At 40.6% G+C, this 144,179-nt stretch overlaps 9 protein-coding genes across 14 annotated transcripts in view; 3 read left to right on the top strand and 6 right to left on the bottom strand.

Moving 5' to 3' along the window:
- cUnh22orf23 (chromosome Un C22orf23 homolog) overlaps nt 1-18,945 on the bottom strand; it is a 44,792-nt gene extending 25,847 nt beyond the window's left edge. Inside the window, exon 1 of the mRNA XM_084074223.1 lies at nt 18,858-18,945. The gene's annotated coding sequence lies outside the window, so the exon portion shown is untranslated. The remainder of the gene's footprint in view (nt 1-18,857) is intronic.
- Nucleotides 18,946-19,446: 501 nt separating this feature from the next.
- On the top strand, nt 19,447-23,817 carry LOC311038120 (uncharacterized protein). Its single transcript, XM_084047469.1, has 3 exons — nt 19,447-19,680; nt 20,730-23,032; nt 23,712-23,817. Exon 2 carries the CDS (start codon nt 20,805-20,807, stop codon nt 22,098-22,100), a length of 1,296 nt encoding a protein of 431 aa, XP_083903595.1. The 5' UTR covers nt 19,447-19,680; nt 20,730-20,804; the 3' UTR covers nt 22,101-23,032; nt 23,712-23,817.
- Nucleotides 23,818-33,723: 9,906 nt separating this feature from the next.
- nfil3-5 (nuclear factor, interleukin 3 regulated, member 5) lies at nt 33,724-44,699 on the top strand. 2 transcript variants are annotated; one of them, XM_084079498.1, is made up of 3 exons: nt 33,724-33,993; nt 40,739-40,818; nt 41,030-44,699. In XM_084079498.1, the coding sequence occupies exon 3, from the start codon at nt 41,132-41,134 to the stop codon at nt 42,863-42,865; it is 1,734 nt and encodes a 577-aa protein (XP_083935624.1). In that variant the 5' UTR covers nt 33,724-33,993; nt 40,739-40,818; nt 41,030-41,131; the 3' UTR covers nt 42,866-44,699. The 2 variants fall into 2 exon arrangements, with proteins under 2 accessions (XP_083935624.1, XP_083935623.1); XM_084079497.1 differs by having other exon boundaries at nt 40,739-44,699.
- A 12,309-nt stretch (nt 44,700-57,008) lies between these two features.
- On the bottom strand, nt 57,009-84,795 carry rgl3a (ral guanine nucleotide dissociation stimulator-like 3a). 4 transcript variants are annotated; one of them, XM_084080772.1, is made up of 18 exons: nt 84,683-84,795; nt 83,595-83,852; nt 74,961-75,241; nt 70,697-70,741; nt 70,346-70,515; nt 70,071-70,243; nt 69,617-69,922; nt 67,122-67,225; nt 66,745-66,829; nt 65,167-65,241; nt 64,588-64,674; nt 64,460-64,492; nt 64,224-64,345; nt 63,897-63,992; nt 63,111-63,246; nt 62,612-62,869; nt 60,739-60,853; nt 57,009-59,351 (listed from the first exon to the last, which is right to left on the bottom strand). In XM_084080772.1, exons 2-18 carry the CDS (start codon nt 83,766-83,768, stop codon nt 59,197-59,199), a joined length of 2,415 nt encoding a protein of 804 aa, XP_083936898.1. In that variant the 5' UTR covers nt 83,769-83,852; nt 84,683-84,795; the 3' UTR covers nt 57,009-59,196. The 4 variants fall into 4 exon arrangements, 3 of the variants coding, with proteins under 3 accessions (XP_083936898.1, XP_083936899.1, XP_083936900.1); XM_084080773.1 differs by having other exon boundaries at nt 84,678-84,780; XR_014602447.1 differs by having other exon boundaries at nt 59,317-59,351; nt 60,739-61,387; nt 61,430-62,869.
- A 6,322-nt stretch (nt 84,796-91,117) lies between these two features.
- Nucleotides 91,118-112,158, bottom strand: slc44a2 (solute carrier family 44 member 2 (CTL2 blood group)). 2 transcript variants are annotated; one of them, XM_084084812.1, is made up of 22 exons: nt 112,003-112,158; nt 105,686-105,734; nt 104,992-105,065; nt 104,566-104,650; nt 104,311-104,395; nt 103,358-103,480; nt 103,134-103,194; nt 102,545-102,671; nt 102,192-102,275; nt 101,440-101,552; nt 101,049-101,180; nt 100,366-100,465; nt 99,864-99,956; nt 98,558-98,642; nt 98,029-98,291; nt 97,241-97,335; nt 96,431-96,534; nt 96,271-96,344; nt 96,019-96,089; nt 94,860-94,948; nt 94,616-94,700; nt 91,118-92,392 (listed from the first exon to the last, which is right to left on the bottom strand). In XM_084084812.1, exons 1-22 carry the CDS (start codon nt 112,043-112,045, stop codon nt 92,283-92,285), a joined length of 2,145 nt encoding a protein of 714 aa, XP_083940938.1. In that variant the 5' UTR covers nt 112,046-112,158; the 3' UTR covers nt 91,118-92,282. The 2 variants fall into 2 exon arrangements, with proteins under 2 accessions (XP_083940938.1, XP_083940939.1); XM_084084813.1 differs by lacking the exon at nt 112,003-112,158 and adding an exon at nt 107,986-108,113.
- Nucleotides 92,399-94,609, bottom strand: LOC311064847 (uncharacterized protein). Its single transcript, XM_084084832.1, has one exon. The coding sequence runs from the start codon at nt 94,158-94,160 to the stop codon at nt 93,624-93,626; it is 537 nt and encodes a 178-aa protein (XP_083940958.1). The 5' UTR covers nt 94,161-94,609; the 3' UTR covers nt 92,399-93,623.
- Nucleotides 112,159-118,270: 6,112 nt separating the features above from the next.
- gcdha (glutaryl-CoA dehydrogenase a) lies at nt 118,271-124,615 on the top strand (the record flags this gene model as incomplete). The annotated part of the gene is made up of 11 exons (XM_084079446.1): nt 118,271-118,373; nt 118,868-118,900; nt 119,013-119,153; nt 119,851-119,913; nt 120,609-120,779; nt 121,261-121,390; nt 122,072-122,288; nt 122,820-122,923; nt 123,036-123,161; nt 123,853-124,013; nt 124,496-124,615. 11 exons carry the CDS (start codon nt 118,271-118,273, stop codon nt 124,567-124,569), a joined length of 1,323 nt encoding a protein of 440 aa, XP_083935572.1. The 3' UTR covers nt 124,570-124,615.
- A 9,805-nt stretch (nt 124,616-134,420) lies between these two features.
- On the bottom strand, nt 134,421-136,756 carry acp5a (acid phosphatase 5a, tartrate resistant). Its single transcript, XM_084076618.1, has 6 exons — nt 136,690-136,756; nt 136,117-136,207; nt 135,823-136,022; nt 135,605-135,729; nt 135,016-135,361; nt 134,421-134,834 (listed from the first exon to the last, which is right to left on the bottom strand). Exons 2-6 carry the CDS (start codon nt 136,205-136,207, stop codon nt 134,580-134,582), a joined length of 1,017 nt encoding a protein of 338 aa, XP_083932744.1. The 5' UTR covers nt 136,690-136,756; the 3' UTR covers nt 134,421-134,579.
- Nucleotides 136,757-138,101: 1,345 nt separating this feature from the next.
- LOC311037796 (interleukin enhancer-binding factor 3-like) overlaps nt 138,102-144,179 on the bottom strand; it is a 15,650-nt gene continuing 9,572 nt past the window's right edge. The window contains exons 14-20 of the mRNA XM_084047086.1: nt 142,255-142,371; nt 141,838-141,969; nt 141,437-141,598; nt 141,132-141,258; nt 140,834-140,872; nt 139,727-140,125; nt 138,102-139,479 (exon numbers count right to left, since the gene is read on the bottom strand). Of these exons, the coding sequence (XP_083903212.1) occupies nt 139,295-139,479; nt 139,727-140,125; nt 140,834-140,872; nt 141,132-141,258; nt 141,437-141,598; nt 141,838-141,969; nt 142,255-142,371 (1,161 nt within the window). The 3' untranslated portion in view covers nt 138,102-139,294. The remainder of the gene's footprint in view (nt 139,480-139,726; nt 140,126-140,833; nt 140,873-141,131; nt 141,259-141,436; nt 141,599-141,837; nt 141,970-142,254; nt 142,372-144,179) is intronic.

Below are 144,179 nucleotides of genomic sequence, written 5' to 3'. Positions count from 1 at the left end.
TTTCAAAACCGTGTAATTCTATCAACGTAAACACCTCACATGGCAATAACACCATCAACTGATAATATATTCTCAATTACAGTGACAGTTGAGATGACAGAGGAAACATGCACGTATTTCCTGTTTGTTTTAAACTATTACTGTGTGTATGTTGTTTAATCAGCTTGTCTGCCACTGTGCCACAACAGTCGGGATTAAATAAGATAACAGGCTAATGAGCAGCTCCCAGATCATTTTGTCATGTATTATCTGTTTAAAGGAGCAGATGCAGCCTATACCCTTCCTTATCCAAAGTCCACTGACTAGAGAGACAATTCCGCCATAGAATCAGCCACGTAGAAGTCCATACAGTCCCATCATATAATAAATGTTAACTATAACGCACTTTATATTTGACACAAATCTCAAAGTGCTACATAAAAGTCAAGAAAATAATCATTTAAAAGATTTAAAATATTAAGAAGAAGAAGAAGAAGAAGAAGAAAAACAATGAAATAAATATAGCTGCAAGCAGCGATAATACGGGGCCAGTGAATAGAGAGAGAGAGAGACATGGAAACGGAATAGATTGAAGAGAGAGAGAGAGTGACATGGAAACAATAGATTGATGAGAGAGAGAGATGGAAACATAATGGTTTGATTGGACATCTCAACCTACTGCCATTAACAGGATTCGAACTCTCAACCTTCAGACTAATAGGCTGCAACACTACCTATAGTGCTATAGCTTTGTCCAGGCTGATATTGTCTGTTGAAGATCATAAACTCTTGCCTTCTTTCATGAACCAAGCCCCTGTTTCACTAACACTAAGATCACTCGTTCACAAACCATTTACCAATGAAGAAATTGTACATCTCCTCAGAACCAAAACTAGTGAAAGTAGCCGATCTACAAGCTCACAAACCATGAAAAGTTGTGAGATTGTAGATCAGCTATTTTCAGAATGAAGTATGTCATACGTTGAAAAAACGTACTCTCAAATAAGCATTTCAGGTTATCTTTACCATTTGCACATGTATTCATTGATACAGTCATGTTGTTTGCAATTCAACTTAAATTAAGTCTGCATCAAGTGAGGCTTGAACTGGCGACCTTGAGATTGTGAGGCATTCATTTAAGGGAGACGCCATTGGCCCAACAGACAAGTAACTGTGAAAAAGGAGATCACACAGATGATACAGTTTCACGCAAATAGCTGAAAAATCCTGGGTTTAAGTGTTTTTCAAACTGCTCAAAATTGCGGACAATCTAAGGGCGGAGTTTACTGGTCAAAGCGATAGATGTGTTCCTCATGAGTCAAGGCACAAGTGTAAGCAAGTTTCACGACTTTCGGCCAAACGAGGCATGACTTTTGCCTGTTTAAAATTTGCATTTTCAAAAAATTGCTATAGCGCCCCCCTTTGGCCAATTGGAGTGAGATTGGTTTCAGTGATATTTGGAATGACTCTCTACATTACTGCAACGTTTCAAAGAAATGTGAGTCTTGCATGTATGTGTTAGGGGCAGATGAATAATTTTCATAAAACTGCAATAGTTAAAATCTATCTCCTCCTGGGATTTTTGAGCAATCTGCACGAAACGTTTAACACTTGAACTTTGGACCACTGCCTACAAAAATTTCCAACGGATTTTCCATAAGTGAAAAAATGCAGAAGTTAGGAGCCAATGACTGTTTTTCATATAATTCAAAATGGTGGGCGATCTAAAGGTCAGAGGTCAAAAGTCAGACCACGAAAGTTGTCGGGCATGAAGAGACGCATGTGTGTATCGAAGTTTCATGGTTGTAGGTCAAACAGGGCATGAGTTGTACCTGTTCAAAGTTGGCACTTTCAATTGAGTGCTATAGCGCCACCCTTTGACGAATGAGTGTGAGAATTATTTTTTGGTAGTTTTTCATGAGCATCTACCATATGGCCGAGTTTCGTAAAAAGCGTATGCACGGTTAAGCCAGAACTGGCAAAAACAAGTCTTTTTCAAACTGCTCAAAATTGCGGAAAATCTAAGGGCGGAGCTTAATGGTCAAATCGATACGTGTGTTCCTCATGAGTCAAGGCACATGTGTAAGCAAGTTTCACGACTTTCGGCCAAACGAGGCATGACTTATGCCTGTTTAAAGTCTGCCTTTTCAAAAAAATTGCTATAGCGCCCCCTTTTGGCCAATTGGAGTAAGATTGGTTTCAGTGATATTTGGAATGACCCTGTACATTTCTGCAAAGTTTCAAAGAAATGTGAGTCTGCATGTATGTTTTAGGCACAGATGAATACTTTTCATAAAACTGTAATAGTTAACATTTTTGAGCAATCTGCACGAAACGTTTAACACTTGAACTTTGGACCACTGCCTACAAAAATTTCCAACGGATTTTCCATAAGTGAAAAAATGCAGAAGTTAGGAGCCAATGACTGTTTTTCATATAATTCAAAATGGTGGGAGATCTAAAGGTCAGAGGTCAAAAGTCAGAGTGTGAAAGTTGTTCAGCATGAGGAGACGCATATGTGTATCCAAGTTTCATGGCTGTAGGTCAAACAGGGCATGAGTTGTACCTGTTCAAAGTTGCCATTTTCAATTGAGTGCTATAGCGCCACCTTTGGACGAAAGATTGTGAGAATTATTTCTTGATTGTTTTTCATGACCATCTACCATATGGCCGAGTTTCGTAAAAAGCGACTGCACGGTTCAGCCAGAACTGCGAAAAGTGGCAGAAGAAGAAGAAGAAGTGACAGAATACTGCCAATAACAATACGGTTCCAGAGCTGAGCTCTGGCCCCGTAAATACAATTCAGATCAATATATATGAACAGGACATGTTGCATATCGCATTTCTGTCATATTTTCCCCATCCAAATGATTAGCTTAATTTTAACGAGTGACTAGCAATACGTTTCAATATCTCCACTATGAATCTATTTCTCATGTACAATTATGAAATGTTTGAATGTTTCATTTAAACCAAAACATCTTTTCATACCATCGTCCCTAGAACAGAATGATGCAATTTGAATGGGGTCAAGTAGTCAATTTTGGGGTCTGTGACATGAAAAAAGTAAAACATAAAAATAAAATGCACAAATCTGTGCACACTTTTACCATTTAACATTGCCAAATAGTTCCATGCTTGATCATTGTTTTGCTTATTTTGTGCTACTTAATATGACTTTGTCATAGAATACTCAACATGGTTGGACTCTCAGCATCCCACTTTACAGGTGAAGTGATACCCTATGCAAATAGATTTTTTCTGGTAACATGTTTTGTAATATAATTCAGCATATAGAGTTGTTGCATTGACAGCAACTGTAGACATTACTGTAGCTATAACGTGCCTTTACAGCATTAAACCTTGGGACAACAAGTGGGATTATGATTCAAGTCAGCAAGCGGTCAGGTTAGGGTTTGGTGTAGGTCAAAGGTAAGTAATTTCAATGCTTGTGAAGGCACACATGTACCGTATTCTGTCCCAGTTATGGAAAAAATGATAATCTTGTTGATGGTAGGCTATATATACCTCCATTTTCTCTGTTTTGTAGTAAAGAGAAGATATAGTAGAATTTTTACAATAAATCTCAATAAGAGAATACCAGCACTCACGGAACAGTCCTTTTAAGGCACTTTTACAGATTTATTGTAAAAGTTACTTTTCCCGACCGTGCACCCGGCAAGAAAGTTGAGTATTGTTGAAAAGAGTTGGGGGGGGGGCAGGGGGTACGGTGGCGTCGTCGGTAGCGCTGTCCCCTCACAGCTAGAAGGTCCTGGGTTCGATTCCCGCAGGGGACGCTGTGGGCGCTGGGGGCGTGTTCTCTCCTCTGCGTCATCAGTGCCCATACCCTAGGTGGGGTTGGCGAAAGGGCCTCTCTGTGTGGAGTTTGCATGTTCTCCCCGTGTTCCCTTAGTGGGAGAGCTTAACAAGATAATCGAAACGAAGCGGATAAAAGCGCCACATTTTTTATGAGGCTTCTTTAGGACCTACTGATGGATTCTAGCCTTGGGTACCAAACTTTATTTTGAAAAGTATCCATACAATTAACCATATCAATATTCATAAAAAAAAACAGGCCGATTCACTTTTTGGCCTATAACTCTTGAACCGTAGGTCATAGGATAAAAAGTATTTTTCCCTGAACTCCTTGGATCATGACGCAACTTCCCATAACTTCCCGCCCCTTTTCCGATTTCAAAATTTTACGCCATTTTGCGTTATTTTCAAAACACACATTTTGCTATTACTCCTACAAATGTTGTCCAACTCATACAAATCAGCACACACTGTGTCTTTGGTCATGTGGAGAAGGAGAAGTGACGAGCTAATTGATTGCAGGGGAGTTGGCTGCCAAGCGCATTTAAATGCAGGTGTACAAATTTTAGAAGCCAATCGTAGCCAATCTGAGGGGAATATGAGAAATCGGACTGATACATCTACATCACATGACCAAAGACAGTGTGTGCCGATTTGTGTGAATTTTGGATTTAATAAAATTAAATTGGATTTAATTTAATTGAAATCGGAAAAGGGGCAGGACCTATAAGAGAAGTTGTGTCGTGATCCAAGGAGTCCAGGAACCCAGCTGACACGCGACGTCAGTACAACGTTGTCCCAACGTTGTACTCCAACGTTGGATGACCGTTGGATTTTGGTTGTAAATGAAAGTTTGTCTGACGTCATAACCCAACGTTGGTTAGACGTCATAACCCAACGTTGTTTAGACGTCATAACCTGACGTTGGTTTGACATCCTAAACTAACATTGATGTAACGTCAATCTCTGATGTTATGTAGACGTTGATTAAAGGTTGGACTCCCAACGTTGGATACCAGTTGTATTTTTGTTGTAAATGAAAGTTTGTCTGACGTCATAACCTGACGTTGGTTTAACGTCAATCTCTGATGTTATGTAGACGTTGATTAAAGGTTAGACTCCCAACGTTGGATACAAGTTGTATTTTAGTTGTAAATGAAAGTTTGTCTGACGTCATAACCTAACGTTTGTCTGACGTCATAAACTGACGTTGGTTTGACATCTTAAACTAACGTTGATTTAACGTCAATCTCTGATGTTATGTAGACGTTGATTAAAGGTTAGACTCCCAACGTTGGATACAAGTTGTATTTTAGTTGCAAATGAAAGTTTGTCTGACGTCATAACCTAACGTTTGTCTGACGTCATAAACTGACGTTGGTTTGACATCTTAAACTAACGTTGATTTAACGTCAATCTCTGATGTTATGTAGACGTTGATTAAAGGTTAGACTCCCAACGTTGGATACAAGTTGTATTTTAGTTGTAAATGAAAGTTTGTCTGACGTCATAACCTAACGTTTGTCTGACGTCATAAACTGACAAGTTGTATTTTAGCTGAAAATTTATATCGGGTTGACGTCATAGTACAACATTGGCTCAACGTTAGAGTACAATCAAAATATGACATATTTCTAACGTTGTAATCACGTTGTATTTTAGTTGAGAATAAAATGTCAATCCAACATTAGCAGGACGTCAACCTCCAGAGTTACCTTGTCACGTAGATATCTTGTCACAACAAGATATCAACGTTAAAATAACGTCTCCTGTGCCCACTGAGTGGGCGGTGGGAACAGGACATCTTCCAGACGTCATTTTGACGTCGATATCTCATCATCACGACGTCAGACAAACAACAACAAATTACATCTTGTTTCAGTGTCAAGTTTTACCAAGGTGAAAATACAATATCAGACAATATTATTTGACAAAGTTTAATAAAACAACATTATTATATATTTTTTAAACTTGTAATTGGCACATTTGAATAGGTAGTATAAACAAACAGAAATTACAAGTCATATTGTTGTCCAAACAGTTACAGGTTTGGTGAATAGGTTCAGAGCCCAAAGTGCCTTTGTAGGAAAATGATTCCATTTGTGAAACTTTAAAATAACTAAACAGTACAAATCAATAAAAACAATGAAGTGCATTCTTTGAGGCATGTCTATAACATATGCACCAAGGGCAAAAACGTTAAAAAGAGAGAGAAATAACACTGAGCTCCCGTAAATCACTTGGAGAGTCTTCTCTGCATCATTCTGTTTAATTTGTTGAGGGTTGCATTGTTCTTTAGTTCCCCTAAAGATAAATGACAGGAATAAGCTATTTTAATAACTCTAACTTGATTTTTACATTATGAAACATCTTTATTGACTGACAGATATCTGTTCAAAAGTTTGGAATCAGTGAGAAATTATGATTTTGAAATTAACTGAGTTTGCAGATATGAGTACTGTCTCTGATGGAAGGGCCATCACAATTGCTTGATCTAAATCCTATGTTGGGAACAGCTATACCGTAAGGTTCATGAGAAGTTTTATACAAACCAGTCTCAAAGTACTGCAAATTCTACTGAAAATATGGGGTGAAATTTGACCTGGATATCTAGAGAATATGACATCTAGAATGCCTAAGGTCTTTAAAGATATTGCTGCACTTGGTGGATTATTTAATGAACAGAAATGTTGAAGAATATAAGTTATTATTATTATTATTATTATTATTACCCTTATTATTATTACTATTACCATTATTATTATTATTATTATTATTATTATTATTATTATTATTATTATTATTATTATTATTATTACATTTATCATTATCATCAGTGTCTTGGCTGTACTTACTTAATTTTCACAGTGATTCCAAACTCTTGAACTTAGGCATAACTGCCAACGTATATAAAAATAATCAACATTTTGTAGCACTCCTTTTTGAATTTGAAAGATAACGGAAAGGTCAAGTTACATCGGGCAATTAAAATGTTTAACTTACCATATGCAACGTCAAAAAGACACAGGCCCCGGGGACTTATTCTTGCCATGATGTCAACAAAGGTTGTACTGGAGTGTCAATTCATGTGACATGAGGAACGGCATCATTCTTCTGGGTGCATCATCCAATGAATTACCTCCTGTGTCTCCAACCATGACAACCTGAGAGTATGGTAAAAGTCACAGGAAGGAAAATGCCATATTAAGTGGACAGCTAAGATATTATTCTATCGTTACACCTCTTAAGGTCTTTAAACACCAGGGACATGACGAATAAATTATACAAATACTTCTTTAGAATATATTGATGCTATCGCATCAAAACTATTCATATACTGTATATGATGCCTTTAATAGCGGTGAAAAATCAAACTTGTTTTAAATCAAAATTATGTTGCTTTATTGTCAAATAATAGTGAAGTTCAGTGTGGAGGTACTTACCCGATGTATTCTACTTGAGAGGACCTTCCACCTCTTGATGTACCACATCTAGCATGAAAATAAGAAATACACAACACATTATGAATGAAAAATATACTTGACGCAAGATAGAGACTTCTCACAATGGCCTCATGCCGTGGCACAACTACTTCAGAGAAAACCCAAGAAGAAATTGTATTGTGAACCCAGTATGGTGAATTATATCGAATCGTTGGTTGAGTGAAACTTCACATCCCTACCCTTTCAATATTAACGCTATAAGACTGCTTTTACATTACACTGCTGACTGTAGACTAATGTTTACTAGTTTATCTGTGCCTGTTATGTTTAACTGTGTCAAAAAACTATCATCAGGGTGCCCAAAGCCCTGTGGGAATTTATAACTCAATTCAAAATGTTCCAGGAAAGTCACTACCGTGGGAAACCTGAATCATCTAATTCAATATATATTTTTAAATTACAACCAATTTAAAGCATATTACCCCTCAAATTAACGCCCTGATATTATACTTACTTCGGACTTGGTGGAGGCTCACCAAGTCTTGATCATAGGTGTTTGGAAGCTGAAGTAGCACACGCACACGCACACGCACACGCACACACACACACACACACACACACACACAAAAAAATAGATTAGATAGGCTACCTCTGCCTTCCGAAACATCTGTGGACATTTAAATTCAATATGGGCTGGAACAGCGTCGAAAACGACAGCTATCAAACCTACAGTACACCTACTTCATTATCAGCTACTGTATATCAAGTATCGGTTATGGCAAAATACTAACTGTTCTTCACTCTGTTTGGGCCATTCAACTGTACAGGACTTACTTCAATATTTCAACTTAAGATGGCTTACCAATAGATCTTCAATATAGTGTTTACATTCCTCAGAAATGAAAAAAACGTTGAGAAAACGTTGTATTATAGTTGCTTAACAGCACAAATTAAAACCAACAAAATATCAACGTCTAATGGCGTTAGAATTTAACGTTGTGTAGACGTTAACGTCATAACGTTAAGAAGACATTGGGCTTTGGTCTCAATACCCGACAACAGAATGTCGGTATTCTTTGTCAATTTGACGTTAGCATGATACGTTGAACAGATGTTGGGCATTGGTTACTTACCAACACAACTTAAAACCAACAAAAATCAACATTTAATGATGTTAGAACTTAACATTGTGTGGACGTTAGCATAACGACGTTAAGCAGATGTTGGGTTTTGGTTACAATACCCGACAACAGCATGTCAGTATTCTATGTTAATATGACGTTAGCATGATATGTTGAACAGACGTTGGGTATTGGTTACTTACCAACACAACTTAAATCCAACAAAAAAACAACGCTTAATGATGTTAGAATTTGACATTGTGTGAACGTCAGCATAATGACGTTAAGCAGACGTTGGTTTTTGGTTACAATACCTGACAACAGCATGTCAGTATTCTATGTCAATATGACGTCAGCATGATATATTGAACAGACGTTGGGGATTGGTTACTTACCAATCAATCTTCAACATAGTGTTTACATTCCTCTATTATGTTTATTTTTTTTAGGTGGGCTTTACTGTTAGGCTTGGCCAATATTAGACTGAAAATAATGTCTTACAAGCTAATATAATCAAAACTATGATAAAGGCTACACAAGGCTATTCAAATGCAACCAACCCTTATGCCTGATTTTTAGTTACACAGCACTGTCTCACACAAAAATCAGGCTGTGAGGCATGTGAGCTTTTACCCTTCAATAACACACATTCCCAACTGAAAACATGAATCATGCATGAACAACAGAACTTCACCTAAAATAAGACATTAGCTTTAAAAGCTGCAATTCAAATGTTTAACTCAGCAGCACCAAGCCACCAACACAAAGCAATGGGCATCAGTCCATCTAGTTAATGCAGTATAGCCTCTTTCTAGTTCCCACTGTTTTGCCACAAAAGGCAGGTACTGTAACCATTTTGGGCAAAGGATTTACTCAAACAATGCTGCCAGTTTCAAAAACATGCAAAGAAAAGGAAAAGAAAAAGAAAACAACAAAGCATGACTGATTTGCAATATGAAGAAATCACCTCACTCGGTCATAAACAGAATGTAGAACTTTATTTTAAAAACAAACAGTCAAATATTTCATTTCAAGTTAGAAGGAAATTAATTATGAACTCACCTGTGCAAAAGATTGTGATTCTAGAAGTCCTGGGATGGTCAAAAAAACATCTCCATGCACAAACAAGTATCTCTTCCTGTCTTCTCTCCCTCCAAATTCAAACTGCAGGCTCCTGCAGCAGTTACTGTTGCCCCGCCCAGTCTGGTGTTATACAACTGTGGTCCCACCCACAAGTCCAATGATTCGTCCAATGAAAGAGCAGAACGTTGCTATACTGCTCAGTGATTTGAGGAGACATTTGACAATCCAGTTTGAAATGTATTATTATGACAACATCCATACAACGTTGCAGTCTAACATCATTAGACGTAGATATTTGGTTGGTTTTAGGTTGTGTTGGTAACTAATCAATAACCAACGTCTGTTCAACGTATTATCCCAACGTCAGGTTGACGTCAAATACTGACATGCTGTTGTCGGATATTTGACCAAACCTCAATGTCTGCCCAATGTTATTATGTTAAATGTCAGTTTACATTGTATGTGTCATATGGCATTATGCTGTAGGCCTAATGCAAAAAGTGAAATATTTCCCTCAATCATTTATTTGATTAGCAATTAATATAATGCAAAAATAAAGAACTGCAACAGCTATGAAACATGAACAATGGTGAAAATCAGTACATTTACTCAAGTACTGTACTTAGCATTGTATTTTTTAAATTCACTTGTGTGTTTCTATCTTTTGATACTTTATTATTTTACTCCACTACATATCAGGGCAAACAATTATTTTACTTTTTGTGATTGATTGATTACTGTATTAGTCAGAAATGTAAACAGCATGAGGTACAGTCATGCATTTAGGCTGAAAGGGTAACAAAAAAGTGTCTGTCTGTCTGTCTGTCTGTCTGTCTGTCTGTCTGTCTGTCTGTCTGTCTGTCTGTCTGTCTGTCTGTCTGTCCATCTGTCCGCCCTTCCGTCCACCCAGTAGTACATACATAGTGGTGTGGATGATAAACGGTGTCACAGTCACACACTCTTGCTCCATATGTCACAACTAAGGAAGACCCTGGTTTTGAGGTAGGCCGGTGTCTATGCATTGTAATGTATTGATGCATTTCTTTTCATATGGGTTTATTATTTAGGGCAGCATAGGTTACTGGTTAGATAATCAGAAGGTCCCCGGTTTGCCTCAAAGGCCCTGGACGGGGCGAAGTGTCCTGAGCAAGACACTGTAGGGGTGGACCCTACAGTCCACCCACCCCAAGCGCTCAACATAAAACATTTGAGCAGCCATAAGCTGAAACTGAATTTGCCCTCTGGAACTAAGGAAGGTCTCCTGAAGCAAACTAAGGGCAAATTATTGACGATAAAGAGTTGACATGGCTGTCTATCTACCTCACTGTCGGTCGCATTCCTTTAAGATGCAGCTGGCTGATCACCGACAACTAACATCTGCTAAAGCGGAAGGGAAAAGGTATAACTGGCCTTAACCATGTTGCCTTGGCTCTAAATCCACACTGGCAAAGAAACCTGTAGCTAATCAGTCTCATATACAGCCACAGGTTCACTATAGGTGGGATGCTGGCATGTGCCCCAGGAGCAACTTGATGGTATTTGTCTGAAAGTCAAATTCAGTTATCTGGAAAAGGCTGAGGGTTATAGAACTGCACAAACACCTTTCTGGGCCATGGGGTGGCCCTGTAGCTCATCTGGAAGAATATAGTTGAACCACAGATGAAACAGCTACCAATTGCTCTGGTTGGACTATTGCAGGTTAAACAGATGCTAGATCATTACTCTATGTCAGAACCTTCAGTACTTATTGTCCATATTCTACAGCCAGACTATGTTGGATTTTGTTTAAGTAACAGCCACATTAACCCAGCAAAATATCTACATCTAATGAGGTTTGAATGTTGAGGAGATCTTTTCATTATGAAGTTTAGCAGACATTGGGTTTTGGTCACAATACCCGACAATAGCATGTCAGTATTCTACATCAACACGACGTTGGCATAATACGTTGAATAGACGTTGATTATTGGTCAGTTACCAACACAACCTAAAACCAACCAAATATCAACGTCTAATGATGTTAGACTGCAACGTTGTGTGGACGTTGTCATAATAACGTTGGGCAGACACTGAGGTTTGGTCAAAAATCTGACAAAAGCATGTCAGTATTCGACGTCAACCTTACGTTGGGATAATACGTTGAACAAACGTTAGTTAATGGTTAGTTACCAACACAACCTAAAACCAACCAAATATCTACGTCTGATGATGTTAGACTGCAACGTTGTGTGGATGTTATCATAATAACATTGGGCAGACATTGAGGTTTGGTCAAATATCCGACAACAGCATGTCAGTATTCAACGTCAAACTGACGTTGAGATAATACGTTGGACAGACGTTGGTTATTGGTTAGTTACCAACACAACCTAAAACCAACCAAATATCAACGTCTGATGATGTTAGACTGCAACGTTGTGTGGACGTTCTCATAATAACGTTGGGCAGACATTTAGGTTTGGTCAAGAATCCGACAACAGCATGTCAGTATTCGACGTCAACATGACGTTGGGATAATACGTTGAACAGACGTTGGTTATTGGTTAGTTACCAACACAACCTAAAAGCAACCAAATATCAACGTCTGATGATGTTAGACTGCAACATTGTGTGGACGTTGTCATAATAACGTTGGGCAGACATTGAGGTTTGGTCAAGAATCCGACAACAGCATGTCAGTATTCGACGTCAACATGACGTTGGGATATTACGTTGAATAGACGTTGGTTATTGGTCAGTTACCAACACAACCTAAAACCAACCAAATATCAACGTCTGATGATGTTAGACTGCAACGTTGTGTGGAAGTTTGTCATAATAACGTTGGGCAGACATTGAGGTTTGGTCAAGAATCCGACAACAGCATGTCAGTATTCGACGTCAACATGACGTTGTGATATTACGTTGAAAAGACGTTGGTTATTGGTCAGTTACCAACACAACCTAAAACCAACCAAATATCAACGTCTAATGATGTTAGACTGCAACGTTGTGTGGACGTTGTCATAAAAACGTTGGGCAGACATTGAGGTTTGGTCAAGAATCCGACAACAGCATGTCAGTATTCGACGTCAACATGACGTTGGGATATTACGTTGAATAGACGTTGGTTATTGGTCAGTTACCAACACAACCTAAAACCAACCAAATATCAACGTCTGATGATGTTAGACTGCAACGTTGTGTGGACGTTGTAATAATAACGTTGGGCAGACATTGAGGTTTGGTCAAGAATCCGACAACAGCATGTCAGTATTCGACGTCAACATGACGTTGGGATATTACGTTGAATAGACGTTGGTTATTGGTCAGTTACCAACACAACCTAAAACCAACCAAATATCAACGTCTGATGATGTTAGACTGCAACGTTGTGTGGACGTTTGTCATAATAACGTTGGGCAGACATTGAGGTTTGGTCAAGAATCCGACAACAGCATGTCAGTATTCGACGTCAACATGACGTTGTGATATTACGTTGAAAAGACGTTGGTTATTGGTCAGTTACCAACACAACCTAAAACCAACCAAATATCAACGTCTAATGATGTTAGACTGCAACGTTGTGTGGACGTTGTCATAAAAACGTTGGGCAGACATTGAGGTTTGGTCAAGAATCCGACAACAGCATGTCAGTATTCGACGTCAACATGACGTTGGGATATTACGTTGAATAGACGTTGGTTATTGGTCAGTTACCAACACAACCTAAAACCAACCAAATATCAACGTCTAATGATGTTAGACTGCAACGTTGTGTGGACGTTGTCATAATAACGTTGGGCAGACACTGAGGTTTGGTCAAGAATCCGACAACAGCATGTCAGTATTCGACGTCAACATGACGTTGGGATATTACGTTGAATAGACGTTGGTTATTGGTCAGTTACCAACACAACCTAAAACCAACCAAATATCAACGTCTGATGATGTTAGACTGCAACGTTGTGTGGACGTTGTCATAATAACGTTGGGCAGACATTGAGGTTTGGTCAAGAATCCGACAACAGCATGTCAGTATTCGACGTCAACATGACGTTGGGATATTACGTTGAATAGACGTTGGTTATTGGTCAGTTACCAACACAACCTAAAACCAACCAAATATCAACGTCAATTGACGTCAAATTAATACGTTGATACAACGTTGGAAGTTGACGTTGGTCCAACGTTGGATTTTGGTTAGCTGACGTCACAACCTAAATCCAACCAAAAATCAACGTCAACGGACGTCGCGTGCCAGCTGGGAAAATATATTTTTGATTCTATGACCTACGGTTCAAGAGTTATAGGCCAAAAAGTGAATCGGCCTGTTTTTTTTAATGGATATTGATATGGATAATTGTATGGATACTTTTCAAAATAAAGTTTGGTACCCAAGGCTAGAATCCATCAGTAGGTCCTAAAGAAGCCTCATAAAAAAATTGGCGCTTTTATCCGCTTCGTTTCAATAATGTAAAAAAATGGGGTTAAGCTTCTCCACTACCTAGGGTAGGTACCCTCACAAAAAACATGCAGTAATCCTGGTCACTTTACTGCCTCCCCCTGGCCAGCCGGGTCACCTGATGGAGGGGAAAGGAACTGGTTGGAATAACGTGTTCCTTCCACGCGCTACGTCCAACCAGGGAAACTCTCCCTTGTCAGGTGACAAAAAGGTCAGTTTGCTCTCATGCATTGAAGGGGGCATGAGCTCGGCCCTGGCCTCCCTAGGTTGGCAGAGGGAAGGTAGTGCCCAGGATTACATAGACAATTGGCACTGGGTGTAAAAAATAGGGTTACAAAATCGTGGGATACAAATTTTAGAAAAAAGAAAAGAGTTGGAGTCGTGCTCGCACCCTCTATTTTGAAGATATAGTAGGCAGGAAAAGATTACAGGAAAGATTACATGACTAGAGAACTGGACTGAACACCAGTAGGGAATGTAACTTTTGTTGTATGCTGAAGTGATGTTTTCTGTTTTTATTTTGTGTTTGTTGTGGTGGTAATAGGGTTGTTGCTTGCAGATAAAAAACAAAACAATCAACTTACCATGCTTCTAAGTTTAAAAACGCACAATATACTGCTGTTTATTTAGTATACTAAATTGCCAATTCGCAAGAAAATGTTGGTACAGGGCTGTAATGCGCTTTCAATAAAAGCATCATGCACATGGCATATGTTTGTGTGACAGAATGTGTCAGTGTCTAGTGAAACAATGTTCTTTATTCTGTGTAACCTTATCCGACCTGAACCTCTAGCACAGCACAGTTCTCACGTGGGCAGTGGCATCCGGAGAAAGGGTGGGGGGTTATTATGTAACAACTCCCATTTCCATGCACCCTGCTGAACAAAATGCAAGAGACTATCTCTCCCTCTCTCTCTCTGGACTTATATGTTTATATAACTGCACAAGGCTTGTCCATTGCTAAAAATGTGTCTTGATTCAAAGAGCTCACCCAACTGTAAACAACTAAAACCAACCTTGAAAAAGAAAGGTACACTAAAGCCTGAGTGTATGTTGGTGCAAAGAATGCAGCAGAACTGCTTTATAATCAAACATGGCTTGGGGATGTGTGTGTGTGTGTGTGTGTGTGTGTGTGTGTGTGTGTGTGTGTGTGTGTGTGTGTGTGTGTGCGTGTGCGTGTGCGCGTGCGCGTGCGCGCGCGCGTACGATCGCGAGCACGCACAGTAAAACCTGGAGTGTTAATGTAATGTAGCATTAAAATGGATTTCACTGAGTGCTACTTTTCCTTATTCGAAGTGACTGCCTTCATAAACGCTAGATTAGTACCACCAAGTATGGTGGAATTATTTTGTAATTAAGGGCGGACTAAATATAGGGTATAATAATGTCATTACAGGGGGAAATAGAACAACATGAAGTGTAAGAATAAAGGGGTTGTACATAACAGGGTATTTAAGGGGTACAGTAATGTTGACAGATTTAGTAGCCTATACCACTTCACCACAATTTCCTTTTTTAATTGGATACAGTATATTAATAGTAATAATGCATGCTTATGCCTTTTGTTCCCCAAATGAAGACAGTGAAATATTATAATGTAAAATCCTGAGTGTTCATTTAGCCTAACTCAGAGAGTGTACAAATGGATCCAAATGAACCCAACCAACTAGACTTTGGTTACATTTGTTCACTCTCCAGTTCTTGTTCTGATAGGGAATTTTCCATTAACCTTTTATATAAGTAATTCTTAACAGAGATCTCGGTCTGAACTTTTCATGAACTAAAGTTTGATTTATGTATGTGAAGTATGAACATCTATTCGCGATACAGTCTGCCATTGTTCATGTGTTCTGCGTGACTTAGTAACGATGTACTCTGACCACATGATACGACATCTTGCTACTGTTTCAGATTTAAGGCCAGAAGCAAGTCCATCTCTCTGTTCTTGTGCACGTTCATGGGATATCATTGTTATTACCCCAAGATTCCTTGGGCCATGACGCAACTCCCCATATAGGCCACGCCCATTTCTGTCTGGATAGATTTTCCGCCATTTTGAATTTTCTTTTTGCGAAGAACATATCTCTGCTGTCCAGCCAGAAACTGCTAACTCCAAAACGCTCATTGTTCAGGAAACGCAAAAACAAAATATACGTTTTTCAGGAAATGAAGAAAACCTTATATTTTTAAAACAAAGCAATACTGCCTCATCAAAGTTGGTATAGTGACTTTATATATTGTCAGATACTTGCATGTGTCATTATATTATCAACACTTTAACCAAATCGCGGGTAAATCAACACTTTACCCAGCGCAAGTGGAGTTAGCAGTTTCAGACGAGCAGAAATCAAGCTGAAGTGGAGTTAGGTGTCCAAACAACAATAGCTCCACTCGCTGCTGAGGGAGAGGTTTCAAAAGGGTACAAATTCTCAGAAGCTAACAATGGATCTCCAAGCTCACAATGCATCACAACAACGTGTGAATTAATGCCCTGATGCTTCATGCCACTTATTATATAGGCCCACAATAATAAACAGGACTTTAAATATTACAATAACTTCTGCAAAGAGGTAGTAGAATAGCGCGACAGAAATGCTATGAACGCCTTTCTTCTTGTCACATTGCTCTCCTCATTAAACACTTAATAGATTTTAGAAATATAATTACTTGTTTTCATAACATTAGCGTCAGTGCTAAGTTTGATAAACAGGTACACTGCATAGTTTTAACAGACTACGGGGAGCTTGTTTACGTGGTCCTCCTCCTCGTTCACTGCGCACCGCGCTCTACTCATGCTGTTGAAAAGCAGCGCTGTAGAGGAGAGGGGGGAGTTGTTTGTTTTTGACGGACAGTTTGAGGATCCAATGGAGTTGGGAGTTTTCGTCAGAGGCGCTTTTTAATACTTTTCATTGGTTCAAATGTTTTGATATTTTACACAGACCTAAAGGGTGTTCAATAGCCTTGATTTATGAAAAAAAAAAAAAAAACTGAAAATGGAGTTAGCTGGTCCTGGCTGGACACCGACGATATCCAAACGGCATTTTGATAGTCCTCACGGTTCGTCCGTAATTGGCTTCCAAAGTTAGTGGGAGGGGCCCGTTTTACCAAAAATGCCAAAAATCACGAACGAAACGTCCGGTCAATCCCAAATTTAAATCACATGTCGAGGGTGGTTTACTCAACAAATACCCAAAAGCATTTCCACTTTGATCCATAGGGGGCGCCACAAATGCGCAAAATGTAACCGTTTGATGCAAAAACATGATTTTTGGGGGGATCAGTTCTCTCAAAAAGAAACGCAAGTGATCTCAGGAGTGAGGTGACAATACGATTGCCATGTTACATTTATGGGAGGGGCCTATTTCTTTAGTGGGAGGGGCCTATTTCCTAAAATCAAAACGGCACGTATCACAAACGCGGGATTCGATCGGCACCGAATTCGAATAGCACGTCGCACGGCCTCCGAGAGTATTCCTCCAGGCGTATTCCTCGAGTCCCGGCAGCCGCGACCAGCGTCGGCGCAACCACACTTTGCAATTTCCCAGAATTGCGACGCGTCTAGTTTACACTCATTACCGGTGGACAGTAGCAACATTTTAAACCAGAGAACCTATAAACAATCTAAACAGACATGTGCTCAGTTATAAATCTGAATGATAATAAAAGATGATTGATGAATGATAGATTAATTGATAAGCCCTGAGCATTTTGACCAATGAACCCATTCCAAAGCCTATCAATAGAATCTGTAGCTTTAGTTCACACTTTGGGGCATACTGTGCATGAGATGATGAACGCAAGTGAAATGGGCCTTTTGTGAAGTGGACCTGACCTGGCATAGAACACACGAGATGCACGCACGCACACACACACACGCACACAAGTACACACGCACGCACACACGCACACACACACACACACACACGCACGCGCACGCACGCGCACGCGCACGCGCACGCGCACGCGCGCGCACGCACACACACACACACACACACACACACACACACACACACACACACACACACACACACACACACACACACACACACACACACAGAATGAAAACATTTACATGCATGACTTATGGGTGGTGTCCAGACTTCACAGTGGTTTACACCTGACTAGCTGTAACTACAGAAAGGCTTATAGGGTCAGCATAGCTTTGTTTGTCTAAGACTATATTGGCAGAACACAGAGGAATCCTGGCCAACAGGGTAATCCTTTTGGCCACAAACTGGATGGGCTTATATATATTTTTCTTCCTCAAGGCAAATAGAAGGGACATGGAGAGAGAGAGAGAGAGAGAGAGAGAGAGAGAGAGAGAGAGAGAGAGAGCGAGAGAGAGAGAGAGAGAGAGAGAGAGAGAGAGAGAGAGAGAGAGCGAGAGAGAGGGGAGGGGGGGGGGGGAGAGAGAGAGAGAGAGAGAGAGAGAGAGAGAGAGAGAGGTGTTGCAGTTAAGTGCAACACATTTGTGATGATGTGTCTCCTGCTACTTCTGAACATTCACCTGAAATTATTTATATGGTGTTGTATGATTGTATTGTATTGTGAGAATTCCTGAGTGTTAGTTAAATTAACAGCGCACACTGATGTCCTTGAGGGTCTGGGTCTACTCTACTGTATCATTGAAGTTATGTACCTCTTTCAAAATTCTTTACAACTACAAAAACATGCAGATCAGGATGCGGAAGAGTATAGGCCTAAAAACACATACAGTGTTTCAACAACATTAAATAAATATAGGATTTCTATTTATTTATCATTATCAATTTTACATGGCCGGTTGAGTTCTCTGCAATTTTAAGGAAGCAGTTAATGTTTACCACAAATAGGCCTACATGTGAGCTAGATGTATTTATCGATTTTGACATGTTTAGTCATGGCTAGCACCCACCAGTGCGTCCTGTTCTTTCACCAGTAAAGCTCGTACTTCTCTGTACATGTACAAAAAAATATACATAAGGTGCTTACCCGGTTTCTCCAAATGTTAACTCACGCTTCGGAGTCTTTGTGCACTGTATTAGTCCAAATGTTTCAATAAAGAAGTGTTTTAATCCCGTCTGTGGCCAAACACCATCCCCCCCCCCTCGTTTACTTCTTGTTTACATTGAGTGTAATACCGGCTTTCACCGGATGTGTCCCGTCATCACCGCCCATTGAGGAATACAGGGAACTTCCGACAGAATCCAACACAGACGGGATTAAAACACTTCTTTATTGAAAAATACGGACTAATACAGTGCACAAAGACTCCGAAGCGTGAGCTAACATTTGGGGCAACCGGGTAAGCACATTATATATATTTTTTGTACGTAGAAGTATGGGCTTTTTTACTGGTGAAAGTGCAGGGCGCACTGGGGGATGCTAGCCAAGACTATCGTAGATACGGAAGTAAAAGCCAGACTCGATAAAACACATCTATGATAGTTGATCCAAGGCTAGAGAAAGAAGATACAATGAGGTGAAAAAGAATCATCGTCACCCTCCCACCAGCTCAAAGCGGATAGGCTTCCTGTTAACAGGATGGCGCATTAAATCGCGGGGGTGGAGGAGGTTTTCTGCCACCTCCAGCCTCCAGGGCCGCGCCGGGTTCAAACGGGGTGATGATCCGACCCCAGCTGAACCGATGTGAAGAAACTAATAAGTTGCGGCGGGAGTCGTTTATAGCAGCAGAGACGAGGTGAAGTACAGACACGCTGCAGCACTACTTACTGCCTCGCTGGCTGCGACTCTCATTATTGATTTTTTTGAGCAGAACGAGGGCTAAAGGAACGAGTCCATTTTGCATCTCCGGGTAAGAACTGTAGCCTACATACTGTATTGTAGGCAGTTTGTCAATGGCAATGATTTATTGCCACCTGTCACTTACAGTGTGGATTCAGTGCAATTTCTGTTATTTTATTATTGTTATTATTATTATTATTATTATTATTATTATTATTATTGTTATTATTATTATTATTATTATTATTATTATTATTATTAAATAATAATTTCGATGTTGAATGGCAGTGGCTTAAGTGTGAATGTTTTATAATTGAGAAATGCAAAAGTATTGCCTTTATTGCTCAATGCTTACAGTGGGCGTTTTGGCAATAAAAGCAAGAAGAAGTGTGATTATAGACTAGGATAGCTTGTTAATAAACAGTTGTGACAGTGTGTGTGTGTGTGTGTGTGTGGGGGGGGGGGGGGGGGGGGGGGGGGTATTACTACTACAAAACATGATTGATAAGTGTTGTTGAAATAATTTCAAATATAAGATATAATTAAATAATTAAATAATTTGACAAAAAAGTTAGAAAGAAAGTTGGTCAGAATGCTTTCTAAATAGCCTATCAAAATAGCCTAATAAAGACATGTAAGCTGTATTGATTGATTGATTGATTGATTGATTGATTGATTGATTGATTGATTGATTGATTGATTGAATACTTTATTAACAGTTTGCTAAAAAAGCACAGGAAGTACAGTTCTATACAAGGTCTGGATTAAAACCCAAGAAAGCACTATGGCTTGTTTCCATTGGGGTCCTGTGTATTCAATTAATCAAAACACAAGGCATACAAATATACATGCAAAAACATATAAACGTGTAGTAATCAAAAAGAAAAATGTACAGAAAGAAAATAAAGAGTAGCTGTAGCTAGTAGCCTACCCTATTGAAAGCCATGCCATTTAAATCAAACCGCTGTAGTGTTGTTGTGCTCGCACTTACTCTTTTGAGTCTTTTCCCCCCCAGCAGTATTGACAGTCTCTTTCCCCATATTAAATTGGTAAATTATCTCTTTCCCACAGCTAAGAACTTATAACAAACCTCTCGTTTTTATTTCCTGTGACCACTAGGAGGTGCCACTTCGATACAGATCATCTATAGCTCCAGTCCTCCTGTGACCCCCTCACACACCAGAAACTCTTTGCATGAGTTTGGCAGTGGCAGTGCCCAGTCTGGGGTGTTTGAACGTGAAAGAGCACACCATGGGTACTGTCCTGCAGGATCTCTCCATGCCCCCACAGTTAGATGTGGAGGGATCAGAGGCCAGGCCTAGAGGCAGGTCCATGTCCTTCACCGATGAGGCTGTTTCCATGGCCCGAACCCTACTGGGCCGCGCCTCCACATTCAAACGTAGCAACAGCCTGGTTAGCAACACAGGCGGTAACAGCAGCAATAGTGATGACGACAATGGCAACATTGCACGCCGCAAACGCGAGTTCATCCCTAATGAGAAGAAAGACGATGGGTACTGGGACAAGCGGCGCAAGAACAATGAGGCAGCCAAGCGGTCGCGGGAGAAGCGGCGGGCCAATGACGTGGTGCTGGAGACGCGTGTCCTGGGCCTACTAGAAGAGAATGCCCAACTGAGGGCCGAACTGTTGGCCCTCAAGTTCCGCTTTGGCCTGGTCAAGGATACCTCTGACATCAGCATTCTACCGCTCTCTTTGCCTCCCTGCACCCAACCAGCAACCACTGCCACCCGCTACTGCCAGCTTCACAGTGATGTCTCTTCATTCACCAACACTCCTTCCTGCTCCAGCACGCACCACATTCAGCCCTACCCTCCACAGCAGGGTGCCATGTACGGGCCGAGGGGAGCTGGGGTGCCATCAGGTCGTAGTGCAGGGAGCACATCGGAAGACACTACTGGCTTATCCACCTCAGGGAGCTCAAATGTAGACAGCCCTGTGTTTTTCAATGACGGACCAAGTGATCACAACCGTCCATCCCCACGAGCGGTGGTGGTGGAAGAACAACAACAACAAGGGTATGACTCTCAGCCCTGCGCCCCGGAGGCTAATGAGGGACATTGCATCAGAAGGCAAGATTCAGCAGAGGGCTTGAAGAGCCTCCCACATAAGCTGCGCTTTAAAGGCATTGATGGAGGGGAGGGATCCCTCTTCTCTGACAACAGACATACTTGTTTACCTGTAGCCACAGTAGGACCCCACATCCAACAGAGGAACCACCAGCAGGCTGTATGGGAGGGTAAGGTCGATAGTCAGGCTCCTTGGCCTAGGGAGGAGGCCCGTGGTGGGACTGAGCAGCAGTACCGGTGTCCTTCCTCTGGATCTCACGGCTCCTCGCCTGCTCAGATCTCTGCAGAGTCCAAGTACACAATGGAGAATGACAGCCTCAAATCCCAGCTCAGTTCTCTGTCTCAGGAGGTGGCTCAGCTCAAGAAACTCTTCTCTCAGCAGCTGCACACTAAGCTCACCTAAGATCAGTCTTAAGCCTAATTCAAACTTTGTTGTACAACGGTATGGCTTGCCAAAAATAATACAAATAAAAATATATATTTTCGGCAGGCGACACAATCGCTAGATAGTCGTATGATTAAATTAGGCATTAGCATGCTATGTCGGCCAACAGTAGAGGTTGGAAAGAGGACCGACTTCTGGCTCGAACTCAGAGACAGATCGACATTCGAAGTGATGTATTCCCTCCTGTGTCTTTATTACCATAATGACTGTAGTTACTTGTTTAGACATGTTTCCTCACTGTGGACTCACATAGAATTTAACTGTGCTAATTGATTTGTCATACAATCTGTGATCAATACATTTTACATGTGTGTCAGTTTAAAGGACATTGTATATTATTTTATTAGAGTCCTTGAATGAACAGGTCAGTTTGAAACACTGGAAAACATGGTAGATAGGCTACTTTTAGCAAATGGTAACTTGGTTCAAATGTACTACTCACTGGTCATTGAAGTATCACTTATGTCTGATTTATCCATGGTTGCATGACATTTGCGTGCAACTAAGTATAGATCAGGCATTACTGTACCTATGTTAGACTATCTTGTGACACAATGTTGTGACCATGGCACTGTAGATTTTCTATTTTCAGATGCTGTCATCATTGTGAACTGTACTTTTAAAATAATAAAGAAATATATTTTTTTATATAGAATAGCTTTGCATCTTTTATGGAAAATAATAATGAAATTGAGGTCTTTCTTACATAAATATTATAGTAATAATAGGACATTTAGGCTAAAAGGATAACACAAAAAAGTCACAGGGACTTGTTTCCATTGGTCCTATGTATTCAATTCATCAACAGAGCATCAAATATTACACATTAATACATGTCATCAACAAAATTAACAGGTATATACAAAGGAGAAAAGGAAAAATCACACCCTGTGTGAAGGTAGCGGCGCCTTTGATACATTTTGTCATCGATATGTGTTTATAATGTGTTTATAGCCACGTGTCATGTGAAGCTTGACCAATCACTTTGTTGACGGGTCTGACCAATCTGAACGTTGACGGGTCTGACCAATCAGAACGTTGACGGTGAACACGGACAAAGTCAGGTATAGAGCAGGATCCGCTCTAGGTATAGAGCGGCTAGCGCCGCTAAAAATGACGGGTCTGACCAATCAGAACGTTGACGGGTCTGACCAATCAGAACGTTGACGGTGAACACGGACAAAGTCAGGTATAGAGCAGGATCTCTATACCTAAAGGTATAGAGCGGCTAGCGCCGCTAAAAATGACGGGTCTGACCAATCAGAACGTTGACGGGTCTGACCAATCAGAACGTTGACGGTGAACACGGACAAAGTCAGGTATAGAGCAGGATCTCTATACCTAAAGGTATAGAGCGGCTAGCGCCGCTAAAAATGACGGGTCTGACCAATCAGAACGTTGACGGGTCTGACCAATCAGAACGTTGACGGGTCTGACCAATCAGAGCGTTGACGGTGAACACGGACAAAGTCAGGTATAGAGCAGGATCCGCTCTATACCTAAAGGTATAGCGGCTAGCGCCGCTAAAAATGGCGGTAGTGTCAGACTAGACTGGTGACGCGAGGTTAGTGTCAGACACCTCCTTTAGAAGGGAAATAAAACTAGCTCCCCTTGTGACCTTCTGATAGATGTTTTTTCAGGCAGAGTAGTAGAATGAGAATTTTCCCATGCTCCCTCTGGTGTTGTGGCTGTGGGTGTCACTCACTCATGTAACATAAAATAACATATAAACCCTCAACATTGTATGCTATCTTATTGCATAAATCATAGTGATATAGTATTATATGTACTGTAGCTACTATAACACCAAATTACAATACTGGGGAGGTGAATCTTATAATGCACTAAATAAGCATTAGCAATTTGCTTAACGTAACATGCAGGTAGATTTAAATCTAATGTAAATCTAAGAGGAAGGGGCGTCTGAGCATGTATGGCAAGCCTCACTGCAAGTGGAATTGGGTAAATACAGCAAAAATACAAGACTAATTAAATACATAAAGACATTATTGTCTCCACTCCAGTGATTACTTTAAACAACTGTTCTACGTGGTTTGGTATCACATTTTACCAAAGGGAGCTCAATGCTAGAAAGTACACAAATATGTTGCACTCAACGGTTTTGTTATGCTTCTGTGATAAGAACAGCGATTGGACTTTCTGCATAGAAAGTGAATTACATGTTTTGTGTCATGAGACACATTCCCTATACTATAGTATAGAGGCTGTAGCAGCGACAATTCATATTCAGGTTGGAGAGACAGGAGACAAGAAGATAAATCTTTGCTCTTTGCAAGCAAATACAGTACCATTATTATGTGGGAAAAGGGTCTATGGTACAATACATCTTGAGTTGAAATGTCCACAAACTGTAAAATGTTCTATTCTGTAACACTCTCAGAATTTCTGTTTGTTTCCTTCTTTCTTTTCAATAAATACTTGAAAATTCCGGTTGCAAATACTACTACAATGCATCTTCTATAGTTACTGGAGCTGTAATGGTAGACTACAGTGACTTAGTGATAGGGCGGGGTGATGATGAGAGAGGAGACTGGCTGTGAATGAGTCATCTCTCAACATCAGAAATAGAAAAGCTATTTTTGGTAACAGAAAGACAGAGATGGATATTGATTGGCCCACATGGGTGAACTGCTAAGAATGAAGGGCAGTACATTAACTCTAGGAAAGAGTGCAATGGAGTAAATGTCTTTAATCTCTGGTGAGAGAAGCCACAAATTCTGCTGAAAATGCCCTCATGAAGTGCATGAAGCACTACTGTTACCCATTTGAAAGGGGAATAACAACTTACAATTTACAATGTAGGCATTTAGCAGATACTCTTATCCAGAGCAATTTACAGTACAAGTGCAAGATCAGAGTAAATAACATTAACCTTATTCTACAAATGACAGGGTGAAATGGTCACATAAGCCAAGTGCAAATAAAAACTATTTAGTGCTTAAAAAAAACTAGGATTCTGGGTAAGAATCAAACCTAGCATTTGTGTAAACAACATGCTTATCTAAATACATTTCTTAGAATTTGTGGTCAAGCCAAACAAATCCAAGTAGCAAGTACACATAACAATAAGATGGAGTAATATCAGGCAACTCAACTATGCCTTTAATGAATGTCAATGATCATGTGCCTCTTTTATTGTGAGTATTTTTTACTTGGGTATTGTTGTGTTAGAACAGTCTTTGCGGAACATGTTCCACCAACATTTCGCTGCTTGTATGAGTCACCCTCTTGATTCTTGCTGTCGTGACTTCTTACATACACCAGGTGGTGCCAAGTATCTATTAAGCCTGGTTGTTGAAGCACTATTCATTCATAACAGGTACATCAATGAGATCTGCATTCAGACATCCTTGTGTCTGAATGACATAGTACCACAGGCTCCTAGTGATGTGTCAAATATAAAATATTTTACAATCCATTTCAAACGGTATTTCATAGACTACATTTCCATTGGAAATGTACACTGTTATGTTTGAAGAAGCACCTTTAAATACAAATAATTCCTTTAAAAGAAAATTGAGGAAAAAATAAAGGGACCATATAGTATGCTGTATATTACAATATGACTACTGTATTGTAATACTACTATACCATTAACACTGCTAACAACATCACTCTCAAAGCATTTTTCAATGCAACTGTGTGTGAAATGAGAACAACCATTAAGACACTGGGGCTGAGGACAGGTGGACACTCCTGTTCTATTGATGTTGCTGGTAACCTCTAGCTTACTGGCAATAACAACAACATCAGATAAACACATCACATCTTTTGTCTCCAGTAGATCATTACCCGCCCCAGTCTGCAACCCCCATCCCATAATCCTTAGGAGGGAGAGAGAGCCTGTCGGTTGCTAGGCAGGCACGGCCACAGTTTCCAAGGGAATACTTGCATGAAGATGCAGCCGGCGTGTGTGTGTGTGTGTGTGTGTGTGTGTGTGTGTGTGTGTGTGTGTGTGTGTGTGTGTGTGTCTGCGTGCGTGCGTGCGTGCGTGCGTGCGTGCGTGCGTGCGTGCGTGCGTGCGTGCGTGCGTGCGTGTGTCTGTGTGTCTGTGTGTTGAGGGTTGGGGGTTGGTTAACAGAGGACAGCGGGGTGGAGTCAAACAAGTTCAAGGCCAGCATTTCCCAATTGTCAATTCAATTGTCAAATGATTGTGCGTGTGTGCGCGTGTGTGTGCGTGCATGTGTGTGTGTGTGTGTGTGTGTGTGTGTGTGTGTGTGTGTGTGTGTGTGTGTGTGTGTGTGTGTGTGTGTGTGTGTGTGTGTGTGTGTGTGTGTGTGTGTGTGTGTGGTGGACGTGGATGTCTCAAGACAAAGCAGGGGGAAGGGATACGAATGGGAAAGTGGGCTGGAAATAGATAAATGGTCTCTTACATATAGCCTCATTGGACATGATCACATCCATAGCATACAGTATGTAACCCTGAGGTATATGTAGCTGTACACTGCATGTACTGTAGAGGATAACATTCCAAGCAGATACACTGTTCACCTAAAAGAGGAAAAATTAAAATGAAAAAGAAGTATTTTTTTTAAACCACTTTCAACTTGGCATACCTATTTGGGACATGTCATGAGGAGACATTTTCTAAATTCTACAATTTTCAAAAACACAAGGGTCAAGTGGTTAATATATCTTTCCCAGTGTTACTCCTACTTCTACATACTACTTTACCAATCATCGCAATGATTAATAAAATAGATTGAGAGTCAGCCGAGGAGGAGCATGTGAATTAATGAATGAATGCATTTTATTTGCAGTGTGATTATTCATGACAAAGAAGAAATGTTAACAGCAGCTTATGAAAAATATGTTGCTGAATGTGCGGTAAAAGCAATGAAAATATAGATAGAATTAACAAATATTTCTCACAGGTTTCTTCAACAACATACAATTTTTGCACTCCATTCTGAGAGCAGAAGTTGTAGTACACAATAAATCCTCAGAGTACACTCAGTTACAATAACTGAGGATTTTACTGTGTAAACAACCAGGGGTCTACACTTGGTTACCTCCTTTTTCCCTCTTCACCGAAAATAGCTGATATACGAGCAATTTTCTAAAATGTTTGCCCCAGAATAGGGTCACTAGGGTTCTTGTGGTTAAAGGACGACTTCACCCATTTGCAAGCTATCTTCATATAATTGGACCTCACTAATACTCATTATAATATGGTACCATTTTTGTCTACTCCATCTGTTTCTCAGAGGAGGGCTGTGGACAGTTCAGAAACCCGCCTACCAGTGACATCATCGATGGGGAATCCAAGCTAAGTTAGCGTGCTATAAATAATGGAAGCCATTGTTCTCGTGTTGATAAAAAAAAAGTAGTTTGAAAAAGATTACCTGCCCTTACCTGGTTTCTGAAGTGTCCACAGCTCTATTCTGAGACACAGACCAAGTAGAAGAAAATAGTACCATTTTATCATGAGCATTAGTGAGGTCCAATTATATGAAGATAGGTTGAAAATGGGTGAAGTCGTCCTTTCAGTAAAGTTCTACAGTACTTCAGTGAGCCCAGGAACCCAGCAAGTATTTTGTAGATTGCAGAGTCTACAGATTTGTAGACTTTATTAATCCCACAGGGAAATTCAAGAAATTCATGGGGAGCAGTTAGGCGTCAAGTCAGCTTGCTACTTCGATACATATTACTGGGCGGGCCGGGAGGCAAATAGGTGACCTTCTGATTAACAGACAGCCTCTCTACCAACTAAGCTACGGCCACTCCTAAACATAGGGCTAACATTTGGTCTCACCTGGTGTCACTGACATTTCAGTGGAGCAAACACAACCTACACTGGTCTATGAAATCAAAAACTCTTTCTGAAATTACACAGTACAATCTTCAGTGTTAATTTAACTCAAATGGATACATTAACAGTGAGAGGATTTTACTGTGTAGGGGCCTCAAATATATAAAGACACTTTTACAGTTTGTCTGAAACTAGGAAAATGATACCAAGGAACTTCAACTCTTGTCTGTCTCATTGTCTATCCATCAGCTGTACACTTAAAAGCACTTTATTGTTACATTTACCATAGATTACGCAGGAGGGTTAAACATCCTAATTTCAGACTGTATAATTTGGATTTTTGGCTCATCTCTTTGTTGGGGACCCCAATTTAATGGTTGAATACTGAGAGACAAAATTAACTAGATCATTCAATTTGATATACAAATGGAATGGAATGGAAAGTTAATCAGAGCTATTACCCATAATCCATTCAAGGATCACTGTCAAAATTTTACTCAAAGTGCACAAGATGTTTGGGCAAGATGTCTTTCTGTCCCCCAAGGCTAATTCCTACTGTACCTTGCACCAAAATAGAAACTTAAGCCATGGCCTAAAAAGGTTATCACTTGCTTGGAGCATTATGATGTGAATGGAATGTTTGTGTCCTTGCAGCAATTAAAGCAGAAATGATCAGCAACTGTATCTAACAAAGATTTATTTTTAATACCTACAATTAAGAAATGTTGGGCTTCTCTTCAAGGCCAGTGAATCCTATCTGAGATGTCACCCACTGAAGTTCTTTATCAGAACAGTCAATCAATGGTTGGAACTACGTACGGTTTAGATGAGATTGCTCCAGACCCTATGTGTTTACATTCACTAAATTCAAGATATAGATTGATTCAGTTAAGTTTTCTACATCAGATTTATCTCACCCTTAGATAGCCCTGGAAGTAGGTCTGGGCAATAGGGACAAAATCAAATACCACACTATATTTGACCAAATACCTTGATATTGATATTGTGAAGATAATATCATATTGTGACTACAGCATAATACGTTTTCTATGTATAGCAAATTAAATAGCAAGCTCACTGAGCTTGTAGATCTACGATTTTATAGATGGGTTATTTTTGATATTTTTGAAAATCTTTGAATGTATAAAATAGGACTTAAGTGATTAAAATGATGCAGGAAAAGACAACAGAGCCATATCATGATATTACGATATCCAAAATACGAGACGATAGCATATCACAATATCATGTGATATGTATATCACATGATATACACATCAAGAATATAAGAATATAATTAGTGTGGTTGCCCAACAGGGCAACCAGACTATAGTACTCTATACTCTTTATATCTTTATAGATAAACTTTTTTTCAGACGCATCTCCTCCCACAGTTTTTATCCCCCAATGTTGTGCCATATATCAAAATGACCGTCTTGAACGGGAATCGTGCGCTTGTATAGGGCTAAGAGATTGGTTGAATAGTTTAATTGATATTAATTTATTAGTGCCATTAAATGTCCCCATCCGCTTTAATGGAAAAGTGAAAAAACTCAAATTCAAGTATTTTTTTCTCAGAAACCGTAAGAGCTAGAGTTATCAGATTTGGAGGGATAATTCATAATATTGTCCGAAATTATTGAAAAAAATATCACACCATTCGGCCTCATGGTGGCGCTATAACAGCCCCCTTTACGTTTTGGCCTGTAACTCTTGAACCGTAGGTCCGAAAATCAAAATTTCTTTTCACCTGGATTCCTTGGGTCACTACGCATCTCCCCATATAGGCCACGCCCATTTGCGTCAGGATAGATTTTTTGATATTGATTTATTTCTGCATTAAATTTCCCCATCCACTTTAATGGGAATTGCAAAAACTCCCATTCAAGTATTTTTTTCTCGGAAACCGTAAGGGCTACAGTTACAAGATTTGGAGGGGAGGTTAATAGTTTTTTGAAAAATTATTAAGAAAATAATCACACCAGTCGGCCACATGGTGGCGCTATAACAGCCCCCTTTACCTTTTGGCCTATAACTCTTGAACCGTAGGTCGTAAAATCAAAATTTCTTTTTCCCTGGATTCCTTGGGTCACGACGCATCTTCCCATATAGGCCACGCCCATTTGCGTCAGGATAGATTTTCCGCCATTTTGAATTTTCTTCAAAACACACTTTTTGCTCCTTTTCCTTCAATTTTTTTCCAAATCTCACACAAATCGGTACACGTGATCTATGGACCCATGCGATAAACCTATCCAAGCGGAATTTTGATAGTCCGTACCGTCCGTCCGTAAATGGCTTCCAAAGTTAGCGGGAGGGGCCCGTTTGACCAAAAATGCCATAAATCACGAACGAAACGTCCGGTCAATCCCAAATTTGAATCACATGTCGAGGGTGGTATACTAAACCAATCCCCAAAAGCATTTCTACTTTGATCCATAGGGGGCGCCACGAATGCGCGAAATGTAACCGTTTGATGCAAAAACCTTATTTTGGGGGGATCGATCCTCTCAAAATGAAACGCAAGCCATCTCAGGAGTGACGACACAATGTAATTGGCGCAGCCTCCGACGTTATTCCTCCCAGCGTATTCCTCGAGTCCCGGCGGCCGCGACCCGCGACCGGCGTCGGCGCAACCACACTCTGCAATTTCCCCGGAATTGCGACGCGTCTAGTTGTTTTATGCTTTTGCTTTTCCTTTCTTGCTTTATTGTTAAATTATTTGTACTTTTTCTGTAATTGTTTTCTTGCTCTGTATAAGGCACTTTGAGCTGCATTTCATGTCATGAAAGGTGCTATACAAACAAAGTTTATTATAATTATTATTATTATTATGAATATCAAAATCATATTGATATGCTGTATTGCACAGCCCTACTTCCAGGCTATAATAACCCAAATGGCTGATCCCTTTACTTTAGATGTGGTCAGAGGGCACTTTCCTTTATTCCATTTGGCAGTGTAATAAACTATAAGGCTTTTGGCAGGGAATGTGATGTTTTATCCACATGGAGTATACTTTTCCAATGGATCCTGAGATGCCTTTTGGGCAACTTCTCAAACTCTAATCTTACACATAGTTATTCCATCAAGCTTACAGAGATCCTGCTGGTCACTGCCAAAGAATGTACATTATAGCAATGAAATGAAAAATCACATCTCCCATTGCCAGATGGATTGTGGCTCTCTCAGAAGTGAACAGCTGCATACCTCTAGGAAAGACAACCACTTTAACCACTTAAACCCTATAGGCCTATACTACGTTGACCAGGGTCCCCCAGAGGTCTGTACTTGGAACCCTTGTTCTTTCCATCTACACTAAATCTCTTTGCTGAAACTAGCCAATCTAGTACAAGCTCACAATAGTTGTGAGCTTGTAGATTAGCTATTTTTGGCCCAACGTTCGGCTATTATAAAACATGCCCAGAATAGGGTCGCTAGGGTTAAGTGGTTAATAAGATAAATCTTTTCTATAATATATGGCAACCTTGAAGTGGACACCAGACTAGCATACTCTTTTACCAGGTGTATGGAAGGATGGAAGGACACGAGTCGAGTTGGATCTTCAATCATCATCTCAGTTATTTGCGTGCAGTCAGGTTACAATAGCATAGCATAAGCAAGCAGTGCTCACTAGCTCATCTCTGTTCGAAAATGTCTACTTATATCTTTACTCATACACTTTTTATCTGACTCAGTCCCTTTGGTCGGGCCCCCTCCTTCCTCATCCATGTCTGGTCATTTCTCAGTCTCATCAGGCGCATAACAACATCTTCCATGTAAATTACCTCTTCTCCAAGAATTTAAGAGTTCGCTCTGAGATGATAATAATTCCGTGAAATAAGAGTTCATTGGTCTGCTATTATTCTTGATCATGACAACATTTGATTTGTATACTTGCTATCCCCCTCTTATGGGACCTTCTATGGCTCCCTTCCCAGAAATGGACTTCAGACCCTTGCCCTAGTAGCACTTTACTCAGTAGCTGCTTCCCCAACTACTCTTTGTGCATGAGTACTTTTGCTCTAGAGAAGGCCTCTAGTTTTACATAGGATCTCACCCCTGCATAGGTTTCTCTTCTACCTAGGATCTTGCCAATAGGTTTTCTGCCACTACAACCTTTCATCAATTACATGGCTCCTATTTCACATGATGGTCATGGTCTCTACTCTCACCAGTACCACCACTTACAACTTACAAGCACTGTAACATTCTAATGTTGAAACCAACCTTTTCTCAACCTGTTTGTATTTACTATTTATATCCTTTCTCTCTTCATTCATTTGCTTACTTTTAGTAGTGTAGTGGATTCTTCCAATGATGCAATGATGACAGACAAGTCTGCATGTTAACTATTTATTTACACGAAGTACAGCATGTTACAACATTTTAGATTAAATATAGCACACACACAAGCAGGCAGGAATGACACCCATCATATAGTAGTTTCTGGGTGCTCATATAACATCCCCATCAAGCTGACAGACTCAAAGCTATTCTTACCTACCCCTCACAAGGTGTTTCAATATTGCATCCTGCCTCCATCATCATCAGAATTAATGTTGCTGTCGTAATATGTTCATATGTCTGTTCTTTCATCATCTCTATTTGAATCACAGACCTTTAGACACAAGGGTCATTGTGACATGTCCAGATATCATATGTTGGGGTGTCCAGGTGTCATGTTTCAGAGCTCTTCATAGAACATTTCAAGCAGACAGTGATGACGCAATCTACTAGTCTGTGTTCATCTAATCTAATAACCATATGACTCAAATACATACACAGTGTATGTAAGTTATTGACGAATTGAATACATAGGACCACGATGGAAACAAGCCCTTAGGGCTTTTTGTGTTATCCTTTTTGCATCATTGGATAATCGTACCACTGTACTATTTGCAAACTGTTAATAAAGTATTCAATCAATCAAAAAAGTGATAATTTCTGGTTATTTCTGGTCATTTCTTAAAGCTCTGTATTCTGATAGTAGCCTAGTAATCATTGTTATATAGTGTTCAGTAACAGGGGTCTCCCCATCTCTCCATCTATCTTTAGTAAACAGAAAATACATTTTCAAGTGGGACACCGATTTCATCCAATCAGCTTAAAATTCATTGTGTTCCAGTTCCAATAGTGTCTGCTCATTCTCTTATATATGTGTTTCGTTTCATCAATTGTTTATTCTATCTAGTGTATCCTGTATCTTGACCTGAAAATGTATTTTCTGTAGATGTGGAGTCCAGCTGTTACCGAACAAACTCTATTCAACATGGGGTCCGGGGGCCCTCAGAGTTATTACAGGGAGGTCGCCACTGGTGCATGTTACCTAATACCTACCATGTGGACGGATGACAAGACATTTACTTGTAACAGAGTATTCCTATATTGCAGTATTGATACTTTTACTTAAAGCAGGGGTCTTCAACAGGGGGTCCGGCTATTTTGGCAAAGAGGCTATAGGTGTAGTGGGAAAAAATAGCAGACTTTTAAGTTAAAAAAAAACTTTAATCCTAAACACAATTTTATACAATATAGAGGGGTCCCTGCTTCATCTCTCTCTCAGCTAGGGGGTCCTTGGCCTGAAAACGTTGAAGACCCCTGACTTAAAGTAAAAAATGTGAATACTTTTTCAACTGCATGTTACCTAATCCATACCCCGTGGACGTAATGGATGGATACTAGTGTGGTGGATGGATACGGAGCGAGATAGAGGACAAAAATGTGACTAGGCAGGCAGCCTCTAAGAGCTGTTATGCAACCGCTGACCTACTAACACATATTCTGGAGGGGAGAGGGAGAGAGAAACTGGAGCAATAAGTCCCCAGCATAACACAAGCACTCAGAGCCAAGCAACCGAGGAACACGGGCTGAACTAACAGTGTGAGAGATCAGAGGGAAAAAAACAATCCGAGGCACTTTTTCAACGGGAACTTTCAACGTTTTTTCTTTGGAAAAAGAGAAGGAAAAGACAAAAGAGGGATCAGAGTCATCAGACACAGAGGGATCAAGGACTTCAACTGCGGAACAGACAGCTTTTGTGTCGGGCATTTTTTTGGAGACACGTCACTTTTGAAGGTACGTTTATATGGAGACCCTCGGTGTTGTAGTCAAAACGTGGGGGGTAAATGTACCCTTTATTTATGTCACATCACATGTAATAATGCCGTTATTACAAACGGATTACGGATCGGATGGTTTATGGTGGTTTGGCTGTATGTGTGTGTATATGAAGTGGACATGATGCTGGGGCATTGTTCACATGGCGACTCACCCGTGTTGCCATGTCCGCCTATTATAAGCGACTTTGGGCTTATATTTGCTTGTAAATATTGGTAGTTTTGCGGGTTTTGGGTTTTTTGGGTCTCGTTTCTAAAGTGTACTTCCTTATTTTTTGACTTGTTTCTTAATGTTTTGTTTTTTAATTATGGTTGAAGCCAGTGGTTCTCAAAGATTTTCATGTCAGGGAGGGACCCCCAAATTACAATATGTATTTGTCTGCGGACCCCCCCCCACCTGAAAATATTTTGTTCCAGATTTGTGTATAGTGTTGTTAGAATCATGTTTAAAAAATATTCCACATTTTGCAAATTTTCTTTTTTTTTTTAAATAGGCGATCTACAAGTTCACAACGCGTTGCATCGCGACGCGTTTTGAGCTTGTAGATCGGCTATTTTCAAATCATGTGGTCGCTTCTTTTGGGCTTGTTTTCATAGACCTTGTTGCTTATTTCTCTCACACAATCTGGCAACACTGCGACTCACCCTGCCGGTAACCGTGACTTTGAGACATTAACGTCCTATTATCGTCAATATACCAGGCATCCTTTTTATGATTTAAGAATGTCCGTTCAATATACACGCCCGATTTGGCGTGTGATTTATGTTAGACTTATTTGAAATGTGCGGATAATAGCTTTGTTCCTGTGGGACAGTAGGAATAATGGTGAAACGTGGTCGCATCTCTCAATGTGCTCAATGTCAAGGCGAGGCGAGGCAGTTCCCCCCTCATGGTGTTTTCCAGGGAATGAGCTGTAGTGTAACTGTAGATCATTGGTTCTCAACCTGGGGGTCAGTACCCCCAGAGGGGTCCCCACATGATTTTGGGGGAGTCCCCAGATGATAGTGAGTGACAATTTAAGGTAATACGTAAAATAAAATAAAAAATGAGACCAAAAACTGGTCAGACATTGGCCAAATTGTCAAATAATATAAGAAAGAGGCAAAAAATGCTTTGTGCTTGTCAGTGTGGGGGCTCCCCAGTTCAAATATGATCATTTTGGAGGGTCACAGCTTGAAAAGGTTGAGAACCGCTGGTGTAGATAGTTTACATGCTGTTACATTGTTACCTTTTACACGCACGCATTTTTTTTTTTAAATACTTTAGTTGTTTCATTAGGTCACCTTTCTTACAATTCCCCCCAAAATGTTTGTTTGTGTTAAAATTAACCACCCATCAATATATAGGCAAGGGTTACAATTTGGTTCCTGTATATATTTTGTTTCTCCTTCTTTTTTTCCAAAACAGATTTTTGGTAATTCATGTTCTATCCGTCTTTCAAAATATCAGTGATAAAATGTGATCAAATACATGTAGACAGAGTGGTTATGTGTTCTAAACCATGTATCTGACTATCACATACAGCCCTGCGGCTTTGATAACCTTGAAGTGAATCTTCACACATGTTCAGATGTAGACCTGTCATGTAGAAACTCCATAACTGACTTAACCTAACCTAACCAGGTGTTTTAGTGACTGAAAAAAAAACCTGTTTAAAAATAGGGTTGCAACTATTAACCACCTTTTTTAATTAATACAAAAACTACAAGTGCAACGAATAGATTCAAAGAAATTGTAAACGTTTTTTTTCTAATTGACTAAATCGATAAATCAGATTAACGACTTAAGCCCTATTTTAACTTTGTCGTAGGGTGTTGCGCTAGTTGTGAGCTTGTAGATCTACTATTTTCACAACTTTCTTCATTGATTATGTTATTAAAATCTATACATTTTATATCATCAATTAAATCAATTACGTCGATTAACTGTTGCACCCCTACTTTAAAATGTAATGACAATAAGTAAAACGGAGAGCTTATAGCATTGAGGGACTTGGAGGCTATGACATAACCAGCTGAGAGAAGCAATGAACAGTGATTCTCCCATGGGAACATAATCCTGTAATTGAATCATGTTTTCACACTTATTTTCCATGTCATTCATAATAGATTCACAACAACCCGGCCGAGGTTATTAAGTATTCAGTAAGTTGGTATGAAGTCCTAACACAAATATGTGTTTTATTAGAAATGAACAGTGATGTTGTAACACATCCACACTGACCTCACAGGAACAGACTTCTGATAAAATATCAGACACAGAAAATGGAGGCTAAACCAGATAATGATCCCCTCTAGTTTACGCAAAGCCGTCCCAAAGTCCCTGTGAGATGATATCTTTGTGTGGCTTTGTTGTGTAATAATTAGAATTAGTGAGCATCCAGGATGTGATGTGATGCAATGGACAGAAACCCCTCTCTGGCTTTGCCTGCCTGGCCAGACAGTCATAGAGCTCTGCTGAGCTCTTTAGACTGCCAGACTGTTGGTCTGGTTTCAGAGCCGTCTACATCACTACCTCCCAGCCAGCTCTGTGAATATAGGTCAGACATGAGGTATGGGGGCAAGAAGAGCCAACAGCACCGGGACTACTTTGTCACTTTATCTAGTGGAACATGTGTACACACAGGGGAGAGGATTTGCACATATTTCATTTGCTTTACTGACTGCCCCCACTTGTGCTGCTTGGCAGCCAAGTTTTCTTTTATAGACTTGTGATGTTCCTTAGTCTAGCATTTTATTATGATATAGATTTGACCTAACCATTGTCTACTTAAGTAGTGGCCATCTAGTATGTTAGCAGTCACACTGGAGATATCCTACAAGTGCAGATCTAATCCATACTGTATGGACGGGGATCTCAGGGTAGTTCGGGCAGAAACATTGAGAAGTTTAATTAGGGGTGATGAAACCTTAATTAGGATATTTCTAAATTAGCATTACGATGCTGACTACATGTGAGATTTGAAAATCTTGGTCAAATTTTATTTAATTTTCATCAAAGACTAGGGGTTAGTCAATAATATAGTGCCACTAGAAGTGCTTGTTTCCAGTATAGGATCCTTTGTAAACAGGCAGTGGAAACAGGCAGCCATAGGACATGGCAGTAGTTGACCTGGAATGTTTGGATTCCGGGTTCCAAGTTCCGCGGGCTTCTTAACACAAAGCCAGGGGACAAAATGGAGATGCCTGTGCTGGGGCCCCTCCACATGTGTGGGGGTGGTGGAGGATCACTGCGGAGGTGGAGGAGGGGAAAGGGATGCCATACATTACCCAGGCCAGACTTGCCTCAGAGGGGGGTCAAAGGTGCAGCAAGTGTCTGAGAACTATGTAGTCAGTGCTGAACATTTTTCTCCACTTCCCCACAGCCCCAAAACCCACATAGACTCACAGCCTCAGGGAGTTAATTCTTTGTTATTCAAGCGGAAAAACCTATTCTTTTCAAAGCCCTCTAACGGTGCGTGTATGCATCTCTACCTCTCTTCTTAGATCCATCTTAACCGGTATTAATATACCCTGATATTACCGTTTAAACTCTTAGCTGTTGTTTAGACTGCAGCAGCATGCCAGGCTTTGTTCAGACTATAGGCCAATCCGGGTTGTTTCTCAAATACGATCTTTAGGATTGACTGTCCACACTGTTATTTTCCAGTGGTCAGATCGGATTTGATTTCAGACATCTTTTGCCACGATTATGATTAATGAACGTGAAAAAATGTATATGTAGTGAAAATAGCAGATACATGCTCACAACGCGTTGTGAAAAAAAACATAGTTTGTTTTTGCTGTTCAGACCGAGAATTCCAAAATCTGATTTGGGGTGCCAGTGTGAACATAGCTTAGGTGTTGGACATAACCAGAAACCTGTAGCATCTGCCATTGTGTAATAGGTTACGCATGTGTTACACAAGCTCTGCTTTGCATCAGAGAAATTCAGAGCACGTATGCACTGTAGCAGCAGCAGTCCCCTCCTCTCCCTGCAGTCCCAAGAGAGGCTGTATGATGTGAATTTAGCTGCAGATATGGGTGTGTGCTTTGACGTCAATACCATACTCTCTTTTTTTTATTCAGAAATTTCATAGGGATTTGTCTTTAGCTGAATGCAGGATAAATGTTGCATAACAGTCATTGCGAGTTTATAATCCCAATTTCTAAATTGATGACGCTCTAATGTCCTTCCATTAATTCTCATGCCGCAGTGTCGGTGAAATGCCGCACGACCACCAATTGAATTCCACTAGCCCTCACCCCCCCCCCCCCCCCCCTCACCTCTTTCTGTGGCTCTATTTTTAGAGTGCACTATATGGCGCTTTTCCCCTCTCCGTGCCTCCCTCTCTCGCAGTCCCACTGACCTATTTTATGGCGCACCGTCAAAGACGGGAGGAGCGTTCATTGCGTCTTTTCTAGGTCAGTGGGACAATGTAGACGTATGCATACGTCTTCCCCTCCCCTCTTCGCGGCCCTCCTCTCCCCATTGAGTCTGTCTGGAAATTACCAGTGTGTGTGTGAGTGGGGGGGGGGGGGGGGGTTCGTTGACCTCATGTTTTTCCCATGTCTGCTAGTGCTTCGTATCCAAATAGGAATTCCTTGTTTTTCTACTGTTGCATTCTGCTAAGGACACAAAAAGGGTAGACAGAACAAGCAAATTATTTCACTTCCGCAAAGACAAATCTCTGTTGAAGTCTAGTATGAAGTGTGAAGTATGTGACCTGTCTACACTGGCTGCTCCTTCTTTATCCAAATTCCTAAATGATAGGCCTTGGCAAATACATGGTGTACTGTAGCCTAAGCAAAGAAAATATCAGAGCACAAGCCAAGGTGCTTCAGGGACCTCATACTGTATTACGTGTGGCCTGTGACTGTGACATTATGCAACAGTAGCACATGGAGTACTAGGTAAGAGGCAGTAATACATTCTAGCACATGTTGGGTATGAATAGCGACAGAAAATAGACATCTAGATTGGAGAGGGAACGTTACGTTTAAATAGCTATAGTAAATGAATGTCTGGCAATAATTCTGTGAGATGGAGATTAGGTATTGTTAAATTGTTAATGTTAAAAGTTATCAGTGTTCATGTCATTGATTGGCACATGACCCACTAACCTACATCACACACATGGCTAGCTATCAGATTGTGGGAGTTCAGGCTGGATGTTAGAATGAGACTCTGTATTATTGCGTCACTGAACGCTGAAAGGTTCATGGCCCTCTCTGTGGAAATGTACATAACATTTAACCCCTATGTCAGGTGGAATGCTTCAGGGATGGATAGGCAAAGGAAATCAACTTCCTGCAATTACAACATGTGAAATAGGTAGCTCTCAAAAAGATCAGAAAGAGGAGGTAGATCAGGCCTGCTCACCGGGTGTTTGATTTTTTACTACAAGCATCCTTGATAAACAGATATTCTACTGTATGTATTGGCTCTATAGCATAACAGTCAACATAACCCACTGACACAGTGACCCAGATTATTACATGCACTCCTTGCATGTCATTACATAAAAAACATGTTGATGATTGCCCTCGAATCTCATTGTAATAATGTGCGCCAACTGTGCAGTGCTGGGGAAGGGAGACATTTGGCTTGAAGCAGGAGTTTGGTCTACTTATTATGTAACCTGGATGGATTACATAATATATGCATATGTAATCTGATATAGACACTACCTAGCAAGTGCGTTGGGGTTTGGTATTGTGTAATGTCACTACTGTTTGTGTGAGAGTTACCAAAGAAACAGAGACTTTGTGGCTGGAAGGACAGATGGGACATCCCCCCCACACACACACAGCTGAATAGACGAATGTATCCCTCATTTTATTAGCTACTATGACATGAAACGATAAATCCCATGGAGTTATGGATTTAATCTGCCATATTGTGAAGGGTGAAAAAGTCTTGTCATTAGCAAATACCAAAGTGCCATGGCAACAGGAGTTAGTTTGCACTACTATGTAATTTGGCCTCATATACACTAAGCAGTTGTCTAGCTCATTCATTTTAAGCATAACATTTAAAAAAAATCATTAACTGATAATCATAGGACATCATTGCGTCATTACCCAAGCGTATGCAAAGATATCAGACATTGCCTGTGTGATATCTCACATGGATCAATCATAGAGAGCGCTGCACACCACTGCTATGCTATAATTCCCGTCCGTCCGTCCGTCCGTCCGTCCGTCCGTCCGTCCGTCCGTCCGTCCGTCCGTCCCTCCCTCCCTCCCTCCCTCCCTCCGCCCTCTGTCTGCCAGTCTCTGCACTGAACTGGCACACACAGTCAGCCGCCCGGCTCTAGGTCTCAGTTATGTGACTGTGACAGTGCAGTGTCTTACACAAGGGCTCTGCAGTCAGCACAGTCCCAGCCTCAGTCCTCTCTGCTGCAAAATGGATACATAGAAAGAAAAGAGAGGGAGAGAGGGGTTGTGAGAACTGCATTTTACCCTCTGGCAGGTTGTGGCAGTAAGTTAAGAAATGTGATAGCATCAGTCATTATGAGAAACACTAAACCTTTCCCAAGTCGAACCTCAGATGTTACATAACCTGAATGCTTTTGTCAGCTTTTCTGTGCTGTACTGTATATCTGTCAAGAATTGATACACTATATACACATTTACCATTTACTGTACTTTTAGTGCATGAACGTTCATCGGGCCAAGTTATTAATGTATGTTCTCTCTCTCTCTCTCTCTTTCTCTCGCAGTTCCTGGTGAGCAAGCCAGCTGGCAGAGCTGAAACTGGGTCCTCAGGTTCAGCGGTGGAAGTCCAGAGAAGCAGGACAGTGTATTTTTGATCCACTTCAGATGTTACTTTGAAGGGCAGAAAACTACTTCAATGTGCAACATCTTTGTGGAGTTTCATCTCTTTTTGATCTTCTTGGCCAGTTTGGACACTTGAACATTTTGAAAAGTTTTCATAAGAAAAATCAATGAGGTTTTCCCTTCGTGGAGCTCAAATACCTCACCCAGAGTTTTTCTCCGATCCTGCAACATAGGTCAAACCCTTTAAAAAACAGTTGGCTTATACAATTCCTCGTCTGCCCCTCCCCCCTTTGCCCTCACTGCTAGAGTTCTACTCTGGCCCTAAGTCAATTATAATGGAAAGCCTGAGCTTACACCTATCCTCCACCAGCAAGAAAAACACCCTGGATGTGGAGACATTTTCTACCTACTCTGAGAGCATCGGTTCCCCCCTGCCTGATGATGAGCCACGCAGCGGCCGCCAGAGTAAATCCAGCAAATCTAACCTGAACTCCCGGCGCAAGCGGGAGTTTATTTCGGATGAGAAGAAAGATGCATCCTACTGGGAGAAACGCCGGAAGAACAATGAAGCTGCTAAGCGGTCACGGGAAAAGCGGCGCCTCAATGATATGGTGTTGGAAACCCGGGTCATGGCGCTGAACGAGGAGAACGTTCGTCTAAAGACAGAGCTCCTTCAGCTCAAGTTACGCTTCGGTCTCATCAGCACAGCCTCCTATATGGAGAAAAGCCAGCAAATCACCACTGCAGCTGCTGCCGCCGCCAGTGACCTTGGGTGTGACATGAACGATACCCCCAACAATAACCCCTACCTCTCCAGTAGCGGCTACTCCAGCACCTCCCAAGTCATGATGAACTCAGACTCCTCAGAAACTGAACAGTCCAGCCGTGGTGAGCGCCACACCCCGCTCCCGAAGTATTCTCCCCGTGGCTCCCTTTCTGATATGTCCGATGGCTCTTCCAGAGACAGTCCTGAACCCATGAGCTACAACATCAAGAGGGAATCCTCAGCTATGGAGGTGACCAGAATGGAAAGTAACGGGAACACTAACGGGATGCCAAATGGTGCATGCCACAGCGCCCTGGTAGCTGTTCACCAGCAGAGTGCACAAGACGGCGAATGTGCCATGGACTACCAGAGCCATCACCAACAGCAGCAGCGTCATTCAGAGGCCTCCAGCCCTGCGCTCCAAGCCGCCTCTGCACAGAGGAGTGTGATCTTCCAGCACCGTTCCAGCAGTGGCCCTTACGTCATGGACAGCCAGAGGCCACAGGACCAACAGTATCAAGCCCAGCAGAGCAGACCGTCACAGCAGGGCCAGCACACCTCCACCTCCAAATCCTCAGAGTGCTCCCAGACCATCATGGAGGTTACAGAGAGGCTGGAGAGAACAAAGACCATAGACTCACCACAGTATGAGTTCACCAGTGGTCACGGCGAGTCCGCGCAGCAGCAAAGATATGAATCCCATGCCCAGCATCAACACGAGAGCCTTCATGGCCATTACACCTACCAGGGTCTGGAAAACAGTCACCAGCACACAGATGGCCCACAGAACCCCTTTGCCCCGAACTTGATTCACAACAGCGAGGAGGGCAAGTCCTCCTTCCAACACCACGCCTACCTCAACGCATTAGACGAAGAGCCCCCAGTGCTCACGTACGAAGGAGGATCCAGAGCCGAGGGCTTCTACCAGGAAAGCTCCTCAGGTAAAGACACCTCATCCAGCGACGGGGACCCCCGCAGCTCTGACAAGGAGGGCTCCACAGATGACGAGTCGCCCTCCTCTTCCTCCTCTTCCTCCATCAGTAGCTACCACCTGAAGGCGGCCGCGCCAATGGGTCGGAGAGAGGAGGGTCACGCAGAGGTCAAAGGCACTGCCCTTCCCCACAAGCTCCGTCTCAAGTACAGAGCAGCAGCTCAGGCCGAGGGTCCCATCTGTGCCCCCGCCTCGCAATCACCCTCCCCCACGCTGCCCCAGCACCCTTACTTGGCTCTGTCCAGCAACCAGCACAGTGGCCCGGCGGAGAGCAGACATGCAGAGAGCGAGTGTGAGGAAGAGGTGCGGTGAACGACAGGGAGGAGGCTAAAAAGGGAACAGGCTGTCGGGGGAACGCCTGGAATAACTGTCCGGCATGACTGTGAGCAGCTCTAAATGTGGACTTGTCAAAGACACTGCCCGGTCACTCTCTCTGGTGTCTATAGTTGGATGTAAGCTAGGATGCGAGCTAACCATCAAATTTCACTGTGTCACCCCTTCTTTTTTTACATGGAGCCAACCCCCCCCCCCCCCCCCTTCATCCATCACTCCACACATCCATCTCCACAAGCAATGAAAACAACAAATGACTTAAATCAGTGAGGTGTCAGGGAACAGAATGAAACTCTCTGGAGGTCGAGTCTGGATTATTTCCCCAGGGAAATGTCAAACGTTATTCACTCAACTGACACATGGTGGGTGGCCAGCACAGGTACACTTGCAAGGCATTGTGGGAAAATTCCCTTTACCAAAGAAATGCATCCTTCCTCTGTATCTCCTCTCTGGACAAAGAGTTTCATTCTTCCTCCTTACAAACACACCAGTACTAGGTTTTCATTACTCCTCCATTTCCCCTGTGCACAGAATATTCCTTCACTTCTCAAGCACTTGGATTGTATATTACTGTGATTTATAAATTTGCATATATTGAATATATATTTTAAGAAAACAAAAAATGACAACAAAAAAAATAAAGAAAAGAAAGTGGGATGCAGCAGTCGTAGGCTATGAAAAGCTGTCCGTTTGTTCTAGTTGAGAGTTGTACAGTTCCTCATTGTCAAGTAAATGCCTCAAATGTTTTTCTTTCAACTTTGCTAATGAGCCACAGGTAAAAAGAAAGAAAAAAGGTTTTAAAAAAAACATTACTGATCCATGGATCAACTCGCGGTCGTTCTGGTGATCAACCTTTGACCTCTTAGACACACAAAACTCCTCAGTCAAGGCCAGTAATCCACATATCAGTCTGCAGAGTTACATGCCGCTTTGTTGGCAGAAACCATCAAGCACAAGGTCTTAGACTATCTTCAATTATCAAGTGAGAAATTGGTATTTCCCCCTGCAAAAAAACAAAAAAGGAATCAAATGGCTCTCCAATTGTAACAGGTATAAAAAGCTGCTCTTTTGTCTCTTATAAGGTGCCTCTTTATTGTATTGTCCTTTGTCGCTACTTAGGCCAATGTTGCTATGATCCCACTCACCTCTGCACTGAGTTTTTTTAGTTACAGCATAATGCAGTAGATCATGCAGTCTGTAAAGGGTGATTTATACTTAGTTGCTGGTGTCACACACCGGAACAAGCAGATCTACAAGCTCACAACACGTCACGCTACGACACACTGTGAGCTTGCAGATCTGCTATCCAATGTCAACAAAGTATATATCAAGCCCTTAAGAGTCTCACTCCCTGGTGCCTGCCTCTGGCCACTGTGTATAAGTGTATATGTAAAGTTCTCTATTTCTATCTCTTGTATACTGTTATTTTATTTTATTATGTTATTATTATTATTATTATTATTATTATTATTATTTTCTATTTTATTCAGTTTTCGTTTTGTTTGTTTGTTTTGTTATTATCGTGTGTGTTTCAGTTCCACTGTTGTGTCATTTGCCCTATGCTCTTCCTGGTTGTGCTATGTATTTGCCCATGTTGACCTTTGCCCCTGTTATCATTTGTACTCTGTGATGCTGTATAATGTTTGTCGTTTGCCGAAAGGCTTAATGAAAATGGAGTAAATTGAGGAAGGCTTGTCCGGAAGTGACTATGTATTGCTGTACTTCACATGTGGATATGCAACATGGATACAGAAATGACTCGTCTTTTGATGTGAAAGATACAAAAAGAAAAAAAAAGGAAGAAAATAAAATGTAAAAAATTATGCTTCTCGACTGTTTACATTCTTTATTTAACAATTATGAAGTACAAACACACAGAACAGTACACATCTTTAGACAAGGATGTTGTGTTCTATCAGAGAACAAGCAAGCTACCAGCACAACCCCATCTACTGTATACAGATGCAGCTGAATTACAACACGCCCTCTACATTAACTCATCCCTCATCATCCATCCATGGTCAGGCAAAGGGAGATATTTCTTGAAATGTGAATAACTTCAGCATGAGCAGCCCTGAGTGGCCTAGCAGTACATTAGAATGTTCTTAACCATGGCCTAGATATTTATGTCATACTCCCCCCCCCTGTCTCTCTCTCTCTCACACACACACACACACACACACACACACACACACACACACACACACACACACACACACACACACACACACACACACACACACACACACACACACACACACACACACACACACACACACACACACACACACACAGAAAGGTTACACTTAATAACCACAGGCAAAATGCCATAACAGACATGTCAGATAAAGTCAATCTATTATTAAGAGTTGGAAAGGGCACAGTTCGCAAGTAAAAGACAATACTGTGGGTATTCAAGTTACATTTTTACTCAAAACGGAGTCCAGTAACAAGGGAATAAATTGATGATCACCACAAATTCACCCAAGTTCATTGCTATTTTCAAAATGTTTTACTTTTTACTCATATCATCTAGCATCAGTTGTGAGAGATGAAATCCCAAATACCTGTAATTTTCTCAAAATGTTAAATCTTAACTTGTAACGAATATTATTAAAAAATAAATTACAATTACTCAGATTTACACAAATAAATATTCCAGTAATATATTCAAGTAAAAGTGCACACAGTGAAGAAAATGCATAATAAAAAAGTGTTAGACTAAAAGAAAACTATTAAAACACAGTAGTTAGAATGCTTAAACTGTAACTAATTACTATTCACTGTTACACAGTACTCAGCATCACGATGGAATATGCTAGATGCACTGAGTCAGAGACGTGGAGAATATCCCAGAATGCAACACACTCCGGCAGGCAAAACAAATTATATAACTGCCTTGGCAGGGTAGAAAAATGTCAAGGGTGGCTACCTCAAAAGAACATGCTGTTGATGCATGAAATGGAACAAGAAGTAGCAGTCAAAATGCCAAGAACAAGTTGACATGGGTAAATGATATCATTGTGCCAGGTTACATAATAGCCATTATTAATAATTAGCCACCTTGTTGCTGCTATGAATCACCATCAGGTAGGCTACCCTGTCTGTAAAGGAGCCCCTTAAATGAAACCACCCACCCAAGCATAATTCAAATGGCAGGTCTCTCCAGATTCAAATAAGTTTGCGGTAACAGTATATCCAGAAACATTTGGATTTGAATATATTTTTGCTGCGAGTTGATCAATATAATTCAGGCAAAGCCTATGATGGCCAAAACTTCAAGTTTTGAAGTTGGACAAGGTTTGTTTTGTATTATTTGTGCCAAAAAGGTCATACAATGAAACCATGTAGACTTGAGCTATAGGGTGTGGAAATCCATTATGTCTATTATTTATTCCAGTGGTTCTTAAACGTTTTCACGTCAAGGTTCCCCAGATTGATATGTATTTGGTAATGGACGCCCGTCTGAAAAGATGTTGTGCCAGGGACCCCCATACAAAATGTGTGTTGTTAAAATTGTTAAATAGCCAATGTATATGGGGTTAAAGTAGTTAAAGTAATTTTTTCTCCCACTTTGAGAACCACAGATTTATTGTAAGCACTGAAGTGAAGCAGTTGTAGATTACATTATTAGATAGATATTAGATTAGTGGATTTAGAGAGTTGCATATATTTTCATAAAATAACATTAACTTGCATTGATCCAAAATGTATTAGAATATGGTTCAAGATCTTTATTGCCTTACCAACTAGGGTTGCAGTAAATCAAACTATTTATAGTTATAGTTATATATATAAAAATAACCAATTTTAATAAAATAATCAATGTTTGGGGGGGATTTAATACAGCAGCATAAATGAACCGTGAAGTCCAATAGTCAGAACCTTTTCAAAATAGTGACAATAGCAGATCTACAAGCTCACAGCTGATCGTGATTTAAGGCATTGTGAGCTTATTATTTTTGCATGACACTGTATAGGAATATTATAGGAATCAATTTTAGTAAATATATTTAAAAAAATATATAGATATATATATTCAAATGTTCTTGTGTCGATTCATTGACTAGGCCTTCTCGAATATTTGATTGATAAAAAAGGCTATCAACAGAATAATCGCTAAGGAACAAAGTTGGATATGTTTCTAAAGGAAATGACTCAAGGGCTAGGTAGGCTACAACTGAACAAAACAAACCAGTATTTTATAAATGATTAGGTTTCACTGTGCGACAATAACAGCTGTCCTAATCCCTGTATTTCTATACAGACACATAGGATAATGGTGCATGATAGTTTATGGATCAGTGGTTTAACACAGGGAGACCCATTGTATTCTATCTGTAATATGAAACCCTCCTGTGTTCATCTGTTTCCGCTCTCGCTGGCTAACCACAGGGACTCACCCTGCACCACAGACTGCCATACTAGCCACCAATGAACTGTAGCAAGGTGACATTTTGTAAAAACTGGAGTGCTTTGTAGTGCGCAAACCCCCTCCCCCATTTCTATTTCTTTCTTTGCTCCTCCCTTTTTAAGTCTTTGCTTGTCTCTTTCTTCCTTGCTTGCTATTTTCCCTCTCTTCTCCCTTTCCCTTTTTGCAGGCCATCTTTTTTTATAAGCTGTATAATGTGGAGACATGCGAAAACAGGCCAGGAGAAAAAGTAGGTCAGTGATGAGGACAGAGGAGATGGAGGGGGAGAGAGAGAGAGAGAGAGAGAGAGAGAGAGAGAGAGAGAGAGAGAGAGAGAGAGAGAGAGAGAGAGGGGGGGGGAGGAGGGGGCTATTCAGAGTTAGGGGTTGAGAGGCGAGAGGCAGCAGGAAGGAAGGAGAGGGAGAGAGAGAGAGGAAGGAGGGAGGGAGGGAGGGAGGTTACATCACATGCCTCTGCAGTGTAAACTTGAGCAAACCGATCTAAAAGAAGCTCTCTCTTGCTGCTGCCTCGGGGAGCAGGTCAGTAGCACACAACTGGAGTGACGCAGGTACAGTACACACACACACACACACACACACACACACACACACACACACACACACACACACACACACACACACACACACAGACACACACACACACACATGCGCCCCCACACATTTCTCAGAACCATACCATCTGTGGTGGAGCTGAGCTCAGGGAAAACTAATCGGGTGTTGCTTGTTTACATCTTGACAATGTGTGCATGATGTAACCAGAAAAAGAAGGTCAGAAAAAGAATAAGAGCACACTCACAGATGTGGTGTGTACATATTTAATGAACAAAAGAAGCATTGCTATGAAAGGTATGAAATATTTCTGAACTGACAGTTTAAGGACAAGGCAAACCTTCAGCTCCAGGTGCCATTTTGACAAAGACGAGTCACAGTAAATATTACCATGAAGATGCTAAGATGGAAACACCACGGACGCCAGAAAGAGTGAGATCAGTGACTCATAGTGGTTATGGTTTATGTCATGCCTTGAGACAAGAAATGATGGACGTATTAACCTTGTTTTCTATTCTCATTCTGTCTCTAGTCTCACTTACCCCCCCCCCCCCCCACACACACACACACACACACACACACACACACACAGACACAACCCTAACCACCAACCACAGAGGTAGCTACAGTACATAGTTACAGTACATAGCTACCAAATAGTGAAGATGTAGAATAAAGACGTAGAATAAAGTAGACAACTGTGTTGGCTGTGTGGAGAGAGAGAGAGAGAGAAGGGGGGGGGGGGTTAGAGAGAAAGAGAGGGAAAGAGAGAGAGAGAAGTGGGGGGGTTAGAGCGAAAGAGAGGGAAAGAGAGAGAGAGAGAGGGTGGAGGCAGTGGGAGAGCCAGCACTAAGCCTGCAGTGATCTACAGTCCTAGTTATGTAACTATGGTGCTGCTGAATGTAGGTCAGCAACATAGGGAGAGACAGAGTGGGGTAGGAGAATGACGTTGGTGGATGTATTATGCACTTATCATTCACACGTGTGAATGTGTGCGGGGGGGGGGGGGAGTGTTGTGTAACTCGCTCTACACTGTTTGGTAATAATCTGAATACACATACTTAGCCACATGCAATAAAGTGCTAACTATGCACCACAATGTACTGAGTAATATTCCAGCTTGTACATTTTGCTGTAAAAATCTAATCTAAATCTAAAAACCGTCAGGGAAGACATTTTCCCAGGATTGTTCTGTAATCTTAGACAGTATATATCCTCAGTATTTTTCTTCTCAGTACAATGAAGAGAAAGCTCTCGCGGCATTCTGAGCCAAGGTCAGCACAATGTTCCAGAGAGACCCCTGGGGGGGGCAAATGTTACACCATCTCTGAATGCTCTTCTAAAAGTTGTTACATTCAACAGCAGACTGGACAAGGGGGACAACCTCCCACTGCTAAATCAAACTGAATCAAGTGAAAATGGGTCAAGTAATGTTTAGTTGTAAATCGGGCCAGCTATATGGACAATGATCCATGAGGCAATTTGTTTTATTCTTTATATACACATGTCTTGGAGCAAAAGGGGGACTGATGTTTGGCACAAGAGAAAGAGGGAGGCAAGTGATGGAAAAAGAGAGAGATGGAGAGAGAGAGAGAGAGAGAGAGAGAGAGAGAGAGAGAGAGAGAGAGAGAGACAGAGAGAGAGAGGGAGAGAGGGAGAGAGGGAGAGAAAGGATTCCTCTGTTGAACATACTTGGCTGGCTGCTGTTGTCTGTCTGCCATGACCCATCCCCTACTGCCTTTGTCTTCTCAAATAGCAAGAAATAGGTCAGGACGTGTGTTTGTGTATGTATGCTATGCACGCATATTTTATGGGCATTCGAGAAAGCGAGTGTGTGCCTCTGAACTAAGATATGAGCACCGTTTTCAGTATTGACAAATGGGATATACAAATTTACAAGTGGAATAATAACAATGGTGTCGGCAAGGCAACAAGGGATTCAGCGCGCGCGCACGCGCACACACACACACACACACACACACACACACACACACACACACACACACACACACACACACACACACACACACACACACTCTCTTTAGGCATAGCATTGATATAGGCCTGCTAGTTTAAAGCTATTTATTTCACATAAAGCAGAAAAGAGCTAACTATTATGCAAGTAACTACACCAGCACAGTCACATAACAGTGAAAGGACATGGTCATAAATCTTATTACAGGCGGACCATGACAGCACAGCAAATGTTAAATATAGGATGTAAGAAAGTTGAGCATTTTTCAAATGAAAGTAGGCCACTGTGTGTGTGCGTGTGTGCTTGTGTGTGTGTGTGTGTGTGTGTGTGTGTGTGTGTGTGTGTGTGTGTGTGTGTGTGTGTGTATGATTAATAAGCAATGATGTTATGCAATCCTAAACCACCCCTGGGTTCTGCTGTCATATCCTGTACATGTGTGAATATTGTTGAGGAAGTGAGCTGTGTGTGCGTGCGTGTGCGTGCGTGCGTGCGTGCGTGCGTGCGTGCGTGCGTGCGTGTGTACAAGCTCAGCCATTTCTATGAAGAGAAACACCTCGTGTATTTTAGGATGGTGATCCATTCATCACATGGCTGGTGAATTTGTCAGCATAATGCATAGTGCTACTTCATTATAACAAACCTTTTCCTCGATTGAACTGTTATATTGTGTTAAATGAGTTTCCACAGTGAGTGCCCCAAGTGAGACTTTATTTTTAAGGGATTTTTACTTGTCATGTCCTTGCAAAACATTGTTTAACTTCCAATATTGAACTATAAATAATCACCTTAGTAACAAGTTATATACACACAACATTGTTACTATGGTGAGGTTGACCCCATTCCATAAAATGACTCTTGCACATTTGATAAATGATGCTATCATCTTACAGTGAGTGTGTTGAGTGTCTTTGCACAAGAGTACTAGGATAAGATATAATGGCTGTTGATGCACACAGTGTTCTGACTAACGAACAAACATAAAACACATACAGTATTTAACACCTACTTACCTAAATGCTTCACAAGGCGTCTGTGTGTGTGTGTGTGTGTGTGTGTGTGTGTGTGTGTGTGTGTGTGTGTGTGTGTGTGTGTGTGTGTGTGTGTGTGTGTGTGTGTGTGTGTGTGTGTGTGTGTGTGTGTGTGTGCGCGAGCGCAAGGGGTGACACCGGACAGCTCCTTCAAAAGCTATATTCAAACCTAAGATTTCACAATGTTGTGTGGTGTATGTATTACCTGCTTGAACTGCCAGGATGCTCCTCCACACTGACTAGAAGTGACTATTCGTCAGACAAATGAATACAACACTGAGCTGCCAACTTTGCTTGACCCTGAAAAGCCTGACCCATGAAAAAACGGTCATCTTTCAAATACAAAAGCTTTTTCTTTTCTTTTTATTCAGCAGTTCTACTTTACTTTTTAGAGTGTCAGTGAGAGAGACGTGAAGACAGGAGAGGGGATGCCATGAAAAGAGCCTCAGGTCAAAGTCGAGTCCTGGTCAGTTGAATATTTTTCAAATACGGAAAAGAATGGAAAGAATTAATCTTTAATTTTATAATGGAAGTCAATGGAGCTCAGATAGGGCTGAAACCATGCCAATTATGACATCATCTGTACGCTGGGTGCATGTGCCTTTATTGCCATTACGCAGTAGCTCAGTAAGAGCTAGTTTTGCATACAACAAATGTCCATATTTGGGCAAGACTGACATCAGTATGATTTACTTTGAATGGCACTTTCTATTATGAATTAAATCATGAATTACTCATTTGTAAAGGTAGCTATTTATACAAGATGTGTTGTCTAACCTCAATGTGTCGTCATGGCATCAGCCGCAAACAAATCATTCAGCTCCATATTATGGGAACAAAAGGGGGCATGCCCATATCATGGGCATATACCGATGACATCAGCGATCTCCATATATGGGCATAAAAGGGACAACGACTCCATACATGGGCATTAAAGGGACACAGACAGACAGGTACAACGGGTACTCTGACAAAGCCCCCAACACTATGACTCAGAGATATTGGTCGGATTGGCAGTGCGGCCCGAACCTCCGGTGAGCTAAAATACCCAACTGGCCTTCTTTTCCCATGTGTTTCACTAATTCATCCGATATTTAAATTGGCTACTATAGGAGGGCCAGCTGGCCGGTCATTATAACTCAGACATAACCATATAAACAAACCTGATACGCCCATATATAGGCATGACATGTCACTATGACTCAAGACATAACCATAAATAAACCTGAAATGCCCATTTAGAGGCATATATGGGGATCCGGTTGTCCAGAGCCACATTTCCGACCGCCATGCACATATACAGTATGGGCCCGACCAACTTCAACACTCCCTCACACACTCCCTCTCCCTCGAGGAATCGTGGGAGCGTGGTGTCCGCCGCCGTCCAGAACTGCCGATCCGACCGATATGCCTATATGTGGGTATGCCAATATATGGCCATATAATGATGACATCATGGATATCCATATATGGGCATGAAAGGGATAAGGACTGACAGATACAGAGTGGGCACATAAGGGACAAAGACTGACAAATAGAGATCTCCACAGGGACACAGACACACTCTGACAAAGCCCACCACACTAGACTCGTAGTAGGTGTAATGGACGAACCTCTAGTCCAAAAATACAGGAACATGCACTGTTTTGACCTCCACCGGCATTCACACACCCCACTGCAGCAGTACCAGGTGGGGGCTCCCATGGAACATTGACATTCTGGGCCCCTTCCCCGGACCGAAGACAGCACAATTGAGACCTCTACTTTCGGCTGTTCCTGTGAGCATACAGAACTGCAGTGGACCCCAGTGGCTCCCATGTTCGGAGAGGGGTCCAGCCCTGGAGGCTGGGCTGGAGTGCTTTGCACAGTGACGAGAGCCTGGAACTGGCCTTTCGCTAAAGCTGGGGTCCCAAGAAATGGGCCTATGACTCTTGTAGTGCGGGAGAGGGCTTCATATGAACAGGACCATGTAACATGTTTGCCAAGTTGTCAGACGTGGTTTACACGGCGCCATAAGGTGGTCATACATCAGGACCAGCTGACCCCTTGCCAGCACAAAAGAGGACTTGACAGCCGCAATATAAAAGTACTTATCTCTTTCTATGAAGAGTAGCCATGCGTACTACTGAACCCACTGTTCATCACAGTACATATATAGAATGGGCAGTGCAAGGCTTTGTGGTTGCTATTAAATGGATTAACCTCTTTAGATTAGTATCAGCTATTTCAACCCATCTGTCTGCTCTAGCACCACAAAACATATACTGTACTGTTTGTGAAGTAGGCTGCAACAGGCCATAGGACATTGGGTTACAGGCATCATGCAGGACAAAAGAACAGAGCATGCGTTATGTATAGCCTAATTCATACCTCATCTTACGACAGTGTCGCTTGTGGAAATCAGATTTTCGACGCAATACTTGTTTTCTAGTTGGAAAGCAGTTATTTTCAGAGAGCAACACTGTCATACAATGGGTTTAAGGTTATTTCATTATTTGTGGTTGGGTATTTTGCCCACTTCAGAGATATAGTCATGTGAGTTTCTCCTCTTGACCTACAGTAACAGTACATGTGTGCAACTGGACAGGTACACAAACACAGTCATGAAGAAATAAGTTTAATTCTGACACGATACTAGACACGCCCTGCACACACAGGCAATGCTCTCATGCAGACAAGAAAAAGCACATGTGCAGCACATACTCACACTAATCTTTGTTGTCATTGGTAAATGTTCATGTCCAAATAAACACAAAATATACAAGTGATGTAGCCTATGAAAATGACTAATTTACAGTGGTTAGTGTACACATGAATGCAGTCTCATGTGGACACAGCTGTCTGAATGTACTGTATGTATGGACAAACTTTAGCAGTGGGTCACCAAGCTTTGAGTGTGTGCGCGACGGAGAAAGAGAGAGAGAGACCGGTCTTGACAAGGGTCTTCTTCAGGCCAAGGACCCCTTAGCTGAGAGAGAGATGAAACAGGGACCCCCTAGAAAATTGTGTTGCAGATAAAAATAATTGACATATTTCATAGGGCTTCATAGAGCACCATCATCAGTGTTGTGTAAATTCATGTTTTTTGTTGGTTTGTTTACACATTATCTTTTTGGTTAATACATTGGATTCATCTTGATGTGTACGTTTAAATACTTAAAACACTTAAACCTTCAGTAGTGTCCGGGTAGGTCAGTCAGTAAAGCACTCGCCTTTGGATCACAAGGGCATGGGTTCAATCCCGGGCACTTCACAACTCTGATTACGAGTAGCACTGCTTGGATTTCGCAAGTTGTGCGGTAAGTAGTTGGAGCTGATGGTAGGTGTTGCACTCCACCTCAGAAATCCATCTCTCAGTGGCGTGCGCATTGACACAGGGATAGACAACAAAACTCTTCGCCGGAGCTCAAAACTGAGCATCTTCCTCCCGGAATAATAATAAATAAAAAGTTCATATTACACAAAGATTTGGCGGCCTCCCTGTAGTAACTCTCTCAACCCCCTGTTGAAGACCTATGGACTAGATTAATTCTACTTGTACCCACACTACAGTACTCTCCTTTGTTGAAAAAACTAAACAAAAAAACCCATCAACCTATTATTTCTATGTTATTATCTTTATAGTTTTATTTCTTGTTCTCTTTTGTTTTATTCTGTGTTACTTTTTATTTTTTGCTTTATTTGTTTGCTTCTTGTTTTAATAAAAAAAATACAAACATGTCTAGAATACATATTCAAAATATAGCCTATACTCCTTCCCCATTTTTGTATAAATTCGTAACAGAGCATATTTGATCTTTTTTCAGTATGGGGTAATTTCAGCATTCAATATTTAGTCCAACATTTCAGTTTGGGGAAAACTGAAATATTTCATATAACCTGGATAGTGTTGTCTAGATTTCTGCTAAATAAAGTTAATGTGGGTTTGTGTGGGTTCCCTATCAGACAAATGTCCTCATATAACCGTGTGCACAAAACACTTGATTGTTCCTCAATTGAACCATGGTAAGCTCGCTGGGACATCAGGGGACATAAAGGGTGAAACTATCCTATAATACTTAATTATTTATTAATCACTTGACTGAACATGAATCAAATACAATTTCAGTCATTTAATAATTGACTTAGTGATGCATCACAAACATTTCTAATATGGTCTTAACACAAATGTGAATGATTGTTTATTCTTTTACTATATTTTCTTATTTTAGCATAATATCATGTCTAAATAAATCACAGATTAATTGTATAATCCAAAATGTATTGATTATGAATATAATCATTAGTTACTTGGAGCCTTAGGGGACACAATAGAACAAACCACAAATGTGGATTAGAGATCTCTATCCTGAGCACAGAGGAATTATTATTATTTTTAGTCGATACATTTGCAATCATACACAAGAGATGTCATGTGAAAATATGAGAGTCTATGCACACACACACACACAACTGTATAAGCCTTACTGTAATCTAAGCAGTTAAATTGGAATAGTGAGAAGCATGTGACTTGTACTGTAACCACTTCAATCAGACAGATATGCTTATGTTTACAAACCACTCAATTAACACACATGGTAGGTAAAGATAGAATTGTTAGATATATACACTTCTTTACGATGCTGTAGGAAGTACTGCAGAAAAAAGGTAGGATATCGAGGTCAAAGCAGAGGGTTCAGGGTTCAATGTGGGATCTACAACGGCAGACAGGGCAGGCAGCTAGAAGGAACATGTGGACAAAGTCCTCTCCTCTCCAGGTGGACATTATGTGACAGCTATTGAACATGCAACAGCACACACACCCGCACGCACCCATGCACGTACTGTATGCACCCATGCACGCCTACATCAGCTATTTATGGTGACACCGTCTTACACAACAAAGTAAAAATTAGACAATACACACTCACTCATACATGCACACAAGCGTATATACACAGCACATTAATACATATATGCAGTGGTGGAAGAAGTACTTAGATATTTTACTTAAAATATACTTAAAGTACCAAAAGTAAACGTACAACATGTTTGAAAATAGCAGATCTACAAGCTCACAACGCGTTGCATCGCGACACTTTGTGAGCTTGTAAATCGGCTATTTTCAAATAGCCTATGGTATAAAATAGGGCTAAAGTGGTTAATGTATGTTTTATAATATAATAATTTATATCGGCAAAGTAACTAAAGTTTTTTTGCTCACTTGAGTAAATGTACTTAGTTAATTTACACCACTGCATATATGAATGCACAAATCCAGACTTATCATACACACACACACGTCAGAGTTCAATGCCACCTACTCTCCACAGAGCGAAAGCTGAGAGGTTAAAAGAGGTGGAATGGAGGAGTCTGATGATGGAAATTGGGAGCTCTGATTAAGTGCAACAGCAGCACAGGCCAGAGAAAGGGGAGACAGGTCACAACCTCCTGACCCCTGGGGTCCCCTGGAGGCAAAAAGGGAGGGGCTGGGTGCTATTCTTAGGGCTGTGTGTGTTGACTGTCTGAGAGACAGCCGAGCCTACGCGGGGGCATTAGGTTCATGGCTATCCCTGTTGCTAGGATACACACATCTGCCACTTCCAACTCTGACCTCCCAGGTTTTGTAGCCAACAAGAGGTCACTAAGGTAGGAGAAAGGCAGGATTATGTGTTGAGCTGTCTTTTGTTTCTTCTTTCCAGCCACTACTTTCTTCACTATCTTTCTGCTGCCTCTCAAACAGCAAATCTCCTGTATAATTCTGGCATTGGTCTAAAACTTTGGCTTCAGTAAGTTGCCTGACAAATATTTATTCTCTCTCATCATTCTTAGTAGAAGTAGTGTTACTATTATGGTTTATCCCATTGATATCGCTAAACTCATTAGTGCCCTAGTAATGGAAAAACTGGAAAAATACAAAGATTGTTTTCTAGCGCCACCACATGGTAGTTTTAAGTCATTACAAATTCAAAGGGATGAATGGCCAGAGTTGCAAGCCACTGGCCATTGATAGCATATTCTGTTCTGATTGAAGTCAAGTTGAATGAGAAAACGTGTCACAGAACTATGCCTCTGCAACTTTGGTCATATTCTGAATAGCAATTAACTTGTGGGGGGTACAATTAACAAATTGTGCACTCCGAGAACAATGACTGAGCAATCGTTTGAGGAAATTGCCTTTAATGTTTCATCATCACAAAAATTGACAATGAAATACAAGTGCTTAGACTAACCTCTACAATAAATAAAATGCCTACAGTGGATGGAAATTAAACAGTAAAACATACAGGCTCACCACACACTTTATGACGATGATCACGGTCACTTATAAGGCCAGAGAAAGAAAGAGCAAAATTAATGTCTGCAAATATATTTTTATATCATCTCTGAGAGTTTACAAAATGATAGATAGAACATCATATTATTCCTTATCAAGACCAATCATATTTGAGCTGTGACTGTCATGTATTATTTCCAGCTGAAGTGAGCTACACCCATTTCACTGATGAAAAATTAAAAAAGTAAAGCCTGTTTTACTTGCATACAGTACTTTGAGCAAAATCGCCTTTGATTGCAGACCAAAGTGATCAGCCTCCATGATCCAATTATAACAGTACATTTAAAGGGGAAAGTGCAACAGTGACCCACCCCATATCAATATGTAGGAGGAAGTTCAACCGAAGACTCCTTTACTTCAAAGTATAAATAATAAGCATGTCATAGTCCGTTAAATTAGAAAGCCAGCATGCATACACCCATGCACATGTACACACAAAGTGACATATAGAATTACTTTCACTTGATGAGATCATACTCAGAAGTGGGCACTTAAATACAACACGAAACAGATATAACTAAACAATATAAACAGAGACATCCCATCTTATGATTTCATACTGTTTGGAAATGACATTACAACATGTAATAATCAAATACCAGTTATGTTATTACCCACTACTAAGGGTTATATAGTACAAAACGTACTTGAGAATGAGCATAGGAAAGGCAAATGTAGTACTGACAACTCAAGGAGAATCAGAATGATTATTCCTTATGAGGTGAGAATCCCTCCAAGATAATAAAATATGTATACGTATATAAACTAACATGTTTACATTAATACCACAAACACACTCTAAAACCTAAACATTGAAATGCATAAAGTTAAAATGTATTAAAACAATTACCATAATTACATTTAAAATTAAATTAATTAAATTAAAAATTACGTTTTTACTATTGCTAGTTCTAAGAACCTATTTGTGCTAGGAATACCCACTGCACAGACCTTTGTCTAATTAGTATGTGAAACAAAGATGGTAAAATGTTTACAGTTTTGGCCACATTTCACTGGCTAAGGACAATTAAACCATCACATGAATATCTTTCAGATATGACCCAGATGTTTGTGGGAATTCAATGTTAACTGATAACAGACGTCCTATCATTGTCACATGGGCTGTCTTTTCTCTGTGGCCCTTGTGATATGAAATACAGATTAAATTCCAACTCTGAAGACCTCCATATGGACCAGGGTCCTACTACATGGCAAGGGACTCCAGGTGATGAAATGTATTCTGTACCTTTCCTTCTGCAAAAATGTATGGCTACCTCCCTAGAGTGTTATTGACAGGTTGACCATTCCTTTATCCCTGTATTTAAATAACTAGTTTCAGGTGTGGACAACTGTGAACAAATGGAAAATGCAAAATGGGAAGTCACTGCTACAGTGGAGTTCTGTTAATACTTGAGCATTCAAAAGCTCCCGAAATACCAAAGCTTATTGGCTGATATTAGTTGCCCATCTTGGCAAAAGAAAATTATGAATAAAAATAACATTGCACGTATAATGTGGCAGATTTATCAAATTAATTTGACAATTCACTGCTTCTGAGAGAACTGCTGATTTTTTGTTATGTCCTTTTCCACATACTCACATTTTATCTTTGTGTCCTTAGCGTCTCTTCAGATTGCCTAGATGTTTTCCACCAAACCATACAGTATTTGTTCGCTCACCATCTTGCAATTTAGATCTTATGAATTCCACAGTCAGTAGATATTGTGTCTTGGAGAAAAGTGCCGTAAGGTAATTTGTACTCAAAATTCTCAGTGACTAGGGAAACTTTAATATTGCAGTTACATGTGTAGATGAGATTTACACCCAGAGAGAACTAGTGGGTGATTGTGCCAGATGTGTCTCTACAAGTAGCACGTTGCTGCAGCGCAGGAGGCTGCAGTTTTCAGGACTGCATTTCTCCTCCTGCACTGCAGGAACATAGTATTGGTTCTCTTCACTGAACTCTTCCAGATGCAGTTATTATCCCATAACTAGCCAGGAGTGCGGCTGTTCATTTGGCCAGGCGTCCCTTGGGTTGAGTCCCAGGGCTGGAAGAGGAGCCCAAATGTCTGCCATAGCTCCTCGAGCGCTGGCGCAGGATAAAGTCATAGTTGGCCGAAGTGCACATTGCATAGAATACGTTTGCTTTATCAGGAATTTGGAGTTCTGAAGTGAAAAGAAGAGGAAGGTATTACATATAGGAAGGAAAAAAAGAAGATTGAGCTTATCTTTTTATTTTTTAAAGATAATTACGTTTTTAAACAAGGTTGACGCATTACTTATAGCATTACTTTAACTATGGTTTCCACATTTTGGCCATGTTATTATAGGCAAAAAGTTTCAAATTCTGTTCAAAAATATATCTACAATACAAGAAAAAAGGTTGGAGCGCTACTCGGAGCGAGGACCGCCTGCTGTTCCAAGCCGCTCCGGCAGGGGCTGCGCACCGAATGTTTGAGCATGCCCGGTCGCACGGACTCAGAGACACACAGACATCCAGCAGTGCACAGAGCACGTCCTTGATCAAGATTTCATTAGAATTTCTAAAAAAAAAATATTTTCTTTTTTTTTTACTATTGAGCGGCCCGGTTTGAGCGGAGCATGGAGCGGGAGGTGCGCAAATCAACGTGAGCGACGGAGCGCGGGGGGGTCAACATGAGCGAATAGTGAGCGTGAAACCAGCCCCCTGGAGCGCCGAGTGGCATTTCCACCCGTTCCACTCCGCTCACATGCTCTGATACAAGCTCACAAAGCTTGTATATCGGCTATTTTCGGAAATGTTGTAAGACACTTTCTTTGGGCCTTTTCTGCCTTTATTTGGTAGTATACAGTAGACTGACAGGAAATGGGGTGAGAGAGATGGGGAGTGACACGCAGCAAAGGTCGACACGCCGCCAGGTGCCTAGGTGCCCGGACCGCTACGCCAGCCGTCCAGGACACATTTTGAAAAGATTAGGGCTTAAAGTGCCAATGAAATGACAAATATCTATAGTATACTGTATGTATACTTATAGAGCATACCCCTGGTCATAATCTTTGTGTATTTTTTATGTCAGAAGTCCCTAATAGTCCAATTACTTCTTGCCAAATGTAAAGCGTGATTACATCAGCAAGCCCTTAAGAATAAATATTAATCATGATTTAGTTCACTTGTGTCTGTGATTCCCATAGCTCATGTTCCCCTGTGTGTTACCTGTTAACTTATGGCTCTTCCTTTGAGAGTTTTGGAGTAGTTTTTAGTTATTGAACGGCCATTGTGTATATTTTAGTTTACATATTGGAGAGCATCTTTTATTTATTGTTCAGAGCATTGGTAACTTAGTAGTTTGTTATTCATTTTGCTTCTGTACATAAAATCTTAACATCTTTAATGTAATTTGTTATCATTTCCTCTTTTTCCCTGGGCTTTCAAAAATGTATCTCCCCACCATCCCCTAGTAAAACTTGGGGTCATAACAGTGTTGTAAACTACAATATCCATCCTCCTGATTCTAGGAATGGAGCAGCAGACTGTGGTTAGATCAAATGCAAGGAGGTGGTGGTGTGAACTTACCTTTGTCATTGGTGAGCACCTGACTGAGACTGTAGTCATGACAGCTGACACCCTCAATGTTATGCTTTTCCAGAGCCCTTTGAATAACCTGGGGTGTGTGGTCCTGGCTTGTTAGCTAAGGAGAGTACGCATGTGTCAGTACAGAGAAAAAGTACAGTTTCAACTTTCTAAATACAAATGCCTCTGCCAACCAGTTGCAGTTTACAATCCTTTGTCTGACTGTATGAAGTGAAGACTATTTATTTTAGTGACATTTATCACTATGTTGACAGGTATGATTACAGTGAATAATTTCCTGTGAGAAACATGCCGTCTTCATTTAGGTAATATTTATTACAGAGGACTTGTAGGAAGCTTTGTCAAATGGTGAACTGAAGCTCAATGACAGCAAAACCAATGAGCTTGTGCTGGACTACCAGAGGAACAGGAGTAAAATGAAGAGGGGGGGACCCATACAAGTGGCACCAAATCAAATTCACATACTTTTTTTTTTTTAATGATTCTGATAGAACACAACGTTGTAGCCACGACACTAGGCTTATATACCATGTTTCAAATATGGATGTTGCTGCAAAGAAGCTTCTAAAATGTGGATACGTCACACACATCTTCAACCACAGAAGATCTATACAATCGCCACAGTTTCAACCTAGCACTGGTCACCCAAGATTAGTGTCAATAATTTAGTAACCACATCAAAGATAGCAATCTGACCAAATGTGAAATATGGTCACAATCTCCCCTTCTAATGTAATTGCAGAAGATTAAGTTGACCTTTGACCTTTTGGGTATAAAATGTCATCACTTCGTCATTTTATCCTATTAGACGTGATGTGTGTGAAATTGTGTCATAATTAGCAAATTAATTCTTGAGTTATAGACAAAACGTGTTTTGTGAGGTCATAGTGATATTTAACCAAAATCTTTACTTAATGTGATCCTATTAGACATTTCTGTGAAATTGTGTCACAATTAGCATAATTATGAATTCTTGAGTTATGTTGTCATCCTCGAGTCCAAGTGAACGTTGGTGCCAAATTTGAAGAAATACCCTTAATGCATTCCTGAGCGATCACATTCACTGTACGTACAAACGTACAATCTCCTGCAACGGCTGTCGCCAGCAGAAGCGTAAAACCATACATTAGAAAAAATGAATGCCTGAAACGTTTTGCTGTTGGATTCAAAGCCAATCCGCAATGAAAGAAGGATGAGTGCAACCTGTTTCTAAGGACTAGTAGTCCATACCCAGGGATGCCGGGCCACGACTGGTCGTTATGTCACCCTGACAACCAACCAACAATCAATAAAACTGTGGCGTTGACCGTCCATCCAGGCTAGGGGTCCGCGACTACAAACACTTTAGCCTGCGGGGACAGTGGCAAAAATACTAATAACAGTTTATGTGAGAAGGAAAAGTGAAGAATGTGCTTCCTCAATCCCTGCACGTCAATTAAAGATCAATTGGTCAACCCAATGGAGAACAATGGATAAGGATGAACTGACATAGCAGGATAAGATACGATATTAGTGAGATAATGCTGCCAGAGTGCAGTGCCACCCTTGCAAACAGACTAAAACATTTTGTAAACACCCAATAATCACGTCTGAGACATGCAGAGAATTCTATTACATCAGATAATTTTCTTCTAACCAGTGACAGCTTGTACAATTTTGATCTCTTCTTCAGCTCTTACAGCTGGTACATTGAAATTGACGTACATTTCTGTTGTACAGTACTACTACAAGTGCTGAATGGCCAGAGTCATATCTTATATTTTCTTTTGTTTAACTTTCCTCAGACTACAGCATGTCTTCAAACCAAGTCAATAGGTGTTATTGTATCATACTTCTGATATCCAAGTCTCCTTACCAGTATGCTCCTGTAGACGTTGCCATTGTTTTCACATTCCACACTGACCCGGATGATGCAGGAGTCAGCAACCTGCTTGTTGTAGACAGGCAACGATGACTGGGAGCAGGAAGATGGGTCTGGGCTTATGACTAAGGACAATGAGCTGAGGTCAGGCTGAGAGGAGCTACAGGAGGACATGGAAGGACTGGGAGATGAGGACGACATGGAGCAGGAGGAGAAGTCCTCGGCTACATTGTGGAGAGAGCCTGAGAGAGACTGAAACAGGAAGAGCAGAGGACAGAGGACATGTAATTGATCATATTCACACATCTGCCATTTTGTTCTTACAGTATGTCACCTCTTTAGGGTGGGGTTTCCCACCCTGAAGGGGTGACATAAGAGCAAAATGGCCACCCTGTGAATATGGCCAATTGTATTATAAATACCAGTCAAAGATACCAGTCATAAAACAAAAAAAAAGCAAAAAGGAATAATGTGTTTTCACCACTGTCCACACCTTGAGTTTGAGTCTGAGAGGTGAGGGCTGTGGACTGGACAGATCCTCCATTTCTGAACTGCTGGAACCAGAGGAGGACACGCTGATCTGGTCAGAGTGGGTTCTCCTGCTGGAGCTCTCACTGGCTGTCCGTGACCTGCACACATGGGCACATTTCAGCAATGAACCCTTATTGGTGCTAAATGGAACCATTTAAAATCTCTTCTCAGAGTAGCTTTTGTGACTCTAGGCTATGATTATTCAAGTAAGCTAATGGCTCATTTCGACTACAAAGGATAACCCAGAACCTGCCAAAATCTGAAACTTTCCACGACCTGTGAATTTCTGAGATTGTTTGTTTCCATTTCCATTATTACTAGAACCATCCCTGAAGGTAAATCATTAAAATAAAAATAGCAGATCTACCAACTGACACAACGTGTTGTGATGCATTGTGAGCTTTAAGATCTGCTGTTTGTTATTTTTGAAAGAATTAAGACTATTCCAGTGCAACACCTCCTCCCATGGGTTCCCAGGTCTCAGGGTTAGTACTACAGTACCTCCTGAGCAGGGCCAAAATTAGGTTCTGAGAAATGTACAGTATGTGAAAGTGAGCTGTAGCGTATGGAAACACATCCAGAACCTGTGAAATGTATAACACAGCACAGTGTGGTTGACTTAGTTCTTGTAGTCAAAAAAAGACATAATTGACCTACGTTATCAGGCAATGAGGAGAGTTTACATCAAAGTGTCTGTAGTCAGAAGGGCCGGAGTATGCCTGCCCGTTAGGACTCATATCAGACTTACGTGGCGTGTTTCTTGGCGAGCAGACGGTGACTCCACAAGCTGGGTGAACTGGGACAGGGGTCCATGGGGGGCTCCAGATCTCGGGACAATTCATAGCTAGAGCATAACGAGACAGATAGAAAGAGGGCAGACAGAGACAAGAGAGTGGTTAGATTTTCAATGCCACAAAGTTATCTGTTGCGCTATTTTATATGCATGTGGTGTGTGTGTGTGTGTGTGTGTGTGTGTGTGTGTGTGTGTGTGTGTGTGTGTGTGTGTGTGTGTGTGTGTGTGTGTGTGTGTGTGTGTGTGTGTGTGTGTGTGTGTGTGTGTGTGTGTGTTTCTCACCTTTCCTGGTCTGTGAGTAGTGTGTGTGCCTGTATCCAGGTGATTATATCAGGGTTGACTGGAAGGCTATACTGTGAACAGGACCCCTGCAGTTGGCGGATGTGAGAGAGAATCTCAAACTCCTGGAACAGAATAAAAATCAACCACATAGATAAGAACTCAGTAGTTTAAAAAAATATATATATGTCTTGTGTTTTAGTGATATTAGTAGCATTCATCCAGGAGGTGACACCTACCCTTCTGCGCTTCTCAAAGTTGATGAGTCCACCCTTCAGAATGGGAAACAATAAATACAGTGAATTACACTGCGCCATAAAAGTGCTTTTAGTAGTTTCTGATCCACAGCATTGAGACGTGTTCTCACCTCTACAATGTCTGTAAGTGCTGTGTCCAGCATGGTGAGTACAGTCAGGTACGTGCCCAGGTAAGGAACGATACCACCACTGGAACTCTGACAGACAATGAGGAGGAAAATACATCATACAATGTCATTTTACTATAGTCAATGTACAAACCATCAAAATAATTATCATAATCCTTATCCTTCTTGCCAATAAAGAATTGGCTTTTACTTTGTCCTGTTTCTTATACATGCACTGTGTCAAACGGTGTGTATTTTGTAACCTAATTGTATACATAAGTGTCAGGAGTAACAGTCATGTTTAGCTCAACTCAAGGAGGAGGGAGGCAGTTTGATCAAAAAGGGGGAACTGGTCTATTTAAGTTTACTGTATATCTGCAGTACGGTAATTTTATCCTTGAGTCTAGTTAAACTGCATGTGACTTTTAGAGAAGTAGAACTGCTGATGCAGCCCAGGACGAATATAGACTTGCATTTCATTTTGCACTGGCTGGCAAACTCAAACATCCACTCTATTTTGGTCTTTGGATTTTTAAAAGGAAAATCCACAGGAATAGCATCAAGTCTGAACATCACTCTCACCAATTGCCTGGCAAAGGGGCAGTGTTTGGGTGATTTGGGGTCAGATGTTGTGTGATCCTCAGTCTGAGTCCCATCCTGAACAGAAAAATACAAAAAACACACTGTGGATGGTTATATATATTATTGTATACAGCAGGCCAACTACTTTGTTGGGTGTGCCCCATGTTTGAGGCAGATGCCAAATCCACAGAAACACATTTAAGCATGTGTTCTACAGCCAATGTTACATCTGTCCTACTATAGATATTGTGTTGGCTTCATTCATAGGTTTATGTACTGTACTTGTATTATGTGTATATTGTGTGTACTTTAATTTGATTTGAGCGATAGCTAAGCAACTGAGCTGAGCTTGTCCAATGTCTAGTATCTGTCTCCAACAATCTACCCTTATTTCCAGCTCAATTTATTTGCATTGGCTGTGAAGGTACAATTGTTCTTTGTACCTTTTTACAGCCTTATCCTTGTACAAACATTCTTATCATTTGATTTTGACTGGGGGTGGCTATTTGATCAAAGTAGCAAGAGTAACAGGGGAAATGGAATATACTGTAGACAGAGGAACATTTAAGCAATAACTCACACCACCCCGACAACCCCCATGTGATCTATAATGACAATATACCATGGCCTGGAGTTGAGTTATTGCTTTTATAAAACAGCTACCAAATATAGCAACATGAGAATAATATACATATCCCAATTAAAAGTATTTAATAACAATCAAACATTGTAATAACAATTTCATAACAAGAAAAATGTCTACAATTAGTTCTCGACTGCCTGCACAAACAATCCCTATAACTGCATGGCAGTGTAGTGGGAACATTATAGAATGCCAAATGTGCATATTATTTGTTCAATTATTTCATGATTTCTATTCAAACTTTGTTTAGAATGTTTGGCTCCACAGCAAGGGGCTGGTCACAAACTCCTGTTGCACTCATTAGAGTTTCGTGCACTTCTACTATTCTCAACATAAACATGTCAGCGAAACTATTATTGTTAGTGTCATAGAATATGACCATTCAAGGACGGCATCTCTGTGTGAGTGGACAACTATAAGAAGGATTGCACCTGAGGGAGGCTTCTGCCCAGTAGAGGCTGTTGCCATGTTGGGTCTTGGGAGAGAAGTCTTGCCAGTCCTGGCTTAGCAAACAAGGCTAGTGAGACCTGCTGCTGCTGATGATCTCTTAATAAACTTTGTCAATCCTTCACACTGAGATTTTGTTCCATAACAGAAGCAATGTGAAATTAATTAATATTGAGCAACCGTATGGCGGAAGCTAGGTAACAGCAACTTGCCGGCAACACCTAGGGACAAAGTCAGTGCTGGTGTGAGCGCAGGTTAACAGGTTTCTTTCTTAGCTGTAGAGTGATATAGAACTGTAAAGGCAGACTTCATACATAACCATGGTATATGGTCATTATATAACACAACTATCAACCAATCAGATTACGTGATTTGGCCAACAGTTTCTATGACAGGCAGCTCTCTGGAAAGTTTGATCCTGTATTTGTGATAACAAAATCATCAGAGCAACATTATTATGAAACTATGCCGAAAACAACTGTTGTTACCTCCACCATGAACTCTCTGCTGGTTAGGACACAGTTCTCATCAGGAAAGGTCTCACACAGGTGGTCGAAGATGGCCATACTCTCCCTGAAAACAAAGATATTATAATGAAATGTGAGTTCAATAAGCTTCAGCACAGCAACTTCTTACGACAGGAAAGAGTTGAAGGGGTGCCCCCTGCAACTACGTACTATTACTCATGGTTTTCTACCCAAATACATTTTCAATCTCATCTGCAATGTCCTAAACAAAAATTGTGTTTGCCGCTTTATCTTTTCAGGATTTCAAAATATATATCCTCAAGAGTGTGGAGAAAGTGCCAAATGGCCACCAGGTGGATATGGTCAATTAATCTCCCTAAACAGTCTCCCTCTCTGACCTGCTAACAGCAGCCCAAGTCTTCTTGAGTCTGTAGACAGCGTTGGATTGCAGGGCCGACACGATGGCCTTCAGGGAGGAGAGGTTCTTCAGCTGTCTGCACTCCTACAGAGAGAACTGTCAGGATTCACTCAACAAACATCACAGACCAACACAAAGGTACCATTTGAAACATTATGACTGTATTATATGATCCATTATCCGCCCTCTACCATTTAATCCGGAAAACGCATCAACTCATAGCGGGTGGATTTGTCTGTATATGTGTGGTTAGCATCTTCCCTTGTCACTCAAACTGGTCTATTGAACTGCACTTTAAGAACACTACCTGCTGCTACTTTCTTTAACCTCACCTCAAAGCAGCATGTTATGCATACACCTGCATATGATGCTAACGATCCTGAAATTACATGCACACACCTACATACGACGCTAATGTTCTAAACATTATGTACATAACTGCTACTACACACTCTATCTGTATATCTAACTATATAAATGGCGACCGACTTCCGCACCCTCGGTGCGGACACCCCACAGCTCTGTTATCGAATAAACAACGCACCGCCAGACCACATGTCGCCAACTGACTCGCCACGGCGGCCGCGCTGAATTTACGCGTCGCGTAGGGGACATCTCATTGCTCACTACACCTTTTCCACCGCGCAACATAATTAATTCTACTCACCAAATGTCGGACAAAACGGAAGGGGAGGCAGCTTCGTACCGTTTACCGTGCGCACGACCTAATCACCACAACAGCAGGCAGCCGGTGCGGGGGTTTTTTCCTTTTTTTCCAAAATGTTTTTTTGGTCACCATTTTCTCCAGGAACCATTTCTGGTGTAACGCCACCGCCAGCATGCGCTGGGTTGCCAGGTTTGCACAGCCAGCGCCAGAAAGAAGCAACCACCTACATCAAACAAACAACACCCATCCCAAGGGCCCCGCCCTCTTCTACGGGGGTCCCCACGCGCCCCTACACTTACAGGGGGTCCGGCCACCAGCGGGCTGACCGCGGACCCCCTGCATAACTATTACATTCTCTCCCTACATGCCTCACTTACACCTCGCTGAAACTCGCGCCCGCCGCGCTTACAACACGCTCACCTGGCAACACCAACACCCCTCCCTCCACCCCCTCTTCCTCACCACCACGCCACTGCATACAGTCGGCACAACGTCCCTTCTCCACACACACACAGCACACACACTCACACACACACATGCTTCTACGCCGCCAACGCTCACCAACACGTCGCCAACGCGCAACAACAGTTCTGCATTGCTGCGTCTCTTCTCCACCACCACGCTCCATTCAGGTCACTACAATGTCTACACACGCTGCCTCTACTTCTTCCTGTACTTACAGCCACACTATCCGCTCCCCTGTGCACGTCGCCACGCTGTCTACTCTTTACCTCCCTCTCTGCCTCATAGCAAGTTAGCAACAGCCTCCACAGCACACACTGCTACCTCCCCCCCCGCCTGTTGCACGCCTAACACTCGCCTCCATCCCCAATATACACGCGGCCACGCTGGGCCCCGTGCGCGGCTGGGGTTGAGGGGGGCGTAGCCCCCCGAAACTCTAGTTATGTATATCTTTAATTATTTGACCTGTTTGTATTCTGTTTTCTTTTCCTTTCTTCTCATCTCTCCTGCTCTACTCTACCTCTATCCTCTCTCTTCTCATGAAAACTACAAATAGAGCGAACATGCAAAAAATAAATCACTGGACTGATCGGCAGGAAACTTTGCACGCACACTCCCAGTAGGCCAAGGAAGAATTTCCACCCAATTGTTTTTCAAATCAGCCAGTTATAGTGCCATCATGAGACAAATTTATGCTAAATACATTCAAGTACTCCTACAGCTTTTGTCCAAACCTCACGAAAATCGGTATACATTATCTCAGTTGTCATGTGATCAAGACGTCATTTCTCATATTCCATTCCAATTGGCATTCCAAAGTTTGTAGGGGTGGCCGTTTTGCACAAAAATCATGAATGCAGAGCCCGATTTCTGGGAAACTTTGAACACACATTCCCACTAAGCCAAGGAAGAACCTCCATCCCAATTTTTTAAATCTCCTCATGGTGGCGCTACAATAGCCCACTTCACGTTTTGGCCTTTAACTCTTGAACATCTTTTTTTCCCCTGGATTCCTTGGATCATGATGCAACTTATAGGCCCCGTTTGTGCCAAGTTAAATATTCAGTCATAGTGTGTTTTCTTCAAAACACACCTTTTGCTACTACTCCTACAGATTTTGTCCAGACTCTGGGGTCATGTGATCAAGATGTATCAGTTAGATTTTTTCAGATCCCATTCCAAGTGGCTATGAACAAAGTTTGCGGGCAAACCTTTCTAGTTTATTCTGTAAAGCACATATTTAGGTCAGGATTTAGAAGGCGTTTTTAGAAGCGGCCTCAGCTCTAAATGGGTTAAGAAAGGTGCAATCCAAATAAAGGTGTATCAATATTATAATTGATGCTGACCTGGGCAATGGCAATCCATCTCTCTAGGACATGCGCTCTGTGAGTGGGACTAGTGTGAGAAGAACGGGGAGAGCCTGGGGTTGTAGGCGGGGAGGAGCAGCTTGAGATGGGGGAGGAGAGAGGAGAAGAGGTGGCAGGGCTTGGCGTGATTGGGCAGAGCAGTGAGGTAATGACACGGTTGGTGACGGCGTTGAACTGTGCAATTGTTGCACGCACTGTGGGAGCCAGGTTCCGGTTCTCTTTCTTGTCCCGCTGGGACCAGACACAGCCAAGGCAATGGAAGGGCACCACCTGCACAAACAGTTCCTACAGGAGAAGTAACAAGGACGTATCATTTAAGTACAGATTGAGGAAATTGGTAGACCCCCTAAAAAATAAACAGAAATTAGGTTTTAATATTTTTGTAACTGCAATGTTGTAGAAAAGAATAGTGATGGATAATCTGATTACTCACTGCATCCAATCTGGTCAGCTGCTCTGCCACGTCCTTAACAAGAAAGTCCATGAAACTCAGTCCGTCTTCATTCTTGCTGATCATTTCTCCTCCATCCTCTTCATGGCCATGTTCCTCTGGCTGGTGAGATTCACCATTCTGTTCTGATGTGGACTCACTGCGCGAAGTGCAATCTGTCAAATACATGGAACGATTCTTGTAATTCATAAATTACAAGAATCAAAAACAGAATTATAGACCCTATTTTTGTTAAATATCTTCTATTATTTGTGTACCTTGTTCCTGGAACTTCTTGAGCAGGCTCTCGGCAGTCCGAGCCAATCGTCTAAAGCTGAGACGATGCCTCAGATGGCCACAGAGTAGGCGGAGGGCCTGATGCTCAGGGGGCTCACAGAAGTCTTCACTGAACTCCTGAAGCCACAGTTTGATCACTGGCAGCAGGGGGCTGGGGATGATGGTCAGGAACATCAAAAAGTGTCAACTGATTACATTCACATGGCAGCCATTGTGCTCTTATTTAATACTCTGGGTCGGGAAATCCCAATATAAGTTAAAGACATCCACAGGTGAATACTCTCAGATTAATAGAATTGATAGTTTGTTTTATAAATAATGGTTGCGCTTACCTTCTTAGGCAGACAGTGTTATCGAGGTTGGCAACCGAGTCATCCCTATGGAAAGAGACCAAACTAAATTACCCATCAGCTCAAAAACATTCAAATTGAGGTGCTGTAAACAATGTTCCCAGTTGAATTCCTGGCTTGGGTCCTGTGTGTACAATAATAGGTTTTCTCTGCACGCACTTTTCTGTAAGTCTTCACCGTCCTGTTAAGAGTTATAAAACATTCCAGTGCAGAAAGTAAGAAAAGACTAGAATATAAAACGTGCCAACATATTGGATTGGCCGGTTAGAAGACCATCTTGCAACAGGAAGGTCTCCCAATGAGCCCAAGTGTCCATCCTGTGGAAGTGTCCTTCAGCAAGTTTAGTGAATCTGTACCAGCTGCAGGGATGCTGACCCTGTGCTCTGCCCTTCCTGCTGGTGGGAGGAGTGCCCAGCCCAGACAAAAACACCACCCAGAGATTACATGCATGGTTTTACAAACTATTGGGGACATTGCATGGCCCCAGGTGTGGCCCGTGGTGTGTCTATTCTCATGTTTAACCCCTGAACGTGTGTGTGCCAAATTTGTTGCGGATTGGATCAAGGTGTGCCTGTGGCCACATGTGGCCCCTGGTATGACTATTCTGATGGCTGACCGCTGAACAGTGATTGTGCCAAGTTTGGTGCAGATCAGAACAACGGTGCGCCTGTGGCACCCAAGGGGCCCTAAAGTGGCCCCTGGGGCACACATGTGGCCCCTGATATGACTACTCTGAAGGCACACCCCTGAACAGTTTTAGTGCCAGGTTTGGTGCGGATCGGAACAACGGTGCACATGTGGCTCCCCTGGAGTGGTTATTCTGATGGCAGATTCCTGAACCGTGTTGTTCCCGGATTGAAATGTATAGTTACGTATACCCTGTAGGGGTTCCAGGTCTAAATACTGAAACAACACTAACCTTAACAGATACTGTACATGCATAATCTTAACTTTACGAAACTCTTAAATACAACGAAGGGACGCCAATTTTGTCCCTAATTAGACAAAGGACAAAATGTGGCCTATATCAGCAGCGCACATATACTGTAGGCTACAATCTTTAACCATGCTAATTTAGATTTTAGATCTCTGATAATCTTGTTCTTGCTATGCTAAAATTATATCAAAGGGAGACTTTATTTTTGCCTGTTAAATTAGGATCCTGTAATGTAATGGATGGACTCATAAGAGAAACATGTACAAATTAACATGGTAAATGATCTGCATTTCTATAGCACCTTTATCCAAAGCGCTTTACAATTTGCGTTAAATTCTCCCTTTCACACACACATTTATACAGGCAACCATCCAAGGAACCACACTCGCTGCTTAGGGTTGTACTGAAAGTGACATCACTTTAAGCCCACAGGAAACCTGTTGCCACCAGTAGCACAGATATGAGGGAGTCTGTTTAACAACTAAATTATCAACTAAACAGCAATGACCATAGGCCAATACAGGATGGCCTTTATTATGCAAGACAGCACAGACTGGAAATAGCTAGAATACAACAGATGGACGAAACAGTGTTTGGACAATTTTATGGTCTTGGATTAAAGCCCACTGATACATCAATACAGTATATTTTTTTCAAGGATCTGCTGTGGTAAATTATTTTTAAATATTTTTATGAAACTGAACTCACAAAAACTGTAAACAAATGTAATTTCTCAATTAACTCATCGGTTTACCTCAATTAAGTCAGTGAGACTGGCTCAAAGTAATACGATTTTTGAACCACCGCAGCTTTTAAGGGGTAGCTACTTGACAGATGTCTCTCAGACTGTCATGTTCTAAAAACCGGTTCAACTTTAAGTATGGTTGGTTACATGTTAACAATGCCAATGAATCAGATGGACACCGGTAGTACTGCAGCTGCCCAGAGTGATTGGGGATGCGGTCCCCCCTTAAAGGAGAATTCCGGTCATTTTAAGTGTTATGTTTGATGTGTGTCAAATCACTTACCAACGTAGAAATGAAAATCGCGTTACTCCACAGATCCCCCTATCGACCCCCACCGTTGGCATAATAGGAGTCGCCCGCATAGCAGCAATTCGCCTATTTTAACAAATGCAAAGTCTGTTTTTTTGCTTCTAGTACTCATTGTTGAGTCCCATGATAATGTAACAGGCGCTAAAACTCCCGACAAGCTAACGGCTAATAACAGAACGAGCTAATGCTGGTTGCCGGTTTCTCTCCCGACCTGGCAACCTGGGGCTGCCATGCAGAGAGATAAGCAGCCCCAGCGTTAGCTCGTTCTGTTATTAGCCGTTAGCTTGTCGGGAGTTTTAGCGCCTGTTACGTTATCATGGGACTCCACAATGAGTACTAGGAGAAAAAAACAGACTTTACATTTGTTAAAATAGGCGAATTGCTGCTATGCGGGCGACTCCTATTATGCCAACGGTGGGGGTCGACAGGGGGATCTGTAGAGTAACGCGATTTTCATTTCTACGTTGGTAAGTGATTTGACACACATCAAACATAACACTTAAAATGACCGGAATTCTCCTTTAATGTCAATGGACTGGACTTGATTGAAAGACTTGGTTGTCTGTCCTCCTTGCGCTATTGACCAGAGTGTCCTGAAGGTTATGTATGGACGACTGGTGCTTTTGGAATAATGATCTTTGTTTGCCTGTGTCTGTGATGCCTTTGTAAGTTTTTCTGTGATGTGTCTGATGATGTTGCATGTGTGATGCAAATTTTTTTGGTCTGTTTTTGTTTTGTGTATGTACGCATGTCCATATAATGTGATTACAGAATGTATAAAAATGGAAATAAAAGTCAAGTGCTAAAAAAAACAATGCCAATGACATATGTGATATGAGGATAAGTGGGACATTCTTAAATAACAGACAGACATTCCAAAAATCACACCACCTGTAGATATTGATTGAACATATGCAACAATCAATGAACACCACCACAGTGTTTAAAGATATCCCATTGTCACCTTATCTCCATATATCGGCCTCGCTATAAGATGTTACCCTTTCTGTCTACTTGCTGTGTCTCAGAAATCCTGGCCAATTGTCATCGGCAGGTGCATTTTGAGCTTCCCACAGCCTGCCTCTGTGACACACAGTGAGTAGTAGAATTAATACCAAAGGATCATTTAAGATGAGTCAAATCTTAAAATACTATTTTTTTTTGTCCCATACCAAAAATAATCAATGAGGCACTTAGTCACAGGAAATAAAAACGTATAGCATCATAAACATCTCAACTGCTCCAGTCAGGACAACTCAACTATTGATTGAATAGGTTTATTGATGGCTATGACCCTAGGTTTGGTTTAGGTTTGGTTTTGGTAGACCAGATCTGCTTTTATGGCTCACTGTTGCATACATGTGTATAGACTTTGGTCAGGAGTAACATAATTCCCCAAAGGCACATACAGTAAAAGCAGATCTAACGAGCTGGAGCTGGAGAGGGCGTGGCCAAATAAAACAGTAATAGCAGATCTAACCAATTTGCGCTTGGGAGGAGGCGGTTGAGAGTGACAACACTAGTCTGAAGATGGGGAGTCAACTGGGGCAGAGTACACCACATACTGTACTTGACATTAAAGCGTGTGAATGATTGGTTTGCTTTTAAATGCTCACTAGTGGTCCAATCAGCTAGGTAGTTTACCGACTGAACTTGTGTTGCTCATTAAATAAATTAGAAGGAAATACATTAGTTAGTAACCCTTTATTTTAAGTAAGTAAATAGGTAGGCTGGAGTGGCTTATTGTGAGTATCAGCCAAGAGGGAGTTTAGACTTCTGGGAGATTAATTGCGGAGATGGAGCGAAACACCTACTGTACCATCAGCTCCCTTTACCGCGCGTCTTAATAACCCAAGTCGTGGTATTCATACACCGAGTCCAAAGGCGAGTGCTCTATTGACTGAGCTACCTGGATCAGTTATCTACTTGGAAAGCAGATGGTAATAAAATATAGTTTCTAGGAATGTAGTAGTAAAATAAAGGGTTACCAATTCGTTTTCTCTTGGCAAAGAGTTTGTAATCAACTATGGTGTGACTGAATTTCCTTTTATGAAATTCTGTGTTACACTGACAAAACTACTTTACGGTGTTATATTTATGCCATTATGTATAAATGGGCATAAATCCTTAGTCCTTGGCTATATCCGTCTGCTAAAACAGCCCAACGTTTCCTAACAGTCCTTCCATTTACTCAAACAATGGCTGAACCCTGAAGGCTACCTGAGCTTTAGACAGTGGGAGTCTGGTCTCTCACCTCTCAAACAGCAGCTCAATGAGGGAGCTGGTTGAGGTGAAGGCCCTGTAGGTTGAGAGGAAGACATGGGTGAAGTCAGGTTCCCGATGCTCCGGGTCCAGCAAGTGGGTGATCAAACGCTCCAGGGTGCCAGCCTTTAGTCTGCGCACCTTTACTGTGTGATACTGGATGAAGCCAGAGGCTGGAGGGGGCTCTGATGTATCCATGTTTGGCTCCCTGCGCAGTGTGATGCCAAACACAGCCCCATCCTCCACCTCCTCCCCCCATTCCTGCACTGGGTCCTAAAGGAGGAGAGAAGAGAAGAAAGTATGGCTGGGGAGAGTCTTGGAACTGAGGTTGTCCAGACAATGTCTGAATAAGTGTTTGAATAACTTAACTGTAATTTCTCTAATGTTAAAAATGTCATGTACAGCTTTTGACCATATCTCTGCTGTCGGGCAGAAGCCAGCTATGTCCAAAATATTAAGTTTTCAGGAAATGAGAAAATTAGAACACCACAATACTGCCTCATCAAAGTTGGTATGGTGACTTTATACATTGTCAGATACTTGAATGTGTCCTTATATTATCACCATTTTACCCAAATACAACTCAAGTTGAATTAGGAGGCTTTTGACCATTAATGTGGAGATAGGGTTTTTTCCATCCGACTAATCATTCTAATCAATGCTGGAAAAAACAATCATTTCCAAAGTTAGGTGTTTTGACCGACAGTTTGAGGATCCAATGTATTTTCATTGGTTCAATATTTGTAAAACCCACACACAGACTTGGTGTTCAGAAGGGTGTTCAATAGCACTGATTTATATATGGGTTTCTGCCCATCAGCGACGATATACTGTATTCTGATTGTACAGTATTGAACCTTTAAAGTGCTCTTAGGTAAAGCTTCTCAAAGTGCAGTTCAGGGACCACAGGGGGTCCTTCAGATTTAAACAAGCCATCAGTGCTTACTTCCACTAATATTTAATTCACTCAAGTCGATACAACGAGAGAATGTATAATGTGAATAATCATCATAGGTTTTGACTTTTTTCCCCACAAGAGACGGGCACAGTATGCAATTCTACTCTACTAGACCATACCCGGTGAAGGGCGCCCTTCACCATACCCGGTGAAGGGCGCGCGTCCCCTCGTATATATATAAAAATTTGCTATATAAAAGAGCAAAATAGGCTTGCTATTTTCTGTTGCCCTGCAGCAGGCTTGAGTATATTTTTGATGGCATTTTACACCACTAACAACATTAATCAGAGAATCACACGTCTTTGTCACAACTCGTGTTTTGTCTTTTTTAACCAACACAGTACAAAGTACTGGACACACAGATGACACACAGGTCATAGATGACTCAGGTCATAAACCTGGAAATACAGGAAAATAAACATTGTATTACCATATATTCATAGCATATATGATTCACAATTAAACAGCAGGTAATGTAGCACAGTCTATCACAGTAGAACCGAAATAGCAGAAAATGACTACAATACCCATGAGGCATTCTGAACCATGAGCCAACAACGCGTCGCCCCAGCTACCATTAAGTTACAGTGTCCAAGTTACAATACACAAAATACACCAAAATAATACTTTTCAATGGACTACTTGGGTAGCACTGATAATATTAACCACAGTAAGGTTCATAAAGTGTGTTGATGAAACGTTTACATTGTTGATTAAGTCACGATGACGACGTTAGCATTAGCGTTAGCCGCATGCTAGCGCCAAACGTCCGTTAGCTTAGCATCACGCTAACGGCTCATAGTAACTTGGTTTGGCTAATAAACATTAATCCCAACTAACGCCAACACAGTAATGGATGTAAACATACACAGACATGCTTTGGACATTATTATCAGGTTGCATGTTGGTGGTATGGGGTTCGTTTGGTTTGGCCTCGTTTTCATAGACCTCGTTGCTTGTTTCTCTCGCGAAACCTGTGGCCATGTTTCCCATTGAACCCGGAAAAAAACCCTACGTCCGCTGCCACTACTGCTCCCGGTTTGGCTACAATGGGAAACATGGCCACAGGCTGACTAAATAAGCGATTTAAACGGGTAGTTTCGCTGGCGACCTAAAATATTATGCAGCCGACCAAACCTTAAACATCCGTGCGGTTTAGAATCTACCATTAGTTTTGGGATACGATGTATACAAAAGGGTAAACAGCGGAGCCTTGGCGGACGTTCGCCCGATCCTGGAAGAGAACGACATAGAACCGTTCTTTATGGAGCTAATGTGCATCGTGTGTGGGGAAACAAATCTGGAGTGTTTACTTTCCACAGCAGAGAGTGGGCGGGGTCTATGGTGTAGAGTCGGTGTTGCCATGTCCGCCGATTGTAAGCGCTTTAGGGCCAATGTTGGTGTTATAGGGTTCGTTTGGTTTGGCCTCGTTTTCATAGACCTCGCTGCTTGTTTCTCTCGCGAAACCTGGCACACAACGACGCATGCGCAGTTTGATCGGACACCCAAGACCCCATCCACCCACCCACCCACCGTCAGCTTACTAGAATTATAGTAGGATACTGAATCTTTTCTAAGAATAGAAATGAGGTCCCCGCCCGGGTATGGAAGAATAAAGTTAATAATGTGACGATAATGAGATGTCTATTTGTGCTTTGACAATATATTCACACAATGAGATGGTTTGATAAATCATCATCAATAATGCCTATAATCTAGAACTGTAAGGTAAAATCACATCACTTTAATGTAATGCGGCCTTTAAAACCAGGAAAAGACAACACTTATGCCATATCACAATTCACAATATTATATACAAAGTAAACATAATACCTAGTCTCACATCACAATATCAATATAATGCCCAGCACTACTTTCAAGTATAGTATACAGATACTGTAAATCTACGAACAAATTAAACACAATAAGTCGTGGTACAAATAGAATATTAAAAACAAAGCATGTGATTACTAGTTGTACATCATCTCTACTGTCTTCCTCTCAGGATGTCCCACACACATCACCCAAAATCTGTTATGCTAATCCAGCATGCTCATATCTGTGATTTCAAGCTGCGCTGTATTAGTTTTAGTGCAAGTAGTTGGCATTCAAAGGCTGAATTAGCTCTTACTGAGCTGAATGTGTGTGCATGCACGGACATTGACATTCCTAATTTGGGGGTATCTTGTCATGTTTATAAATGCATATTTTGTTAATCTAATGTTGGCTTGTACTGTTGAACTTAAATGATTGATTGGCTAATTCCGGTACATACCATACAGGAGGGACAGGAGCATTGTAATTGGTTAACCTGGAAAGACGCTTATCCCATAGCCTCTACTATTTTAGAGCTGGGGCGGTGTTGATTTTTTATTACCGTGGTGAAAAAGCAATGTGTCTTGGCGGTTCGGTGGTTAACGGATGTAGTTTTCTGATATGATAAATATTCAAGAATTGAGGTCCTTGGCCTGGTGTCAGCAAGCACAAGGAATTGTGATGCTGATTGGCCAAGTAATATATGAGATTACACGCACACGCACACGCACACACACACACACACACACACACACACACACACACACACACACACACACACAATGACAATCTGAAGGTGGAGTGATAACTCAGATCCTTGTTTACTCCAACAATACTTCACCACCTAAAGTAACATGACACCAAGTGGAGCCACGCCTGAATTCTAAAACTTAATTTATGCTCCATTCACCAACCCTTTCCACTAATGTCTTTCAGTTTCTCATCTATAATGTAAATTTATTTTACCTTTATTTAACCAGACAGGTTAAGAAAAAATCCTAATTACATTAAATAATAACCAGAAGGCTACATATAGCCTACATATGAGTCATTTTTATCACATTCACACTGTCCAAACGTGAAAACAATTAGTTACACAGGTAAAAGTCAGACAAAATGTAGATTATATTAATTATTTCAATTTTTACTTTTAACCCAGCCTTGAACTCACAGATGAAGAGACAGAGACACACCCAGGAATTAGACTCTGCTTGTGTGATGATGACAGCATGTTTGGCAGTCTTTAAATGCTCAGTGGGCCAACAACAATCTTTTAGTACACACTGTAATACATTTCAATCACTGTCTGTCTGACTCAAGTCATGAAATCATGTTGATCCATAAATAAGATGCGAGGCAATACAGGACACTTTAGCCTACACTGAAATGGCTGGTGCTCTCACTGCTCAGCCTCTCCAGAAAATGTTTAATTCATTTAAAGCCGTTTCTCCCTAAAAAGAAAATACTAAAACGGTGAAAGCAGCATAGCGTTATGAAACATGCACTCCTGGCTATACAGTAGGTGCTTAATTGTTACATGTCAGATATAGGTCGGACATTTAATCTAAACTCGATTCAACTAGATGAACACATACACACCACGCAAATTTAAGTTTGCAAGTTTGCCTGTAGGCGCATAAATGGTATGTATGTATATGCTCCACATATACACACATATATATACATATATATTATCGACAATCATACGAAGCGAACAAAACATGTTTTTATAACCTACCATGGATAAATGCCATTTCCCCATGCTGTAGCTTTTGGGAATCTGCAGAACAAATCCAATGTTTTTCCAAAAAGGACCCGAGTGGCCGGTCGGCAGGATTTTTATTGTATGAGATGTCACTGAGTCTTCCTCATTTTAATTCGAATTACATCTGCCATCATCGTCATTTTAAAATTTGCGTTAAATTCACGCATTCACGTTAAAGCAACAGAACGTGCGACTGACACATTAATCAAAACTCTAAAGAGAGAACCCGCAAAGTCCTTGGAAACATGTTCTACTTTTCTGCAGTTTCGGTGAGAGCTGGCTGTTCTGACCTGAGGGCTGAGGCTATGATGACTTTCAAACGGTTCATGAGGCTCACATGGCTTTTCTCAAGGCAGGCTGTGTGGAAAAGCTGTGGGCGGGCCGGTATAAAAGGTCGCCGGTCGGAGACCCAACTGATGTCACCAAGCAAGCAGCCTAAGATGTTTTAAATAATTGTGTTACAAATCATAGCCTAAAATACGGTGAGCAATAATTGTAACTTGGATACGATTTGTTGCCAAACAATGACGCAAAGTCAGTCGCCCGCGTGTGCTCCCAGCCCCCCCCCCTCTCACACATGCGCACGCACGCACACGCACGCACGCACGCAGGCAGGCACACACACACACACACACACACACACAGTGTGGCAGTGGCAGCGGTGGCCTAGTGGTTAGAGGGGCGGCCTTGATACCGGAAGGTCCCTAGTTCGATTCCCCAATTCATCACATCAATCATGAATCACCGCTGAATAGCCCTTGAGCAAGGCTTCCATGCAGGGTCCGGCTGGAAACAAGCTTCGTGCTTAGTCCGACACCCTGGGTAAACAACGAACTTTGCTTTACACACACACACACACACACACACACACACACACACACACACACACACACACACACACACACATGCTGCAGCTCTTGTGAGGAAACGTACCATCCAAAATCAGGTAGTCTAGCTCAGTGGTTCTCAAACCTTTACATTTCAAGGACCCCCCTTAACTCTGACATAAATGGAACCAAATGTACCCGTTAAGGAGGGTCCATTTGGTTCCATTTGTGTACTGTCAGAGTTACAGACTTGACAAGTCTGTAACTCTGACAGTATACAAATGGAACGAAATGGACCCTTACAAGTCTGATTGATTGATGTACTTTATTTAGTAAGACATGAGAACAGTACATGACAGTACATAACAGTACATGGAAGTACAAATTCACAATACAAGGTCTACTAAACTGGAAAGCTCATTAAGCACTAAGCTGGTTTAAGATGAGATCCCCATGCACACAAATCATGATGAAATGACTTGTCTGACTTAAGGGTCCATTTAGAACCCCATCAAGGACTCCTGAGAGTCCCCACTTTGAGAGCCATAGACTCTAGCTAGTAGGCTACCAGTCTGTAAACGAATAGAGAGAACGACATTAGGCTAGCATGTCACCGAATTCCCATAGACCTACATGTGAATATAGAGCTATGAGTATACTTGATGCATACTCCTAAGTACAACAATTATTGTGTAATAATTAGGCCCACTATTTATTTATCTATTTATGTTGCTATATCAGCTGCTATAGTTGAATGTCGATTGTATGTTTACAGTTTCTATTTTCTTTATGCTTATCTTTATATTTTGAATAAATAGTTTTACATTCAGCATAATGCATCAACCTCATCATGACAAATTCCTTATGCAAACATTCCTGCCAATAAAAATAAAACAAAAACAATTTCTTATTTTTCCTTCCTGGGAACTAGAGACACAGTCTCCTATCCCAAGAGATTGTTCTCCACAAAACAGATGCCTGATCCACAAATAGATATACATTGGACTGTCGTTTTGTACACTTAGCATCTGGTATGAAGATTCTAGAGACAATCACTGGAAATATTCATAACATTCGAGGGTACAAAAATCTCTCTACAGCAGTCTGGAGAGTTGGGTATGTGGGTCACAAATAATACCTGTATAGTAGTAATGCTCAATGTCTGATAACATCACATTATGTTTAAAAGTTTCACAGTTAGGTTATTTGGCTGAAAGAAATAATTAATTTATATTAGATGGAAGAGAAAAGGTGCTACCACAGATTTTCTTCCAGATTAACAACAAAGACCTGCCACTACAGTACATGACGCCACTACTGTGGGCACCTGTGGCCCTTACTATTTAGCACCCACTTTCTTCAGAGAATCCAGTCAACTTTATGTCCACTTGAATATCCATGATGTCTAGGAAGTAGTGAGTACATGTTAACAAGTCTGATTGATTCCTAAAATGTTGTTTCAACTAAAATCTATAGCGCACATTGAGTGATAATGATGATTCATTTCAACAACTTTGATCATTTAAATTTATTTCAATCAGTGCCGTACTGGCAATTAAACAGACCAAAAAACAACTAAACAATGTTTTCATGAAATCATAGTATTTAACTAGAGAGAAAAAAACAGTGGAAAGACAAGTGCCACATAGTTCTAATCATAGAAGAGCAGATGCCATGTTATTCATCAAGGTTCTACTTCTCGTTAGGCATAGCGCATCTTTCTAGCAATAACGAGGAGACTGAAAAACTCTGTTTACTAATGAGTTCACGACCTCTCCACCGAAAATTCCAAACCCATCCCTCTATGTTTGCTCATGTCTGATAAACAAAAGGATAAAAGGAACACTGAGAGCTTAATTAGTGTTCATTTGATAAATGAATGGGTGATGAGGTGACAGTAGCATGCATAGCATACATGCACAAGCACATACTGTAGGCACACGCATCAATCCTCTTTTGAATTAACTTGTAATTCCATTAAAAATATGAATCTCAAACCTTAGATATAGCCATATTTAAAATGACCCCATTTATCGGGGGAACAGCACTCCAGGATTGACAGATACTTCCTGGAACACTTCCTTCTTTGTAAGTTCCACAAATAGCTCTTACTGTTCGATGTTTTGAGTGAAACTGTAGAGCTGAATGAGTCTGACGTCAAACCAACATCATTCATCATGGTAGCCATTATGCTGTACACTAATGCCTAATTTATACTTTGTCATACCAAAAGAGTCACTTACTGAAAATAACAGTCAACTAAGAATGAGGCATCCCTTACAATGCATTAAATAGTCATTCTGAAAGATACAGTACATTGTCCAGTGTTAATTTGTCCATTTGTAACTCAGAGAGTTTACAAATGTATGGGCTTATTTGGTTACATTTGTACATTTGTCGCTGAGTTAAATGAACGCTCAGGATTTTACAGTGCATCTACTGCATGCCAGCTGTGAAATGGTCCCCAGTAATTTACTGCTGCCCGACTGTGAAAGACTGAAATAAATCAGTTCTAAGTTAGAGGAAGCGACAAGCAGAGTCCATGCTATTGTTCACATGATCTCATGTTTTCATGCTGTACTGTCAATGATGAAAACAGGTGTCACCACTCCAGTGTTCATTACGGAATGAAACTCTTCAGGTTCCTTACAAGTTAAACTGCATACTCCCTTGCTTAAAGTATTTATAAGGCTATGAGCTGCCCCTACAGTATAAGAGTGACTGTGTCCCTGACAGCTTAATCATCCGACACAATTGACCTTTTTCATAAACTGTGACCATGGTGAGTCAAAAAAACAACAACTACCATTTCAAAACATGTACTGTTACTGTGGTTGTATTAAAATGTAGACAGCAGGAAGCAGTAGGGAAAACGTTGTTATACTGTGACAAATGCCATCAGGTTGAGAACAATGCAAGATGCTGAAACCAAGTTAAAACATTGCTATGGAAAAACAAAACAAAACAAAACTGGAGACAATGAAACACAAAATGAATACATCAGTTTCCCAAAGTACTTATTGGAGATGGCATCACTATTATAGCTAAGGAAAAGTACTACTACCACAGCTACTGCTTTGAAAAAAGGCACCTTAAAGCTGTACTATGCAGGCAGGCTCTATTAGCTCAGGGGTTCAAATGTCAGCACTTGCGCAGGAGACCCAGGTTCGAATCCGGGGTAAGAAGGAAAGTTACAGAGGGTGGTTCATGGGATTACATTGCTGAGACGGTATCAAGGAAATCTGCACGCCAGTGACTTACCTCAGATTGTCCATCGGTGTCCAGCAACTGGAAGCTCCTTAGCCAAATGCCTGGCTCCATGTCCATGTGGATATCCACACAATTACTCCTCCTAAACAGCAGCCTCTTCATCTTCCCCACTTTAGATCTCAGACTACGGGACTCACCACCACCACCGAAATGGTGGAACCTCATGTCCCACTGCAGACTAGACAGTAGGATGGCTTGGTGTCACACTACAGAGGTCCTCCTGTGTCTGAGCTCCAACATAGCTGGCATCTGTGAAGGAACATATCAATAATTAGAAATGAAATGTAACTCAACTTCATGCAGCACAGAACTATTTTGTTATAATAAACGTATAAGAATCATTCTAAATTCAAAGAGAAGTACATAGCATACTGAAGCTATTCTCTCTACTTTCTCATGTTTCTATGAGAAAAACAATCCTCACAAACTGAGACAGTAGTAGATTACAGTGCATTAACATGTGTTAAATATATAGAATCATGATTAGATTGACCAAGAACAAAGCATTCAGTCAGAACACAGATCTCTTTAGTGATAATTCTGGTTTTACAAGAAAATTCAAAGAAAAGATAACTCTCATCAGAACATAGGGCATATAAAAGAGTATTCCTGACTCCAACAAGTCAATTCTGTCAGTTTGTGCCATACATTTCAGATTACCACGTAAAACAGACCTAAAACAGATAATCACTACAGTATGGCTATCTGACGGATCAAACTAATTGTGCCTTCTTTAATCAATAACGGTCACCAGACCATGAAAGTATAACACTGACAACATGTGCTAAATATATAGATTTTGAACAATGTGGCCATTTCATCAAACAACATAAAAACATGATGATGATGATGCAACTTTGTGGTAAAATATAAGAATAACTGTACAATATGCCTTATCCTGGAGACAACAGTAACCTAGATTACATGAGCAGAGCCCACTGACCCATAGGAAACTCACATACAATAGCCACAATCCAGAGCAGACTGTCCCAGTCATAAACTCACTCAGTAGTTCAACATTTGACACTCAAAATACTGACAATTGTTTGTTTTTGTTTTTTTAAAGAGACCCACTTAACTGTTCTCCCGTGTCTTCTCTTGTAAAACATCCTGTGGACTATGTTAAAAAGCATACTCCATAAGAACAGAACAAAAAAGCAAGCAAAACAGTAGGCTGTGTCACAGGATAGACTGAGGACTATGTGAGTCTGTGATGACCTGTGTGTTTGTGTGGTGGAATGTCCTCCTCCCACATTGCTTCCATTGTCTGACATTCTAATATGCCCCACACTTGATTAGGCCTACATTTCTGTCAGATCCTATCCTTCCACGTCAGTACTCCGTTCAAATGAAGCTATCCAAACTCTGCCCTCTTTTCTTCTCTAGTCTAAATAATGCCATGTGTCAGTAGGATATTTGTCTTTTAGTTTTTAATCCATCAATACAATCTTTCATGTTCTTCTCGAGTCATCATAAAAGTTTTAGTTTTCACCAAGACAGGTGTGTGTGGACTGTGGACATGTCATGGTCTACTGTTTTTAATTGTATGCTGCAGATGTCGGTTTCCATGGGAAGCAATTGTGTGGTGTTATGGCGTTATTGTAGCCTCATAATCTTTTACAGCACATGCCTAGTTAGCATGTATGTCTTCTTACCTGCAAGTAGGCTGAAAACTAGCAACTATGAAAAACCTAGAAGAGACCGACTAGAACGCGCCCATCTTGGACGTTTGGTCACTTGCAGTTGCAGTATGCAGTAGCCTCATAGAGTTAAGAGTAGCCTTCATGCAAGCGCTAGTACTGTTTGAAACTCGGTGTCACGTGTCAGGAAGAACGCAGGTGTGTCACATGATGTGTCTCCCTGTGTGTCTCTGATTGATTTTCTCCTTTCCGCCTGGTGACGACGTATAGAGCAGCTTGCTATGATCCACTGTAAGACATATGCCTGAGTTGTACCAACCTATTAGGCTACCTGAGACTAAAACCTTTTTCTGTTTTTATAACCATTACTGTTATATTATGTCTATGTAGCCTAAGAAAGGGTATTTTGGTATGAAATCCCCCCCCTTTTTTTTTTTTTTTTTTTTGTAATTAAAGTATGTATTCTTTTTTCCAACAAATAAACATGACAAAACATAACAGACAAAACCAACAACACAACAGTACAGACAATACAGATAATACAAAAAATAAAAATACAAAAAATAAAAAATATATAAACATAAAAACAAACCCCCTTTTTGTTATTTAACCACAGTTTTAAAACACTTCTGGAATCATTGTAATGTCTACTCAGGCTTTTGTGTGCACCACAGGCAGTTGCTTCATTCAATATTTAGATATTTGATATTGATTTAATCAGACACGCCCTCCTCCAATATAAATGTTGAACTTCATGCTCCATTTTAACCATGTTAGACTAATTGGAAACACATGTCCCTGGTTCCGGTGACTGATATTGTCCTTCTAATACATGAGGGGGCTGTGTTTTTTCATGTTTTTTTATTTTAAAAAATGTTAATGAAAAAATAAAATAACTTCACCATCAGGATGCCATCACTGCCCTCACTAGGCCCTGTGTCCTGCACTGGTTTAGCTGTTGAATAAATCAGTTTCGACTGCAGTCAACTGTGGTTTATATAACCAAAGAGGTATAACACGTCATCCCTGGTTATTTTTAGTGAATGTAGGTCAAAACGTAATTTCCAATGAGTGACTCACACACACACACACACACACACACACACACACACACACACACACACACACACACACACACACACACACACACACACACACACACACACACACACACACACACACACACACACTCACTCACTCACTCACTCACTCACTCACTCACTCACTCACTCACTCACTCACTCACTCACTTACACACACACACTAGAACGCCAAGTGACACAGCTTTTACAATGGACAGGCACCCAAAAAACACAATGGTCATGCACTAGTCATAATACACTTTGCACCTATGACATATTCGCAAAAATGTGTGTGTGAAAGCCTGGTGACGGGAGGTGTATCTGCCTAGTGCATAATAGCCATCACTTGCTGCTGGCATATGTTTTGGAATGAGGACCGTATCCCACAAAGACCATAAGGGTGAATAAGAGTTCACATGACACCTGCCTGACTTGAAATGGGCTAGCTTGTTACTTCACATTGAGGAAAAACAGGCTGAAACAACATTTTACTTGAATGAGAAAGTGTTCATTTAGAGCAACACAGGCCCTAATAACATTATGAAACATTTTCTTACCATAGGACGCTGATAAATGAGCCTAAATGTTGCATTGATTACTGACTGCATCATATTGTAATTGCAGAATCTGGTAACCAGGCTTATGCGGATTTGACATCTGTCAGGGCAAGCCTATAGCCAGCAATGTCAGTTTCACCAAAGAATAAAGGCTAGAGTTGTCACACAAATGACACAATACATCACACCATAAGCTGTTTTTATTGTACATGGCAGACTAGGCTATGTCTGTAAGGTGATCGCATTGCATTTACAATGGATGGGTTTCACTCAGGGACAATGACATAGAAAACCTTTTGTAAAAGTAACATATCCCTCCCAATATGATCTATTGAGGGTTAGCTACATGAGTAAGGTGGTTGGTTTCACCATGATGCAAAGTGTTAATTATCAACAGTGAAAAAGAAGAAGAGGAAAATTGTTGAGGCAACAATGAAACATGGCAGAGAACATTTCTGTTGTCAAAACAAACCCACTTAAATATACATGTAACCATCATCAAAGGCACGTGGCTGCGTACCTGTTAATAAAATACTCAACTAATAGCCACAGTAACAAAATAATTAACCGCATATTTATTTTTTGCATTTTTACATTATGGGTCATGCAACCTAAAATCTTTAATTCACAGGAGTGTTATGAATACAATAATAACACATAAAAATGTTATTATCAGAATGTGTCCCCTCTCATTTCTGGAGACAAGTATCAGCTGAAATGTGAGATGATGTCAGCTTTGTGTTCTTCCCTTCCCTCCCTTTGAAAAATGTAAAAACAATGATAGTTTACAAGAGAGACTTTGAAACTCACACATACAATACAGCGGTGGCAAGATTGCATGCATTTAGTGCATTTTTTGTTCTTAGACCCCTCTTATGAAAATACAATAAAATAGAACAGTAAAATGTGTGACTGCAAAATGGAATTAAAAGGAAGTCAATAACAAAATCATTATGAGACTGCAGTCCAGTTTGATGTGTGTGTTGTAATGGGGTAATGGGATCTGAACAGATGGAGGAGGAACCTCCATCTGGTCAGACACAGACAACGCATACAAACACAGAGATGTAACTACTTTATAATTCCCTTATTTCGCAGCATCCCTATTCTGGGGTGAAAATTCGATGAAAGTAGCAGATCTACAGTACAAGCTTGCGATGCATTGTGAGTGTAGAACGTAAACAAGAGAGAGCCTAGTATAGAGCCTTTGGGAATCCAGTCAACTAAGTAAAGTTCCGTTTTTACATTCTCAGAGTGAAATGATTTTGCTGTGTTCTTCTGAGCAACCCTATCTATTCTTCAGTGTTCTTTTTGTACTTTTTTGGGTGACAAATAGATCAGGTGAAAGCAGCGGCAGTCGCTGTACCATTTTAAGATTGTGTCAGTGTAGAAGTTTTGACAGACAGGCAAGTCTAGCAAATGTCATTAGTAAATGACATACACCATAGCTGCGTCATAATGTTCGCCCAGTACAGCATGTCCTCAAACACACACAAGGCGCCACGGCACATTAGTAATCAAGAGGTCAAGAACAAACATTTAAAGTCATTCTATTAGTGGGCTGTCCATTTAGCTCCCAATCCCATAGATAAGCTAAGTAAGCATGACAGCTTGTCTGAATATCTACTAGTCTTTTAGTTCCACTGTACCCTGAAGAATTAAACTGGCACCAAACAAGAAAGAAAAGATGCTTTGACACAATTATCATTTACCCGGCTGAGCCAAGAATACATATATACCATGGTGGCCGTAGCTGAGTGGTTAGAGAGGCCAGGCGGTAGGCCTGTCTAGTAATCAGAAGGTCACCGGATCGCCGCCCATGTCTACATATGTGTCCAAGTGTCCCTGAGCAAGACACTTAACTGCACTCTTCTCTGAGTCTGGAGAGAGTACTGTACCCTCACCCTGATTGGAAGGGAGGATGTTTTGTAGGATGTATTTAAAGGGTATGGGGGGTAGATGCAAGGATGGATGAATGTATTTATGTATATGGATAGATGTTATCACAGATAAAACATATAGTCTGAGTGATAAGATAAGAAATTATGAATTCTGAGAGTGTAAAAATTGACCCATAAGGGTCAACATAATGTAGGTGTTGAAGGGATAGATTATTGTCACAGAGCTTCAGGCAGAGTGATTAGAAAACATAACTAAAGTACAGGGACACATATATACTTTTGTATAATTTAGTATATTACCCCGCTGTTAAATATAATTTCATTTACCATTCATTCAATAAACCTGCGGTTGTCAGTAAGAGGAGAAAATCACACAATTACATCCACAGATGGTTTAGTTAGGATGCTTGAAGACATTTTCTGCCAGTGTAATACGTAGCAGCTTTTTAGCCAGGTACATAGGTGTTTTTTGGATGCACACGAAGGTGGTTTTCATGCTTGTCCAAATCAGCGTCTGTTGACAACTATGAAAGATCCTGAGGGATCACTACATCCCTAAATATCCTCTTTGGTCTTCCTCCAGGCCTCCTGTCTGGTTGTTCCAACCTCAGCATCCATCTACCGATATACTCACTTTATACTCCTCTGTACATGTCCAAATACATCTCAGTCTTGCCTCTCTGGCTTTATCTCCAAAACATCTAACATTTGCTGTCCCTCTGATGTACTCGTTCCTGTGTAAAGTGATATTGATAACACACAATAATGATGAGCATAGTAATTCTACTAATGATGTAGTTGCTGTCAGATCAATAATGACACTGATGGAGAACATGTTGGTAAAGTAGGACAGTGTTTCCCTACCAGTGGGTCGGGACTCATTTTTATGGGTTGCAAGTAAATATATATATATTTTTTTCATTTACTACTTTATTTTTGTATTATTATTACTTCAAAAGATTTTCCAAAAAATGTTATAAAAATACAAATAATGTTCAGAATAAAGGACATTTAGTTGGCATTTTCATGTTGTTTTAAATTGTCATATGGTAGGTATAACATTGACTAAAAAAAAGCACCAAGGGACTGCCTACTTCCCCTTTTGTTATCTTATCTAAATGTTCAGTTGAACCAAAGTCAGCTATAAACCATCTGTAGCCTATATGCATAAACAGTGCAAGTATTCTAAGTAGGCCTACTGCAGGAAATAAAATGAACACAGACTAAATTGGTGTTATGTAATTATCTTTTCGTTATTTGAATAAACATCTAAAACTTCGATTGTATATTTATGTAATATGCCTTGCACTTCAAATCAGTGGAACTAGTGGGTAGTACGTCCCATAATCACTCAGTGGGCAAAATTGATTAGCCTACTGCACAACCCAATGTTCACTGTTCACAGTTCACACGCAGTTCACACGCACACAGCCTCCCAACCATCACCAGATTGTGTGCGTTGACTGCTATATTAACTCTATGGTTGACTGCCCTGGCTGGCATAATATCCTTTTCCAAGTAAAAGTGTGAGTGTCAGCAGACTGTGCTATTTGTCTTCCCTCTAGTGTTGTTTTCCAGTATTGCAGCTGCAACTATGACAGTGGTGTGACCTGTGACGCTTCAGCTAGTAACCTCCTGGTCCAGCATCTCACTTTTTTCCAGTTTGTAAACTTATGTTTGGTGTGAGTACCTGTCTGTCTTGGCTCCCCAGCCTTCTGTTTGCCTGCTGTAACCTATGAGTCCTGCTGCCGTTCTGATCACCTGACCTTGTTATTTTGGATTTTGCCTGCTGATTTGGTTTCTGTTTGTTTGCTGCTTTGCAATAACACACAAATTATCATAGGCAAGAAGATAATTAATTATAACAGAAAAGCCAGGGCTAGGAATCAAACCTGGCTCCTACTTACAGCATGTCTGCTTCATGAGATGGATGATAGTCTCTCAGGGTTGGGCAAACATCTATTTTTGATGTACCTGGTGATCAATTGAGTTGATTTAAAACCATTATTGTTTGATGTGCGTAACACTTTTCTCCCCAGATGGTCAGAATTTCTTACCTTTATTATTCATAATAAACTGACTCATTCTTTGTTAGGTTTTATTATGAAATTATTGACTTGTTTTATGCTTGTATTATTCTATTTGGTAGGAAAAATAAGATCTAAAGGCAATGGTGGTTTTCACTGTATGCACTGGGTAATCATGCCAGCCTTGGAAAACTGCTAAGTGATCATGTGCCCAAAATCCTTTACTCATAACAGAAATGTATGGGTACGGTAACCTGATGTACTTTTTATGATGATTCACTTGGGAATAGCAGGTAATTGCTGACAATCTACTGTACATCTCTTTATTTGGTGAAAGGGCTATTTAAGTCAGTCAATAGCAGTCAAATATTGTATGCCTAGAGGTTAGAGTGTTAATTTGATCTGATCCTGCAATAGGCCTACACAGGTTTAATTTATCTGATAAGCAGGCCCAACATAATAGAGGCCTTTCTGGTCATTTAATTTTATTTGACTTTAGAATTCAATTCAGTTTACTGTACCAAAATTTACATTGAACATTTTGCACACAATGGAAAAGTATTTACACCGACTTATAAAATGAACTTAATTAAATTGAACTGCATTTGAGGCAAAGAAAAAAAAAAAAAATTGGTCAAGACATGTTTCTTCTATGCGATTAGTTTGTTCGACTTATAATATTGTAACCTACAGTACAGCTTAAAGGAACATTGCTGTGGCAAGTTAATTTCTAACAGTGCAAAATGCAATATGCTTAATAACATCAAAAAAGCATTAACATACATTTCCCCTAATACTGGTATTATTGAAGAATTATGGACCCTTCAAAGCCTGCAATTATAGGCTGCATTACTGAGTTGAAAACAACACTTGCATGGCTGAGTAAAAAAAAGAAATGCACAAAAAAACCTCACAAATCTATATTGAAGCAAAACAGCCTAAGTCAAGGAATTTATGCAACATATTGATGCTTAAATTCGTTATTACTTCTCTAACATACATAAGCTCATAAAAGGCAAACAGGCATAAGCTCTCGTATTGCTTTCTATGATAAAAAAAATCTCCTCAGGCGTAAAGTGTGTAGGCCATAAGCTTAAATAAACAACCAACAATGACGTCCTGGAAACAAAACAATCCCAATGACAGTAGCTGTTAGGATAACAACATATTGTGAGACAGATGAACTCTGTCATCTGCATCATCACCAATATTAAGGCACAGACATCATACAAAACAAAGACATGGCACTTCTCTTTGGTGATTAGGATTACAAAACCCCTTACTTTGTTCTGTTTTTGGTCACATTCAAATGCTCGCACGCGCACACACATACAGTACACACAGGCATACAATCTCAGGTACACAGTAAAATCCTTTGTAAATTTAACTCAGAAGAGTATACAAATGGAACTAAATTGACCCGTAATCACTCTTCGGAGGTAAATTAACACTGGGATTTTATGTTGTAAGATTTATTCCACAGTTTTTGCCTGTTCATTGGACTTCTTCAGTATGGTGAGCAGATTCTGGGACATGAAGTATGGCCTCTCTGCTGATCCGTCATTGCGCTCCAAGTCTTCCACTGCGACAGACAGAAACCAATGAGAGAGGAGACTGAACAGAGTTCTTAAGACTCAACCACCAAGTAACATTATAATCAACTCTCCTTCGCTTGTATTTATCAGTTTCTATCTAAAGTGAAATTAGTTTTCTATGACATTAGGAAATAAAAATATAAGTCTCCATTAAAGAAAGCTAAATTGGATATCTGAACTCACCTGTTGCCTTCATCCAAATGCCAAATATCAAGACGTTCATCCGTTTTTACACATAACAGAACTATTGTGATTAATACAAGTACTTTTAATCAAGAACTACAACCAATAAATATGGAATGTCATCTAGTGTCAGTGGAAAATCTACTTACAACGCTCACAATGTTGACGAACAACAAAACTGTACAAAAGCATCCCAACATATAAGATGTTAGTAGCAGAGAAGTTAGTAGGCAATGTTCACACCATGCAGCACTGTCTGAGACAGAGAGAGAGACAAAAGAGAGAAAACAACAGAGAAAGAGATGCCAAGGCAAGTAGGGTCGGTAAACAATTGCAGGGTTTGCAGAGTCTTAAGAGGTCAGGATGGTTGCATCATGGCAACACAATCACAGCACTTATACCAGTCTGAAATACCAAGGCAAGTAGGTGGCAATACAATACGGGGAATCCCAGCCAAGCAAGTCATCTTTGGCTGGGGTCTCTACAAGACTGAAGCTACGTAAATAAGTAAATACATTTCAGGTTCAGAGCAATATTATACAATATCTAATATTTATAAAGTATATCAAACATGTTGGTAACCTTTTGGCATCAGCTGGCATTACGGTAAACAGTGAAAGAGATTCACCGTGGATTGAAAGGTGTTGCTTAGAGTGTAAACATGGTATATCATGGTTCTGTAGTGCATTCATTGACAGGTTTAAGATTAATGATAGTTGTCAGGCACAGATTTAGCACTTTACGATATTCTACAGGTCCTCACAATATAAAAGCCAACACTGTCTAAAGACCAACATGACAGAACAATATTTTTCAAGCTACAGAGATGCACTGGGATTTTGACTTGCCTCGAACAATCACACCACGACAGCCATCTCTGAAATGAACGCGCACTGAGGCCAACCCATTGGCGTAGCAAGGTGATATGTATTGTAGCTGGTTGTATAGCCTACACTCAACGGGTCCATATCACATCGTTGGTTGGGTACAGCTGTTCCCCTCAGCACATAATGTTGAGACGTTTTTCCCATTAGCCTACTCTTGTGGTGCAGTGGGAGGATCCTCTTCTTTAACTTCCAACTTCTCGTCTTTCTTCTCATCTGTCTCTTCTTTTCCAGATTCTCCTGGTGGAGGAACCTGCTCCTCCGGCGTAGCCTCCTCCTTTGACTCCTCCTCCACGGGCTGCGTGATCTCTGGGTCATCCCCTTTGTTGGGGTCTTCCGCTAGAATGACCCCCTCTTGCTTCCCCTGGCTCTTCTCCTCCTGAGGTCCGTTCGTTTCTGCACAGGACTTCAGAGGTTGCTCCTCCTCGTTGTCCTGCTTGAGGACTACCTGCGCTTGCAGCTGGATCTCGCCGTCTTGTTGCTGGAGAGGGGTCTCTTCCTCGGCTCTTTCCGCGTCTACCTGCGGTGCGGTATCCGCCTGAACTGCACCGTCCTCCTCATCCCCCCAATTGGCTTTAGAGAGGATCTCGTGGAGCTCGGGCGACATGAAGTAAGGCCTTTCAGCGGAGCCATCGTTTCTCTCCAGGTCCTCACCTTTTTGAGTGTGTGTGTATGCAATGCAATGCATGCATGTGTGTGTGTGTGTGTGTGTGTGTGTGTGTGTGTGTGTGTGTGTGTGTGTGTGTGTGTGTGTGTGTGTGTGTGTGTGTGTGTGTGTGTGTGTGTGTGTGTGTGTGTGTGCGTGTGTGTGTGCGAGTGTCAGTGTATTGATTGATTGAGTCAACGCAAAAATTCAGAACAGAACAAAACGATGTGGAGGAAAATGTAAAATAAAGAGGAAAAAAGGTGTGGAAATAAAGGTAAAAATGTGATCACATGGAAAGGGAGAGATAAGACAAAGAGAAGAGCAGTCAGAAACATGTCAGGAACAAAAGGAGACCAGCAGGTCAGAAAGTTGCATCAGTGATTAAAAAGCACAAAGGTGATATATAGATCCATCTGCGGAGGGGATTTCACACTAAAACACTAATTGTTCTCCAATTACTTCAAACAATCAATCAATGACTATGAAGAGTTACTTACAGAAGCAGAGGAAGAGTGTGTCCACACACATGGCATACACACTGAAGAACCCATGAGCGATGAGGTACGATCCCACCACAACCGTCTAGAATCACACAAGAATCCCAGTGTTACATTAGAAGAAAACTGCTGCTCTGTTTTACACAGAGATGGAATCACGTTCCAATGAGATGCATCTTGTTCTCTGGTTGTCTATGGCTAAATCTCCATAGCAGAGTCTTGAACCAAAAGAGAAGGCTCTCACCAATATGGGCACCCAGTAGTAGTTGAGAGATGGAGCGGCATCTTCTACAGCTTTAATCCTTCCAGAGAAGAAGAAGAAAGAGAAGACCCCTGCATCGAAACAATTACAATTACAATTAAGGCATTTTTCTCTTATCCAGTGTGTGCATGGTAGCCATATCTTGGTCATTCGCTCGCATAAACTGAGACAGAAGGTGGCAGGAAGGGGTACAGGGAGAGTGAAGTGCTAGGGTGTGAAGTGGTAGAGGCTAAGGTAGATCTCCTACATCAGCGGTTTTCAACAGGTGGTCCGTGAAGGTATTGCATGTGGTCCCTGACCACGCATTTAGTAATGTAGGAAACATTGCATTTACATTGCACGAAATTACCTGGTGACCTATGACATGTCAATGTTGTCAGTTACTGGGAAGTCGGAGGTGAAGAAATTCCACAGAAAAGGGAGTTAGAAGTGTACCGGATTGATTGATTTAGTCATTGTTATTAGGAAATGTGCCCATGTAATTGCATTTGTCTGCTCACTCATACATAAGATACAAATCAGTTTATCTGTTAACCTGAGTGGAAGGTTGGATAAAGCAAGAGAACGGAATAAGGGGGGATAGGACTAGATCAGTGGTTCTCAACCTTTTTTTTGCTCTGGACCACTCACATATTTCAGTTAAATAATGCCTGGGATTGATATAATCTGTTGCACATAGTATCATGCAACAAATGAATTAAGTCAAGCCCTTAACAGTCATTATTTCATTTCAAGTTTTTTTCTCCAACACCATGCCTATTCATTCAAATATTTTCTTACATTTGATGGACTTATGAAATATTATTTAAACATATTTTAATACATTTAACATATGTATTTTATTAAAGTATTTACATTTCAAAACATTTTCCCATGGACCACCTACAGGCCAAATTATGCCATGGACCACTAGGAGTCTGTGGACCATTGGTTGAGAAACAGTTCTATGTATAGACATGGGACGCATGCGTAGTTACCAAAGCACTAATCTTGGCTCATATCCCCACTCAACACAACAGTGGACCCAAGGTTGATTCTTAGTCAGGGTGGTGGTCACTGGTTCACAATGTGAACACCCCTGTCCTACATGGCTTTAACATAAAGACAATACCATTATTTTTCAGACTAAGTATTTCCTTACCCACGATTCCAACAATGAGGAGCTTTCCAAGGAACAGCAAAAAGTCAGTCACTTTGTCTAAAACAGCCACCCTGTATACAAGATTACATTTAAATGAGAGTAAAACATATTAGAGTAGAACATCTAAAATAAGGTGGAAACAATACAAGGAAATACATTCTGATTACATTTCATGTTAAGGATTAATTCATATTAATTTAACCCAAAGCTTGAAGATGATAGCTCCTTTTGTAAAGGAGTAGGAATCCCTACCTGACAATGTTCCTCATGAGAAGGAAGAAGGCGTCTCGAGCTGAGGTACAGAAGCTTTTGCCATAGATGGCAACCTAGAGAGAGAATTGTATGTCATTTTACAAATAGAAACTTAGCTTTTTGTCAGACCTGAGATTAGTACAAAAGTCCAAAACCTCACCATAATGTATGCATTTCTGTTGAGGAACTTGATACACTTCTCCAGGCACCAGAAGCAGCACTTTAAGCAACTCAGCAGGAACTTGGTACACTTGTTCTGAGCACCTGGGCAAGAGGTAAAAGCAACAATAATGCATTGTGTGACCATGTATTATTGAACACAATCAATCACACCACAAATCTATGCAGTCAATTAACCCTGCAGTGACAGCAGTGAGGCCCTCTACAGGAAGCAGACTGTTCTTCTTGAGGAGGCTCAGGTCCTACAGCATGTGCAACAGGCTGCTGCATATGTGCTACCAGTTTGTAGAAGCCAGAGTCCTCTACTATGCCGTGGTATGTTGAGGGGAACTCAAGGCATGTCAATAAAACCCTCAAATCGCCTCTATGATGAGCTACTGTAGCAGACATTCAGCCACGGACTCATCCCCCTTCAGCCCACCACAAAGCGACTTGCTATTCCTTTGTGCCAATATAGCCATCAGGCTCCACAACCAAGCTTGACCCCCATGTGAGAGCTTTTAAGACTGTTTGTTTGGTTCTTTTATATTATTGACTCCCGCACACTCTCTGTTCTTCTGGATTAGCCACTGAGACCCTCTATATTAGTAAAACTGACCTGAATTGGCACTGTACTTGGTGTGCTTTTGGTGTGCTACACCACATCTCTTTGCCGAAAACAATACAAGCTCACAATTAATATTGCTCCAGATATTCACTGCTGAAGGTCTGTTGACACTGTACACAGTGTCTTATCTTATCCTAACCCTGCAGTGTCAATGAGTCGCTTGAGAAAGTTCTGCCAGCTTACCTTTCAACTTGTGATCCAGGTATTCTAAGATGACCCTGATCACCTGTACCAGAGACAGAATGAGAGAGCCGAAAGCCATAGAGCCTGTGTGATATCTGGAAGGCAAGAGGATGCAGGAGGAAGAAAAAGAATTATATGCATGAGAAATAGGACTGCTGATTAATAGGGATGTCTGGCAATTGACCTGGCTACCGATTTTTTTCCCCTCATAATACACGTATTGACCATTAATACATACATGTCACACATACATAAAATTAGCATGAAAAAATCCTGAAAATAGCATGTTAAAATCACTATCACGCATAACTCTAATCCCAACCCCTAAACTTAACCTCTAAATATCTAATCTTAACCCTCACCTCAGTCTGAATCTTTTCCTAATTTTAAGCTTAATTCAAAAAAATAGTTTTCACCATAAAACAACCCTTTGTCTTGTGAGGACGAGGAAAATTATCCTCACATCTGTTTTTTAAATTCAACTATACTGGGGGGAACATATGGAAGTATTGTAATAAAAGTACACACGCTATTTATTCCTGTTCTGTTTTTGTTTTTTTGTATTGTAATAAATAAAGAGTTTAAAAAAAAAAAAAAAAAAGTACACACGCGCGCGCGCGCACACACACACACACACACACACACACACACACACACACACACACACACACACACACACACACACACACACACACACACACACACACACACACACACACACACACACACACACACACACACACACACACACACACACACACACACACACACACACACACACACACTACCTGAGAGCCCTTCCCAGGGAGGAGAAGATGGGATAAGCGGGTATGTCGTCAGGCTTCTTGAAAGCCCAGTAGTAGGAGGCAAAGGCCCCTGCCAGGGTCACCTGACCCAGTGCCGTTACAAAGTTGGCAACCCAGAAGAAGAGGAAGACATTATAGAACTGGAACAGGATGAGGTATTTGTGGTAGAGTGTCTCACCGCCATAAAAGGCAAACAGGCACTCTGCATCAGGACACTGGGCTGAAATGTTGGAGGTGTTGAATGTCTGGGGAAAGACAGGGGGTAGACGGCAGTAGAGTAGAACAATATTAATGATGTTGAGTATAGTACACTGTGAAAGTATGCAAATATTTAAAAAAAAAATGTTGCTATTTGTGCCCCAAAAAGAAATCAAATGATAGCAGATGTTTTTCTCTGTCTGGCTAGTAAAATTGCAAAGCCACACATGCTAATATCAATAATGACTTGTTATGCTAAGTGCAAAATTGTCAATGGTCAAACGTGTAGCTTAAGTGAGATTTAGTGGCATACCTTGGGATCGCAGGTGTCTCTTGAGTATTCACACTCAGAGGTGTTGAACACTTTGTACACCTGATCATTAGAGGTGGACAAGAAGCTGTTCACACAGGTCAAGGAAGGAGGTTTTGATCTCAGTAGAGGATACTGTTGTCCTACATAACTCAATGGGTAGAGCTGGGCATTAACAATATCGAAGTTAGGGTATTGATTCTCTCTTGGGCCACCTTGTGCTAAAAAAGTAAAACACTGTTTGCACTTCAATGTATTTTAGATTTAAGCATCCACCAATAGCTTTGTACATAGGGCTGTGGCGGTATGGAAGTTGTATTACTGCATTTCGGTGGTTAACCAAACCAATATACTTGAAAAAGACCGGAAGGATCGAAACGTCGTATATCTGCTGTTGGTCACGAACAGTGGAGGAAAGTAACTAAGTACGTTTACTCAAGTACTGTACTTAAGTACAATTTTGAGGTATTTGTACTTGAGTATTTCCAATTTCCAATACTTTTACTTCTACTCCACTACATCTCAGAGGCAAAAAATGTACTTTTACTCCACTACAATTATTTGAAAACTTTAGTTACTAGTTACTTTTCAGATATAAATTATGAAATTAGGAAACATACATTAACCACTTTAGCCCTATTTTATACCTAGGCTATTTGAAAATAGCCGATCTACAAGCTGTGAGCTTGTAGATCTGCTATTTTCAAACATTTAGTATTTTTACTTTTGCTACTTTAAGTACATTTTGATACCAATACTTTTGTACTTTTACTCAAGTACATTTTTAATTCCGGACTTTTACTTGTAACAGAGTACTTCTACATTGCAGTATTGATACTTTTACTTAAGTAAAACATTTTAGTACTTTTTCCACCACTGGTCACGAATAAATAAAAAACCTTTGGAGCATTCAACAAGTCAGTTGCAAGCCCTTTGTTCTTATATTTCTGTTCTTACAGTTTGGCTCAGCACCAAGGAACGGAGGATGTGCGTTATTTGTTTTTCTAACCAAACCAATGTAACATTTGGTTTAGAAACCAAGTCAACTGGCTGCTGTGTAGGCAATACCCCTTCCCTCCCATGCAGCTGAACTGACGACAACGTTTAGTTTCTCTAGAAGCCCACAGGATGTACATAGGATGACTCGGTAAGGTTACAAAACCGCAGTATTGGGTAATGCTGTTATTGTCCCAGCCCTGTTTGTATAGTATGTAGACTACACTGATATTCATTATATTACAATGTTATAAGGACCATTAAAGAATCCCAATCCTCTCTTTTCATTGGGAGGGCAACAATAGAAGGATACACTGCAGTGATGGCCCAATAGGCGATCACCAGAGCCAGGAGGGCAAACGTCAGCAGTGGGTAGAACAACGATGACATCACATTCCCAACAGCTCTACAAGAGAAAGAAATCAACAGCACAACCGATGATACTTGGTGGTTTAGTCGAAGTGGATCAAAAGCCCTCTTCAAAATAAACGAGGCTATGTGCTCCTTTTGGGTGAAATGACAAAAGGATGGTACAACAAACAAACAAACAAAAAAAAGGTTTAACTATGTCCTAGCTTGGCCACTGTTAGCTATTAACCACTTAAGCCCTATATATTTCGTCGTACAATAAGTAGCGAAAATAGCCTTGTATATGGGCTATTTAAGAAAATAATCAAGAATTTATTCTATTATTTACATTTCTGAAATTATGTTAAATACTCCAGGGTTAATGCACAGTTAAGGAAACTGCAACAAGATTGAATGTCGATGGCACAACAACTACAGTTAGTAGTAAAGAGTAGTATGAGACTGACCTGCTGGCTTCCTTGATGAGGGCGATAGCAATGAGGACTCTCTTCCTGAGGAAGATGAGCAGCAGGATGATCACCACTTCTACAATCGCCAAGATGATCACTGGGTAAAAAGAAGAAAACAACATTATTGCAAAAAGGACAGCGATGTAGACTTCTGTCTTCCCCCACCCAAAGGCATGTTAAAGGAATAGTTGAGGTTTTTAGACACAATGCACACGTGCGTGTGTACGTGCGTGCACGTGTCTTAGTTTGAGTAAAGGTGAATGAATGTACACATTAAAATCATGTGTTAATTTATCCATGTTGTAAGAGTGCACAAATGTAACCAAATGGACCATTACGGTTCCATTTGATTACGTTTGAGTTAAATGAACACTCAGGATTTACTGGGTACTGTATATAGTACATGTGTGTCCTTGCATATCTATTAAACCACTCAGTATAGGAGCACCCACTGGCCTAGCGGTCCAGGCACATACCACATATAGGCTCTATTGTAGCCTGACAGCGTGTCACAGGTTCAAATCCTGTTCCTTACTACATTTGCTGCGTGTCACTCCCCGTCTCTCTCTCTCTGTTTCCTGTCATTCTCTACTATATACTATCAATAAAGGCAGAAAAGCCCAAAACATATCTTTTAAAAAAAAACACTTGGTATAGATTGACAGAATGCTAGTGCTTACTGAAGGCCAGCCAGGTCTGTTTGATCTGCAGGTAGACAGAGAAGTCCGTCTGCACGCCCAGGTCACGGATGGTAACGTCAGATCCAGGTTCTCCCTTCAGACTTGTATATTCCATGAGGCAGTGGAAAATACCTAACATATACAGAACACACGCACACACACACACACACACACACACACACACACACACACACACACACACACACACACACACACACACACACACACACACACAAGGATGTCCAAGTTTTTTAAAAAAATATTGAAATTTCACTGACGTTTGGAGGGAAGAACAGTCTAAACAAACATTATACATTGTATGTTATTTTGGAGCACTAAAGAGAAAATAATGTAATTTTTAAATACATACCTAGACATATATGAGACTTACCATAACCAATGACGAGAATGACCGATACAATCATCACCCAAACCATGATACCGGCCAAGTACCGCAGCAGGACAATGAAGATCAGGCTGACTATCATGGCTATGAACAGACCACTGTGGAGAGTGGACACAAACACACAGGGCTTTTAACCACTTTCAACCGTGTTTTGGCATGTCATGTCATTATGGCAAAAAATATATATATTCATCAAAAACTTAAAGAAAATGTTTACATTTTCATAATAGCCCAATAAACCTTGTGAGCTTGCAGATCGGCTATTATCACTATTCGTCGCACAACGAAGTATACAGTATAATTTTGAATGCACTTATTGTAAGTCGCTTTGGATAAAAGCGTCTGCTAAATGACTGTAATGTACAGTATATGGGGCGTAAGTGGTTCACTTTAAATTGCATTATGGCTATCATTTTCCCAAGACAGATGTGGTTAATCTAAACTTCCCGTTGGGTCAGTAGAATCAAAAGTCCAAATAAAGAAATTAAAATGTGTAATGGTGCAATGATATTTATTGTTGAATTACTTTTACTTCAAGCAAGTTTCAAATATTTGCAAGTAGATTTTCATACTGTACAGGAATTAACAGAATCCAGTGGCTTCCTCGGAAATCAAACAAACCAAGGTATGGTTTGGAAAATGGTCGGCAGTAATGTTAAATACAGTGGTAATCAAGGGGCTAAACATGCCAGTCCACCAGTATCGTACTTTAATGACCAAAGAATGAAGAGACTCACAGCAAAATCCAATGCCAAGACTGAGTGTAGTCTTCAAAGATCCTCATGGCCACTTGGCGAGCTTCAACAACCACATTGGACTTCCTGTGAAGGAAAATAATAAAAGTATTTTGCACTTCCAACTTCTGAAGATATAAGAGATGTTGATGGTAGGTTATGGTTAATTTCAAGGTTAATCTAAAACAGTGGTTCTCAAAGATGGTTGTCCGCAGCCAAATTAATATAAATTTTAGGGCTTGTTAGTTTGAGAACCACTTACTCTAGAGGGCAATACATATAGAATATTTACAACCTTTTTGGTTGTAAATAGTGTTCTAAAACAGATACCTTGTCACAGAGTAAAAACGACTCACTTTGATGCGTCTAGTAGATCTATGGCGGTGACATTCTTCCCATCTCCAACATCGAACACGGTCTCGTTACCCACCACCACCACCCCGCCCTTCAATGTTCCCAAGGCAGGGAGGCAGCGACGTGTGACTGGGGAGGCAAGACGGACATTTCACAGATAAGTAATAGCACTATATACCTGTAAACAGTAGCAGCTTGTGATACAGTATGAGAGGAAACTGAGTGAATATCAATGCTATCAGGCATAAAGCATGTATGCCCAAAACTGTTAGTTACATTTCAGAAAATGGAAAAAAAAACTACCTTTCAATGAATCCAATGTAATTATTAGTTAGTCACTAGCTCTTATTTATACTTTTCATTGGTTATATGTTTATAAATCCCACAGATAGACCTAACCACATTCATTTTCAAAATGTTTTAAAAAAAAGCTAAAATAGGCAATCTACAATCTCACATTGCATCGCAACATGTTGTGGGCTTGTAGATTGGCTATTTTCATTACTTTTGACAACACTTGAAGTTGAAATACGGACGTACAAGTGTTATGCCCGACAGTGACGATATGCAGGTGACATGGAATTTACTCACAGGCTTTACTGGGCATGAGCATGGCGGGGCAGAGGCCATCTCTAAGGATCTCAGGAACACTCTGCAATACACCGCACATCAAGAAGAATTGTACACAGCAAAACTCTGAATTTTCACTGTGTAGGCATTCTGTAACTGAACCTTTTACAGTCTCACAGCCCAGAACATCAAATATGACTGTATTATAGCACATAAACCACATCATTTATTTTTATGTCACTCACCTTGGTGAAGTCCACACCTTCCTTACAGTATTGTTTGTAATACTCCTTGTCTTCTGCTGTGCTTAACGCTGATGCCGCTTTCACCAATGTAAGGTACTTGGTAGGACAGCTTTCCACACATAACTGCATGCAAATTACAAAACTTCATGAGAGTCGTTGTGACATGAGCTTAGGTTTGCAAAAAAATAATGTTAGGTACAAGTAAAAGGTCTAGGTTCTAGGGCAGGGGTCGGCAATAGGCGGCCCGCGGGCCGAAATTGGCCCCCCAGAAATAATATCTGGCCCGTGAGATAATTTTGAGAATTAAAAAAAAAAAAAAAAAAAAAAATGTTTTTTTTTTTTTAGAAAAATATTTTTTGATTTTTTTTTTGGGGGGAGGGATTTTATTTTTATACAGTATCAGACCGATAGTCTCACATATAGGCCGCTATTATATCTATTATATCCAAATACAGAAAGATACAGTATGAATGATTTACTGAAAAGTGTTATAAAAAAAGTATTAAAAATTAATGTTAAAATAATTATAAATACTTATTTCATAGAACCTGAACCCACTTTTGAAATCATGCACTCATAAACACGATGCATTTTAAAGGATTTATAACATTTTATAGCTAGATTAGAGGAAAATGGAGAAGAAAAAAAAAAATCACCAGAAAAATCGCCTGTGCTGATATTTAAACCGGAAAAAATGTTGATTTATATTGGTCAAACAGAACCGAATTAGACCCAAATTAGACCCGAATTAGACCGAGTTAGACCCGAATTAGACCCGAAGACCCGCGGGCCGGGCCGGGAGGCCCGGCCCGCGATGGAATGTCTGGGAGTGATATTGGCCCTAGGCTTATCTCAATTGCCTACCCCTGTTCTAGGGGGTGGAACAATAAGAACTACAGTAAAGGCAATATTTGAGCATGAGAGACCGTATGGAGGTAGGGGGCATATCTGACCTGTGTGGTAGGACACTGGAACTCAAGCAGCACCAGGGGACTGGCACACTTCAAGATGTTGAAATAGAACAGCAGGTGCTTCTTCCTGTTGAGTAGGAATGACAGAGAGCACTTTTAAATAGGAGGCATCAGAAGTACAGTATGTCTTGATTCAATCTAAAAGTCTAAATTGCAGCTAATAGCCCATAGAATTATCAGATTTCTAAACATGCCATTCTTTCTTTTTACCATAGGTCTAAAGATGAGAGAACTTACTCTAGATGTGTTCCCTCCTGGCCACAGAACTGTCCCCTGCTGTCTGTAGGATAGATGACCTTTCTAGGGTCACCCTGAGACCAGGCTACATGGAAGACAAACAAGGTCACTCTGAGTGAGACTAAATACATGTGCCTTTTTTGTATTAAACACGTTTACATTGTGCGCCATGTTCAGCAGCGACAAGGGACTACAGTACAAGGGGACTTGAAATTGACAGAATGGCTAAATTGGGAGAAAAAGTGGATAAAATATAAATATAAAAAATCAAACCTATGAATCATAACTAAGGGTAATCGTCACAAGGTTCCTTTTAAAGGTTGTGTATAGTAAGCATTCAAGCACTCAAAATGTAATTCATATAGATTAGAAGCAAACACAGGTTTATGTGTATTGTATCAGAAAACATTAGCGAGGTAGTCTCACCAACAATGCCCACAGCAAAGTAGCCTATTAAGGCTATAATGAAGAGAAGACAGCAGATGACATCTGTGCAACCCCTGGTAAAGCACAAGAGAGAGAGAGAGAGAGAGAGAGAGAGAGAGAGAGAGAGAGAGAGAGAGAGAGAGAGAGAGAGAGAGAGAGAGAAAACATTTATCATTTGTGTTTGAGAGTTGAGTACAGTACAGTATATTGTACAGTACAGTTAGTATATTGTACCTTGCAGTGATTGAAACACTATTTTTAACCACTTAAACCCTATATTTTGAATATAAAAATATAGCCAATCAATAAGCTCATAAAGTTTTTTTCTTTACCAGTTTGAAAGAATGAATGATGATGGCAAGACAAATCGTTGTGAGCTAGTAGATCTGTTTTTTTGTTTCGTCTTTTTTTAATGTTTGAAACAGAACTTTCTTTACATCCTTGTCTGTTATTATAGACAAGGACCTTGCATCCTTTGAAAACATATTATTTTATTTGCCCAAAATAGGGATGCCAGAGCTAATGTTGTTAAAGGATAGTTGTTGACACACAATTTGCATTGAGACAAGAAGGGAAGTTGACAGGGGGACAACATAGATGAGAACACAATGGTCAATGGCAACATACTTTCCTAGGTGAATGGATGGAGGCATAATATGAGAACAGAGATCACATGAGAATAGAGACACTCTACCTGTTGTGAATTGGCCCCTTGAAGGTAGGGTCAAACTTCCTGGACTCCCCTAATGAAAAAAATACATGTTTTGTTATTGTCCACTCTAAAGTAAGCCACTATTTCAACCAGTGTAGTACCAACACTTACTGTATGTCCACTGTGAGTGATGGCCACATGTGATGGCCACACCAGCAGACACACAAAGTTGGTAAAACATGGTGGACACTTGTCTTTTTTGGGTTTATTAATTTAGTTTATATTTATTTTCAGCAAACTACATACTACATGCATAAAGGACTACACACAACCGGTTAAAGGACATACTGTTTATTGCAAGTTTGATGATAAAATTACTGACTGGAGGGTACATCCATTACGTCCTTTTGATTGGGTCAAGTTGTTTTATCAGGAGTAATTTAATTGTTTTTTAAGTTTATTTTGTTTTGTTAAGTTATCAGTTCTGAGGAGTGTTAAAGTTTAGATGGCTGATGTCAGGTTCAGTTCTGTATTGTCTTCATTTGTTTTGGGCCAGAATGAATGTATTGTCTTATATTTATGGAAAAAATAAAAGTTAAAAAAATAAAAAAAATAAAAAACTACACTCGTGTCTCTCTTGCCGACCAACTCTGGTCCCTTACATCCACACTGTGGAGAATCCAAAATATAACTGTCTCTCGAAAAGGACTGGGAAACATACTGTGTTGAATTGATATGATATATTGTGATATGGCATAAGTTTTGTCTTTTCCTGATCTATATTGCACATACGAGAAATATAGCAGTTATATTGAACAGGCTACAGACCTACTACAGATAGGTAAATATATTAGATATTGCACATACAGTATTTGATATTGCAAGCCATTGCACGTGGGTGCATGAGTGCAATTTATGTCTACATTTTCATTAAAATGTGCATGTGCCCTTATGTAATGTATCAATAGATACATTACATAAGGGCATGTATTGACAAAGCAAGTAGGGGTACAACAGTTAATCAAACTAATCAAGTTAATTAATTATACAAATAATCAATTTTACTAAAATAAACCATTCATCGATTTTCTAAATTAGCACAAATAGCAGATCTACAAATTCACAACGCTTAAAATAGTGGTTAACCGGACAAATCAATTCAGCCGATTATAAAAACAATCAGATTCTTTTTGTGCTGATTTGTTTACTTAAAAAAACACATTTGTTTAATCAAAAAAAGTGACAATAGAATAATCACTAAATAAATAATCAATAGTTGCAGCTCTAAAAGCAAGGACCTTTTCCATAACAAAAGAATTCTCCCATCAGACTGACATGCTTAGCAACCCACAAAACGACTCCCTGGTGACCAAGAGCTCCCGGTGAACATTCCCTGCCACCATGGTAACACCTCGCAAAGAGGAGAGGAGAGGAGCAAAGTCAGCCCATACTTTGTCGCACAACGGTGTCACACGCCAAAGTGAAAGAAAGTGATTTTCAAGCAATAAACATGACACAGTGCGTCACAATTCTCAAGACAGTGTGCAACATTTTATCTATAACATACAGTGGTGTTTTCTGCCAGTATACGCTACATACGCAGTATACTCAAACCTACATTTTGGAAAAAAATGTATACCCTTTGTAACCACAATAATTAATTCTGTGACCGTGAGCGTATATGTGTGCGTGCACGTGTCGTGCGTGAGGGAATAATTATGGTATACCGTCTGAAAAAAAATAGACTACAGCACTGATAACGTACATATATAGATATACAGAAAAATATTATTGCACAATTGAAACTGAAGAGTAATATGTAAATGATATGGTCTTGGTGTGACCCACATCCTGCTGCTAGACTCGGGTGCCATAACACTATGCCACACTGTGTCATGTTGTTTAAATGTACACAATTCAATATGAAAATCACTTGCTGAGACGGCATCTTATACTGTCCTCCCTGTGACTGTAATCTTATACTGTAGCAGCACAGTGAGGTTCTGAGCCAAGTGACCACTAATGTAGCTTGTCGACATCCCATAATCCACTGTCACAGAGATACATTGAGTCATACTCCCTAGCCAGCAAACACACCCTCAGTGTTATAACATAACGGTTTGATTTACAAGCACCATCAGATACATTTTGGAGAAGGCATAACTGGAAACTGTACCATAAACAATGTCCACTGATGGTTAGGTGTTGTTACCGCAGAATCTGAAATGCTGTGGCAACCTTATAGTATATCACAAGTTCTAACTACAGTATGTCAATAAAACTAAAATGGCCAACAACATCCTAGTTCAACCAGCCAGCCTACAGACTTCTTAAAGACTTGCCTTTCATCGTGCCACTGTTATTTCTCTCTCAGTGTCTTTCATGAACAGATGTGGAGGTTCCTCAGCGTGTTGTGCAGAGCAGTCGTTTTTCTCTAATATGTCTCCTTCCTGTATAGTTTGCCCTTAGTTCTTCACTTCCTTATTCTTCTTGGTTGAATACTAATTCACTCTTCAAGTATCAGACCGCCTTCCTGCCCCTTTTTGTTTCTATCTTTCTTCCTTTTGTTTGGTGTAATTTCTTCCTCTCAACTACAGTACCATTTTGTCAGGGGAGTTGTTGTGACACACATACACATACACAGAGGAGTTTTGCGAGGGGGGATTGAGATTAGAGAGGCCTTAATACAAAGATTGGTGGCTTCTTTGTCAGTAAATATAAGGCTCTTGAACCCTCTGTTACCAAATGGCTGTATTCGCACACAAATGTGTAGAGCCGGGTGTACTCATCAGTGGGGAAAATGTACTCAGCTAGCAATGCATGGCCTGAAGCTATACATTCTTTAAATCTGACAGAATCATCAGTCATCAGTCATTTCACAATAATCTTGATAAATTATGTTCATTCACAGTTTCCATATTAAGTAATCAACAACTTAATTACTCAACTGTCTAATGTCCAATCCACGTAGTATTGCCCCCCCCCCCCCCCGCAAAGAGAAAAGAAAAAGTTGTACTGAATGAACAGTACATTATTGCATTATAAGACACAACAACATAAATATACTGTATCTATAAAAAAGTAACAGGAATATAGACTCTAGCTAAGTCACATCGAGAGATATGGGACTTCTCACAGTGTATTCGCAACTTCTTGTTTCTAATCTTTCAAAACATTCTACTCTTAGACCCAATATCCCTCACCTTCAAGTGCCTTTGAATGCAGTCACATTCAATTTACAATTGATTTAATCAGTGTTTAGTTTAAACATACTCAGTCCATCAGGGATAAAAAACAATGAACAAAGACATCTTTAAGTTTTTTTCTTCAGCATTTGCAAGACAATGACTTGATTATTTTGTTATGTGCGTGAGTGACACTTAAGAGGCGGCATGCTGAGCTATACAACTGATGCATGTGAGATAACACCATCCTACATGTTCTCTGAAAGCACATGCTGATACAATGTTGACATGCCCACCTCTACTGCCATGTGACAGACATTCGCCATTCCATACAGGAAAGAGCTGGCTATATAGTAACAGTACACACATGTACCCTAACCAGAAACAGAGCCCTGGGTTTTTATAAGATGTCTATGGTAGGGTAGGGATGTATTTGGCTAGTTGGTTAGTCTATTAACCAGTGCATCGCCCTCCTTTTTTCCCTCTACACCAAATCTGCCATTTTTATGTCAATCTGCTTTTTTATGTCAACGTTTGATGACATGCCAGAATAGGGATGGTAGTGTTCATGCAGTTATTGACAATAGGCTATGATATCTGGCTGACTGACTGGCTGTTAAGAGGTGTGTGTCTGTGTGTGTGTGTGTGTGTGTGTGTGTGTGTGTGTGTGTGTGTGTGTGTGTGTGTGTGTGTGTGTGTGTGTGTGTGTGTGTGTGTGTGTGTGTGTGTGTGTGTGTGTGTGTGTGTGTGTGTGTGTGTGAGTGGGTGGGTGGGTGTGTGTGTGTGTGTGTGCCCGTGCGTGTGCGTGTGCGTGTGCGTGTGCGCGTGCGCGTGTGTGTGTGTGTGTGTGTGTGTGTGTGCCTGTGCGTGTGTGTGCCCGTGCGTGTGTTTTAAGGGAAGTGATGATGTCATGTGTGTGTGTGAACCACTAATGGGGCCACATGACTTATCAGATGTCCCCTTCCCCGTCTACTTTAATGGGTTGTGGCCAATGTGGATGTCTGTGCGTGCGTGTGTGCGTGCGTGTGTGTGTGTGCATGTGTGTGTGTGCACGTGTGTGCGCAAGTGCGAGAGCACACACTAATTGCAATGCATCCAAGTGTTTGCCACTGCCAGCTTGGAACTGACTGGATGCCCCTTGACTCAGTCTGTTGAGTGGGTAGAGTGGGCAAGGATAGACACTGTGAGGTCTGTGCAAGCTGCAGCCTGCCTGGCTCTAATCTGCCCCAGCCTCGCCACGCCTAGCCAGGGAGAACCTACCAAATTAGTACAGAGGAAAATCTTGAGTGCCAATATAACTCTGACTGAGAGTGTAAAAATAGGCCAATTGTATCAACAATGTAGTACAATCATAATAGCACAGCATAATTTCACCCTAATACAACAGCAGCACTGCTGACAATGAGTCACTCTCCTCAATCTCCTGCATAATACATTAGTTTCTTTTCTTTAGCCATAATGTAGATGCAGGCTTGTGAAAAATGGCTAAAAATGGATGTTTGCAATCATACATTGTGAGATAATTGTAGCTCTGCCTGTCTGTATTCTACAGAGACCTTTTACAGATCTCTGGAGGGTTTATGGCCATTTAGTCTGTGGGGGAGGGTAGGGGTGTAAAAAAATCATGTTTACATGGTAGCAGACAAATTAACACGGACAAACTCCACACAAGGAACCTCAAAGAACGACTAGAAAGGATGTGCTCATAGCTTGGATTAAGTGTGAGTCTGGACTGGCTTTTCCTAATATTGAGTGTCGGATATAATAATAATAATCTATAATAATAATAATCTAGCAGAGCTCTAGTATTGTTGGTGATGGTGACACTGATTTTCGGTTGAGCTCTCTGTGGTAATGCAAAACATGTAATGACAATGACGTGGAGTATTACGGCAAGAAAAACACGAGTTAGGAAACTCCATGACTCAACAGTTCATATGACAACTAGGCCTGCCCAGACAGACACAGGACCACAGCCATCCCACTGATGCTGCTGTGGGCTGCTGAGTGCAATGGATCCTCTTGGGAGATAAGAGCCATCAGTGACACATGTGTGTTAAACTAAATGTGCTACAATGTCATGGCTGTTACAGAATATGAATTTGGCATAATAGCCTATGTGATAATAACTTGGATGTGAGCAAAATGGGTATTAGTAGCCTATGTGTGTTTGAAATAACCTTTACATCAACAGTTGTTTTGGAGGGTTTTTGTCAGATGGAGATGCACAACACATATGCTATGATAAGTGTATAAGGCTATTTTAGCTATAGAGTAGACCAGTGGTTCCCAAACTTTTTCATGTCAAGGACCCCCAAAATGATATGTATTTTAGATGCGGACCCCCATCTCAAAACTATTTTGTGCCAGGGATTTTTCAAAAATAGCAGATCTACAAGCTCACTGACGGGCTATGATCATTGCGCCAGTGAGCTTGTAGATCTGCTATTTTTGAATAGCCAAAGTATAAAATATGGTGGTTAAAATGAGTGGTTAAAATGATTGTGACGCTATATTAACTAATTTTGCTGGGGACCCCCTGGTACCCCCACAATAACCCCTGGGGGTCCCCGGACCCCACTTTGAGAACCAATGGAGTAAACTTTCTCTGTAACATGTGTTTACTGAATAGCTAATCTGAATCTGAACATGTAAATCGAATTGAAGATTATGCACTGTGTAAACAGGCCTCAATCAGTAGTCTACAGACGACGAAATGCGAACTACTTCAAGCTCCATGCACATATGACACTCACTGTTATAATATGTACGTAATTTACACAAAATATTGCAGAAAAAAAGACCAATGATATGGTTGTTACGGCTTCGTCTTGCCGTTGTTACATGTTTGCTGCATTATAGGCGGTTACACTACTGAGACAAACGACCACAATTCGTCTCCGTGCAGAATCCGTCTCATCTTAATCATTTGGCGAATGAGAAATGTGTCAATCTAATCTGTATGCAAATTATCCAAGATTACAGATTAAAATCACTACTAAAACAACAAATGGAAGACTGGGTGAGGATGCCACTTGATCAGTGTAGGATCCATGCGGTCCACACCCATAAATCCATCCACTACACACAGTCATTGTTTCCATTTCTCTTTCCAGTCGTTTTCAGAAAAATAAGACCAAGAAAAGAACACCAGTGAATGAAACGTATTCTTACCATATTTAGGGTCCGGGTCCGGGGTCTTCTCTTCCATTTCCATTCTCTTGCTGCTTTGGCTTCAAATCGTTGATATGATCTTGGACGGGACAGTTACCATGGAAATGTTGTGGGGAAAATACATCAATACTGACTGCTCCCGATGTGTCCCCAAAGCAGACGAGCGTTCCAATCTATGGGAAAGCGGAAAGAGGGAGCCAATGAGAACGAAGAAGTCCGAATTGACATCTGCGTTGGCCTATTATAATGCACAAAGGCGGGGCCGCCCACAGCATTGCAAATTCACCGGCACTTTAAAGGAATGCGTGTAAAAGTCTTGCGGTAGCCATGGATCCAAGACGGTGACCGTCATGGATGAACTTCAACCTGGTGTTTGCACTTTCTCCCTTTTTAGCCCATACATCTACATAAACGTTCACATTTCAAATATAAAGTCCTTGCCCATGGCCACGGATGTTACAATTATGTACGGTTCTTTAAAAATACCCGTATGTGTTCCGTATTGTTCGTTCCATAAAAAGTATTTCAATCCGATCGGTGGCCATTTACTCATAGAGTTTTGTATCAGAGTGCTATACACCTCCAAACCAATAGGGTCACGTAGTTGAAGTGTAAGGAGAAATTACGTCGAAAATGGCCACGGATCAGATTTAAATGCTTTTTATTGAACAATATGAAACATATGGGTACTTTTGAGGGAACGTACATAATTGTAACAACTATGGCCGCGGGGTAAGCAAATTATATTTGAAATTTAAACGTTTAAGTAGATGTACAGGCCAAAAGGGAGAAAGTGCAAACACTATGTTGAAGTTCATCCATGACTGTCATATATAATATATGACAGACGTATCAGGGATCTTGTGGATGAGACCTGGATAATCATCATCCAAATAATTAATCTTTTATATATTTTATACTATTTACGGTATTCGATGTATGTTACGCACAACAGATGAGGGATGAAAAGTCAGACGACTCCATATGAAAATGCTATAGTATAATCACATTTCACACACAATATTTTGGGTGACACAAAATATGCAGAAGAGAAAAGTTGCTACAAGAGGAAACACAAGAGTAAACAACAGCAGATAGGCTACAGTGTGTGACATAACTTACAATAAAATGTTGTCCTATTCCTGCAAACAGAGGTGTCATGTGCTGCATATACCTGATAAATAATAAATCACTTTGAACCACACAATTGTTTCAGGTGGTCGTCAGGTTTCGAAAGGAAATAATGTCAGCCTTTGACACCACGAAAAAAAAGCAGCAATATTAATAACATGTTTGTCAATAGAAGGTGGTAGATTATATATATATGTGTATGTGTGTGTGTGTGTGTGTGTGTGTGTGTGTGTGTGTGTGTGTGTGTGTGTGTGTGTGTGTGTGTGTGTGTGTGTGTGTGTGTGTGTGTGTGTGTTCCACAGATCATACAACCAGTTAAGGAAAATAATAAACATGAACAGGTGTTCCAGACATCATATGCTTAATAGTTATCACAGACAATACATAATAGCCACCCATGATTACAATTTTTGAGTTTTATTTATTGTATTTATTATAGCACGATAAAGTTAAAAAGAAGCATACATATGCATACTGTACAGGAGAAGTAAAAATCCCAGAAGAGCTCCCCCAAAATAACACGATCACAGACACTTCCAAATAAAAATAGATTCAAATCTAAGAAATAATTTGATGATTTGGGATGACATTTGGCATCTGTCTGCATCATATTAGTTGTAAGAAGTTTATTAGTATATGTAACTGCTACTCTACTGGCTTCTATGCTATTGAAAGAGGTAGGGAAGTTTGCTCTTTAAACTCAAGGCTTACTATAGATAATAGGGCTGAAAACAGGTGCGAGAGGCCAGCGTGAAAGTCCATAAACAAAATGACACTCTGAGTGTTGATGATGGTCTGAGGACGTTCTCTCCCTGTGTCACTTTATTTCACCATGTCACTTTTTGCACTTTTGTAAGTGTTACCCCGCTATAATGATCAACAGGCAGGACTCAAGTATAATAGAAAAATATACAATCTTTATTAGCATTTAGTAAAAAATAAGGAATTTCAATAAAACATAGTTTTATTCCAAATTCATTTAAAATCCGAAGTGAGCAATGACATACAACATATAACATTTCCCCAAATGCTTCCCACAAAAACCAGCTTGCTTGTGCTCCACTCCTGATGGCTGCAGGCTTAGAGAGGGGAATCAAATGGGTGAAATCACACGATAACACAGCACCTTACACTTGACCTCAAGGCCAACACTGCAACCAACACTGCAACTCTATAGAGCACAACAAACGAAAAGGTCCAATGCCCTGTTTGCACACGGCAGTCCAAATAGTGTACAAAGCCCCTCACCTATATGGCATCCTAATACAAAGGGAGTTCAAGCAGAGCTGGGTTACGTGTGTTAGCTACAATGGGGAAGATGGTTTCTCAAACAAATAACAAATAAACAAATAGAAATTTGGTCAAACCAGCCAACCAGCTCCGCACTCTACTTATCACCATAAGTCTAACTCTAGGAGCAAAACCATGCTCGATTGCGGTAGCCGGCCAGCTGATTTGTGCCATGTACTCAAACTACAAAGGAAACACTATCAAGAAAAAGGAACAGCGGTCAAACCTAGGCCGCTCACTCCACATGACCCTACAAACAAATACCAAACACAGTTAACTCATAATACACACATACTGTATCCAAATAACAGTGTGATATTAAAAGTAAAGATAAAACAAACTACTTTACCATGTGACTCTGTAAGGTTGCATGAGTGACTTTGTTCACATTTGCCACACTTCCTCAACTGCAGCTGTACACTGAATGTTAGCACATAAACATGTAGAATGTTACACAAAATCACACATCAGACATCACATGCAGAAATGTATAAAACTCTTTTCCATGTACATAGAATTATACTCACATTTCATATCCAGTTTACATGCACAATTTCCTGGATAGACAACACTCCTTGCATGTCTCAAACACATGAACGGTACACACCTGATGATATAATAAACATTTTCCAATTTCCATGTATCGATGATGTTGTAAATAAGGGTAACCTCAACTTCTTTCGAGAATAAATAAAGGTTTGATTGATTTGATTGATGTATAACAAGATAGTAAACCAACACACTGTAAAAACAATAAAACACCAAACAGGCTTACCACTCTTCAAGTTGGCACTCAAACAAAACCTCCTCCTCTCACAACACAGTAACCGGCATGGTGTTGTGAGGACCCACAGATTGGCAGCCTCGTACCTGACTGTTCAGAAAGGTCTTATATACCTGTGTCACTTATGACATCATATAATCTATGCCTCCCTCTAGGGGCTACATAAGTAAAGACTATTTTTTGCATCTACTGTAAAGAGCCACAGTGTTTCATCGTTCAGTGTGCGAGACCCTTCTTTATGTTTTATGGACTTCTATGCGCTTTAAAAATCAGCACCAGTATTGTTTTTGTGTTCTGAAGTGGTTTTCTCCAATTATCTCCCCAGCAGGTATATTCTAAAGTGTATTCTATAAATGTGATCTTCACCATAGGCTACTTCAGGTTTTGTTGTACTGATATTTCACTTTTGTGTAGTTTTCTTAGACTGGTCTATACCATGTGATGTCTCTTATACCTAAAGAATTGGTTACCATGGTTTTGTACCATGCAATTCAATAACCACGAAACCCTATAAACTCTTGACAGTGACACTACGTGCTCTGATGAAGGCCATTAAGGCTGAAACTTTCCTTTGTCTGGCCAAAATAAATTGGTTAAATTGAGGCACTGTCTAGTCCTTTTTAAGTTGGTGAGTGCTGCTACCACACAGCCTAGACCAATTATTTGTTTACCAACATTGAGACTGGATGCACAGGTGATTGTTTCAGGCAATCAATTCTCAACCTGTTGTTTTGGAGTGCGCCCCAACCCCCTCTTGTGTGTTGGCTGGTGAGGTGCGTCCTAGCGAGACCTGATAGAATGGGTTTCATTGCGCGCATACTGGTTGCACGCATACTGGTTCTTATCAGTGTGACGTCGTCAGTTAAGGGGTCTATGTAGGCTATCACAGTGGTTCTCAACCTTTTCAGGCCATGACATTCAATTTAGTTTGACTTGGTTCCACAGATAAATATTGTAAAAATACGCTATTTTCACAATTTCTGTCGCTTATATTATTTGACAATTTGGCCAATGTTTGAACAGTTTTTATAGGCTTGTTGATTACTTTTGATGCAGTAATGGTCTTTTTCTTTTCTTTCCTTTTTTAAAAAGGTCCTTAAATTGTCACTTCACTGTCATCTGGGGACCCCCCAAAAAATCATGTGGGGACCCCCTGGGGGTCCCGACTCACAGGTTGAGAACCACTGGGCTATCATATTGTAGTCTATAATTCAGAGTCCCTTATTGTGTTTCCTGTTTTTCTTTTTCTCCAAATTCTCTTTTAAAAAATTGCATTGTTGATGATGGTAACCTATAGGCCTACAATATTACAATGGCAAACAACACAAAACGATCGGCCTCTGTTGTCACATGTCTTTGCTGGCTGCAATGTCACTTATCAAAGATGTGTACAAACATTCTGAACATATGTCTGAGAACCGATATTATTACCAGCCAATAAACGACGAGGGCGTGGGCCAACACCCCTCTCAAACCCCTGCCCACCTATAGATATATACTGTCCACACGTCAATGTAGAAACGCCATTTTGAGTGAGGACATTTTGTAAGTTAATTCCAGATACGCAGCCTTACCTTATGTATAGTAGGCTATTTGGTAACAGGATATGTGGGCACTTAGGGACATCTGGGCACCTCAATGTATAATTGGCAATTTTGTCCAAAATGTAAAAAAAAACATGATTAGAACATGCTTAAGCATTCGACAATTAAGGTCCGAATATATATATATATATATATATATATATATATATATATATATATATATATATATATATATATATATATATATATATATAATTATTATTATTTTTGAGGTGCCCAGATGTCCCTAGTGCCCACCTAAATCTTTAAATGTACAATATATACATATATGACAGAACAAATAAAACAGGCAAGATATACACAGTTTACAACATGTAATGAAGTACTCTATTTTAGTTTCATAAGTGCATTGCATAATAGGCGGCCTAGTCTGAGTTTATGTTTCTCTTGCCTCAGCCATCATGGAGGGAAAAAGTTGCTAGGCTTGTCATACATACCGCTGTGACGTAGCCTGACTCGACTTGTTACTTAAGCAACTTTGAAAGTGCCTCGGGGTTGGCAACTTGGCAAAATCATAATAACTGAAACTTGCAAGATCACTGGAGAAACTGTAAAGAAAAAAGGTAGGATATTGTTGAATTTACATTGTCAAATGAAATGATCTCATTATAACCTGTGCCAAATGCATGCATTTGCTGCAGGGCTGTTTGCTTATGGTGTTTTGTAACTCACTCTTAAAGTACAAAATGTTCATTTGCTCTGTTGATGCAATCATAACCAATCTATAAATGATAATAAAGTATACAATAGTTAATAACGTTATGTAATGTAGCCTACATAATACATAGTAGGCCTACAGTATATGAACTATTATTACTCATGCAAATTAAATATTCAGAAAACCTAAGAACAATGAGTATCCAGATACCTGTCTTTGAACATAGGCTACCATAGGTCAATATTCCTCCTCAGCATGTTTCCGAACAATATGATTGAGTTATTGATACTGAACATTTGATCTAGATCCAGAACAGTGGTGGAAAAAGTACTCACATCTTTTACCTAAGTCAAAGTATCAATGCTGCAATGTAGAAAGAAATACTCTGTTACAAGTAGAAGTCCCATATTCAAAATGTACTTGAGTAAAAGTACAAAAGTATTAGTATCAAAATGCACTTAAAGTAACAAAAGAAGAAAGTACTCATTATGCAGAATGTCCCATTTCACAAGTTTTCAAATGTATAAAAATCTTTTGAAAATAGCAGATCTACAAGCACACAATGGTTGCATTGCGCTTGTAGATCTGGTATTTTCAAATGGCCAATATATATATATATAGGGCTGGAGTGGGTAATGTATGTTTTGTAATAATAATAAAATCTACCAAGTAACTAAAGTTTTCAAATAATTGTAGTGGAATAAAAGTATAATATTTAAAGTAAAAGTACTGTGTATAAGTGTATAATTAGGCTACTTTAATCACACCTTGTGCTCCCTACCATGTCAGATCCAGTTAACCATGGCTGTCAGAAGTGCTGTCTCTCGGCTGCTCTCAAACACACAGAAATGTGTCACTATGACTGCATCCCGTGCACTTGGCACAGCTGCACCAGCCCAGAAAGGTCTGTATAAAAACATCATAGTATTTGTATCATGTTTTCAGTCGGAAATTATGAACTATGAGAATGCTGGTGTGTGGCAGTCTATATAGGCAGTCGTTTCTTAACCACTTAAACCATAGTTCACTGACCTGAGTCCCCAGGGGTCTACTCTATGCTCTCCCTTTTTCCCCTCTAAACCAAATCTCTTCGCCGAAAATATCAGATTTATAAGCTCACAATGCGTCATGCGTTGTGAGCTTGTAGAGCTGATATTTTCTTGGAATTTCGCCCCCAGAATACGGACGCTAGGGTTTATGTGGTTAAATATTTAACCCATCTAGACTAGGAGTGTCATATAGACCAGTCAGTTTCTCTCCTCTTCTCATTTGAATCTAGAGAAAAATAAAGTATTCCAGGAAGATAGACTCTCAGTTTTTAATAGTAATATAGTAGCATTTTATGTACTCTTCAAAAGTTTCAGTCTTCTTGAAATAGTGTTATTATTCCTCCTTTAGAAGGTGAAGAAGTCAAAATGTCACCCAAGCCTGGTAAGTAAACTTTGAAAATGTTCTAAACCATAACCTATCCAACTTTTGTGATTGTTAACAATAACCTATTTTAAAATTATTTAGGCTGACAACAGTTGTTTTTGACCCCCAGCTAAGGTGGAGTTCAACTGGCGCGATGCCCTGGACCTGGATGGCCAGTTGACAGAAGATGAGATTATGATCCGTGACTCCTTCCGCGACTACTGCCAGGACAAACTAATGCCCCGCATTCTCATGGCCAACAGAAATGAACGTGAGCTGAGTGCCCTTATGGCTGGTTTGGATTTACATGGAGCAAGTCATAAGATGTCTCAAGCCTAATCAGGGCCGTGTTAATGTCAAAATGCGCACTAGGCAACGGACAGTTTTCGGGCCCCCCCCCCAGCGCACATGCACGCGCGCGCAGCGCGCGTGCATGTGCGCGACCCATGCGCGCGCGCGAAGCGCGCGCGCGCGAAATTTTGCGGTTATTTCGCGGATTGTGGCCGTTTTTGGGCGTTTCTTTGTTACTTTATTTCGGTTTTAGGGTTAGGGTTAGGGTTAGGTTAGGCTTATGTTATTTAATATATAAAAAAAAAAAAAAAAAAAAACGTTTTAATTTTTTAAATTTTTTTTTTGGGGGGCATTTTTCGGCCCCCCCCCCCCGACAAGACATAGGCATGTGCCTACATTGCCTGTGCATAAACACGGCCCTGAGCCTAATATATATTTTGTCATACAACCATGTCGCTCAATGGAAATAAGCAATTTTGTATTTCCGGCAAGGGACACAGACATAAATTAAGCTTTAGTTTATTTATGCCTTTTATGACTTAATGCATTTGAAAAAGAATCACCCAAACAATTGTTATTCATATAAGGCAACTTTCACACAATTTAAGCTGGCTTGTGCTCTTTTTGTACATTTTGTACATTCACTGAGTGTTTGAATCTTGCTCCCCCACCCACAGATTTCCACCGTGAGATTGTCTCAGAGATGGGAGAATTGGGTGTCTTAGGCCCAACGATCCAAGGTAACTGTATCTCATTTATGAAATATACTGAATAAACAATACATGTTATATGGATTGATGCAATCCAAATAATTTGAATGTGCATGTTACGCTCAGATACAGTGTGTACAATATTTTAAAATGGAGGTTGCCAGTATATCTTCATAGCAGCCCTCTCCAAAACAAGCAAAGTAATTGGTGACCCGTCCGTCTTTAGAGTTCCAAAATGGCCATAGAAGTACTCATACAACTCATGCAGTATAATCCAAGTCTTCTGAAGCTAAACTATTATACTAAGTGGAAAAGACCTATATTTACACAATTATTTAATGCAAATCTTCTTCCGGGCCGCTTCTGAAAGCATCCAGGTATGCGTGCACCCAGACCTCGAGCATGTAAAATGATGAGATATTGCCTTCTTGTCAATTAGAGTGTGCACATATTAATGTAAATTTAGGAACTACATTTGAAACTCTAAAGGACCAGTCACCAATGACTTCATTAGTTTTGCAGCAGGGTGTTACAAAGTTGTGTTGTCACTGGACAAAGAAACTTCCAACTGGCATAAATATGATTATAAAAAAAAATGTGGGTGATTTTTATTAAATGACTCAGTAATTCATATTTGTTTGTACTTATGATCATATTACACTTTTATGTAGCTTTATTTGAAAGGAGGTGCACTGCTAACATTCCATCCTCTGCCTGTCATTCAGGGTACGGTTGTGCAGGCACCAGCTATGTGGCATATGGTCTGATTGCTAGAGAGGTTGAAAGAGTGGACAGTGGCTACAGATCAGTCATGAGTGTTCAGTCCTCCCTTGTCATGCACCCTATCAATGCCTATGGAACAGATGCACAGAAGGACAAGTTCCTGCCAAGACTAGGTAAGACCAGGGAAATGAATGATATGCAGTTGGATATCCAAGGGACCTTTTGGACTAAGTTTATTAGGCTATCATATTGTATAATTCAGAGTGCCTATAACATCCCTTATTGTGTGTCCTGTTTTTCCTTTTCTCCAAATTCTCTTTAAAGAACATTGCATTGTTGATAATGGTATAGGCCTACTCATTGTTACAATGGCAAACACAGAACGATCGGCCTCTGTTGTCACTTGCTGCAATGTCACTTATCAAAGATGTGTATACAAGCATGCATCCAACCATTCTGAACATAATATGTCTGGGAAAGCTATTATTACATTAATACGTGTGTGTGTGTGTGTGTGTGTGTGTGTGTGTGTGTGTGTGTGTGTGTGTGTGTGTGTGTGTGTGTGTGTGTGTGTGTGTGTGTGTGTGTGTGTGTGTGTGTGTGTGTGTGTGTGTGTGTGTGTGTGTGCGTGTGTGTGCGCGCGTGTACATGTAGCCCGTGGAGAGATCTTGGGCTGCTTTGGTTTGACAGAACCCAACCACGGTAGTGACCCCAGTGGTATGGAGACCAAGGCCATCTACAACCCCTCCAGTGGCACCTTCACGGTCAATGGGGCCAAGACCTGGTAGGTAGACATTCATGTAGACAGTAGACCAAAGTGGACTTTATTTACTATGCTGTGCATTGATTTAGAGTGGGACAAGGACAAACATGTCCTTATGACTTTATTATAGATGGATATCAGTCCTACACAATGTGCTCTCGAAATGTGGATGTTTGACAGGGCTGATTTAACAAAAAATACACCCATAAGCATAATGGAAAAAACGAATACCCTACATTTCCAGACACTTTAAAGTAAGTAGTTTATATACATAGTTTACTCAGGTCTGTAAAAAAGATAGGGGGCACACATTTCAGTGAACAGTTTTGCCCTTTGTTATGGACTATAAGGTAGCTACAGTACAATGTGAACTTCTGTTTGTTACGGGTGGGGAGTCAGGACCTTGACCAGTGCTACACGTGAAGGTTTGGTATATAACACATTATGTAAGAAAAGAGCTTCTAAAATAGCTTGCACAGAAATCCATATATAGAAGCAGTAACTCCACACCAGTACTATATGACCCCTTCCTTACTGTACTGAGGTGTACTGAGGTGGATCCTTAATAATCATGTGAAATTCATTGACATGTATCACTACACACAGTAATTACATTTCTCTCTGATATTAATATGTTTATAATTTGTAATAACAGACTCTCTTTGACTGCATCTTGCTTACCATCCTGCTTGTCTGTGCTAGGATCACCAACTCTCCTGCGGCAGATATTGCGGTGGTCTGGGCCAAGTGTGAGGATGGCAGGGTGCGGGGTTTCATTCTAGAGCGTGGAATGAAGGGTTTCTCCACACCTAAGATTGAGGGCAAATTCTCTCTGAGGGCTTCTGTCACTGGAATGATCGTGATGGAAGATGTGGAGGTTCCCCAGGAGAACCTGTTGCCCAATGTTCATGGGATGGCTGTAAGTCATTGTTCAGTTGTTTTTAGGACAACTTAGTAGATATTTCTTGTTCCTTTGTAAGGGGATCACAAACACATTTGAAGATGTTCTTTGTAGGACTTTCTTGTCAATTAATTTGTGTTTGTTTGAATGCATGCATTCTAAAAAAGTGACTGGGTGTTACAAACAGTAGACCATTGATGTACATTGTGTTTTATAATGGTTCAGTTCTGGGGTTCTTGGACTGGACTTGCTGCAAAACCTTATAGATAATCTTTGACAAATTCGTACAATATTAACCTTTAGAAAATGCAAGGAAGAACTCAGTTGTTTCAGGAGCACAGATCAGAAGCTACAGCAGGCAGTGCTCATGACCAATTTGATGAAACTTAGAATGAGATGGAGGGTCTCACTCCCATGCTATTTAAAAAAAAAAAAAGTATAGCTCAGTGCAGTTTAATTTAAGTCGAATCCAATTCAGTCTAAATCCAGTTGTTTGATCTGTTTTTGTTTTCTGTTTTGTTTGTTGTCTTGTGTAACCTTGCCCACTAGGGTCCCTTTGGTTGTCTGAACAATGCCCGTTACGGCATTGCCTGGGGAGCTCTTGGAGCTGCTGAATTTTGTTTCCATGCTGCCAGACAATACACTCTGGATAGGTACATAGATATTAAAGTAATAATGTGAAAATATTCCACAACATTACCCAGTTATTGTAGCCCAAGCTGAACAGAAATGGTTGAGAGCTCACAGTCTCTATGATCTGTTTAGAATCCAGTTTGGAGTGCCACTGGCCAGGAACCAGCTGATGCAGAAAAAGATGGCAGATATGCTGACAGAGATCACTATTGGGCTGCAGTCTTGTCTACAACTAGGCAGACTGATTGATGAGAAGAAGTGAGTCTCTCTCTCATGATACCATGGCACTATAGATTATGTTGTGTAATTGTGGTGGCTTTGTTATGCATTGTCACACTTTTATAAATGTAATTCAGGGAAAGCACTCGCACACTCCAGCTTCAATACAAAACCTTACTTATCACAAGCCAAAATGTTGGCTTTAGACAAATAACGTTTTGCATTGAGTCTGAGTGTGTGACTGCTTTTCCTAAACTAGTGTCTTCCCTCATGGCCAGCACCTCCTCAACATTGGTGTGTGTTCCATTTTCTTTTTTCTACATTTATCAAGGGACCAGGCCCGGCGCCAGGATGAAATGACTGAGGGTGCAGTTGAAAATTGTGAGGGTGCACTGCACACCAGTCGACCCGTGCAGCATTTGCGGTTATTGCGCGGATTGTGGCCGTTTTTTTGTTACTTTATTTCGGTTTTAGGGTTAGGTTAGGCTTAAGTTATTTAATTCTTATTTTTGCCTGATTTTACCGATTTTTTATCAAAAAAATAATTATAAAAAAATACATTTTCATTTTTTTCTTCTTCAAAATAAACTGAGGGGGCACAATTTGAAACTGAGGGTGCCAGGCCCCCTCAGGCACCCCCGTGGCGCCGGGCCTGCAAGGGACACATGTTTGTGCTTCACAATACCCTTATACTTCACTCAATGAACCTTGTTTTCTGCACTTCTAATAGAGCGGCTCCAGACATGATCTCCATGCTTAAGAGGAACAGCTGCGGTAAATCTCTGGACATTGCCAGACAGGCCAGAGACATGCTGGGAGGAAATGGCATTGCAGACGAGTACCACATCATCCGACATGTGATGAACTTAGAGGCCGTCAACACGTATGAGGGTATGCAAACTACAGATACTACATGGAATATCTATTAACATCCTTTAGCATTTAGTGCATCAATTAATGGATTAGTGCAGGGGTCTTCAATGTTTTTCAGGTCAGGACCCCTTAGCTGAGAGTTGTAGATCTCCTATGTTCAGCTAACGTTCCCCCCAGAATAGGGATGCATGGGTTCAATTGATTAAAGTAATAAAACAAATAAAAAAATCCCTTTCACATTTGGAGACCTCTGGATTCATGTATTTAATCTAGTCAATTGTGTCTGTAGAGTTCTTAATCAAACCACATCATATATACCAGTGTATGTATAGTACAAGATCCACCAGGGGTCAGCAGTGCTCAAAATATTGAGGGCTGATACTTGCTGCTTGAGAAACAAAGATGATAGCTTTACGTTTTAATAAAGCATGTTTAAATGTATAGTTTCTGTATCTATGTACTTATGTAACCTGATCATTATGTTTGCTTTATTTCCATAGGAACCCATGACATTCATGCCTTGATTCTGGGCAGAGCCATCACTGGACTGCAGTCTTTCACTGTTGGGAAGTAAATCCTTCCAATCTCCTCTTATGGAAATGGACTTGAGATACAATGGGTGTCATACATGACCTGGTTGGGCAAACGTTACCTGCCCAACCAGGTGTACTTGTTTCAGTCAGACATACTTAAGGTCATTTTTGTGGGCTTATTTATATAAACAATACCTCAGTACATTTAAGGAGTTGTGCATTTTCAAGCTGCTGTTGGAGGTGTGTCAACCTACGTGTGGTGTTCCCTATTTATGTTAAAGGGGGGTCAATCGAACAAGGCAATGGGTCCAAGCGTCATACTCATATTCGAGTCAAGGGTAAAACAAGGTGCATTTCAAAAGTGTGGCATTCTGATTGAGAAAGTTTTATTGATTGAAATATTGTAATTCTTTGTACTGTAGATTAATGGATGAGAGGTTCAAGTGAATGTACCTGAGATACTGTATATGGTTATGTGTGGATAATTTGAATTCAACTGTATCACAAATTAAATCCACTTTCAGTTTTTGTCTTTATGATGCTGGTTACTGAGTATTCCTGAAGAGTAGTTTACAATTAGTAATTAAGTAGCATGCACACGCACACACACCATACATACAGCAGGGTATAAGGCTGTAAGTAGGAGCAATGTCACATGTCTAAATGTCAGAGACAAAGATCACCCAATTGGAGTGTTTTTACAAGTTGGAGTTAATATAATTAAGTGCTGCACTTGCACATGAATACAAACTTTAATTTTGTTTTGGGTTTATCCCATCTGTGACCATCATGTGCAGTGTAGGATTCAGCTTGGCATTTGTTTGTAATCCCTATTCACAATAAAGGCTCTTTAATTGTATTCACATTCCTCCTCCTGATACTTTTGTGAGTGCCTGAGACTTATTGTTTTTGCAATGGTGACCATAGTGTGTTCTTACAAGTTGGAGTACATTTATTTTTAATAAGTACCACACTGAAGTACATAAATGCATACTTTAATTAGTTTAAACTGTGACCATAACACAAAGGCCAAACTTGTGACTTATATATTTTAACAAAACATATTGCCAGTATATAAGATCAGTAAGGGGTAGTGTATACAACATTGTATACAAGCAAACCATAGAGAGCGAGAGAGGAGAATTCAAAGGTTCCAAAAGGTAGAAACTTAACTGGCATAAGCCCATGAACAGAAAAGCACAGCTGATTGGCATCACATAACGCAGAAACAAATAAAATCTGTTACTGTTCTGACTGTTCTGGTGTCTGGAGCAGGTCAAGGCCCTTTCTGAGACTTGCCAGGGCCTGGATGGCCTCCTGGAGCTCTTCATTGAGCTTACTGCAGCTCTCCAGCACCTCTGACAGCTCCTGCAGTTTGACTTCCATCTCATGGCTGTTCACCTCATACACTGCGTACATGTGCTCCTTCGTCTCCTGGCACACATCTGTCACCTGAGTAGAGACGGGGTGAACCAAAATGGCAGTTTCCAGTTTCAGTGCAATGGCAATCACTGCAGTAATCACTAAACAAAAATATGTATTGGTGAAATTGGAGTGGAGACATACTAACAGCATACATAAATTGACACAGTACAAGGACAAAAGGATAAATTCAGCATATAGTGCAAGGAACATGAATTCTTAATCCAATAGCTATATGCATGTGAGCAGTGTGGTAAATAGTATGGATGCAGCTGTAGAGGGTAGTATAGTTGGTGATGCATTGGACCTCTGCATCTTGACATATCTATTTTCAAGCAAATTAAATAAAATATGGTTAAATATGGTTCAACCATACCAAACAATTATAAAACTCTGATAAAATCCAGAAGAATTAAGGATTAAATATATACATAAAATGCGAATTGGTGCATTATGTAATAAAATGTGTGGCAATACTATGGCAATACTGGGCATTATATAGCTTCTAATGAACAAAAAAAAGTTGATGTCACCTTCGCCATAATAATATCCTTAAAGCTGTCCATCATCTTCATTTCATTGGTGCGGCTCTCGTTGATCTCATAAACCAGGTCCTGCACTTTGCTGCTGAGGTTATCTATCTTCGAACTGCAATCATATCTACATAATATAAACATACATAATGGATTTCATGAAACGGAATGATGACATCTACATGATGATTAAGACAACTGACCATTCAGAAGCACTTTACCCCGACTCGCCCAGTCTATGTGTCGAAGTGTCCCTGAGCATTGAACAAGATACTTGACCCCTAGCCTGGGGAACCCATGCATATACAATAATGTATTGTATTGTAGTATGAGGTGCCTATGCGTTTTGGTATGGTTGGAACTTAATACAATCATAATTGACATATTAGTAATAAAAACAGGACTACATGTACAGTATATGCAGTACCCACCACATGTTGCCCCCTACTGTATGCAATGTATTGTTTGCCTGGTAAATAGTGCTCTATTGAGAACAGTACTGCTCTACTATACTGTAGATAAAGTTAATGGATGAGAATACCTCATATTATCCTGTTCTTGAGTGTCTGGCGTGCTCATGCATGAAAATTGCTGTGTTGAAAGATCTTGCTCAGTGCACAGACTCTCATCCTGTGTTGCCTGTGTGTGTGGATGAAAAGATAAGAATAGTCAATAAATAAAATAAACCAGAACAGCACATCTATATCATATGTCTGCTTTGTGGTTAAATATATGAGCCTGGTAACTAACTGATCTTTTTATACAAACGTTACCTCATCAGTGGTGTAAAGTAACTAAGTACATGTACTGTACTGTACTTAAGTACACTTTTGAGGCATTTTTACTTTACTGGAGTATTTCCAATTTTCTATTCTTTTACTTCTACTCTACTTATACTTACTTATACATTTTATACATATGCATATGATACCTTGTGAAACGGGAAATTCTCCATACTTTCTACTTTTGGTACATTTTTAATTCCGGACTTTTACCTTTTGCCGTATTGATACTTTTACTGAAGTAAAAAAATGTGAGTTATTTTTCCACCACTGTACCTCATTATCGTCTTGCCTAGTAGGAGTACTACTAGGAGTTGTGGAAAGTGGAAAAAAGTCCATTTTCGCCCCACAACTACGGAAGTTTTGCCTTATGCTGAGAAAACGTCTTACTGCGATGATCCACCTGTTTGACAGAACAGAAATAAGCAAAAATATAGCCTATATATTTTGATATTCAGTTCAATTTCATCATGCAGTGTGACAGGTATAGCTAATTAACCAGTGGTGGAAAGTAACTACATGTACTGTACTTAAGTACAATGTTGAGGTATTTTTCACTTTATTAGAGTATTTCCAATTTTCAACACTTTTACTTCTACTCCACTACATATCTGAACCAAATATTGTACTTTTACTCCACTACAAGTATTTGAAAACTTGAGTAACTAGTTACTTTGTAGATTTTGATTATTATTACAAAACCACTTCAGACCTATATACTTTGAAAATAGCCAATCTTTTGTAGAGATATTTTCAAATGATTTGTATACATTTGAAAACTTGTGAAATGGGACATTCTACATAATGAGTAATTTTACTTTTGGTACTTTAAGTATAATTACATTTTAAGTCAAATTTGAACACCGTACTTTTACTTGTAATAGAGTATTTCTACGTTGCAACATTGATTTTTACTTAAGTAAAACAATTGAGTACCTTTTCCACCACTGTAATTAACACATTTTAGCTAAGGCTACGAAAAGTAAAGTAATACCATGTTTCATCAAGAGCAATTAAAGCAATACACATATGAGTTAGCTTGAAGCTAACTTAAAGCAAACTTAACTTAACGTCAGAGTAAAACTTCATTCAGCTCATATAAAATCTAAACTATCGTCAGTAATGTTAATATGCTGTATGGTGGGAATAATAACGACATTATAAATGCACTTACTTACTGTATTTAGCTACTTTTAAACTAAATAAACAGGTTAGTTTACTTTTAGACGCGCAGTCAGGTGAGTTAGTAGGCCTATGTAACGTTAGCTTTAACCTAAGTACCCTACTTAATGCGCAGCAACAACATTCGATGGGGGGATCACTATACCGGGATTTCGCACGAGACGGTTCACGTTACTTCAGTCTAAACCTCTCCAACAAACACATGTTTACATTGAGCCATCAGCCTGAGTATGCTTCGCCGTACGACGGTGTCGCTCACTAATCAACATGCAGGCTCCATGACAAGAGACATTTAGATCGAGAACTAGAAGCAGGGAGACCAAATACAACCACCCCAATTGTTGTATTAACATACTCTACAGCAGGGGTCGGCAACCTTCTTGACATGAAGTGCCACGTTTTTATTTTCTTCAGTGTCAACCATATCAACATTACGTTTAAAATATTTCCAACATATTTAACCCCACCTACAGTATCTCCCAGACTGCCTCCCCATTTAGAGTTCAGAGTTTGAATGAATGTAGAATTATGTGCATGATGTAATTTGCATACAGATGTGAGGTCCCCCTTAATTTAATTGACTACATTTAAAAAATATATTTTATTTTAAAAGAAAAAAATCTATCTCTCACACTTATGCCAGTGTGCTAGTGATAAAACAACTGATTCTGAAAAGTAATGGTGATGGACATCCTCTTATTTTTGATTGTTTGCAACGGATTAAGTTGGTATATGGGATGTATTTCTCTCTCATCGTCTCTGTCACTCAGGTTCGCGGCCCATGATTAAACCCCCCCCCCCCCCCCCCCCCCCCCCCTCCACCAGTCGCCACCCACTGACCAGATTAGTTCAGCACCGTGGACAGCAAACCAACCACAAAGCAGTCTACTCACAGCTCAGAGAAGGATTCGAAGGCAGATTGACAGAAGGATGACACAGAGACAAGAAAATATCTAAGTGCATGTTTAGGTTTATCATAGCTGTGCCTTTCATCTCAATGTTGGAATAACTACCTGTTGATAAGTAAGTTGATTTATTTTCTCTTTTTATAGTCTTGGTGCCTCTACTGTGTCAGCTTCTTTGCTGTATTCAAAGTCTACTCAACTACTTGATGTAGTAGTCTGCAACATTCACACAGTCTGACGGAAAAGCAGAAGAAAAAAAAACTTCTGATTTCATCAGTCACTTGCAATCCAAGTCACAAATACAATAACTTAAATAGCCTAAATAACAACAGCAATAAACAGGAAATTGTTTGCAGAACGACTAACATTCATTCTGTTGTGAATTTAGGTCTGTTATCTTCCTAAAGAGGATTAATCAGCTGGTGTGATCCATACCCTTTCTCTGGATACAATGCAACAACAGTCAGCCAAAGGAAGTGGGAGTCTTTAACACTGAGAGCATGGACAGCTTTAATTACACAGATGATGGAGGACATTCATTCCAATATTTGGTCCACAATTTGGAGCCTCTGTATAAGGAATATAAGCCTCCACCGAAGGACCTTATTCAGTTTCCTAAATCCGTTCTTTACCTTTTGATGGCTGCCATTGTAGTGGTTGCTGTGGCTTATGCAATAGTTGGTCATCTCATCAAGGACCTCATGCTGGATATAACAGGTATTCAACTCTCTTCCTTTATCATTCAGACCCATAGACTTCAGAATACCTTAACTCTATGGAGCAAGGCTTGCAGAATCTGTATTATATCTTGTATTCAAATTGGCATGGGTGGGTGTGTCACAAAACAATTCACAAAACGTAACACCCAAATTTCATTGGAGAAATATCACAAACATGACATCTGAATTTGATTGGTCAAGTTCGCAATTCAGAATAAATCTAATGCGGTTGTCCCGGTGACATTTTTAATGATGTCCACCCAGGGTTTCTTCTGAAAACCTGCTTTTAAGTCATGTCTGGAATTTTCTTCTGCTTGCTCTATTTGCTTATGTAATGCTTATATCGTTGTCATCTCTTGGCCATCAACATGTTTCCTCTCTCCTTCAACAGACTGTTTGCTGGGTCCCCTTGATGAGGACCTGAAGAAAGATGACAGGTTGAATGGTGTCGCCCCACTGCACTTACCCCCTGCGCTCAAAAACTCCCACCCCAATGCCTTCCATGTCTGGGACCAGGATGATGTTATCGTTCCCATCATGCCAAGTCCAAATGAAAGCCCCATGAACAGCCCACTGCTGGCTGTCATCCCATACATGCCTTCTTTCTTCCCCACCAGCATCAACAGCCCCTGCTACAATCAACCATTCCCCCCAAGGACTCCGAAGCCTGAGGCTGTGTCTGTATATGCTGCTATGAACGTAACACCTTAGTTAATAACCTACTGTACAGTATACATACATATGTATATACACCAAAGGCATGACATTCAGACTGGGTGTCCAGAGTCACACTATTAATGTGATGTGCCTAGGCATCAGCACATTAATGTCATACACTTCATGTCTTTGCTATTTGTTTTCTCCTTTTGATTTGAATACTTATGTGATCCACAAGCTTTGTGTTGGTTCCTGACATAAGAAGCCATTTGTTTAAATGTGAGCCAGTACATTCCCCCATCCACTTTCCAAACTATCAGATGAGTTTAAAAACACTGATTGATCTAAAAGGTTTGCTGTGGGAAATATCTTGATAACATTTTTGTGCAGTCACTGGGTGCAGCACTTGAGACCACTTTGTATTATTCTATTCTACTTAACCTAAATGTTTAAATAAGGGCAAATTGTGGTCAGGACGATGTGTACTGTTCAGAAAATAGGGCCAGAGACTAAGTAGCTTGGCTGGTTGTGGAAGAGTGAGTTACGGAGACAAGCTATATTAGATTGACCGCGCAGGGACTTGGAAACATTAAGTGGGACAGGCAATGTTATGACCTTCATCTGTAAATTCTTTGTTGGATTTGTGCCAATTTAGCATTATCAATCAATTGTTAACGTCACTTTAACATGGTGTTATACTGTATACATCTGTCTGGAGTTATAGCATAAAATATTGCACATAATATAACATGTACTGCTTTACCAAAATCAAAAGGAATGTGGTCAAATTAGATGATTAGAAATCTTACATTCAACTGTACACACTACACAACTCACAAGTATGCACTTGATGGAACGGCCAAATGGAGTGATTGAGGATGTATTTACACAATTTTGTGAGAGTATTTCATACTGTTTCCTGACCCGTCCTGTCCCGTAGCTTATTGTGATACTAAAGTTACTTCCAGGCCTAAGGAGGATTGACTCAGCTAATTAACTGATAGGGTGGGGTTAATTCAATTACTAAGACTGACTTGAGCACGTGTGATAGCTGTTTAAGGTCAGGAAGGAAATAAGGTCTCAGATGGTGCGTTATTTTCGTCTATGAATACCTGTTTATGGTGACATGAGCTTTTACATATTCAATAAACAAATATTTCAGACAAAGGGTGAAAGGGATGAACACCTTGAACCTTGAAGGGGGATGATGCTCCATGTTTACACAAAAAAGTAGCACATGCTAAAACATTTGACCTTTGGCTTTTGTGTTATCTTTGGATAGAAACATTGTAATGTGACAATGTACGTTTTGGATGCTACTCTAAATGGCATATACTGTTTCCAATTCCAAAAGGTTATTGTTTCTGGTTAGTCATTTTTCAATTAAATAAGGTATTACACAGCTCACAGATTCCAGGTTTCTTGTTTTAGTTCTCTCATTTATTGCTCTCCAGCTGTCTTTCTCTCTCATGCTTCCATATCTCTCTTACTCTGCCCATCAAACAAAAATGTATGGTTTACCCCATTTCAAAGGAAAGCATCAACACTGATGTTCTGATGTTAAATCCATATTTTATTTATTTATAATAATTTGGGGGAATTTTCTTTCAGCTAAATTCTTAACCATGCCGATTACCACTGTGTTGAAACAAGTCCTTGTATTTTGTGAGGGATGGGTGGAGGGATTAGGGAGAGAAGATTAAGCTTGCAGCTTAACTTCTTATACAGCATGCATCCTTTTATTACTTTGAGCCATGCAGGAAATCAGATGATCAGACAGCAGGACAGAGTGGATATTTTGCCATTGATGTAGATTTAAGTTACATGGCCAGAAATACTAATCATTTAACAGTAATCATTTCACAGCATTGTTTCACATTGTAGAGTTTTTAATTTGAAGAGAAAACAGGCCTATAATTACCTCATGACCAGACAAGTCTGAAGAGAAGAACTCTCAATCTGTTCCATCTTGAAATGTCTCAAAATCACTGATCACTTGAGGACACAACAGCAACATTATTATAACTATGCAAATAAAATGACTGTAGATATGATGCGATAGGATTGAAATTTCATTCAAGAGTTCAGCATTTGTTATAGTAAAAACATGGGAAGTTTGGAGACCAAGAGATAGCTGAAATCTAAAATGCCACTGTGTATGTGATTTGAAAATAATAAATAAATACAATTACAAAAAGGTCATTATAATCAAACAAACCAACCAAACTTCTGAGTTAAAAGCAAGTTTAGATAAATGAACTTACAGTAGTCTTCAAAGAAAATAAAGCATTTGTCCTGCAGGCATTGTTAACTAGGAAGAGATTGACCCTACCAGAAAAGAAGACTTGCTGGTACAAGTTATTGAGTGGCTTTTCACTTCAGTGAATTATGAAAAATATTGTGGTATGCTTTGAGGCCAGAGTGTTTTGCATGAAAAGCTTGATGAAAACAAAGACTAATTGAGTTCACATTGAACAACTAAGATCAGAGTACATGAGATCTCCAACAATATATTAGCTAAATATGAATATTATGCATCAGAGTAGAATGTGCAGTGTGATCAAAATGCTTATGAAAGTAAGTCCAGCATAAACCAGGGGCAGTGTAGGATTAAGTCAAACATAAGTGTGGGATTGCACAGCAATTTAGGATGATTTAGTTGCAGGTGGGACAAGCATAGAAAATAGCCACAAGCAGATGTTATCTTGATAGAAATGCTACTGCTTCTGTTATTAACTGACAACTACACTTGTCTCGTGTACAATTGCCTGTTATTAGAGCCTTTCAGACAAGTATGGGCAATTTCCTATTAAAAGAAATAGGAAAAAAATCTTAGGGATGTATATCAGTAAAGGCATTAATATACCTCAAAACAGTGCGTTTGTGATTGGATGTGTGACCCTGTGAGAGTTCATCTTGGTCCATGTGCTTACGTCAGCCAGGTTAGAAAATCCTACCTGTCCTTGACACCTGATTAGTGACTCAGTGAGTCTCACCAGCTGTTCCTGGGTCGGTTCAGCTCTTAGAGCCTACAGGATGCCCAGACAGTAACCCATCTAATTGGCCGAGTTAAAGATGACACAGTAGCAGAGCTGAGAGACCACAGCACAAGGAAAAGCAGGTGTTCAATTTGTACATTATCAATAAGCCAAAGACTGGCTATAAACTAGTCTGCCATTATAGTTTTACTTTGCTAATGGATTAAAATAAATTAAGGATTTCTCATATACAGTACATACTTCAGTAATGAAACACTGCATAGAGGCAATCTGCCTCCAAAGGAAATTGTCAATGACTAGCTAGATTCATCATGTTAACATTCACTGCCAATCTGCTGTCATTATGACAAGCCAGGTGGTGAGAAAACATATTTGTTAACACTTGACATAGCTATGTGGATGTGAGCTAGTTAACAGGCCAACTGATTTGGCCAAAATAGTTGTTAACGTTTTGCCCCCGATGTGTGCATATGTAGTCGATCCACATTACAGTTGACATCATGCACTCCCATAGACCATATTCATACGGCGGCCATGTTTCTATGAAGTCAATGAAAGTAGCCACCCCGGGTAGCGGCACTTTCAATGTTAAATTCCAATATGGCCACCGTGTGAATATGGTCTATTGGAGGTAGAAATCCCCATTTCCAGGAGTCTACACGCACACACTATGGACTACACGCTAAAGTACATAAAACCTAAAAGGCCAATTTATTGAAGATGGCTAGTCCTGGGAAAAAAGACAAAGTTATTTTTTTACAATCAATGTATTATTTATTTTATTATTCCTAATCTAAAACAAAGACCCATCCTTTAAAAGAAATATTGTACACGGCAAGTGTATTGTACTTTCTAATACTGGCCAATCTCTTCCATCCTCCGATGGGGCAGCACAGTACGGTAAAGAGAGGTACCCTTGGCCTGGATGAAGGTCAGGACCATCTCCTTTTTTGTGACTTCCGCATGGACAAAGCCACCAAGTGTGGAGGCCTGGCCAGTGAAGAACTTCACAGTATCTTTGGGAACATGGTGCCAGTGACGGACATCAGGATCCAAGAAGTTTCCAGCACCGCTCACGATGTATCCCACACCAGCTTCTTTGATGTACTAAACAAAGACAACTCGAGTCAGCATGGAGGCATAGTCTATAGACTTACAGAGTAAAAGCCCAAGTCATGCTTTAGTGTTGCTCACCGCAAATACCTAATTTAAGCAATTTTTTAGCTTGTAGTCCAGTCATTTACGATGTGTGACAGCACTAAATTCACACAATAATTAGATAACCCACCTGCAGATTGTGGTCGTGACCACAGAGGTAGGCGGTAGCCTTGTACTTAACCAGCAAGGGACGTAGCTTCTGCAGCAGGCAGTCTGTGGGGCCATGCTCTGACACAGACCAGACTGGGTAGTGGCCTGCCAACAGCAGGAAGTCAGCCTTTGACTGGGCCATCCTCTCCTGCAACCAGATCAGCTGCCGGTTGGCATCCACGGCAACGAGGGGACCTCTGGGCTTCTCATCTTCATAGTCATCCGAGTTACCACAGAGCATAACTGTATCCAGCATGATTATGCTCAGGGTCCTGTTTACTTTTGGGATGCGGAAGTTCAGCTCATAATAGTAATAAGGGAAGCGCCTGTGAGAAGGAAAACAAACCTGAGGTTTTTAATCACATTCAATTATGTAAATGTTTCTTATTGCAAAAGTATAGAGCAAGGGACAGAGCCAAGACATGCTGGACACTGGGAAAGTAACCAGTGGCAAGGTTCAAGAATGTGGATACACTTTGAACTTTGTGTACATTCAAGCCCTGCTTTAGGAAAGTTTATAGAATAAATTAAATGTCAGGGTAAATGTTACTGCAAGTAACAATCCTCACCATCTGTCAGACTTGTGGCTGTACTCCATCTGTGCTCTGACATTGCCTGCATGGTCATGATTACCAGCAAGCACGTACCAGGGGATTTGAAGAGACTTTGCTGTATATACAGACTCAAAAGTGTCCTATGTTGAAAGGCAAACAAATTGACTCACAATTAACACATGCCTTTTTTCTTGGAAGATTATATTTTTTCTCTTGGGGGGGGTACTTCTAACCTTGAACCTAGGAGAATCCACACTGTCCACTCCGGTGTAGTAGAAGTTGTCACCAAGGGCGAGAACAAAATCTGCACCCATCTGCTCTGCAACTCTACCCATTTCCAGGGCCGTGGCCTTCTCTACAGGGGTGATGTAAGGGGGATGGGGCACTCCACCCCAGTCTCCTACTGCCAAGAACTTGATGGAGCTTCTGTTTCCTGTAGGGGAACAAAGAGCAAACATTTGGATCCTCTGAATTTCAGTGCGATTGTGTGCACATTTTAATTCAGTTTGAAGGAAAGCATTACTTACTAGAATTTTCTTCCAGGTCCTGAAAGGCAGTTGGATAACAGTAAACCACAGAAATGATGGCAGATAGTGTGGTTAACAGGGTGAGTGCCATCTGTAACAACAAAAACACACATTAATTCAGTCAAAGGAATACACTATAAGGCAGTGCTGCACAAAAGCTTACAATAAATAAGACAACATGAAACCATCAAAACCTTAACACACCATAACCTGTAGGTTTTCCCCTTCTACCTGGCAGAAGCACAAGCCCTTGCTTTAAATACTGACAGATCCAAGATGGAGCTAATCAAGCCTAATCAAAGCAGCTGCAAACCTGGGCACAGACATCAGTCCCTACATCTCACCTCTCAATCATCAGTCACAGTTGCATTTGAAGAGTGCTGGTCTAATGCACACTTCAAATCAGACATGCATTCAGTGAACGACTATACAGCTCATGAAAGCCAAAAGTAGAACCAGCATAACAGGTGAAAATTGAGAGTTAAGAGTTAGGTGAGACAGCGGACAACTAAATCAGAAGCATGAATAGTTTGAGAGATATTGTCTTTGTTTGAGGTAACATAACACACTCACTGTTGATAATGCTGAGTGCAAGTGGTGAGGTGTCCTCTGGATGCCAGGAGGTCTCCACCGCCTCTCCAACTGTCTTGCTTTTATCAGCTGTCCCAGGAGAAGAAACCAGTCCCGGGCGGGCCAGTCCCAGGCCACGCCAGTGGTGCATGATCATTGCTCACACCCTGATTCACTCTGGGCACAATAGGGTCATCTACATGTGACCTACAGTGGTTATAATAGTTAGTGTCCACACTCAACATTTTCCACCTTAGTGTTAATCAGTGTTTATTTCCCTTCTTTATTTCCATGGCGCCTAGTCCTTTTCTTTATTTTGGTGGTTATGTATGTATGCTAATACTATTTTATTTCAATGAGTCAATATTTGCGGAGCTAATCAGTTCAATCTCAAATCTTGAATCTCCTTTTAAATAAAGATTAGTCAACCATTAGGCCTATCTGATGTATTCTTTGGCCAGTTAAATTGCTAACATGGTTTAATAGCTGTATATAATATTGCATAAACCATAGCACATTGTGAACATTCAATAATGCATACTGATGCATGCATTCTAGGCTGGCTAGCGAGATTTCTGAGCACCTCACATGGACAACTGGGTACAGTCCTGTGCAGTGATGTGAAGTGCTCCCATAACATTGATGTGAGGAATCTGCATGGTATTTTTAAGGCAAGCTCAAGGTACCAGTAAGGTCAAAGGCACTGGAAACCCACAGACGTAACCTTTTGACCAGTGGTGGAGAAAGTACTCAAATGTTTTACTTAAGTAAAAGTATCAATACTACAATATAGAAACACTGTTACAAGTAGGAAGTCCGCAATTCAAAATGTAATTGAGTAAAAGTACAAAAGTATTGGTATCAAAATGTACTTTAAGTACCAAAAGTAGAAAGTATTCTATTATTATACTCTATTATACAGAATGTCCCATTTAAAATTTTCAAAAGTATAAAAATCTTTTGAAAATAGCAATCTACAAGCTCACAATGCGTCGCATCGCAACACATTATGAGCTTGTAGATCCAAGTCTAAATAGCGTTAATGTATGTTTTGTAATAGCAATCAAAATCTACAAAGTAACTAGTAACTAAAGGTTACAAATAATTGTAGTGGAGTAAAAGTACAACGTTTGCCTCTGAGATGTAGTGGAGTAGAAGTAAAAGTATAGAAAGTAAAAAATACCTAAACATTGTACTTGAGTAAATGTACTTAGTTAGTTTACACCACTGCTTTTGACACCATTTATTTAATTATTTTGTCCTCAGTGTTTTCTCCCCGCTCATATAAATCTTTGTTAATAAAGAGATATATTATTTTGATGCATTATTAAATGCAACTGAACACCTAACTACTATCTCACTACATATGTACAACTTTGCACTTCTAAATATTGTGTCACAAATAGACAAGGAAACAAAATTAAAGTATTTTATTACTATAAAGACGAGATTAGAGCATTTTAGAACTACAGCAAAGGGAACTCATAACCGCAACATAAAAATGTTCACCACATATACGATACTTGGACTAGTACAGTCGATTAGAAAACAAAAATATATATAATAAAGTACAACGATCATGACAAGAGATGTTAGAGAACACAATAACACACCACCAGATATGATCTTTACGTTCACATCAAGCTGGAAAGGATGAGGATAGGGGCCAGTTAAGAAAAGAGTGAGCCTAGGAACCAAAGCCTCATTCCCACTGGCATGTAAAGCCAGTAATCAACCGGAAATGTTACATTTTGGCGTCCTTTGAGAACAGCCGCTGGTCAGGTCGTGTGCACATTTGGAGTGGGTGGAGGAGAGAGAGCATGGGAGACACGGTCTGTGTGTGTGTGTGTGTGTGTGTGTGTGTGTGTGTGTGTGTGTGTGTGTGACTGCGACGGGAGCAAAATCATTGTTCTATGAACGAACTGCTTCATAGGAAAACAATTGCCGTAATTAAGATATACTTTACTACAATGCGAGTTGGTATTTCCTGGTGTTATGCAAGTAACATAACATCTTTAAGGAATACCTCAATGTGTTGTGTTCGTAGAGAGTGGGCATGCAAGAGATAGAGGCGACTGGAGCATAGAGTTAAATCAGTTGGTGTGCAAACCTGCAGATGAATACTATTGTTTTTCTTCATATTTGTCATCCCAAAATGCCTAGTCTCGCATGCTTTAGACACCTCTCACACAAGCATTACGTACTGTACCTGTTACATTCATCTAATGCGGGAACAGTTACCATACAGCACTTCTCCATAAAGGAGGGCAAGGTGGGAATGACTCTCCACTGCCTATGCCAGCTGTTGTTTTTATCCAGCAATGTTATGGCAATCCCAGTGGGAAAGGGACTGATATCACAGCTTCTGTAACATTCACAATTTGTTGTTTTTTTTACTTAAAAAAAATAAAGTTAACTGGCAAGTAAATTAACATAAAAACGAAAATAACCACACAGTGTCATGATGAGAGAGTGGTAACAAAAAGGGAACGCGAGTCCTCTAACAGAATTGAAAATATACCATTTCTTCTCGTTTGGAACACTGCAGCCAAGGCATCATCATCCTCATCAAGGATAGATCTAGCCTTCAAGAGTGCTGTGAAGCTGCCTAGTTTCCGTAACCAGGGTAGGCAGTCTGACTCTGACTCTGATCCTGTCCACCATAGCCCTGGTACATGCTGCCATAGCCCTGCTGCTGCTGTTGCTGCTGCTGTGGCGGCTGCTGCTGTGGCTGCTGCTGCTGTGGCTGCTGCTGCTGCTGCTGATTCCCCCACCCTGTCTGGTTATCCCAACCTGTGGACAGATCAATTAACTTAAGTTAAGGGTGGTATCACATTTTTCCACAGCATTAAATGCCAGAAAGAAACTGAATGCAGATAGCTTTACCCACCAAGGCAAAAGATGATTTAACAAAAATCCAAATGCTCCTAGCTGTGCAGGAAATCTATTATGTCATTTACCTCTATGAATAGGTTATAATAATAATTAAGGAATATTATTTGGGTTTATATGCTGGGGTTTAGGATTCCAAGTTACTCACCATAGTTATACATTTGGCCCCCAGTTACTGAGCTGGGGTATGCCGTGCTGTACATGGAGTAGTCTGCTTGGTCCTGGGTACCACTTTGAACCGCAGGCTGGTTCGCGGTCAGAAGCTTCTTCTTCTCCTCACCATAGCCATAGCTGTATGGGCTTTGCTGGTCAATCGGAGGGGGCATTGACTGATAGTTGGTGGACACCTGCTGATAGTTAGTCGACACTGGAGTACTGGACGTGGAGGTATCTGTGGCTGTAGCTGGATTGGGTTGAGCAGAGTAAGAGGATTCGGGGTAGAAGGTGCCATAGCCAGAGGTGCCAGCTGCCTCTGAGGAGTTATCTGCCTGGGTTGTGGCGGTGGCGGCAGTGGCGGCCGCAGTTGAATTATTACCGTAGAGTTTATCTGAAAGTGGTTGGGGAGAAAATAATGTTTTGTCACTGGTGTGTGTGCTTTATGTTTCTTTAGGTAGAATTTTCTCAAAAGTCATGTAATATTCGACAAAATTCTTGCGATTCTGTGGAATATTCTGTTGAAACAATCTAAAATTAATTAAAATGGACATCTTGAAAATAAAACTGTTTAAATCAAAGTGCATTCTGCTCTTTATGTAACCAAAAGGTCATCCAAGTGTTTAACTGAAATGATTTTACTTTGTGTGCAATAAAAGGAGTTTATGAATCCTGGAATGCATGGCGGTTGGAATCAGTTATACAGCACTTTGTCCAACATTGGTTGTTTTTAACCACTATAACCTTATAGTTGAGCAGATTCCCCCTGGGCTCAATACTAGTTCTACACTAAATATCTTTGTTGAAAATAGCAGTAGATGTGCTATTTTCATAGAATGTTAGAATACGGACGCTAAGGTTGAAGTGTTAACTTGACATTACTAGATGTTCCCAAGAAATATGATTCCTGAGTGGAAATAGCATGGTGATTTTCTAATATGCATTTTCTGGTTTAGAAAGGTTACAATAATGATACCCATAGATTTAAATACATGGAGAAATGTAATTCCCACTAACTCAGAGTCATCACTCTGCTCAACTTGAGTGAGTTTGTACACACGCGTAGTAACTATCATAATAATTATGGGGGAAGGACACTTACGATATCCAGTGCCAGCCATGCTCCCATAATTGTAGTCGGCTGTTTAAAAACAAAGCATAAAAAAACAAACAAATTATAAATCTCATGTTCATCGAGCAGTTACTGTAACCCTATGTTTAGAAGTTCAATTTCTAACCCATTTAATATCAAACTCGGCCAGTGAGAGCCAACTAACTTAATTTGTTAAAAAAATGAGCTGGTAGATCAGCAATTTTTCAATTTAAAGAATAATTCCACTCATAATGACATGCCAAAATAGGAACGCCAGGGTGAAAGAGGTTCAAGTCAAGTTTCTTACTCTTGTTATAATTACTTGCTCCGACGAATGGCTTGCCTCGACCTCTGCCCCGACCCCGGCCACGACCCCAAGTGTTGGACCCAGGGTCTGAAGGAATGCCACGGATAGTACCAAATCCTGGGATGTGCTGTTGAGCAGAGGAAGTTTACAATAGACCGTTTACAGGCAGAGGATGTGTTTGTGGGTTTGCAGTATATGGACAAATATGATATGTTGGGAAATATCTGCAGCAGCTTGCATTACTGAATGAATGTGGGTTCATGTTTGCTTGTGCATGGATGCCAGGTAAAACCTGGATCAATTACCATGTCAGTGTAGGTGACCTTCTTCCTAAATGGGTCTCTGAAGCTGGAAGGTCCACTCTGGCTGTGTGGAAAGAGCTTCTCCAGGGCAGCTAATGCAGCAAATGCCTTTGCCTCTTTCTTATTAGAGCCTCTGCCCTTGAACTTGACGCCATCTACCTCAACCTGAGAAAATTGAGGGGAAAAACTATTTTTTCAGTTTTTGTAAGTGGGGCTGGTTAAAAAAAAGAGTCCTTAACATTCAATCTACACTGTATATCAGTGTACATGTCAAAATGTATAAATAAAGAGAAGAAAAAAAGAATATGGTATGCGCCTGACAAAAATTACATGGGGGTTTTGCAACAAAGTGTGGTATAGCCTGAAACTAAAGGATTGGAGTCAAGTGCCAGATAGTGACCCACCTCCATGATGAAGCACTTTTCGTGGGAGCCACCTGTCTCTGCAGAAAGCTCATACTTAAGGCTGCGGCGTTTCTCATTGAGTTCCATCACAGGGTTCTTCCCATGCTTAGTCAAGATAGGACCTTGGGTACTCTGTAGGAAGTAGGCAAATTATGTGCATGGGGAACAAATGTGGATTAACCAAATGAACCTTCTTATTGGCAATTATGGGACGAACATTTGCCAAATATAGCTGATCTACAAGCTCACAACGCATTGTGACGTACTGTGAGCTTGTAGATCAGATATTTTCAGTGAAGAGATTTAGTGTTGAGGGAAATAGAGGAAACTAGTACAGACCCCTGGGGGACTCTAGTTAACAAGGTAAAGGGTTGAAGTGGTTAAAATGTGGATTAAAAGACTGAAGTTGGTAATTACATCATCTGATGTAGTAGAGCCTGCCCCAGGTGCATCTGTTGCCCCGCCTTCCTCGGCCCCATCACCGGACTCCGATTTGGAATCTGACCCAGTAGGTAAGCCTAGTTCCTGCAAGACCTGTCAAAGACGGGAAGAGAAATTCATGGGTGAGTTATTAAAGGGTTGAAAGGTTGAAATGGTTTGCAGTCACACATCCTACCTTCAACCTGCCCTGACAGACTCATCCTTTTAATTAATGATAGATCACACATTTAGTAAAAATAAAATATTGTTGCTGTCAGGTGGAAACAATGTCGTTTTTATTTAGTCACAAGCTCCTGTTAATACTCGTCTTGGTTAAATATATTTATAGAACCCACAGACACAATGGTGAAAATCCTTGAGGCCTACGGTGTCCCTCCCAACCTACTCCGGGCAATAGAGACCATGTACGTAGTTACAAGCGCCAATGTGGTGACCCCAGATGGCAACAGTGAGGAGTTTGACATCCTGGTTGGGGTAATGCAAGGGGACACCCTAGGCCCCTTCCTCTTCATCATAGTCATGGATTATGCGCTCAGGATGGGCATCAGTGGACGAGAGCAGGATCTTGGCTTCACTAACATCAAAGAGGTTGAGACGACACCCCACAGTAGTCCTGATAGACCTGGACTATGCTCAACGACATCGGCCTGCTCTCCGACCATGTGGAACAAGCATAGGAGCTACTGAACAGAGTGGAGTCAGAGTGTGCCAACTAAGGTTGGCCTTCTTCTAAATGCCAAGAAAACTGAGGTTATCACCTATAACATCTCACGGAACATCCACCTCTAACAACAACAGGAGGCACTGCTCTGAAGAAAGTCAAGGACTTCAAGTACCTGGGCTCATGGCTCAACTCAACCGAGCAAGATCTTAAAGTGAGGAAGGCACTTGCATGGAGGGCCCTGAACGGCATGAACAGAGTATGGAACTCCAACCTCCACCGACAAATCAATCTGAGCTTCTTCTATGCAACGGTAGAGTCTGTTCTCCTCTATGGCAGTGAATGCTGGACCCTCAAACCAACCCTGCAGAAGTCTCTAGACGGGTGCTACACCAGAATGTTGCGTGCAGTACTTAACATCAGCAAGAGTGCACATGTTACCAAAGAGAATCTGTATGAGGGAATACCAAGGGTGAGCGAGAAAATAGCAGCCTGGAGAATGAGCCTAGCAGGACACTGCCAAAGACATAAAGAGCTGTCAGCCAGCAAATTGGTGCTGTGGAAACCAACACACGGACACCAGTCACAAGGACATCCCTCACTAACATACATGGATGTACTCAAGAAAGATGCAGGAGCGCAAAGCACCAACGAGCTGGCCAGATGTATGGAGTACCGGGATGACTGGTTACTACACACATTCAACCTGGCTGGAGCCCCTATTTTGGCCACATCATTATTAAGAGAATATATTACAACTTTTTCAAAAATAGAAGTTGTTGTGAGCGGCTATTGTGGCAAAATGTGCAGGAGAGGTATGAAACCCTATTGGGCTTATACCAGGGGTGGGCAACTTTGTAGATGGTGAGGGCCACAAAATTTCCTCAATCACTCTGGGGGGCCGCATTGTTTATCGGCAGGGAGGCCGCATTGTTTATCGGCAGGGAGGCCGCATTGTTTATCGGCAGGGACCCCCCCCCCGGTTGGCAAAACGGTCCGGGGGCGGTGCGCCGGTTCGGACCAAAATGCCAGGGCTGGATTTTGGTCCCAGCCCGCCCGTTTATCGGCACTCTCGCCAGTAGTACCCCATTACTCAAAAAGCCCATAATAGTCACATATGTGATATATAAGGGATAACACTATTATTATTTGTTATAACTTTGTTTTTATTTAGCATTTAGTAGGCCTCTCCCCGACTAAGGATTTGTTTAGTCGAATCTAATTGGCGACTAATTGCCAA

Source organism: Gymnoscopelus microlampas, assembly GCF_963454915.1.
Source record: "Gymnoscopelus microlampas genome assembly, chromosome: 2".
In the NCBI taxonomy this organism is placed as follows: Eukaryota; Metazoa; Chordata; class Actinopteri; order Myctophiformes; family Myctophidae; genus Gymnoscopelus; species Gymnoscopelus microlampas.
Note: the sequence above shows the minus strand (reverse complement) of the source record. Positions and strands in the feature narration are given on the sequence as shown.

Bases quoted from the DNA above. Each gene is read 5' to 3' on its own strand.
- LOC311038120 (XM_084047469.1), top strand. From the start codon at position 20,805: ATGAGTTTGGCAGTGGCAGTGCCCAGTCTGGGGTGTTTGAACGTGAAA.
- acp5a (XM_084076618.1), bottom strand. From the start codon at position 136,207: ATGGCACTCACCCTGTTAACCACACTATCTGCCATCATTTCTGTGGTT. The intron at 135,362-135,604 runs GTGAGGATTGTT...TCCTTCTCACAG, and splicing joins AGCCACAAGTCTGACAGATG to GCGCTTCCCTTATTACTATT. The intron at 134,835-135,015 runs GTGGGTTATCTA...GTCTTTGTTTAG, and splicing joins GTCACGACCACAATCTGCAG to TACATCAAAGAAGCTGGTGT.
- LOC311064847 (XM_084084832.1), bottom strand. From the start codon at position 94,160: ATGCATTGCATTGCATACACACACACTCAAAAAGGTGAGGACCTGGAG.
- slc44a2 (XM_084084812.1), bottom strand. From the start codon at position 112,045: ATGGAAATGGAAGAGAAGACCCCGGACCCGGACCCTAAATATG. The intron at 105,066-105,685 runs GTAGAGTGTCTC...GTGCTTTACCAG, and splicing joins AAGGGGCCAATTCACAACAG to GGGTTGCACAGATGTCATCT. The intron at 96,090-96,270 runs GTAGGGATTCCT...TCTTGTATACAG, and splicing joins CTCATGAGGAACATTGTCAG to GGTGGCTGTTTTAGACAAAG.
- rgl3a (XM_084080772.1), bottom strand. From the start codon at position 83,768: ATGAGGTTCCACCATTTCGGTGGTGGTGGTGAGTCCCGTAGTCTGAGA. The intron at 70,742-74,960 runs GTGAGAGACCAG...CTCTTTCCATAG, and splicing joins ATTGAGCTGCTGTTTGAGAG to GGATGACTCGGTTGCCAACC. The intron at 62,870-63,110 runs GTGTGGACAGTG...TTCCTGTTTCAG, and splicing joins CTCTCAGACTCAAACTCAAG to TCTCTCTCAGGCTCTCTCCA.
- nfil3-5 (XM_084079498.1), top strand. From the start codon at position 41,132: ATGGAAAGCCTGAGCTTACACCTATCCTCCACCAGCAAGAAAAACACC.